The sequence below is a fragment of the Phyllobates terribilis genome, unplaced genomic scaffold, assembly GCF_046119375.1.
Source record: "Phyllobates terribilis strain yellow unplaced genomic scaffold, ASM4611937v1 Scaffold_3__8_contigs__length_932513732, whole genome shotgun sequence".
Lineage (NCBI taxonomy): Eukaryota > Metazoa > Chordata > Amphibia > Anura > Dendrobatidae > Phyllobates > Phyllobates terribilis.
This window is the reverse complement of record NW_027362763.1, coordinates 467,759,304-467,903,482: the sequence shown is the minus strand read 5'-3', so window position 1 is coordinate 467,903,482 and position 144,179 is coordinate 467,759,304. Positions and strand designations below refer to the sequence as shown.

The window sequence follows — 144,179 nt, the reverse complement described above, 5'->3', positions numbered from 1 at the left end:
GCCCCTGGGCCTGCTGTGTCGCGCAGCGTCTCGCGCACGGGGGCTTACCCGGAACCGGATCAGATGAGGGTTGTAGTCTCCGAGTGGCGGGGACCCGGTCCGTGCCCAGGGGGTCAGACTCAGTGTGTGGCAGTCTTGATAGATGTTATTTGAGTGTCGACTACGCCACCCGTTGATTTGCAGCTATGGAGCTGCCGCTGCAGGGCAGACCGCTGAGGCCGGTGTAGAATTGTGCAGCGTGATAGTATAACCCCCAACGGGAGGGGTATGGCCTCAGGGCAGCCGACGTGGAAGATGGGGGTAGCAGGAACCACTCAGAGACGGTGCGGTGTAATTCAGGGTCTTTACTGGTAACAACGATAGACCCCCCCGGAGTACTTGCTAGCGAACGGGGCCGGGTCAGTCCTTGAGCAGATGGGATCTCCCCTGGCCAGGCGGAGTTGTAGGCCTCCCAAACTGACTGTACTCTTCTGGCTACCTTGCTAGAAGCGGATATAAGTAGCCCACGTCCCTGAGTGTACCGTGTGGTGCTCACCCGTATGGCCGGTGACTCGGGGCCTTCTATTGGCTTCCGCTCCACGATGGCGGTGCTGGTCCCACACGTGTGACCGTGCCTTCGGGTTTCTGGGCCTGAGGACCTGAAATCCCCTGCCGGTCGGCTTCTGCTGCTGGGTAAGAGTTAGTCCCCACAGCCTCGGACGCCGGGTCCGGTAAGAAAGCTTCTCAGTCAGGGCGAGCTCTGCAGCTGCCAGCCCCTGACTCGTAGTAGTATTGCTCCCACTGAGCTCCAGCTGTTTCTTCCTATGACTGTCTCTTGTCTCTACTCTCCTTGACTCCTAACCCTGCTTCAGCCCCGGGTTTATATAGGGGAAGTTCTTCCCCTCCCAAGACTGGGCAGGAGGTGTGGCATGCACAGGATCCCTGACCAAAGGACCTCCCACCTGCTCTCAGACATAACATCTCTATCACTGTGGCAACCAGACCCCTGGGGTGTCACATTCCCCCCTAGTGAAATTTAGTACTCCGGGACTAAACATATTTTAGAAAAACATAACAAGATAAAAACAATAATAATACAATAAGAAAAACATATAAAGATGGTTACGGCATGTCCGTAACCGGGTGCAGTCTTTGAAGAAAAGCAAGGTGTCCATTTCACCAAAACAGGGAGACGTAACCAGGTAGGGGTTTGTCCTACCCCGAGTCCTTAACAGTCTTTAGTCCGTCCTGGGTTACGCTCCAACTATGTACAAGGATTCCCGGTAAATCCACCAAGGACTCCTACAAATAACTAGAAACACAAAATTATACACAAGCAACAATACACAGGTAAACATAAATAAAACAATTTATACACTTCAAATCCTCCACCGTGCGGGTAACTGGCCTCTAGTGGCCCTAGTGGACCTACGGAGCTGACTGCCTAGCCCTGAACTACAGGGTGTAGGAGCTGTCAAGGGTAAACTGGGCAGCTGTCTACCGGCTCTTTGGCTCACTAGGGATATGGCAGGCTCACTGCAAGCAGAGGGTTGATCCTCCTGGTCTGCGGGTGTGGGGTCTTCTGCCTCCTGGACCGGCTGTTCTTCCAGCTCTACCTGTTGCTCCGTAGGTGCTTGGGATGCTGGTTGGAGGAAGGTGAGTACAGGTACCACAACTGCACCATTGACTTGAGTCCAAGACCGAGGGAAGTCCCCGAGCACAGTACTAACCATATCTTCCCTTTCCTCTACGGGTCGATGGTCTTCTTGTTCCTCTTCAGGGATCCTCAGTTGTTCGGGACACTTCTTCAGGTGGTCCTGGGATACAATAGCTGTGGTTTCCCCTCCGTCTTTACTGATGGTACAAACCTTCGGGTTCTCGTGGCTTGAGGGCAGTACGGTGTACGGGTCCTTTTCCCACTGGTCGTCCAACTTGTGGAGCCGTCTCTTCCTCTTCAAGACCTGCTCTCTGGGTACCAGGGGAACAGCGGGAGCATACTGGTTGTAAGTTTTCTCTTGTCTTTCCCTAGCCTGACAGAGACTTCGCTCCACGCTCTCCTGTACTCTCCGGTACTGCTGCTGCCTCTCCGTGTCCCAGTCTGTTTCTGGTGAAGTGTCCTCGGGTGTCAGGACTCCCATTTCCAGGTCAACAGGTAACTTACCAGGTCTTGCCCTCATTAGGTAAGCCGGGGTACAGTTGGTGGAACCTACCGGGATGTGGTTGTATAGGTCCACCAGATCGGGCAACTTCTCAGGCCACAGACTGCGTTCTTCCAGGGGCAACGTTTTTAAAAGATCCATTACCACCTGGTTCATTTTCTCACAAAGTCCATTAGTTTGCGGATGGTAAGGTGTCGTCCTTATCTTCCGGCAGCCATACAGATTGCAGAATTCCTGGAAGACCTCCGCTTCAAAGGCAGGTCCCTGGTCCGTCAGCACTTGGTCCGGGTACCCGTGTGGACGGCAAAAGTGCTGCTGGAAGGCTCTAGCTGCTGTTTGAGCCGTTAAGTCCTTGACGGGGACGACAACCAAGAACCGGGAGTAATGATCCACGATGGTTAACGCGTAGACATAGCCACTTCTGCTTGGGGTCAGTTTTACATGATCCAAGGCTACCAGTTCCAACGGTTGCCGGGTGACGATGGACTGCAGGGGAGTCTTCTGGCTGGCACGGTCCTTCCTTCTCAGGTTGCACGGGCCACAGTCTCTGCACCACTTCTCAATGGTTCCCCTCATGCCTACCCAGTGGAATCGCTCGCGCAGCAGGAACTCCAGCTTCTTCCACCCGAAGTGTCCAGCTCCGTCGTGGTATGCCTCCATCACCATGGCTGCGTCTCTTCGTGGCACCACTACTTGCCAGAGTAGTTCATGCGTCCGGGAGTTAACCATTCTGCGGCACAACTTCCCCTTGTAAAGGAACAGTCGACTCTTCTCTGCCCATAGTTGTTTGGCTTCCTCCGGAGCGTCTGGTTCAAGGCAAGCCTCCGGGCGAGTCAGCATCTCCTTCACCAGTCGGACGGCAGGGTCGCTGTCTTGCGTTTCCGCCCAGTTGTAGTGAGGTAAGGGGTTCAACGTAGCAGCCTGCTTACTCCTTACCCGGTGGGAATACTAGATAGTCCCATGACGGTGGAACGCAGGGAGTTCAACTTCTTCCAGTCCCTCCGGATCTTCTCCTTCGTCCGGCAGGTTGGGCATCCTGGACAGGGCATCCGCGTTGGTATTGGAGCGTCCGGCCCGGTATTTGATTGTGAACTCGTAGTTGGACAGACGGGCCATCCACCTCTGCTCCAGGGCACCGAGTCTTGCCGTGTCCAGGTGTGTCAACTGGTTGTTATCCGTGTACACGGTGAACCGGGAAGAAGCGAGGTAATGCTTAAAGCGCTCGGTGACTGCCCATACTACGGCCAGGAACTCTAGCTTAAATGAGCTGTAATTCTCGGGGTTCCTTTCGGTGGGTCGCAGTTTTCGGCTGGCGTAGGCGATTACTCGTTCCTTCCCCTGCTGGATCTGGGACAGTACGGCTCCTAGCCCGATGTTACTGGCGTCGGTGTAGAGGATAAAGGGCTGGCTATAATCCGGGTACGCCAGGATTTCGTCCCCCGTGAGGGCCATCTTCAGCTGGCGGAAGGACTCTTCTTCCAACTCCTCCCATTTGAAGGGCGGCTTCTGGTTCTTGGCCTTCCGGGACTGGCCTATCAGGAGGTCCTGCATAGGTGCTGCCTTTTTGGTGAAACCGGGAATAAACCTTCGGTAGTAGCCTACCAACCCGAGGAACTGCCGCACTTCTTTTACGCTGGAGGGGCTTGGCCATTCCTTAATTGCGGTGATCTTATCAGGGTCGGGAGCCACTCCGTCAGCGCTCACCACGTGTCCCAGGTACTGCACCTTTGGTTTCAGGAGGTGACACTTGGAGGGTTTCACCTTTAGGCCGTAACTCGCCAGAGCTTCGAACACTTCCGCCAGGTGTTTCAGGTGGTCCTCATACGTCTTGGAATATACGATGACATCGTCCAGGTACAACAAGACCGTCTCGAAGTTTCTGTGGCCCAGACAACACTCCATTAGTCGTTGGAAGGTTCCTGGTGCGTTGCAGAGTCCGAACGGCATGCAGGTGAACTCGCTAAGTCCCATCGGGGTGGTGAATGCGGTCTTCTCCCGGTCCGCCTCTGCTACAGGAACCTGCCAGTACCCGCTAGTGAGATCCAAGGTAGAGAAGAAGTTAGCAGATCTTAAAGCAGCCAATGACTCCTCTATCCTTGGTAAGGGGTACGCATCCTTGTGTGTGATACGGTTGATTTTCCGGTAATCTACACACATCCTCATGGTGTTGTCTTTTTTTCTGACTAAGACTAGTGGAGCTGCCCAGGGGCTACAGCTATCCCTGATCACCCCAGCCTCCTTCATGTCTCTAAGCATCCCCTTGGCGTGTTGGTAGTGGGCAGGGGGTACGGGTCGATACCTCTCTTTTATAGGAGGATGGTCTCCCGTGGGGATGTGGTGTTCTACCCCCTTGACTCGCCCGAAGTCTAACGGGTGTTTACTGAACACTCTCTCGTACTCCTGAACCACACGATAGACTCCTTGTTTCTGGTGTGAGGGAGTGGAGTCAGTACCCAGATGTAGTTGCTGACACCAGTCCTCCATGTTTTTCTTAGAGCCGTTACCTTCCTCCGGGTGAGATGGAGGCAAGGGTTCCACAGATTGTATAGAATTTTGGTTAATGGTATATAATTTGGCTAGCGTGGCATACCGGGGCAGGTACACTTCCCTCTCCCCGATATTTATTATGCGAACGGGCACCCTCCCATGGCGTACATCAACCACCCCCCGTGCTGTCAAAATGGTGGGCCTACTGTCTGAGTAAACTGGTTCTACCATTGCCTGGTAATCCCTACCTCTCAGACCAATAGCTGCCCGGCACCAAATCATCATTTCACTTTTTGGGGGCATGGCAATAGGAAAAGGGTCACACATTCTTACGCTACCAATCTCACCGCCAGAGAGTTCCACCTGTTGCCGTCGCATCAGTGCCCGGATCTCTTTCTGGAGCACCCGCTGCTCGCCGGAGCTGGCGTTCTTGGCAACCTGCTGTAAAAGGAAAATCACCTCTGCAAGACAATTTTCAATTACATTAGTTCCTAGAGTTATTTTTGGGTGACTCTCATGTTTGTCAATATCTACAATGATCAGTCCCTGTGCTGCCAGTTCGACTCTACCGATTTTGATGGTCACCTCTTTAAATCCGATCTGGGGCACGGGCTGGCCATTGCTGGCGATGATACTCAAGTCGTCGTCAGGGTAGCGGGTAATATCCGAGTCATTCCAGTACTGCTTAAAGAGCACGTACGGGATGGTGGTGACCTGCGACCCGGTGTCCAGTAGGGCACTCATGGGAATGCCATCCAGTACCACCGGCAAGACTGGACGTCCTCCCACATATCTGTCGCGCCAGTTCGATGGGCCTGGTGATCTTTTTCCTGGGGGTTGGCCCTCTACCCCAGGTTGTGCCCGTTTAAAGAACAGTACCTTGCCATATGTCCGGGTTGATTGCAGCGGCGGCAGATGGGTCGTCCGTCCTCGCTGTATCGGTCACTGGGTCTTCCTCTGGCCGGTGGGGTCCTCCTTGGTCGACGCCATGGGATGTCCTCCGGTCCGGATGCCAGCTGGATGTTCCCTGGGGTGGAAACCTGTAAAGACTGCACAGTTCGGGTTAGCGCAGCAACGCTCTTAGCTAGCTCTTGGACCTGATGGTGTAGGTCTGGAGCCGGGTCATTGTCCAAAGCCTGCGCATCAGCTCCCACAGGCCCTGCCGACAAGGGCGCCGCCTCCTGGTGGTAAGTAATAGCTGGGCGCCTGTGGGTCATAACGCCACCCGGTGCCGGTTCTCGGAGCACCCGGATGGCTCTGTCCTTGAACTGTGCAAAGCCCAGATGGGGATCCTGTAAGGCCATCGCCCGCAACTGGGTTCGGTGGGCATTACAATACAGTCCCTCTATAAATTGTTCAGTCAACAGCCTGTCCTCGTTTCCCACTCCATCAGGGTCGGTCTGCTTAATGGCCCTCAGGGCCTCTTGTAGGTTTAGTGCATAGTCCCTTATACTCTCATGCGCTCGCTGCTTGCACCCGTAGAATCTAAGCTTAATCTCGGCTGAGGTGCGGGTATCAAAGGTATCCTTCAGCCGGGTTAGTATCCCTGCGACAGTCTTCCTCCCAGGTGGCCAGGATTTTACTTCCCTTTTAGCTGCCCCGGTTAGTTGGGCCACCAGGATGCTCACTTTTTGCTCTTCTGTGAGGGGGTACACCTGGAAGAGGCTATCCAGCTTTTCTCTAAAGTCAGGCAGGGTATGTGACTCCCCTGAGTACTGGGGTAGCCAAGCTGCTCCCGGGATATAGGGCATGGTGAATGGCATAACTGCAGCAGCGGTGGCGCTGGCGGGGGTTGAGGCAGTGAAGCTCTCCTCCGTATCCGACATCTTCCTCCCCCCTAGTGGACCGTGGCCTACCTTGCGATGATCCTGTTCCGTAGGCCGCGGCTCCGCAGTAGATCGTCAGGGTTGAGGACCTTCCGTCGCGCTCCGGTGACGTCGGCGTCTGCTGGGCTCCTTCCAGGACCTTACGCAACGTCCGGACGTGAGGCGGGGCTTCAGTTCTCGCGCGCTTTCGAAGTCCACGCCCCTCTTCTTCCCGCGCGGCGTCCTCAAGATGGCGTCCAACGGCGGGAAAACTCCACGGATGGCGGGAAGAAGGCCGAAGATGGCGCCGGATGGCGGGAAAACTTCGCGGATGGCGGGAAGAAGGCAGAAGATGGCGCCGGATGGCGGGAAACCTCACCACTGGTAAGTTTGAACAGTCTTTGCTTTTCAGGCACGCAGTACCCGGTGGTTGCGGGCACGAAATCCTGCCGACTACGCCAAAGTTGACGCGCCCCTGGGCCTGCTGTGTCGCGCAGCGTCTCGCGCACGGGGGCTTACCCGGAACCGGATCAGATGAGGGTTGTAGTCTCCGAGTGGCGGGGACCCGGTCCGTGCCCAGGGGGTCAGACTCAGTGTGTGGCAGTCTTGATAGATGTTATTTGAGTGTCGACTACGCCACCCGTTGATTTGCAGCTATGGAGCTGCCGCTGCAGGGCAGACCGCTGAGGCCGGTGTAGAATTGTGCAGCGTGATAGTATAACCCCCAACGGGAGGGGTATGGCCTCAGGGCAGCCGACGTGGAAGATGGGGGTAGCAGGAACCACTCAGAGACGGTGCGGTGTAATTCAGGGTCTTTACTGGTAACAACGATAGACCCCCCCGGAGTACTTGCTAGCGAACGGGGCCGGGTCAGTCCTTGAGCAGATGGGATCTCCCCTGGCCAGGCGGAGTTGTAGGCCTCCCAAACTGACTGTACTCTTCTGGCTACCTTGCTAGAAGCGGATATAAGTAGCCCACGTCCCTGAGTGTACCGTGTGGTGCTCACCCGTATGGCCGGTGACTCGGGGCCTTCTATTGGCTTCCGCTCCACGATGGCGGTGCTGGTCCCACACGTGTGACCGTGCCTTCGGGTTTCTGGGCCTGAGGACCTGAAATCCCCTGCCGGTCGGCTTCTGCTGCTGGGTAAGAGTTAGTCCCCACAGCCTCGGACGCCGGGTCCGGTAAGAAAGCTTCTCAGTCAGGGCGAGCTCTGCAGCTGCCAGCCCCTGACTCGTAGTAGTATTGCTCCCACTGAGCTCCAGCTGTTTCTTCCTATGACTGTCTCTTGTCTCTACTCTCCTTGACTCCTAACCCTGCTTCAGCCCCGGGTTTATATAGGGGAAGTTCTTCCCCTCCCAAGACTGGGCAGGAGGTGTGGCATGCACAGGATCCCTGACCAAAGGACCTCCCACCTGCTCTCAGACATAACATCTCTATCACTGTGGCAACCAGACCCCTGGGGTGTCACAGTTACCATCCACAGTTTGGTACTTTTAGTGGGGGAGTGGCTTCGGGAGTTCTGAAGGTGGAATGTTTTGCTTCGTCGCTCTCCTCGGTGTGGCGGGGAGTTCTGAGTCATTTGAAGATCATGGGAGACAGGTACAAACGTATGGCTGACAGAAAACGCTTGCCAGGTCCGGACCTGAATGTGAATGACTTTGTGTGGTTGTCTACCAGGAATAACGAGTTGAAGGTTCCTTCCTGGAAGCTGGGACCTAGAGTTATCGGTCCCCATAAAATAACCGCCATTATAAACCCAGCAGTGTTTCGTCTTGAGCTACCTCAGGCCCTTAAGATCCACAATGTCTTTCACAGGTCTCTGCTCAAGAAATATGTGGCACCTCTTGAGTCCTCGACCCTACCGCCAACCCTAATAATCGTTGATGGTAATCTGGAGTTTCAGATTTCAAGGATTGTAGATTCTCGTCTCCAACGTCGTTCCCTACAATACTTGATGCACTGGAAGGGTTATGGTCTAGAGGAAAAGATGCAGGTTTCAGCATCAGAGGTGAATGCACCAGGCTAGTTCATTCATTCCACACCTCTTATCCTGAGAAACCTGGAATTGAGTGTCAGGAGGCCACTCGTACAAGGGGAGGGGGGGGGTACTGTCACAAGTGTGTCAGTTGTAACAGAGTTGCTCTGCAGCTGGCTGCAGAAGGTCACTTCGTTTGGCACTGCAGATGCCTTCTTAATCCTTCTGACTTTTGGACCCAGCGGCAACCTCCCTCCTGCTCTGATTGACACACCCTGTTCTGGGGGTTTATTAACTCTCAGTCTGCTTCTGGGAGTCGCCAGTGATATTCTCATTTTCCCTTGTGAAGGCTTGGAGCTATAGCAGTCGGCTGGCTTCCTCTCTGGTGCCCTTGGAGGACGTTTGGTGTTATCTCTCTGGTGTCTGCTCAAGCTAAGTTTTCCCCCCTTTGTTTGTCTCCCTTGTTGTCTTTAGTTTATAGTGGGGACTGACCAGTGCTCACCCCCTCCCTATCCAGGGCCTTGCTCTAGGTATATTTATGATTTAGGTTTCCTGTTCAGCAATTGGTGTGGAACCAATATAGGGACGGAAGGTTAGGCAGGGTGTTATTAGATCTGCCTAGGGGTCTCCACTCCCCCTTTCCCTAGTGTCTGGGCTTCTTTCCCTTCATGTTGCACTTAGTGTTCCCCACACTGAGCATGACACCTGGGCCTTGGGACCAGTGACGACCCTCCTTGGCTGGTGGTCGACTGAGCCCTGGCCAGCAGACAGCTGTGATGCTGCGCCTGCTGCAATCCTTTTTTCTCTTCACCGTCCCAGGGTCCTCAGTCCACGCACTGGAGATGGGGAATACAGGATTCTTATTTTTAGGCCACGCTCCACTGCGCATGCCCGCACCCTCTGATGACATTTTCGCAACCTCCGGCTCTGATCAAGTGACATTGACTTGCAGGTCATCCTTCATCCTCACCCCTGCATCCACACTGCTGACAGTCTCTGCAGGGGAGCTAAGGAGTCACTGAAGACATCTGATGGCTCTGTCTTCCCAAATCGAATCTTCATTTCTTCAAGGAGACCCTCCATCTTCTTCTGGACACTGTGGCAGCTTCAGATAAGAAGCGCTGATGGTCTGACATGGACCCTCAGTGCTGCCACCTTTTTACCCCTGCACCTTTCATTGTTTACCAATACTTAAACCAATCACAATTCGTCACTAGTGGAGAGAAAAAACTTCTCCCCAGCAATGATTCCTGACTGGTTCACCATCCTACCAATCACCATGTCTTGGGCAAGTTAGACCAGCACATGGAGACAGAAAAAAATGGTGAGAAAACTCCTTTCCTGCCAATTAACTCATTCAGGAGGTAGAACATATGGTGTATAGCAATGCTATGTGCTCCCCTAAAGGGTCCGGGGATCATCATTACTGCAAAAGTTGACAGAAGTTGCCCCTTAAGGTGAAGAATAAAGATTAAAAATTGTGGGTGGCTTAAAAATGGGTCAATCACTCCCCTAAACTAATTAAAGAGGTTATCCAGGTGTTTGATAATTGGTGGAATATCTTTAGAATAGGTCATTAATATCAGATCAGTGAGGGTCCGCCACGGTGCACCTCCGCTGATCAGCTGTTTCCACGTTTGTGATGATAATGGAGAGATACCCCTAATGAATGCCTTGGAAAAAGTTGTGAGGTTTGAGTGAGGTGCCACTCATTAGGAAGGATAGTTGGGCTGTGCCCTTTAAAGAATTAATGCTTAATGCACTATGTTGCTAGTCACATAACTGGATCAGAGAACAGCATAGGGTCAGCATTAGAAATCGCGATCATGCCTGTGGACACGTGACCAAGAGCATTGAAGTCATTATCTCATCCTCTATCGGTAGCACATGTCATAAATGTTTGATAGATACAGGTCACATTGCTGAGATCAGGGACCCACATGTAACTCAAGAACGGCCCCCGTTGTACACTGTCAGAAATGGAAAGGTGGCTGCGCATGTGCTGCTATCACCATTCATTTCTATGGGAACTCTGAAACTTGATGAGTTTGCTTGGTTTGGTGTGTGTGAGTCGTTGTGGGTGAATATGCAGTATATTACCAGTGTAAACCTGTCCTGCTTGTCCATGTGAGTGTTAGCACCCGCATGCCTGTCCCTGGTCATCGGTATCACCTCAAGACATCCCGCTATAGGACATAACTTTTTTTGTAAATGGTCTGTGTATGAAACGAGTGACACAAGGCAACATTACAATAATAAGTTTGGTTAAAACATTTGTATTTAACGATGAATTTGTTTCCCCTCGATATTGTAGCGCTGTCCAGGGACAACTGTCATTCATGTTAGGGACAATTTAGAAGAAGCCAATTAACCTATCAGTATATTTTTAGAGTGTGGGAGGAAACCGGAGAACCCGGAGGAAACCCACGCAGACACGGGGAGAACATACAAACTCCATGCAGATGTCCGTGGTTGGATTTGTTTCCACCACCTGAGTACTGCAGACACCAGTGCTAACCACTGAGCCACCGTGCCGCCCGAGAGATGGTGGAAGACTGAGATGTGACTTTCCACCAGTCTTCTGGATGACTTCATCTGTGTGCTGCTATCTTGGCCGGGCCAATGGTCGGACTAATGATGGAGCTGGATGGTCACTGATGGATCTTATCAGGTTGGGGTTACCAGAACCAACTTGTTCTTACAGTAGCCGCACCCAAACTTCTCAGTGTCGAGAGATTCCGTCCAACGTCCGACTCTGGAGTGGGAGATAAAGCTTATTAAAGACTGATCCTACAGGTACAAACACATCCAACATCAATGACACATGCCCCTTCATATCTGACTGCAGAAGTCGTGCAGCAAGCAGTGGTAGTAGCACATACACCCACAACCAGTATAAGACTCCCGTCTGTCCATAGTTTATTTGCGCCGTATCTTACCTGTACTGGCACTCTGAGCATTGGTACATTACCGGGTAGTGGTACTCCCAACTGTGGAGTACAGTAATGGGTGGAAGGTCAGGGTGGATCTGTGCGACCATCTCACAAGGGGAAGATTTCACCAGAGCTAATCTATAAATTGTGCCCGATGTGACGCCTACCTGCAGAATCGCAGACTTTATCCGATAACTGGATGATGGCGTAGCGGTCCCCGTTTTTCTCCCGGAATCCAGTGCGGCCAGCTGTTTTACACAACCTTTTATTCCAGCTGATGTCCATATATGCAGGAAGCTACAGAGGAAGTAGAAATACAGAATATAGAAGTATATACTATATATACTGGATGCACTAACCCTAGCTCTAACCATCCATTCATTATCCCTCATATCACCTTATACCTATAGAATATAGAGGTATATACTATATACACTGGATACACTATCCCTAGCTCTAACCCTTCATCCTCGTATCACCATATATGTACAGAATATAGAGGTATATACTATATACACTGGATACACTATCCCAAGCTCTAACCCTTCATCCTCGTATCACCATATACATACAGAATATAGAGGTATATACTATATACACTGGATACACTATCCCTAGCTGTAACCCTTCATCCTCGTATTACCATATACATACAGAATCTAGAGGTATATACTATATACACTGGATACACTATCCCTAGCTGTAACCCTTCATCCTTGTATCACCATATACATAGAGGATATAGAGGTATATACTATATACACAGGATACACTAATCCTAGCTCTAACCCTTCATCCTCGTATCACCCTATACGTACAGAATCTAGAGGTATATACTATATACACTGGTTACACTATCCCTAGCTCTAACCCTTTGCCTCGTATCACCCTATACATACAGAATATAGAGGTATATACTATATACACTGGATACACTATCCCTAGCTCTAACCCTTCATCCTCCTATCACCATATACGTACATAATATAGAGCTATATACTATATACACTGGATACACTAACCCTAGCTGCAACCCTTCATCCTCGTATCACCATATACATACAGAATATAGAGGTATATATTATATCCACTGGATACACTAACCCTAGCTCTAACCCTTCATCCTCGTATCACCATATACATACAGAATATAGAGGTATATACTATATACACTGGATACACTAACCCTAGCTGCAACCCTTCATCCTCGTATCACCATATACATACAGAATATAGAGGTATATATTATATACACTGGATACACTAACCCTAGCTGCAACCCTTCATCCTCGTATCACCATATACATACAGAATATAGAGGTATATACTATATACACTGGATACACTATCCCTAGCTCTAACCCTTCATCCTCGTATCACCATATACATACAGAATATAGAGGTATATATTATATACACTGGATACACTATCCCTAGCTCTAACTCTTCATCCTCGTATCACCCTATACATACAGAATATAGAGGTATATACTATATACACTGGATACACTATCCCTAGCTCTAACCCTTCATCCTCGTATCACCATATACATACAGAATATAGAGGTATATATTATATACACTGGATACACTATCCCTAGCTCTAACCCTTCATCCTTGTATCACCATATACATACAGAATATAGAGGTATATATTATATCCACTGGATACACTAACCCTAGCTCTAACCCTTCATCCTCGTATCACCATATACATACAGAATATAGAGGTATATATTATATCCACTGGATACACTAACCCTAGCTCTAACTCTTCATCCTCGTATCACCCTATACATACAGAATATAGAGGTATATATTATATACACTGGATACACTAACCCTAGCTGCAACCCTTCATCCTCGTATCACCATATACATACAGAATATAGAGGTATATACTATATACACTGGATACACTATCCCTAGCTCTAACCCTTCATCCTCGTATCACCATATACATACAGAATATAGAGGTATATACTATATACACTGGATACACAATCCCTAGCTGCAACCCTTCATCCTCGTATCACCATATACATACAGAATATAGAGGTATATATTATATCCACTGGATACACTAACCCTAGCTCTAACCCTTCATCCTCGTATCACCATATACATACAGAATATAGAGGTATATATTATATCCACTGGATACACTATCCCTAGCTGTAACCCTTCATCCTCGTATTACCATATACATACAGAATATAGAGGTATATACTATATACACTGGATACACTATCCCTAGCTCTAACCCTTCATCCCCGTCTCACCATATACATACAGAATATAGAGGTATATATTATATACACTGGATACACTATCCCTAGCTCTAACTCTTCATCCTCGTATCACCCTATACATACAGAATATAGAGGTATATATTATATACACTGGATACACTAACCCTAGCTGCAACCCTTCATCCTCGTATCACCATATACATACAGAATATAGAGGTATATACTATACACACTGGATACACTATCCCTAGCTCTAACCCTTCATCCTCGTATCACCCTATACGTACAGAATATAGAGGTATATACTATATACACTGGATACACTATCCCTATCTCTAACCCTTCATCCTCGTATCACCATATACATACAGAATATAGAGGTATATATTATATACACTGGATACACTAACCCTAGCTGCAACCCTTCATCCTCGTATCACCATATACATACAGAATATAGAGGTATATACTATATACACTGGATACACTATCCCTAGCTCTAACCCTTCATCCTCGTATCACCATATACATACAGAATATAGAGGTATATACTATATCCACTGGATACACTAACCCTAGCTCTAACCCTTCATCCTCGTATCACCATATACATACAGAATATAGAGGTATATATTATATACACTGGATACACTAACCCTAGCTCTAACCCTTCATCCCCGTCTCACCATATACATACAGAATATAGAGGTATATATTATATCCACTGGATACACTAACCCTAGCTCTAACCCTTCATCCTCGTATCACCATATACATACAGAATATAGAGGTATATATTATATCCACTGGATTCACTAACCCTAGCTCTAACCCTTCATCCCCGTCTCACCATATACATACAGAATATAGAGGTATATATTATATACACTGGATACACTATCCCTAGCTGTAACCCTTCGCCTCCTATCACCATATACATACAGAATATAGAGGTATATACTATATACACTGGATACACTATCCCAAGCTCTAACCCTTCATCCTCGTATCACCATATACATACAGAATATAGAGGTATATACTATATACACTGCATACACTATCCCAAGCTCTAAACCTTCATCCTCGTATCACCATATACATACAGAATATAGAGGTATATATTATATACACTGGATACACTAACCCTAGCTCTCACCCTTCATCCCCTATCATCCTATACATACAGAATATAGAGGTATATACTATATACACTGGATACACTAACCCTAGCTCTAACCCTTCATCCTTGTATCACTATATACATACAGAATATAGAGGTATATACTATATACACTGGATACACTATCCCTAGCTCTAACCCTTCATCCTCGTATCACCATATACATACAGAATATAGAGGTATATACTATATACACTGGATACACTATCCCTAGCTCTAAACCTTCATCCTTGTATCACTATATACATACAGAATATAGAGGTATATACTATATCCACTGGATACACTAACCCTAGCTCTAACCCTTCATCCTCGTATCACCATATACATAGAGGATATAGAGGTATATATTATATACACTGGATACACTAACCCTAGCTCTAACCCTTCATCCTCGTATTACCATATACATACAGAATATAGAGGTATATACTATATACACTGGATACACTATCCCTAGCTCTAAACCTTCATCCTCTATCACCCTATTCCAAGCTGTGTGTTATAACTGAATACCTGGTTCTCAAAGACGGTCCTGTTATAAAACTTGTACAGACGTCGTATCAACTCCTGTTTGTTCTTATGGGAGTTGGTGACATATTTGGACGTGGGTGAAGACAGATTTCTCAGGAAACAGTAATTGATGGGACGCTCCTGTCTCCTGGTAACAAAACATCAAAGAGGATCACACATCACTACTGGATATATACTAAGACCGCACACGACCTGCAGACACACAGCTGACACCTTATCTGAAAATATGCTAATAACAGCGCCACCTAGCGACAAGATAACATGAACATGACCCAGATAAAACGGATATATAGGAATGCATTACCTCACTGACTCCTCCTGACAAAGCTGAATCGGGGAGAATTGGGCTCTGGAGAAAAGAAGAAACATCGTCATTTACTTCTGTGTCATTCAGTTTTCCTAATCAATAAAAAATCAAATTTTCTTATTTTACAGGAAGGAATTCATGATCCCTTCAGATGCTTTATTACATGCCTGACTCTATGTATAGCAGGTGGGGACCAGAGCCACCATCTTCATCTTCAAGGCTCCTTGGAGACCTTGGAATAAGTGGATGAGACTGAAATAAAGAAATATAAAGACCTTGAGAATGAAGGAGTAGCAGCGATACAGTGGCATAATCACAGAATGGGGCGTCCCCTGATCTCCAGTAGACCCCCAGAGCCGCAGACAGTGCTGGAGAGAAGTGAGCGCTTACCTGATGGAGATTCTCATCACCGCTGCTGTCCTCTGTGTCGGACGCAAAAACTCTGCGGCATTTTTTATTGACCAGTAACTGGGAAAAGAAAATAGTACAAAGTTTAAAAAAAAGTCTTCAGATTTCCATAATTTCAAATAGACAACATACTACAGAATCCACCACTCACCTGGTCATCAACACCGCTGCTTTCTGTAATAGACTCAATAATAAAGCGACATTTGCGCTTATACTCAGACATTTTGCTCAATCAGAATTGAAAAAATATCCTCACTCCACAAATTCTATAACCCTCAGAGGAGGAGGCCGTGAGCAGAAGTTTTATCAGTTCTTCATATTGTGACTTCATGACTTGTGGGACATCAACATTCTAGAACTCTGATATTGTGACATTGCTAAGAGCAGTTGTTCTGATGGATGTACATGTAAATAGAAATATTTATACACTGCTCAAAAAAATAAAGGGAACACTCAAATAACACATCCTAGATCTGAATGAATGAAATATTCTCATTGAATACTTTGTTCTGTACAAAGTTGAATGTGCTGACAACAAAATCACACAAAAATCATCAATGGAAATCAAATTTTATTAACCAATGGAGGCCTGGATTTGAAGTCACCCCCAAAATTAAAGTGGAAAAACACACTACAGGCTGATCCAACTTTGATGTAGTGTCCTTAAAACAAGTCAAAATGAGGCTCAGTATTGTGTGTGGCCTCCACGTGCCTGTATGACCTCCCTACAACGCCTGGGCATGCTCCTGATGAGGTTGCGGATGGTTTCCTGTGGGATCTCCTCTCAGACCTGGACTAAATCCTCCGCCAACTCCTGGACAGTCTGTGGTGCAACGTGACGTTGGTAGATGGAGCGAGACATGATGTCCCAGATGTGCTCAATCGGATTCAGGTCTGGGGAATGGGCGGGCCCCTCCATAGCTTCAATGCCTTCATCTTGCAGGAACTGCTGACACACTCCAGCCACATGAGGTCTGGCATTGTCCTGCATTAGGAGGAACCCAGGGCCAACCGCACCAGCATATGGTCTCACAAGGGGTCTGAGGATCTCATCTCGGTACCTAATGGCAGTCAGGCTTCCTCTGGCGAGCACATGGAGGGCTGTGCAGCCCTCCAAAGAAATGCCACCCCACACCATTACTGACTCACTGCCAAACCGGTCATGCTGAAGGATATTGCAGGCAGCAGATCGCTCTCCACGGCGTCTCCAGACTCTGTCACGTCTGTCACATGTGCTCAGTGTAAACCTGCTTTCATCTGTGAAGAGCACAGGGCGCCAGTGGCAACTTTTCCAATCTTGTTCTGTGGCAAATGCCAAGCGTCCTGCACGGGGTTGGGCTGTGAGCACAACCCCCATCTGTGGACGTCGGGCCCTCATACCTCCCTCATGGAGTCGGTTTCTAACCATTTGTGCAGACACATGTGCAAATTGCGTCTTCAGAGAAAAAGAGGACTTGTACTCTATAGCGCCACCTATTGGAGTGTAGACACAAGCGCATTTGTGGTCAGTTGGAGGTCATTTTGCAGGGCTCTGGCAGTGCTCCTCCTGTTCCTCCTTGCACAAAGGCGGAGGCAGCGGTCCTGCTGCTGGGTTGTTGCCCTCCTATGGCCCCCTCCACGTCTCCTGGTGTACTGGCCTGTCTCCTGGTAGCGTCTCTAGCCTCTGGACACTACGTAGACAGACACAGCAAACCTTCTTGCCACAGCTCGCATTGATATGCCATCCTGGATGAGCTGTACTACCTGAGCAACTTCTGTGGTTTGTAAAGTCCGTCTCATTCTACCACGAGTGTGAAAGCACAACCAACATTCAAAGGTGACCAAAACATCAGCCAAAAAGCTTTGGTACTGAGATGTGATCTGTGGTCCCCACCTGCAGCACCACTCCTTTATTGAGGGTGTCTTGATAATTGCCAATAATTTCCATCTATTTTCTATTCTACTTGCACAACAGCAGGTGAAATTGATTATCAATCAGTGTTGCTTCCTAAGTGGACAGTTTGATTTCACAGAAGTTTGATTTACTTGGAGTTATATTCTGTTGTTTAAGTGTTCCCTTTATTTTTTTGAGCAGTGTATATCGGATTTAAGTTATCTATCTTTTTATACAGCTTGAAATTTTGCTTGCATTTTCAGCTGCTGCCTGACATTAAAGGGGTGGTCCATTACCTAAAATGTATTTTCGAACTATCCTTATACCTTAAGCACTTTTGTAATGAGCTTTCTTTTCTTTTACTGAAGATCCTGTGACTTTTCTTTTGAGAGGAGTCTGAAACATGACGTCACAGAAGGCTGGGGCTGCACTCACTTCCCTGCAGTTTCCATTGCCCCTCCAGGAACAGGACGTCATCAGGGGGCAGCTCTCCAGTTACTTACTAGTTTCTTGCATCGCTGCCCCCTTTGCAGACGTCTTGGATCCTGGTTGATGGATGATGTGGGAGATGTGAATGCAGAGCCAGCTCCCTGCTTCTATCTCTGCCAGTGAAGCTCCTGTGAAAGAAGATGTTATCAGGGGGCAGAGACAGAGGCAGTGAGTGACACCAGCGCCGCCCCACAGCTTATAGCAACGCCCTCAAATGAGTTGTGTTATGGTAAATATTTATACTTTGATTATTATTTAGACAATTAAATATACATATATGTCTTTGATCACTTTGTATTTTAATATTAGCTTTATAAGTGTTATTCGTAAAAGCAAATAACACAGGGCGTTGTATCTTATATAGAGCTGTCTTTGTATTAAAGCTTTCCTTTGTTTCTGAAAGTATAGTAAACTAGACCTAGCCAGTTTCTAAGGAATTCAGCAGAATACATAATTTACGACTTTGCAGGTGAAAAGATAAATCTTCAATCTGCTAAATGTCTCAACCCTAGGCAAGCTAGATGGTCCCTGTTTTTTTAGGTTCAAATTTGTTATCACTTTCCGTCCAGGGGTCAAAAATATCAAGGCTGATGCTTTGTTCTGGAGCTTCCCTAGTGGTGGTGACCATGAGAATCCTGCCCCCATTTTACAGAAGTGGGTAGTCATTTTGGCATTGTACCATGAACTGGAGGGTGAGGTGTTGGAGGAACAGGGGGACGCCCCTGCCTCCTAGGAAGGTTATTTGTACCATTTAATCTGCGCCGCAAAGTAATTAAGGAACATCACAACTCTGTGCTTGCTGGTCATCCAGGTGGTAAGGCAACCGCGGACCTCCTTTATCGTCGTTTTTGGCAGTCAGGGTTGCATAGTGATGTGGTTGAACACATATCTGCTTATAGTATTTGCAGCCGTTCTAAAGTATTGCATACCTATCCGTCTGGTTCTCTTCTTCAGCTACCTATTCCTAGCAGGCCATGGACACACTTGTCCATGGATTTTATTACTGATCTACCGTTGTCTTCAGGCAAAACTGTGGTTTTGGTAGTTGTAGATAGGTCCAGTAAAATGGTTCACTTCGTCGCATTACCGGCACTTCCGAATGCCAAGACTCTTGCTCAGGTGTTTATAAATGAGATTCTGAAGCTTTACGGGGTTCCCTCCGATTTGGTGTCAGATTGGGGGACCCGCTTTGTTTCCAAGTTCTGTAAAGAGTTCTTTTCTCGACTGGGGGTGCAGCTATCCTTTGCCTCTGCCTTCCATCCTCAGTCGAATGTACAGAATGAGCGCGTTAATCAGAATTTGGAGACTTACCTCAGGTGTTTTGACTCCGAAAATCAGGAGGATTGGGCATCCTACTTACCGCTGGCAGAGCTTGCTATTAATAATAATCGTCAAGAATCTACCGGCAATTCATTGTTCTTTGGTGCATACGGTTACCATCCACAGTTTGGTACTTTTAGTGGGGGAGTGGCTTCGGGAGTTCTGAAGGTGGAATGTTTTGCTTCGTCGCTCTCCTCGGTGTGGCGGGGAGTTCTAAGTAATTTGAAGATCATGGGAGACACGTACATCAGGTGAAGACGGCCTGCGTGCTGTCGAAACGCGTTGTGGATTATACAAGGTTTTTTAATAAAATGTCTCAATTGACCATCTACCACTGTCTTATTCAGCATTTTTTTATCCCCATCCATCACCCTAGCGCTTAATATCACTGGCATACTTGCATTACTTTCTACTGTTTGTCCCTTTGGGACCGCTGGTGAAGCCGCTTTGGGTTTTGTTTAATATCACTTGCTACTTTGGAGGAGCTAAGTGATATTTCCATTCACCGCTGTTGCAAAGACCTGCCTGCACATCGTCCAGGACCTGCATCACATGACAACTCACGTGACAAACCAGGAAGTGTTTGGGAAGCGGCACAACAATCGGTTGGGCTCCTTTGCATCTCCAGCCAGACAACACGGCATTGAGGCTTTTACCGCAGTTGTGCAAGGGTGCGCAACCTTCGGGGTGAGTGGCCTTTTGGCCCCCAATTACTTTTCATTTAATCTCAGGTGTCCTCACATTGCGCTCCTGTCTTTTTTTGTCTTTCTAGGTACAAACGTATGGCTGACAGAAAACGCTTGCCCGGTCCGGACCTGAATGTGAATGACTTTGTGTGGTTGTCTACCAGGAATAACGAGTTGAAGGTTCCTTCCTGGAAGCTGGGACCTAGAGTTATCGGTCCCCATAAAATAACCGCCGTTATAAACCCAGCAGTGTTTCGTCTTGAGCTACCTCAGGCCCTTAAGATCCACAATGTCTTTCACAGGTCTCTGCTCAAGAAATATGTGGCACCTCTTGAGTCCTCGCCCCTACTGCCAACCCTAATAATCGTTGATGGTAATCTGGAGTTTCAGATTTCAAGGACTGTAGATTCTCGTCTCCAACGTCGTTCCCTACAATACTTGATGCACTGGAAGGGTTATGGTCCAGAGGAAAAGATGTAGGTTTCAGCATCAGAGGTGAATGCCCCAGGCTAGTTCATTCATTCCACACCTCTTATCCTGAGAAACCAGGAATTGAGTGTCAGGAGGCCACTCGTACAAGGGGGGGGGGGGGTACTGTCACGAGTGTGTCAGTTGTAATAGAGTTGCTCTGCAGCTGGCTGCAGAAGGTCACTTCGTTTGGCACTGCAGATGCCTTCTTAATCCTTCTGACTTTTGGACCCAGCGGCAACCTCCCTCCTGCTCTGATTGACACACCCTGTTCTGGGGTTTATTAACTCTCAGACTGCTTCAGGGAGTCGCCAGTGATATTCTCATTTTCCCTTGTGAAGGCTTGGAGCTATAGCAGTCGGCTGGCTTCCTCTCTTGTGCCCTTGGAGGACATTTGGTGTTATCTCTCTGGTGTCTGCTCAAGCTAAGTTTTCCCCCCTTTGTTTGTCTCCCTTGTTGTCTTTAGTTTATAGTGGGGACTGACCAGTGCTCACCCCCTCCCTATCCAGGGCCTTGCTTTAGGTATATTTAAGATTTAGCTTTCCTGTTCGGCAATTGGTGTGGAACCAATATAGGGATTGTAGGTTAGGCAGGGTGTTATTAGATCTGCCTAGGGGTCTCCACTCCCCCTTTCCCTAGTGTCTGGGCTTCCTTCCCTTCATGTTGCACTCAGTCTTTCCCACACTGTGCATCACAGCTGGGCCTTGGGACCAGTGACGACCCTCCTTGGCTGGTGGTCGACTGAGCCCTGGCCAGCTGACAGCTGTGATGCTGCACCTGCTGCAATCCTTTTTTCTCTTCACCGTCCCAGGGTCCTCAGTCCACGCACTGGAGATGGGGAATACAGGATTCTTATTTTTTAGGCCACGCTCCACTGCGCATGCCCGCACCCTCCAATGACATTTTCCCAACCTCCAGCTCTGATCCAGTGACATTGACTTCCAGGTCATCCTTCATCCTCACCGCTGCATCCACACCGCTGATGGTCTCTGCAGGGGAGCTAAGGAGTCACTGAAGACATCTGATGGCTCTGTCTTCCCAAATCAAATCTTCATTTCTTCAAGGAGACCCTCCATCTTCTTCTGGACACTGTGGCAGCTTCAGATAAGAAGCGCTGATGGTCTGACATGGACCCTCAGTGCTGCCACCTTTTAACCCCTGCACCATTCTTTGCTTACCAATACTTAAACCAATCACAATTCGTCACTAGTGGAGAGAAAAAACTTCTCCCCAGCAATGATTCCTGACTGGTTCACCTTCCTACCAATCACCATGTCTTGGGCAAGTTAGACCAGCACATGGAGACAGAAAAAAATGGTGAGAAAACTCCTTTCCTGCCAATTAACTCCTTCAGGAGGTAGAACATATGGTGTATAGCAATGCTATGTGCTCCCCTAAAGGGTCCGGGGATCATTATTACTGCAAAAGTTGACAGAAGTTGCCCCATAATCAGCTGTTTTTTAGCACATTGTACGTACCTTAAGGTGAAGAATAAAGGTTAAAGATTGTGGGTGGCTTAAAAATGGGTCAATCACTCCCCTAAACTAATTAAAGAGGTTATCCAGGTGTTTAATAATTGGTGGAATATCTTTAGAATAGGTCATTAATATCAGATCAGTGAGGGTCCGTCACGGTGCACCTCCGCTGATCAGCTGTTTCCACGTTTGTGATGATAATGGAGAGATACCCCTAATGAATGCCTTGGAAAAAGTTGTGAGGTTTGAGTGAGGTGCCACTCATTAGGAAGGATAGTTGGGCTGTGCCCTTTAAAGAATTAATGCTTAATGCACTATGTTGCTAGTCACATAACTGGATCAGAGAACAGCATAGGGTCAGCATTAGAAATCGCGATCATGCCTGTGGACACGTGACCAAGAGCATTGAAGTCATTATCTCATCCTCTATCGGTAGCACATGTCATAAATGTTTGATAGACGCAAGTCACATTGCTGAGATCAGGGACCCACATGTAACTCAAGAACGGCCCCCGTTGTACACTGTCAGAAATGGAAAGGTGGCTGCACATGTGCGGCTATCACCATTCATTTCTATGGGAGCTCTGAAACTTGATGAGTTTGCTTGGTTTGGTGTGTGTGAGTCGTTGTGGGTGAATATGCTGTATATTACCAGTGTAAAGCTGTCCTGCTTGTCCATGTGAGTGTTAGCGCCCGCATGTCTGTCCCTGGTCATCGGTATCACCTCAAGATATCCCGCTATAGGACATAACTTTTTTTGTAAATGATCTGTGTATGAAATGAGTGACACAAGGCAACATTACAATAATAAGTTTGGTTAAAACATTTGTATTTAACGATGAATTTGTTTCCCCTCGATATTATAGCGCTGACATAGTCTGTAGCGCTGTCCATGGACATCTGTCATTCATGTTAGGGACAATTTAGAAGAAGCCAATTAACCTATCAGTATATTTTTAGAGTGTGGGAGGAAACCGGAGAACCCGGAGGAAACCCACGCAGACACGGGGAGAACATACAAACTCCATGCAGATGTCCGTGGTTGGATTTGTTTCCACCACCTGAGTACTGCAGACACCAGTGCTAACCACTGAGCCACCGTGCCGCCCGAGAGATGGTGGAAGACTGAGATGTGACTTTCCACCAGTCTTCTGGATGACTTCATCTGTGTGCTGCTATCTTGGCTGCGCCAATGATCGGACTAATGATGGAGCTCGATGGTCACTGATGGATCTTATCAGGTTGGGGTTACCAGAACCAACTTGTTCTTACAGTAGCCGCACCCAAACTTCTCAGTGTCGAGAGATTCCGTCCAACGTCCGACTCTGGAGTGGGAGATAAAGCTTATTAAAGACTGATCCTACAGGTACAAACACATCCAACATCAATGACACATGCCCCTTCATATCTGACTGCAGAAGTCGTGCAGCAAGCAGTGGTAGTAGCACATACACCCACAACCAGTATAAGACTCCCGTCTGTCCGTAGTTTATTTGCGCCGTATCTTACCTGTACTGGCACTCTGAGCATTGGTACATTACCGGGTAGTGGTACTCCCAACTGTGGAGTACAGTAATGGGTGGAAGGTCAGGGTGGATCTGTGCGACCTTCTCACAATACTGCTCCCATAGTTGGTGATGGGCAAGTTCTCCATTGCCATCGATGACCCAGCAGGCAGCATGACACATCTCATGGATCAATGTGTCTCGAAGTCGATCTAAGGACAAAGCAGCATATAATAACAATCAGGAGTAAAGACACGGGGAAGATTTCACCACAGCTAATCTATAAATTGTGCCCGATGTGACGCCTACCTGCAGAATCGCAGACTTTATCCGATAACTGGATGATGGCGTAGCGGTTCTCGTTGTTCTCTCAGAATCCAGTGCGACCAGCTGTTTTACACAACCTTTTATTCCAGCTGATGTCCATATAAGCAGGAAGCTACAGAGGAAGTAGAAAATACAGAATATAGAAGTATATACTATATATACTGGATACACTAACCCTAGCTCTAACCATCCATTCATTATCCCTCATATCACCCTATACATACAGAATATAGAGGTATATATTATATACACTGGATACACTATCCCTAGCTCTAATCCTTCATCCTTGTATCACCATATATGTACAGAATATAGAGGTATATACTATATACACTGGATACACTATCCCTAGCTGTAACCCTTCATCCTCGTATTACCATATACATACAGAATATAGAGGTATATACTATATACACTGGATACACTATCCCTATCTCTAACCCTTCATCCTCGTATTACCATATACATACAGAATATAGAGGTATATACTATATACACTGGATACACTATCCCTAGCTGTAACCCTTCATCCTCGTATTACCATATACATACAGAATATAGAGGTATATGCTATATACACTGGATACACTATCCCAAGCTGTAACCCTTCATCCTCGTATTACCATATACATACAGAATATAGAGGTATATGCTATATACACTGGATACACTATCCCTAGCTGTAACCCTTTATCCTCATATCACCCTATACATACAGAATATAGAGGTATATGCTATATACACTGGAAACACTATCCCAAGCTCTAACCCTTTATCCTCATATCACTATATACATACAGAATATAGAGGTATATACTGTACAATGTACACTGGATACACTATCCCTAGCTGTAACCCTTCATCCTCGTATTACCATATACATACAGAATATAGAGGTATATACTATATACACTGGATACACTATCCCTAGCTCTAACCCTTCATCCCCGTCTCACCATATACATACAGAATATAGAGGTATATACTATATACACTGGATACACTATCCCTAGCTCTAACCCTTCATCCCCGTCTCACCATATACATACAGAATATAGAGGTATATACTATGTGCACTGGATACACTAACCCTAGCTGTAACCCTTCATCCTCCTATCACCATATACATACAGAATATAGAGGTATATGCTATATACACTGGATTCACTATCCCAAGCTCTAACCCTTTATCCTCGTATCACTATATACATACAGAATATAGAGGTATATACTGTACAATGTACACTGGATACACTATCCCTAGCTGTAACCCTTCATCCTTGTATTACTATATACATACAGAATAGAGAGGTATATACAATGTACACTGGATACACTATCCCTATCTCTAACCCTTCATCCTCGTATCACCATATACATACAGAATATAGAGGTATATGCTATATACACTGGATTCACTATCCCAAGCTCTAACCCTTTATCCTCGTATCACTATATACATACAGAATATAGAGGTATATACTGTACAATGTACACTGGATACACTATCCCTAGCTGTAACCCTTCATCCTCGTATTACCATATACATACAGAATAGAGAGGTATATACAATGTACACTGGATACACTATCCCTATCTCTAACCCTTCATCCTCGTATCACCATATACATACAGAATATAGAGGTATATGCTATATACACTGGATTCACTATCCCAAGCTCTAACCCTTTATCCTCGTATCACTATATACATACAGAATATAGAGGTATATACTGTACAATGTACACTGGATACACTATCCCTAGCTGTAACCCTTCATCCTCGTATCACCATATACATACAGAATATAGAGGTATATACAATGTACACTGGATACACTATCCCTAGCTCTAACCCTTCATCCCTGTGTCACCATATACATACAGAGTATAGATGTATATACTATATACACTGGATACACTATCCCTAGCTCTAACCCTTCATCCTTGTATCACCATATACATCCATAATCTAGAGGTATATACTATATACACTGGATACACTATCCCTAGCTCTAACCCTTCATCTTCCTATCACCATATACATACAGAATATAGAGGTATATACTATATACACTGGATACACTATCCCTAGCTCTAACCCTTCATCTTCCTATCACCATATACATACAGAATATAGAGGTATATACTATATACACTGGATACAATATCCCTAGCTCTAACCCTTCATCCTCGTATCACTATATACATACAGAATATAGAGGTATATACTGTACAATGTACACTGGATACACTATCCCTAGCTGTAACCCTTCATCCTCGTATCACCATATACATACAGAATATAGAGGTATATACAATGTACACTGGATACACTATCCCTAGCTCTAACCCTTCATCCCTGTGTCACCATATACATACAGAGTATAGATGTATATACTATATACACTGGATACACTATCCCTAGCTCTAACCCTTCATCCTTGTATCACCATATACATCCATAATCTAGAGGTATATACTATATACACTGGATACACTATCCCTAGCTCTAACCCTTCATCTTCCTATCACCATATACATACAGAATATAGAGGTATATACTATATACACTGGATACACTATCCCTAGCTCTAACCCTTCATCTTCCTATCACCATATACATACAGAATATAGAGGTATATACTATATACACTGGATACAATATCCCTAGCTCTAACCCTTCATCCTCGTATCATACTATACTTACAGAATATAGAGGTATATATTATATCCACTGGATACACTATCCCTAGCTCTAACCCTTCATCCTCGTATCACCATATACATACAGAATATAGAGGTATATATTATATACACTGGATACACTGTCCCTAGCAGTAATCCTTCATCCTTGTATCACCATATACATAGAGGATATAGAGGTATATATTATATACACTGGATACAATATCCCTAGCTCTAATCCTTCGTCCTCGTATCACCATATACATACAGGATATAGAGGTATATATTATATACACTGGATACACTATCCCTAGCTGTAACCCTTCATCCTCGTATCACCATATACATACAGAATATAGAGGTATATATTATATACACTGGATACACTAACCCTAGCTCTCACCCTTCATCCCCTATCACCCGATACGTACAGAATATAGAGGTATATATTATATACACTGGATACACTATCCCTAGCTCTAACTCTTCATCCTCGTATCACCCTATACATACAGAATATAGAGGTATATACTATATACACTGGATACACTATCCCTAGCTCTAACCCTTCATCCTCGTATCACCCTATACATACAGAATATAGAGGTATATACTATATACACTGGATGCACTATCCCTAGCTCTAAACCTTCATCCCCTATAACCCTATTCCAGGCTGTGTGTTATAACTGAATACCTGGTTCTCAAAGACGGTCCTGTTATAAAACTTGTACAGACGTCGTATCAGCTCCTGTTTGTTCTTATGGAAATCGGTGACATACTTGGACGTGGGTGAAGACAGATTTCTCAGGAAACAGTAATTGATGGGACGCTCCTGTCTCCTGGTAACAAAACATCAAAGAGGATCACACATCACTACTGGATATATACTAAGACCGCACACGACCTGCAGACACACAGCTGACACCTTATCTGAAAATATGCTAATAACAGCGCCACCTAGCGACAAGATAACATGAACATGACCCAGATAAAACGGATATATAGGAATGCATTACCTCACTGACTCCTCCTGACAAAGCTGAATCGGGGAGAATTGGGCTCTGGAGAAAAGAAGAAACATCGTCATTTACTTCTGTGTCATTCAGTTTTCCTAATCAATAAAAAATCAAATTTTCTTATTTTACAGGAAGGAATTCATGATCCCTTCAGATGCTTTATTACATGCCTGACTCTATGTATAGCAGGTGGGGACCAGAGCCACCATCTTCATCTTCAAGGCTCCTTGGAGACCTTGGAATAAGTGGATGAGACTGAAATAAAGAAATATAAAGACCTTGAGAATGAAGGAGTAGCAGCGATACAGTGGCATAATCACAGAATGGGGCGTCCCCTGATCTCCAGTAGACCCCCAGAGCCGCAGACAGTGCTGGAGAGAAGTGAGCGCTCACCTGATGGAGATTCTCATCACCGCTGCTGTCCTCTGTGTCGGACGCAAAAACTCTGCGGCATTTTTTATTGACCAGTAACTGGGAAAAGAAAATAATAATAAAAAAAAAAATGTCTTCAAATTTCCAGAATTTCAAACAGACAACATACTCCAGAATCCGCCACTCACCTGGTCATCAACACCGCTGCTCTCTGTAATAGACTCAATAATAAAGCGACATTTGCGCTTATACTCAGACATTTTGCTCAATCAGAATTGAAAAAATATCCTCACTCCACAAATTCTATAACCCTCAGAGGAGGAGGCCGTGAGCAGAAGTTTTATCAGTTCTTCATATTGTGACTTCATGACTTGTGGGACATCAACATTCTAGAACTCTGATATTGTGACATTGCTAAGAGCAGTTGTTCTGATGGATGTACATGTAAATAGAAATATTTATACACTGCTCAAAAAAATAAAGGGAACGCTCAAATAACACATCCTAGATCTGAATGAATGAAATATTCTCATTGAATACTTTGTTCTGTACAAAGTTGAATGTGCTGACAACAAAATCACACAAAAATCATCAATGGAAATCAAATTTATTAAGCAATAGAGGCCTGGATTTGGAGTCACCCCCAAAATTAAAGTGGAAAAACACACTACAGGCTGATCCAACTTTGATGTAATGTCCTTAAAACAAGTCAAAATGAGGCTCAGTATTGTGTGTGGCCTCCACGTGCCTGTATGACCTCCCTACAATGCCTGGGCATGCTCCTGATGAGGTTGCGGATGGTCTCCTGTGGGATCTCCTCCCAGACCTGGCCTAAAACATCCGCCAACTACTGGACAGTCTGTGGTGCAACGTAACGTTGATGGATAGAGCGAGACATGATGTCCCAGATGTGCTCAATCGGATTCAGGTCTGGGGAACGGGCGGGCATGTCCATAGCTTCAATGCATTCATCTTGCAGGAACTGCTGACACACTCCAGCCACATGAGGTCTGGCATTGTCCTGCATTAGGAGGAACCCAGGGCCAACCGCACCAGCATATGGTCTCACAAGGGGTCTGAGGATCTCATCTCGGTACCTAATGGCAGTCAGGCTACCTCTGGCGAGCACATGGAGGGCTGTGCAGCCCTCCAAAGTAATGCCACCCTACACCATTACTGACCCACTGCCAAACCGGTCATGCTGAAGGATGTTGCAGGCAGCAGATCGCTTTCCACGGCGTCTCCAGACTCTGTCACTTCTGTCACATGTGCTCAGTGTAAACCTGCTTTCATCTGTGAAGAGCACAGGGCGCCAGTGGCAACTTTTCCAATCTTGTTCTGTGGCAAATGCCAAGCGTCCTGCACGGGGTTGGGCTGTGAGCACAACCCCCATCTTTGGACGTCGGGCCCTCATGCCACACTCATGGAGTCGGTTTCTAACCGTTTGTGCAGACACATGTGCAAATTGCGTCTTCAGAGAAAAAGAGGACTTGTACTCTATAGCACCACCTATTGGAGTGCAGACACATGCACATTTGTGGCCAGTTGGAGGTCATTTTGCAGGGCTCTAGCAGTGCTCCTCCTGTTCCTCCTTGCACAAAGGCGGAGGTAGCTGTCCTGCTGCTGGGTTGTTGCCCTCCTACGGCCCCCTCCACGTCTCCTGGTGTACTGGCCTGTCTCCTGGTAGCCCCTCTAGTCTTTGGACACTACGTAGTCAGACACAGCAAACCTTCTTGCCACAGCTCGCATTGATATGCCATCCTGGATGAGCTGTACTACCTGAGCAACTTCTGTGGTTTGTAAAGTCCGTCTCATTCTACCACGAGTGTGAAAGCACAACCAACATTCAAAAGTGACCAAAACATCAGCCAGAAAGCATTGGTACTGAGATGTGGTCTGTGGTCCCCACCTGCAGCACCACTCCTTTATTGAGGGTGTCTTGATAATTGCCAATAATTTCCATCTATTGTCTATTCCATTTGCACAACAGCATGTGAAATTGATTGTCAATCAGTGTTGCTTCCTAAATAGTGTTGAGCGATACCTTCCGATATCAGGAAATATCGTATCGGATTGGATCGGACCGATACCCAAAAAGTATCGGATATCTCCGATTCCGATACCGGAAACCAATGCAAGTCAATGGGACACAAATATCGGAATGAAAATAAACCCTTTCTTTCCTTGTAGGTTAATTCTGCATGAAGTAAAACACCTAAGAATAATGTAGAATGTATTACGCGAAAAGCCGGCAATTCATCAGCGGCATACACCGATACTCGTCAATTTAAAACAGAAAGAATAGAGCTTCACACATAGATTAGATAGATAGAAACATGTCAGTCACATATATATGAAGTACAGTGACAGTGTTGATTACTGTACTTGTCATTTAGTGTAAAGGATTTATTTAAAAAAATAATTGTGTTTTCATGCACTGTCTCTTTAAAAAAGCCGGCCGGCAATTCAGCAGCGGTACCCGACAATTTATAACAGACAGAATAGAGCTTCACACATAGATTAGATAGATAGAAACATGTCAGTCACATATATATGAAGTACAGTGATAGTGTTGATTACTGTACTTGTCATGTAGTGTTAAAATAAAGGATTTATTTAAAAAAAAATTGGCGTGGGGTTCCCCTTAATTTTAGTCTCTAGCGGAGGTTAAGCAGACGGCTGAGGCAGATGTTTGAAGCCTGGGAAGGGGGTAATACCCACGGAGCTTCCCAGGCTACTAATATCAGCCCCCAGCTGAATACCTAGCCTTTACTAGCTATTAAAATGGGGGACCCCCTCAAAAAAATGACGTGGGGTCCCCCCTAATTTAATAGCTAGTAAAGGCTAGGCAGACAGCTGGGGGCTGATATTAATAGCCCAGGAAGGGTGCCATGAATATTGGCCCCCTCCCAGGCTAGAAACACCAGCCGTCAGCCGCCCCAGAAATGGCGCATCCATAGGATGCGCCAATTCTGGCACTTAGCCTCGCTCTTCCCACTGCCCTGTAGCGGTGGCAGTGGGGTAATAGGGCTGGGGTTGATGTCAGCTTATAATGCCAGCTGACATCAAGCCCAGGTTAGTAATGGAGAGGCGTCTATAAGACACCCCCATTACTAACCCCATAGTCAAAGTTAAAAAATAAAACACAAACACCCAGAATAAAGTCCTTTAATTGAAATAAACACACAATTCTTTATTGTTCTAAATTAAACTCTACTTACCATCACGCCCATTCCAGCTGAAGCCAACGATCTCCTGCAATAAAAGAAAAATAATAAAGCAACCTCATCCTTACCTTTCCATGGTTCCCAGGACAGCTTCAGCTCTGCTACATCGAGATGACAGGCTGGACCGCAGCAGAATGCTGCCATCCAGCCTGTCATCCCGCAGACACTGAGAAGCGCAGGCATGCTTGCGCTCCTCAGTGTCTCTCTGTGACGGCATCCAGATGAGCCGAGTTCATGTCCAATGAACTCAGCTCACCTCATGCACGTCACTGACAGCGTGGGAGAATTCTCCTGCACTCAGCGCTTCAGCGTGAGCATTTTCCCACGCTGTCAGTGACGTGCATGAGGTGAGCTGAGTTCATTGGACATGACCTCACCTCATTCACGTCACTGACAGCGTGGGAAAATTCTCACGCTGAAGCGCTGAGTGCAGGAGAATTTTCCCACGCTGTCAGTGACGTGCATGAGGTGAGCCGAGTTCATTGGACATGACCTCGGCTCATCTTTATGCCGTCACAGAGAGACACTGAGAAGCGCAAGCAAGCCTGCGCTTCTCAGTGTCTGCGGGATGACAGGCTGGATGGCAGCGTTCTGCTGCGGTCCAGCCTGTCATCTCGATCTAGCAGAGCTGAAGCTGTCGTGGGAACCATGGGAAGGTAAGGATGATGTTGCGTTATTATTTTTCTTTTATTGCAGGAGATCGTTGGCTTCAGCTGGAATGGGCGTGATGGTAAGTATAGTTTAATTTAGAACAATAAAGAATTGTGTGTTTATTTCAATTAAAGGACTTTTTTCTGGGTGTTGTGTTTTTTTAAAATACTTTACTAGAAATTCATGGTGGTCATGGCTAATATTGGCGTGACCCCATGAATTTCGGGCTTAGGGCCAGCTGATAATGCCAAGCTGGCCTTAACCCCTTTATTACCCAGTGAGCCACCGCACCAGGGCCCTGGATGAGTTGGGTACAGCGCCAGAAGATGGCGCTTCTATGAACGCGCCATTTTCCGGGGTGGCTGCGGACTGCAATTTGCAGCGGGTGGGGCCCAGAAAGCTTGGGCCTCCCTGCGCTGCGGATTCCAGCCCCCAGCTGCCTAGTTGTACCTGGCTGGACACAAAAATAGGGCGAAGCCTCACGTATTTTTTTTTTAAATTATTTCATGAAATTCATGAAATAATTTTTTAAAAAAAGGCCTTCCCTATATTGTTGTGTCCGGCCAGGTACAAATAGGCAGCTGGTGGTTGGGCGCAGCCCGTTCCTGCCTGCTGTACCTGGCTGGACACAAATATAGGGCGAAGCCCCACATCAATTTTTTTTTAATTATTTCATGAATTTCCTGAAATAATTAAAAAAAAATTGACGTGGGGCTTCGCACTATATTTGTGTCCAGCCAGGTACAGTAGGCAGGAACGGGCTGCGCCCAACCACCAGCTGCCTATTTGTACCTGGCCGGACACAACAATATAGGGAAGCCCTTTTTTTCTTTATTATTTCATGAATTTCATGAAATAATTAAAAAAAAAATACGTGGGGCTTCTCCCTATTTGTGTGTCCAGCCAGGTACAACTAGGCAGCTGGGGGATGGAATCTGCAGTGCAGGGAGGCCCAAGCTTTCTGCCCCCCCCCCCCGGTGCAAATTGCAGTCCGCAGCCACCCCGGACAATGGCGTGTTCATAGAAGCTGGATGCTGTACCTGGCTGGCATACAAAAATATGGCAAAGCCCACGTCAAAATTTTTGGGAAAAATTTATTAAAAAATAAATAATAATTTAGGGACTGCATCTTTATTAACTCCTCAAATGTCATTTAGTGTTAAAATAAAGGATTTATTTAAAAAAAATTGGCGTGGGATCCCCCATAATTTTAGGCTCTAGCGGAGGTTAAGCAGACGGCTGGGGCAGATGTTTGAAGCCTGGGAAGTGGGTAATACCCACGGAGCTTCCCAGACTACTAATATCAGCCCCCAGCTGAATACCTAGCCTTTACTAGCTATTAAAATGGGGGACCCCCCCCCGAAAAATGACGTGGGGTACCCCCTATTTAATAGCTAGCAAAGGCTAGGCAGACAGCTGGGGCTGATATTAATAGCCCAGGAAGGGTGCCATGAATATTGGCCCCCTCCCAGGCTAGAAACACCAGCCGTCAGCCGCCCCAGAAATGGCGCATCCATAGGATGCGCCAACTCTGGCACTTAGCCTCGCTCTTCCACGCTGCCCTGGTGCGGTGGCAGGGGGTAATAGGGTTGGGGTTCATGTCAGCACCAGCTGCCATGAAGCCCAGGTTAGTAATGATGGGCGTCTATAAAACACCCCCATTACTAACCTACAAAGTGTTAAAAAGAAAAAACACACTACACCCAGAAAAAAATAATTTATTTGAAATAAAACACACAATTTTATTTAATTCTTAGTTTACTAAAAAAAAATAGTTACCTGTCCACTGTCCTGCGCTGATCTCCCATGCACAGCTGTCACATCTGGAGATGGTGATAGCTGTCATGGCTGCTGTAAGCTCACACTGCCGGGAACACGTCCGCTCCCGGCAGCGGGAGCCACTGACTGAGGTCACCGGAGTGCATTCAGGTAGCGCAGCTCCGGAGACCTCCTTTACGGCACTGCTGTACCGTGGGAATATATCACGATACAGCAGGGCCGTAAAGGAGCTAACCGGAGCAGCGCTGCCTGAACTCCGGCGAACCCGCTTATGCAATGACGGGGCTGCTTTACGGCCCCATCATTCTAGCGGTGGCAGCGGTTCAGAGCGGTCACATTCTATGTGGCTGCTCTAAACTGGAGATCTTCGTGGGACACTCGTGGACTACTACGGAGGGGTAAGGATAAGGTTGTGGTTTATTATTTTATATTTTATTACAGGAGATCGATGGCTTCGGGGAATTAGGTGTCTAGGTGAGTATAGGTGTAGTTTTTTATTTTTTACTTTATTTTAGGTGGCGATCGGCGGGGACAGGTAATGTATGCACTAATTTATTGTAGGCAACCACTGGCCACCAATGACATGTATTTAAAATTTATTTGGGACACAGTAGGGCAATTTAAATAGCAGGATCAGGCTGATGGGAACTACTGCTCCCATCGAGCTGATCCTGCTGGCACGAGTGGACGGGGGACAGACATAGGCCGATGGGAGTAGTAGTGTCACATCGGCCTATGTCTGCCTGCACGCACACACCCGCAGACATCGCACAGACACCGCACACACTCGCAGACATCGCACAGACACCGCACACACCCGCAGACATCGCACAGACACCGCACACACTCGCAGACATCGCACAGACACTGCACACACTCGCAGACATCGCACAGACACCGCAGACATCGCACAGACACCGCGCACACCCGCACACATCGCACAGACACCGCAGACATCGCACAGACACCGCGCACACCCGCACACATCGCACAGACACCGCAGACATCGCACAGACACCGCGCACACCCGCACACACCCGCACACATCGCACCACCTCGGAGGGTACCCCGTGAAGCCTCACAATCTCCCCAATGAACACCTGCGCAAGAGTTTTAGCATTAGGGAGAGCCGGAAGAGCGATAAAATGTGCCATCTTGCTGAACCTGTCCACTACAACGAGTATGACTGTTTTACCCGAAGACGGAGGGAGGTCCGTAATAAAGTCCATAGACAGATGAGTCCAAGGACGCTCCGGGATCTTCAAAGGTAAGAGGGCCCCAGACGGACGGGTATGTGAGGTCTTAGAGCGCGCACAAACCCCACAGGACGCGACAAAAGTTACCACCTCCTTATGTAAGTTAGGCCACCAAAACCGACGCGAGAGGAGATCCACAGTTGCTTTACTCCCCGGGTGTCCTGCAAAAACTGAGTTATGGTGTGCCTCGATCACCTTTTGTCGCAACTGATCTGGAACAAACAGTCTCCCCGGAGGTCCAACAGGGGCGTCCCCCTGAGCCTCCAATACCTCCTCCTCCAGCTCAGAGCATACTGCCGAAACCACCACCCCCTCCTGAAGGATAGGAATCGGGTCGTCCGTATTCCCGGCCCCAGGGAAACTACGAGATAAGGCATCCGCCTTTACATTTTTTGACCCAGGACGATATGTAACGACAAAATTAAACCTGGTAAAAAACAATGACCACCTAGCTTGTCTGGGATTCAGACGTTTCGCGGACTCCAGATATAGCAGGTTCTTGTGATCGGTGATGACGGTGACCGGATGGACTGCCCCCTCCAAAAAATGGCGCCACTCCTCAAAAGCTAACTTAATGGCCAAGAGTTCCCTATTGCCGACATTGTAATTCCTCTCAGCGGACGACAATTTTTTAGAGAAAAAGGCGCACGGATGCCACTTACCAGGGGACGAACCCTGTGACAATACTGCTCCCACCCCTACCTCGGAAGCGTCTACCTCTACAATGAATGGCTGTGACGCATCAGGTTGAATGAGTATGGGTGCCAAGGCAAAACATTTTTTCAAGGAGGAGAATGCTTGACAAGCCTTGTCAGACCACCTAGAAAAATCCGTCCCCTTTTTAGTCATGTCTGTGAGAGGCTTAACCATGGACGAGAAATTACGAATGAACTTCCGGTAATAATTAGCAAACCCCAGGAAACGTTGTAGTGCCTTAAGATTCTCTGGCCGATCCCACTCAAGAACTGCCCGCACTTTCCCAGGGTCCATACGAAAACCGGACGCTGAAACCAGGAAGCCTAAAAACTGGAGTTCCTGTACGGCGAACACACACTTTTCCCATTTGGCATACAGTTTATTATCCCGCAAGATCTGTAACACCTGCCTAACGTGCTCCTGATGAGACACCAGATCCGGCGAGTAAATTAAGATATCATCCAGATATATGACAACAAACTGTCCCACCAGGCGGCGAAAAATGTCATTAACAAAGTGTTGGAACACCGCCGGGGCATTAGTCAGACCGAATGGCATGACAAGGTTCTCATAATGCCCCTCCGGAGTGTTAAACGCCGTCTTCCACTCATCCCCCTCCTTCATCCTAATCAGATTGTACGCCCCCCTGAGATCCAACTTAGAGAACCATTTGGCGCCCACGATCTGATTAAAGAGATCGGGAATAAGTGGGAGCGGATACGGATCTCGGACCGTAATCCGATTAAGTTCACGGAAATCCAGGCAAGGGCGTAGGCCTCCATCTTTCTTCTTAACAAAGAAGAACCCCGCAGCCACCGGTGAAGATGAAGGTCTAATATGCCCCTTAGCCAGACTTTCTGAAATATAATCCTTCATGGCCTGCCTCTCAGGACCAGAAAGGTTATACAACCTAGCTTTAGGTAACTTGGCCTCAGGGAGCAGTTTTACAGAACAGTCATACTCGCGATGAGGAGGTAGTTCCTGACACCCTTTCTCCGAGAATACATCCTCAAAGTCCGCCAGAAATGGAGGTAAGACCCAAGGAGTAACCGCACCGATGACCGTGTTCATGCAGTTTTTATTACAGAATTTACTCCATTGGCTTATCTCTCTGGTTTGCCAATTAATAACCGGGTTATGCTTAGCTAACCAAGGAAGGCCCAACACTATAGGAGTGGGAAGACCCTCCAACACGTAGCAAGACAACAGTTCTTTATGTATCGCCCCCACTTGAAGTTTTACGTCATGCACAGCTTGCAAAAAACTTCCCTGACCGAGAGGCCTGGCATCGATCGAGAATATGGGGATGGGTTTAGCCAACTCACTCAATCGCATACCTTGAACCCGGGCAAACCGAGCATCAACCAGATTAGCCCCGGCCCCACTATCCAGAAGAACAGATATCCTCTCAGTTCTCGTACCCACCACCACCTCCGCCAGTACGAGAAACTGAGACGAACCTAGGGACGAAATACCTACTCCCAGATTGCCGTCCACCACACAACCTGGGATCAACAGTTTTCCGACGACTCTTCACTCTGCAAGGGACGGGATGGACACCCCCCAATAAAATGTCCCTTTCTCCCGCAGAAGAAACACCTTCCTGTCTTATGGCGCACCACCGGTCCCCTCCCCCGAAATGATGTCCCTCCTAATTGCATAGGCTCCTCTGGACTGACCAGGGGAACCACCATATGAGGGGACCTTGTAGGAGGTGGAGTCATCACAGGGGGTAGAGTTATCCCGCACCTCTCCCGAAGCCGTCTGTCAACGCGAATAGCAAGGGCCATAGCGGCTTCCAGTGACGCGGGAGAGTCATACTGTGCCAACACATCCTGTAATTTGTCGGATAAACCATGACAAAACTGGCTCCTAAGAGCCGGGTCATTCCACTGGGTGTCCGTGGCCCACCTACGGAACTCCGAACAGAATTCCTCCGCCGGACGATCTCCCTGCTGGATCCTACGTAACTTAGACTCAGCAAGGGAGATCCGATCTGGGTCATCATATACGAGTCCCAGAGCAGCGAAAAACCTATCCACTGACTGGAGAGCCGGGGAGCCCGGGGGAAGAGAGAAGCCCAAGATTGTGGGTCCCCTTGTAGGAGCGAGATGACAATTCCCACCCTTTGTTCTTCACTCCCCGATGACCGAGGCCGCAGCCGAAAGTACAACTTGCATGCCTCCCGGAAAACAAAAAACTTGTCCCGCCCCCCAGTGAACCTGTCAGGGAGAGCTACTTTAGGTTCTGGTCCGGCTTGCTCCTGAAGATGCAAAACCTTGGACCTAACGTCCGCCAGCTCCATGGACAAACTCTGCAACTGCCGAGCTAGACCGGCTACTGGATCCATGGTAGCTGGAGAAAAACTAAGTGGGTCGGTGAAAATGTCACGCTGTCTCTGTATACTGGAGGTAGGGGGCCTAAGCTGACCCTAAGCTGGGGCCCTGACTAGTCCCTCAACCTGGAGGTACTGTTAAAGGTACAGAGGTCCAGGCCGCCAGCGTAACCCCTACCTCCTGAGGATCCCTGCACCTTAGTAATCTAGTCCTGAGAAGGACCCCGATCACAACAAAAGGGGACAAGTAATAATATGCCCACACACAGTACTTAGACGAACGAGACAGTACAAGGGAAAAACCAAAACCACCTTGCATACAACAACTACACAACTACAACAGAGGGAACACCAACGGGAAAGGAGATAAATGATAAAGCGAGGAAGGGAAAAAACACTCCAAATACACTTATCTCAGAAACTCCAAACACCACGATCCGCTCTGTTAGTCTGAATGAAATGCTTTCACCGACACTTCCCAAACAGACCAGCAGGCATTTGAAGGAGTCTCACTACAGCAGTATTGATTGCAGCTGGGCGAGGCTGGACCTCGTCTAGCACAGAGAGAGAGAGAATTAACTCCCTCACTGCCGAAAAACACAAAGCACCAACAAGTCAGCTGCGAGAAGTCAGGCTGTGTACTCGTGACGATCTTCGTGGCGACACACCCGTGACAGCACCGCGGCTACTTCAAATGAACAGCTGATCAGCATCACCTGATACCTCAGCTGTTCATTTGAAATAACTGGCGGGAAAGCGCAGTACAGAACGGGAAAGTCGGCGGTGAAGTCTTTTCACTGCCAGCTTCCCCGCCCGGGTCCTTCGCTCCCCGCTCCTTGGTGCTGCGCTCCCCGCCCGGTCCTAACTTACGATCGGGATGGGAGGTGGCGAGGGGAGCGGAGGATCGGGCTGGGAGGCTGCGGGGAAGCAGTATGGGGCTGTGTGATTGTTTAAAAGCCGGCGGCTTTTTACCGCCCGCCGGCTTTTAAACGATCAGGAGAATTCTCCCACGCTGGGATGGCATTCTGATGACAGGCTGGATCTCAGCTGAGCGCTGCCATCCAGCTTGTCATACTTCAGAGACACGGCAGAGCGCAGGCATTATGGGAACTTCCGATTCCGGTATTCGATATTCTAAAAGTATCGGAATTAAGTATCGGAATTCCGATACCGCGAATATCGGCCGATACCCGATATTTCAGTATCGGAATGCTCAACACTATTCCTAAGTGAACAGTTTGATTTCACAGAAGTTTGATTTACTTGGAGTTATATTCTGTTGTTTAAGTGTTCCCTTTATTTTTTTTGAGCAGTGTATATATATTTACAACCCCAATACCAAAAAACTTGTGACGCTGTGTAAATGTAAAGAGAACAGGAATGTAATGATTGGAAATCTCTTTTAGCCATATTATATTCACTGCAGAACATAGGAATCAGATCAGAAAATATTAACTGTTCTGAGGTTGGATGAATAAAATCTGCAAAAAGAGGAATCACCTAAAAATAGTCAATGTATATTAACATATAAGCCAAACAAGACGTATTAAAAATATCTAAAAAGTACAAATGATAAATTTTCCAGACCGCAACACTAGGATCTACCCTGTCTCTCAACAAGGTCATTTAGGAAACCAAAAGTTAATACCACATTAATAAAGGTATATTACAATATACCCCAAATCACAGCTATGCCAATAATATTAAAATTGTTATATCAATGACCCAGGTGGCACAAACATCACGCTTACCTTCACTCTGTGTGGCTATTTGCTATTGTGTCGGCAGTAGGATTTTTCTGTAACCTTTTTGACTCTATCATACAAGTGTTGTATACATTCCTATTCATCATCTTTTACTTTGTGCTTTTTGTACATTCTATATTGGGCGTATATATCTTTAACCCACTATGCACTTTATGTGACTACTTGCCCTTACTTTAGGGCCTGGGTTATTGGTGTAACAATTTCCATATTATTGGTATATTATACAGTAATATATCTGTATTAAGGTGGTATTAACTTTTGGTTTCCTAAATTACCTTATTGACAGACAGCTTAGATACTAGCACTATATTGCTGTGGTCTGGAAAATTTATGTTACAGCCATTTGTGCTTTTTAAGCATTTTTAATATGTCTTGTATGTTAATAAGCATTGACTATTTTTCGATTTTTAGGTGATCCCTCTTTTTGCATACATTTTTTCTGTGTATTAGCATCCATCACAGCAGCATGGCTTCGATGAGGAAGAGTTCAGGTGATGAACCGGCCGCCTGCAGTCCAGACCTTTCACCAAGAGAAAACATTTGATGCATTATAAAATGAAAAATCCAGCAAAATTCCCAGACTGTGGAGTAGCGAGAATCTGATATAAGACAAGAATGGGACATTTCTCTTTTCATCCAGAAAAATGGATGATTTTCATCAGTTTGGTGGTCAGTTGCGGTCTGGACACCATCCTTCTTTTCCATCAACAGTTATTAACATTCACAAGACCAAATACAGTTTTCTAGGTTAATAATGGAAATGTATCCATAAACAAATGGACGTTATATGGCTGATCTGTATGGGATCTGTTTTGTTTTGTGCACCCATTGACTTGAATGTTTTACTCTCATCCATTTTAAGGAAGAAACTAGTGCGTTATGATTTTCTTCACTTGCTTTATTTTCAAACACTTATCTAAACAGCCCAATGGACCTAGATCTGTCCGTGTCTAGTTCTGTCAGTTTTTTCACGGACAACACTCGGACCGACAATACAGTCATATGAACGTACCCTACAGATGATATCGGAGAAGAGAAGGAGCCTGCATGTTGGATTTCCAATGGCAGCTCATTCTGTTTTCCAGCAGATAAGCCGCTGCCAGTAGAAGCTATCAGTCGCTCTCTCATAGAGAACACAGGAGCCGAGCTGAGCGTTCTTGTACATAAGGGGCTCAGAAGAGAAGGCTGTCGGTTGAACAATTTTTTGGCTGACAGCTACCTAATGTGTTTTGGGTGGGGGGCTTTATCAGTGAAGATCTCATCTGGTTATTATACAGTGGCATGTAAACGTTGAAGCAAGTTGAAGATGAAATGAACTCTAAAAGGCCTAAAGTTAAAGATGACACATTTCCTTTGTATTTTATGCAAAAAAAAATCATTTTTTACATTTTAAAAATTACAAAAAGGAAAATGGGCCGATGCAAAAGTTCGGGCATCCTGCATGGTTAGTACCAAGTAGCACCCCCTATTGAAAGCACCACAGCATGTAAAGACTTTTTGTAGCCAGACAAGAGTCTTTCAATTCTTGTTTGAGGGATTTTCATCCATTCTTCCTTGGACAATGTTTCCAATTCTGCGAGATTCCTGGGTCGTTTTGCATGTACAGCTATTTTGAGGTATAACCACAGATTTTCAATGATGTTAAGATCAGGGGAATCTGAGGGCCATTGTAAAACCGTTAGCTTGCGCATTTTGAGGTAGCCTGTTGTGGATTTTGACTTGTTTAGGATCATTATCCATTTATAGAAGCTATCCTCTTTTCAACTTCAGCTGTTTTACAGATGGCGTTATTTTTACATCAAGAATTTGTTGAAATTTCATTGAATCCATTCTTCTCTCAACCTGTGAAATGTTCCCAGTGCCATTGGCTGCAACAAAACCCCAAAGCATTGATTAATCCACTCTCATGCTTAATGGTTGACGAGATATTATTTTCCTAAAATTCTGTGCCCTTTTTCTGGACACATACCTTTGATCATTGTGGCCAAAGAGTTCTATTTTAACCTCATCGGTCCACGGTACTTGTTTCTAAAATGTATCCGACTTGTTTAGATGTTCTTTTGCATAATTCTGACTCTGATTTTTACGGTGAGGATGCAGGTGAGTTTTTCTTCTGATGACTGTTCCATAAAGGCCATATTTGTGCAGGTATCTCTGAATAGTAGAACAATGTACCACAAATCCAGAGTCTGATAAATCTTTCTGAAGGTCTTTTGCAGTCAAGCGAGGGTTCTGATTTGCCTCTCTAACAATCCTCAGGAAGTCCGTGTTTCTCGTGATGTCATCTGTGTGACAGCGTGAGAAACACCGGCGGCTCTGATCGACCACCGGTTAGAGCACTTAAGGATCATGCTGTCAGAAGAAAGTGAATCGGCCACCAAATTGCTCTTACCTGGAATGTGCTTAGTTTTAAGCCATATATTTGTTTTTAAACACAATAACACCAAATGCCTTAAACATAATAAACACCCTTATTATCTGACCTCAATAGAATATGTTTATTTTCGAAAAAACTACCCCATAGCACCAAATACATCACCACTGGAAACAATTCTAGAAAGACAAGATTTTTATAACACTGTTTTTAATTCACGTGTTGTACCATCTACTTACACAAAATTTACCGTTCCAAAAAGCAACCAAACCATACGACCCTGATGCATCTGTAAACAACTTAAAATCTTCAGCTACTACAAATGGGTCCTGCCACAATACCTGATCATTAAAACATTTCATGAACTCTAACCATACCCCTAAATCCTTCTTAATGTTTTTGGAAATATGTACGTGAAATGCCGTTTTTTTTTTGCTGGCAATGTGTAACGTTAATATCCTACAAAATTCTCTTCCCACAGGCGTAGCCCTAGAGGCAAAGACTAATACCTAACAAAGATTGAACTTCTTTAACCGACGCCTTTTATTTTGCATAACTTAACTAAAGCATCCTTGCATTTGGTGATTTCAGCAGCCGGCAGGCGATATTCCCCTCTATAACAATACTGAGGTATTCAATACAGCTATGCGGCAACACTGTCTTATCCCCTGCTAGGGGAATACCAAATTCTTTACAAACTTCCATATATATATATTTAACAACTGTCCACATACCGCCAAATCCCTGGGACCAATAAATAGAAAATCGCCTAGGTAGAGCACCAGACCGCCTTTCATTGACCGCACTGCCACAACCCATTCAATAAAGGACGAAAATGCCTCAAAATAGAAACAAGACAGGGAACACTTGAGTAAACACTTGACAGTATAAAACACCCTTCAAATTGAAAACCCTATTAATTAAAGCTCTCTGGGTAAATAGGTATTAACCTAAACGCAGACTTGATGTCTGCCTTAGACATTAAAACCCCAGGCCCAAAGCTTTTAACAATTTCTGCTCCATGATTAAAAGAGATATAACTGACCGAAGCCGAACTATGGTCAATAGAATCATTTAGTGAGGAACCACACAGGTAAGACAGGTGATGAATTAGCAGAAACGATTTAGGCTCTTTCTTTGGAACCACACGTCAGAACTGGACCTCTTTTGGACCTGACAGCAAGGATCTCTCTTGGAACCACTGAATGAGCCGCGGTGAGTAACCCATTGTGTTACTAATAATTCAGTGTTAACAGGTGTATAATGGGAGGGCACCATCCAGTTTTAGGGATCTACATGCAGTATGCCAAACATAAACATTGTAAATCCAAACAGAAACAGAGGTATACTATAGAAGCCGTGATCACCAATAAATAATTAGATGTAGAAAAATATATATAAATTTTATTTAACATGAATACATACGTCAAAAGACACAAAAATATATTAAAACACAAGTAAAAACTCAATGCTGACAATTACTGAGTGAAGGCCCATCCACAAAATGTACTAACCCCTTGAATGCACATACATGCAGAGGGTAACTACTACTCAATGTTTATCTCTGATGGCTAATACCACATAATGGCCAAGTTATGGTCACATGAAAAATATGTTTCAGAATAAGTGAGCCAAGATTACACAGTCATAAACATTACTAATATACTAGTCCCTTAAGTTTACACATGCAGAGGGTAACCACTATCCAATATTAACTCTGTGGGTTGATACCCCATAATGGTTCAGATGTGGGCTATTATGGGGTATCAACCCACAGAGTTAATATTGGATAGTGGTTACACTCTGCATGTGTATACCTTATAAGGGACTACTATATTAGTAGAATTGTCCAGGGATTACACACATGGTGCCTCTTTTACCCATGAGGACCACAAGTCATGTACAGTTTATACCCTCGGGGGTGGATGGAAATAACCAGCCACTACATCATCACCCTCAGATATGACTAATAGACACATAAAAACCCTGGTCCCCAAGTGAGCTCATTGCCCTCACCACCCAACTCCCGGATCCCCGAAAAAAAAACGTAACATTCAGAACGCGCCTCCAGGAGGTATATCTGGCCACATGGGATGACCTAGACTCGGTCATTTTACAGAAAGGTAATGATCACTTACTCATGGAAGTTACTCAAATGATACCAGGGTAGGAACCAGCCATTAAGAACACGACAGCTTCAGGGCAAGAATTTTTACACTGGGCTCGGGCAGAACAGGATAGGAAACAAGATCGGTTGCAGACTGTAGTACAGGACAAAACTCAGTCAGTCTCAGAATATGCCTCTATGTTAGAACAAACATGGTTAGATTTTGGATATAAGCATAATGATGATACAGATGGCAGATTATTTCTGCAATGTTTCATGAATGGCCTTAAGTCTGCAGTACAGACTGCAGGACGCACTAGTTGCCCGGAGTGGCGCACTCTGCAATGGGTTGATCTGAAGGAAATAGCCCGGGGAGCTGAACTACAAACCATGTCAAAGAAAAAAGTTAATTTGGCCCCCATGCAGCCCAGAAGAGGGAGGGGGAGAGGGGGAAACAGCCATAAAGGAGGAGGTAGAGACTACAGCAATGTAGAATGTTGGTCTTGTGGGCAGAAAGGGCATTTCTCAGCCAAATGTCCCACAAAGTCAACGGCTACTTCCCTGACCCATCCATAGGAATCTGGCAATCCAGATGTCTCCCTCTGCCTCATTGTCACCCCTCAGGGACCCACACTCATTATTCCCATTTCCCTGGGGAAGGGAGAAACTGTTAACATTCATGGTAGACACTGGAGCAGTAATAAAGCAAGAACATGCTCTGGAGGACATACTGTCACCCGAATATGTAACTTGCGAAGGGGTAGAGGGATGACTTACTAAATTACACATGACTCAGCCCCTCTGATTAAATTTGCATGATGGAATTTCAATTGTGACCCAGGTTTTAGTCTCTCCCGATGTACCCTTCAAGTTATTAGGGATAGACGTGTTGCAGAAAATTGGAGCCTGCATAAAATTCACTCCAAATGGCCCCAAGATGACCACCTCCCTTGACGAAGGCACCATGTATAGTCTCTTTTCTCTGACAATTTCTACAATTCTGGACACCAAGCACTCTGAGCCCCATTCCTTGCCTACCTGGTTCGAGAACATACTCACCCACCCATATGTGGGCACATAGCAAATTTGACGTGAGAAAATTGCCCATTTCACCGGTGACAGTAAAACTTAAAACAGGTGCCCAACCCCCTTGTATAAAGCAGTACCCATTAAGCGTTGCCCAGCAATATATGAAAACTTCAAAGAACTCCTGACAAAAGGCCTTATTGTCCCTATAACCTCCCCATTCAAAACCCCCCTGTACCCAGTCAAAAATAAAACCCCACCTGGACAGCCAATTGCCTATCATATGGTCCAGGATCTTCGGGCGGTCAATGCAGTAACTATAGTGGATACTCCCCTTGTGCCCAACCCTCATACTCTCCTGAATCAGGTCCCCACCACAGGTACCTGTTTCACAGTGATTGATCTGGCCAATGCATTTTTCTCTTTCCCTCTGTCCACAGAGTGTACCTCTTATTTTGCCTTCACCCACAGAGGTGCCCAGTATGCATGGGCAGTCCTTCCTCAGGGAGCTGCTAACTCACCTACTTAGTTTTCCACTTCCTTAAAGACCATAATAGACAACTGGCAGCCCCCTTGATTCATCCACCATACTCTTACAATACGTGGATGACCTTCTCCTTTGTTGTACCACAGATCAGTTGTGCCACACTGAGTCTCAATCTAGGCTGATATTTTTAGCAGAGCACGGCGGCAAATCTTCAAAAGACAAACTCCAATTCTGTAAGTCCACAGTCATCTTCCTTGGGCATTGCCTGTCTCAGGTATCCAGCATCCCAGCCCAGTGAGGATCGAGGCTATACTAAAAGTATCTCTCCCCAGATCTACTACATTCCTTCCGGCATGCTTGGGCCTGGTCCAGTATTGCAGTCTCTGAATTCAGGAATGCCTCTAGTGTCATGGCCCCATTGTTCCAATGCCTCAAAACCAAGCCTTTCCCCATCAGTCCCGAGGCAGTTGATGCGTTCCATACCCTCAAGCTCACTCTATCCGCCTCACCAGCTCTCGGTATCCCAAACTATAACAAGTCCTTTACCCTGTACTGTCACAAACAAGCTGGACATGCATCTGGCATCCTCATCCAAGAACATGGTGGTAGGCAGCGTCCTCTAGGGTATTACTCTGTAAACCTAGATCCATTCATCATGGGGTCCCCTGCTTGTGTTAGAGCTGTGGCAGCTGCTTTAGAACTTGTTAAAAAGACAGAGGACATAGTGTTAGGAAACCCCCTCACACTCCAAGTTCCTCATTCAGTATCTGAAATACTCTAACAAGCCCAGACCCGCCATTTCTCAGCATCCAGGCTCACCAAATATGAAGTTTCCCTCCTCACGCCCCCCTCCATATAGCTATCAAACGCTGTAATGTTCTAAACCCCACTACGTTATTATCAGTGGATTTAGAAAAAAGAGGAGAATATCAGGGTGGGGAAGAGGGAGGGATAAAGAGTCTAGATCCGCCCCTGTTTTTCAAACTAGCAGATGAGGAAGCTCAGTTTGGCATGACACATGAACATGACTGTCAGGCATTGATGGAAGCAGAAACATAGGGCTTGGCAAATATCACTCATGTGCCACTCACTAACCCCTCTGCTGAGTATTTTGTAGATGGTTCCAGAGCTTGGGACAGTGAACAAGGACAGTTCATCACCGGGTATGCAGTAGTCCACAATAGGTAAGGCAGTCAGACAAGAACCACTCCCATCCAGCTGCTCTGCGCAAGAGGCTGAGCTGAAGGCACTTGCTGCAGTGTGCAATCTGGGAAAAGGTAAAGAGATGAATGTATTTTCTGACTCAAGATACGCTTTTGGGGTGGCACATGACTTTGGCTCTCTTTGGCGTAGCTGTAATTTCCTGACCTCTGCTGGCAAACCTATAAAGAATGTGCAGGCAGTTGAGAAGCTCCTCACAGCACTTACCGTTCCCCAAAGGGCAGCTATAGTCAAAGTATCAGTGCACACAGGAACAATCTCCCCTTGCAGTAGGGAATGCCTTGGCCAACCAGGTGGCTAAGGAAGCAGCACGACTACTTCTGACTGGAATACTGGTCATAGCAGACATGGCCCCGCTAGGAGACTCAGTAACCGAAAGTGTGGGAAGCTCCCTTTTGACAAAGGAGACTTTCACCGCACCGGCCCCAGTGGCTGTTGATTGTGAACTACTGCAGATCTTTCAGACCCAGGCTCCCCCCACACGAACAGAATGGTGCTGTACAGTCAGAGTCAGAGGTATGGCAGGTAAACACCAGGATTTGCCTCCCACGCTGCCTGTTCTCCATAATGGCTGCCCTGGCACATTCCCCGGTGCATAATTCAAAGGTTGCGATGTGTGCAGTAGTGCTACAATATTGGTGCGCCCCAGGGTTCTCGAATGTGGATGCAAAACATGTATGTTCAGGGATGTCTTGTTTGTGCAAAACATAACCCCGGTAAGCCTATTCGAGTTCCACAGAAATGCACACCAAAAACAGATTACCCGTTTCAGCGAGTGGACTACATACAGCTACCTAAGGTGGGTACTTATGAATACGTCCTGGTATGCATTGACCTTTTCTTTGGGTGGCCTGAAGCTTGGGCCGTGACCAAAGCAAACACAAAAACCACCGCCAAGAAATTAAGTGAGGTGGTCTGCAGATATGGGGTACCAGAAACCATAGAGAGTGACAGAGGCAGTGTCTTCACTGGAGAACTGATGAAACAGATCATGGCCAAACAATCCTACTTCACCACTCTCATCACTTCACTGTCCAACAATCCAAAACGACTTTTTGAAACCTTAAACTCCCTCCTGAGCCATAAAGCACAGACCCCCACCACCAACCTCAGCGGGGAGCATCTGGCCACTTATTTCCTAGAAAAAATCAACCACATCCATCAGGACATCTCAGCCCAATCTCCTCAGTGCCTGGATCCCCGTCCCTGCCGCATTTCAAGCTCACTAGCCACCTTTGAGCCTGTTACAGAAGAAGAAGTTACCCAGCTTCTCATTTCTTCTCGACATACAACCTACAACAGTGACCCCATTCCGTCACATCTCCTGCAGTCTCTCTCACCGGTGGTCACCACTCACCTGACTAAAATATTTAACCTCTCTCTTTCTTCAGGTATCTTTCCCTCCTCATTTAAACATGCCATTATAACCCCTTTACTTAAAAAGCCATCCCTGGACCAGAACTGCTCTGCTAACTACAGACCTGTCTCTAACCTTCCTTTCATCTCTAAACTCCTGGAACGCTTGGTCCACTCCCGTCTAATCCACTATCTCTCAGATAACTCTCTCCTCGACCCTCTACAATCTGGTTTCCGCTCCTTACATTCCACTGAAACTGCCCTCACTAAAGTCTCTAATGATCTACTAATAGCCAAATCCAAAGGTCACTACTCCCTGCTGATTCTCCTGGATCTCTCCACCGCATTTGACACTGTGGATCACCAGCTCCTCCTCACTATGCTCCACTCTATAGGCCTCAAGGAAACCGTTCTCTCCTGGCTCTCCTCCTACTTCTCTGACCGCTCCTTCACTGTATCTTTTACCGGCTCCTCTTCCTCTCCTCTCCTCGTCCCCTTACTGTCGGAGTTCCGCAGGGCTCAGTCCTAGGCCCCCTCCTCTTCTCTCTATACACTGCCCCTATTGGACAAACAATCAGCAGATTTGGGTTCCAGTATCATCTCTATGCTGACAACACCCAACTATACACCTCTTCACCAGACATCACCCCTACCCTAATACAAAATACCAAGGATTGTCTGTCTGCTGTCTCTAACATCATGTCCTCCCTATATCTTAAACTGAATCTCTCTAAAACTGAACTTCTTGTGTTTTTCCCCTCCGCTAACCCAACTCTACCTAACATCGAAATTACCTTGGAGGGTTCAACCATAACTCCCAAGCAGCACGCCCGCTGCCTGGGGGTCATATTCGACACTAACCTTTCCTTTACCCCCCATATCCGATCACTCACTCGCTCCTGTCACCTGCATCTTAAAAACATCTACAGAATCCGACCTTTTCTCACCTTTGAAACTGCTAAAACTCTTACTGTTACTCTTATTCACTCTCGTCTAGACTACTGCAACTCTCTTCTGATCGGTCTCCCTCTTACCAAACTTTCTCCTCTCCAATCCGTCCTGAATGCGGCACCCAGGGTCGTATTTCTGTCCAACTGCTTCACCGATGCCTCCATCTTGTGCCAGTCTTTACACTGGTTGCCGGTCCGCCTCAGGGTCCAATATAAACTCATGACTCTCACCCTCAAAGCTCTCCACAGTTCTGCACCGCCTTATATCTCCTCTCCCATCTCTGTCTTTCGCCCTACACGTGCCCTCCATTCTACAAATGACCTAAGACTAACATCCCCCATAATCCGAACCTCGCACCTCCGTCTCCAAGACTTCTCTAGTGCTGCGCCAGTTCTCTGGAATGCACTACCCCAGGCAATCCGACTGATGCCTAGCCCCCATATCTTCAAGCGCGCTTTAAAAACCCATCTCTTTAAACAAGCCTACCACTTTAACTACTCAGTAAATTAACTTTCCCCTGTTCCCTCCTTCTAAATATCATTCTGAATCTGCTCCCTACTATTCATCTTTCTCTGCACCCTCCATGCACAAGATAACTGCACTCGGTACTCTAGTATTGCACCTAAACATACAGGCTGAAGACCGGATCATACAGCTTTATATGAAAATCCCTATTTATTATAATTGCCAGACCTGAAATAACAAGCACTTTTCACCTATTGTGTCCCCCCATTTCCTTGTAGAATGTAAGTGACTCGCCCCCTGGGCCATGGGGTACCCGGAACCAGGCCTTCTGGTGTACGGTGCTGATGGGGGGTAGTAGTGGCAACCCGATCCCGTGGCTCAGGGGGGTCAGACCAAATGCCGTGGCAGTCTATTTGTAGGGTTTTGAATGTCCGACTACGCCACCCGTCTATTGCGGTCAGGGATGACCGCCGCTGCAAGGCAGACCGCTGAGGCTGATGTAGATATGCAGCACAGAGATAGAATAACTCCCCACGGGAAGAGTGTAGCCTCAGGGCAGTGTAATAGGTTGCTTGGGGTGATGGTGCAGGCGCAGCATAAATAACACAGAGTCCAATGATGCAGTCCAGGGTTTTTACTCACAGTTGTTAGCCATGTCACTTCTGTCAGCAATGACTGCCCAAGCCGTGCTGCGTCCACCAGGTGAGGGGCTCGGTCAACCCCCAGGCAATTCAAGAGTATGGCACAGGACCCCCTTCTGTCCTTTCTCTGGCCTCTCGTGCCCCACCAGTGACCAAACTTCTGTCCAGCTGCCGCGGATCTATGCGGGCAAACGTTGGCCCCCGTTTCCCGCTATCCTATATGGTGCCTTCCTAGCAGGTTTGGTGGGGGGTCACACCAATAGATGATCACGACCTCCGGTTTTTGGCTGAGGGATAATTTACCTCCACCAACTTGGGAATCCTGTACCCTTCCACGACCTGACCCTTCACCCGATATCACGCGGGTTTGCAACGGTTACTGTCCGTTCTGCTCTCTCTTAGGGTCCCTTCTGCCTTCTTGTCTCTGGAGCCTTTCTACTCCTCTGTCTTTCCTCTTTCCTTCCTTCTCTTTCTTCTCTCTGGCTCCGGCCTTCACCCCAGGCCTGCCTCGTGGAGCTGAGCTCAGGCCGAGCCTGTCAGCTCTCTCTCCCTCTTCTTCACTGAACTCTGCTGGACTGAACACTCTCCTAAGATGGCCCCCACCTTTTATCTGCTTCTCTGTGCTGAGCTCAGGTGACCAGCACCCAATGAGCTCCTTCCTATGCTCCAGAAACCGTCCCCTTCTGCTCCTACATCACTGGGTACTCTCCCCCCTCCCCACTCCAGCCAGGGACATGGTCAGTTGTGCCTGCAATAAATGGGAGCACTGTCGAGCTGTCCCCCGGAAATGGGGTGTGTGTGTAAGTGTATGTATGCAGCTAACTGAGCCCTGGTCCATACTCCATCCTTACCTGGGAGTGGAATATCACACCTCTGGTTGAGGTGCAATACCCCTGTAGCAACCGAACCCTCGGGGCGCTACATAAGCTTGCGAGCAGGGACCTCACTCCTAATGTAACTATTTAAACTGTCCTTAAATTGTATTGAATTTATTGTCTGTACATGTCCCCGCTTAATTGTAAAGTGCTGCGGAATTTGTTGACGCTATATGAATAAAAAATTATTATTATTATTATTATTATATGGCCACTCTGGGGATTGAACAGGCTTTTCATTTTCCTTATCACCCACAGAGTAGTGGGAAGGTGGAACGCCTTAATGGTACTCTGAAATTAAAAATCCAGAAGTGCATGGAGGAAACACACTTGCTCTGGGTAGATTGCTTGCCCATTGCATTGTATTCAGTGAGAACCGCCCCAAGAGGTATAGAGAAACTGTCCCAGTATGAAATACTGTTTGGTGCTGTTCCTAAGACAGGGTTGTATTTCCCGCAAGAGCTGCAGACCTCCTACAGTTCCCTCACTCAATATGTCTTGGAGTTGCACAAATATTTGACTGTTACTCATAACCATGTTCTTTCCTCCATCCCAGACCCCAACTGTATAAGTGGCACATACACATTGGTACCAGGAGACTGTGTCGTGGTCAAGAGACATATGAGGAGACCACTGGAACTCAGATACAGTGAGCCATTTCAAGTTCTACTGACCACTGCCACTTCTGTCAAGTTCCAAGGCAAAGACACTTGGATCCACACAAGCCACTGCAAAAATGTCCTGAACCCCGACAGCAGCAAAGATGGTAATCCTGCCCCTCTGGACTATGTTGGTGGCAATTGTATCCCTTGCCCTAGCTCTCAATGACGTACTAAAGGAGGTCTGGGACAACAAACTGATAAAGCATCACCAAGTCCTGCTGTGAGACATGGACTCTAAAGACAGTCCTAAGAATTGCTGGATACGCACCCATAGCCCAAAATCCTCTAATACTATGCCATATTTTAACTATAGCTGTTTCCATGAAGAGACTTTTGATACTGCCCGTTACAATGGAGGAAACATCACCAGCAGCCATGTGGTTCCGGTCCAGATTGTAGGATGGGTGGAGAGTCCATGGTTGCAAATAAATCTCACGGATAGCTTGAAACGTTGGTATGAGTTAGACCTAGTACAAGGTAAATTCGTAGCACACATGGCTAAGATGTTTCCAGTAGGTGAAATTCCAGTAGAAGAACTTAAGTTAAGCTTACGATGCCCTCTCTCAGAGGACTGGAAAAGGTGTGAGAGCAATTTTATGATTCGTGATGATAGATGTTTTCAGAAAAAAAACATGGATTTTTGGACAATAGTGAATTGTGGTTTACAGATTCAGCCCAGACCTGTGAACAACTTGACCCATTTGATTACCCTTTTGAATCTAAGGCATGCCGAAGGAATGAGGTCGGTTTCTAAAATAACCGAACTTGGTGTGTCAAACCTCCGATGCAAGAACTTTTTTATGAAACTGCAACTCCACAGTAGGGCAGAAGAGGGAAAAGCTGTCCCTGCACTTGGTTTAGACTAAAGCCCTACGGTGGAGTGGGCAACCTATTCCTAGCGAATAGACCCACCAACGTTTCCTAGACTAAACTCAAAAGAAGACCTAAAGGAAGAGGGGAAGGAGACACTGAAAGAACTAAGGACTGGGAAAAAAACAAACAGGTGACCTCCTAGCAGGAAACTAGAGGATGCTGCAGAAACGAAAAAGGGAATAAAGGAGTCTTCAGCAGGCAGAACTAGAGGATCCAAGAACTGCACAAAACTAAACACAGAAAGTACTACTACCAAACCTCCTAGCCAGAACTCTAGCGGATTAACACTGTTGTCCGGCAAGAACTAGGAGGCAGGTGCTGGGTAATAAAGGGTGATACAATCACCTGACCTTAGTCAAAACCAACATCAGGGAAAAAAGACCAACAGCCAGAAAACCACAACAAAATGGCGGATGGTCCCAAAGAAACAGATTCTAACAAACTTTTGACTTATATGTGTTGTCTTGGGAGACCCACTGACATCATGCCCTGCATATTGCCTAAGGATTTATATCTAGTATGTGGTTGCCAGACCTATAAATGGCTTCCCCCGGGTGCAGAAGGAACCTGCACCTTAGCCCGCCTGACGCCTGCTACCTTCATACTTCCTCATGGTGACCTAGATTTAAATGCTGTCCCCAAACATTACCCGTATAAACGAGCTGCAGACAATCGCCCCAGACCAAATGGTAGACCTCATATAGTGGAAATGAGGATAGTGAACAAGATAATTAGTAGTATATTCATTTACCCTTTTATTACACAAATGTGGGATAAACTGGTGAATCAACTGACTATCTAGATGACCAGATATGGGAAATATTGGGAATAGTAAATGAGACCAATACAATGCAGACCCAGATCATTGTAGTGGTTAACCAGCATACAATAGTGCTTGACTACTTGACTGCTAAGAAAGGTGGCATGTGTCAGATAATAGGCCCTACCTGTTGTCATTACATAGACCCCACAGGGAATTTCCAAGTAAAAGCTAAGTTAGAGGTAATTAAATAAATGAGGGACAAATGGTTACAGGAACACCATGAAAACAAGGATTCTTAGTGGAGCAACACCTTCTCATTCCTTAATCCCGCCAATTGGTTTAAGGGTATAGATGGGTGGTTGATGGGCATTCTGCATTGTACAGATAGGAATGTTGGTATTACCAGTGTAAGTAGCCGTTAGAAGTGGTATATTTTAATGACGACACTATGTAAAGAGACGCATAAGATCAGACATCATAGACCATCAGTTAACACATCTGCAAAGTATCACAGTGCTCCTCCAGTAAACATATATGATGAGATTTACAAATAAGGTATCCTTTGGTGAACGGGATTCGTCCCCTCCAGGCTCCCATAGCATGGAGAAGTAGCTGATGGATAAATTGTCTGTAAATAATAAAAAAGGGAGGAATTGTTATGGTAAAAATCTATACTTTGATTTGATTATTATTTAGACAATTAAATATACATATATATTTGATTATTTTGTATTTTAATATTAGCTTTATAAGTGTTATTCGTAAAAGCAAAATAACACAGGGTGTTGTATCTTATATAGAGCTGTCTTTGTATTAAAACTTCCTTTGTTTCTGAAAGTATAGTAAACTAGATTTAGCCAGTTTCTAATGAATTCAGCAGAATACATAATTTACGACTTTGTTATTCCCAACTTAAATATCTTTCTTTTTAGGTAATGTAAGCCATTCCCACTTTCCTTATCTTTGTAGTTGTAATAAAAACTTCTGACTGGGCATATGAGAGCAGACAAGCTCGTACACAGACAGAATTGGTTGTGTTCTCTTGTCTCCGATCGATCGACTCCCTGATTTGATCAAAACTGTCAAACGTGTGAAACCTCTTGAGTTTCTCATAAAAACTTTCCGTTCAGGTTTCCACATCAGTTGTCATCAGGGGGAGGTCATAGAAGCAGTGAGTAACACCAGCATCACCCTCTGACGACAGTTCATTTGAGGGTAGTACTAGAAGCTCTGGGGCGGCGCTGGTGTCACTGACTGCTTCCATCTCCACCTCCTGAAGACGTCTTCTTTTACAGAAGCTCCAGTGGCAGCAGAGACAGAAGCAGGGAGTCGGTGCTGCACTGACATCAGGCACATTGTCCATCACCCAGGATCCAGGATGTCTCCAGGGGGGGCCGGCGATGCAAGAAACTAGTGAGCAACTGCAGAACTGCCCCATGTGACGTCCTGTTCCAAGAGGCGCAATGGATGCTACGGAGAGTGATTATAGCCCCATCCTCCTGTGACGTCACATTTGAGACTCCTCTCAAATGAAACAGGAAGTACAGTACAGTACAAACCATCAGCAGATTTGGCTTTCAGTACCATCTCTATGCTGATGACACCCAATTATACACATCTTCTCCTGACATCACCCCAGCTTTACTACAAAATACCAGTGATTGTCTGATGTATCTAACATCACGTCCTCTCTGTATCTAAAACTGAACTCCTTGGCACCAATTCATCATTGCCTTGGTGCCTATATTTTGGTTTTGTGTGTCTTGCGCCTTTTTTGTTTGCACCCTATCCATTATTATTTTATTGAAGCCTATTTTATATATGCTTGTCTGTGTTTTTTACTTTGTGGGTGGAATTTTGGGGATTCCAGATGTTTCTGCCTGATTGAGCAATTGAATAACCAAGAACCCATTAATAACATAATTATGGATCTGCATTATCACACATGGATACCATGACCCATAAAGGAGTACCACTCCAAAAAATATTGGAACAAAAAGGAGGAGAAGCAGGAGTATGGTATAAATAATCAACTTTTTTTTATTAAATACAACACTGAGATCACATATAGTAAAACCATTTAAGAGCAGGACAGATAGAAATAAATAGCAGCCACAGAAGGCTTGCAACTTCCTCAGTCACTTAAATAACAATGCTAAGTAATTTGTAACAGAGTTTCAGATACCATAAATCAGCCTGTTATTGGCAAAGTCATTAATAAAGTATGTTGGTAAGTATACAAACAGACAATCCACGTGGGAATTAATGCTCATTTCAAATTATGTAAGTTACTATTTTGTAATATGCCCAGTGGCAATATAGAGAGATATGAAAACATTCTTACCCAAGTGGAGGCTGGACAAAGGAAAAAAACGGGTGGGGATGAACCCCCACTCCCCCCGATGCGCGTTTCACGTAGGTACATAGTCGCTTTCTCAAGGGGAGGTATTTTGTGTTTGGTCATAGAAGGACCTTTTTGTATCCCTATCACTTTACCTTTCTGTGTTTTCTTAGTTGCTGTTTTTAGGGTCAAATCCATCAAAATATTGCATGTAATTCATGAGTTTGGTGTAAAATCAAAGTTAAGAAATTTACATTTTTCCTGTCTTGTGCTGTTTTTGTTGCAAACCAAAACTACACCAAAACTGTACTGGCGTACTCAAAAAGTACACCAGGGGGACTGGAGTGAAGTTGCGCAAACTTTAGCAACTTTTAAAAAGTGGCAATTGCTCAATCAGGTAGAAACATCTAGAATCCCTAAATTCCACCCACAAAGTAAAAACAAACAATACTGACAAACATATATAAAATAGACTTCAATAAAGGCGCATATAAAATAATGGATGGGGTGCAAACAAAAAAGCAAGACACACAAAGCCAGAAAAGAGGCACAAAGGCAATGATAAATCATATTGAACACTGGATCTCGTGTGGCAGCACTAATGTCATCTACTACGCCACATGTAGCTGTAAGCTCATATGTGTGGGCCTCACATCTATGGAACTTAGATGTGAGGGTCCGTGAGCATGTCCGGGACATTGGGCAGCCAAAACAGTGGTCGACCTCTCCCAATTAAAAACTAGTCCCCGACTTTTCAGAACTCACCATTATTGTGATCCCAAGACACTCATGGTGAGAGGTATCGACATGATACATATGGGCATTAGGGAGGCATTGCTAGGAAACTCCTGGCTAAACGAGGGGCTAAATGGATTGTCATGCTGAACACAATGGCTCCCAGTGGACTAAATGAGTCTCTCAGTTTTTCTTCTCCTCCTTTCTGTAATCAGTGAGTTCCTTCTCCTAATAATATTATTCTCTGATGCTGAGATTTTGTTCCCTGATCTTTCCATACTGTCTTCCTTGTTTTTAATTGGGTTTTTATGTTTGTTTTTGTGTTTCACTCATTTTATCTATCCTTTCCCTTAGCATGTATCCAGTTCTTTCTTCATTGATACCATCTCTTGAATGACGACTTATTTGGTGCAGTGTGACCTAAGAAGAATCAGCTCCTCTGATATCCAGAGAAAATGTCTACAGCTAACTCCACCATACTAATGCATGTCATGCAATTATTCTCTGTATTGCATATTCTTGGTGATTTTGCCTTACAAATGTTGTTGGTTTTTGTTTCTATGTAATTTATACTCTTTGACTGTATGGCCCTTGTAGTTTGATATTGTATAAAATATACATCTGGGCCAATTTTCCCGTTACTCAACCTATGCTGTGGTGCGCACGCGTGCCTCGTTTCACATGAATGCCCGACGCTGACCGGCATCCATGTGTCCGATGCACATGTTCAGGAGCCCCGGAAAACCTTTCCGCACTCGCGCACATGCTCCTTGGACCTGATGGCCGAGGCGGATGAGTGACGCGGCCAACGAGATGTGCGTGCACCGAGGACACAGTTTCATTGGTCAGTTGCCAGTCACGTCACCTCACTAAACTTAATGTTGTCTCTCCTCTCTTCCTAAGTTTTCCTCAGAATCTGGTCCTTTCTATCATCTGTCTCCACACCTGCCATGCTCTTAGTAGCATTTTGTAGCTGGATATATACAGAAATGGCTGATGACTGGTTCAAGCTGCTTTACTTTAACCCCTTTACCACCTTGGGCTTTTCCGGTTTTGTTTTTTGCTCCCTTTCTTCCCAGAGCTATAACTTTTTTATTTTTCCGTCAATATGGCTATGTGAAGGCTTGTTTTTTGTGGGACAAGTTGTACTTTTGAACGCCATCATTGGTTCTATTTAAATGGTGAAAAAAAATCTAAAGTTTGTCCAAAAAAATTCCGTAGCGTCTCCATTTTTCTGGATCTGGGGCTGGGTGAGGGCTTATTTTTTGAGAACCGAGTTGACATTTTTATTGATACTAATTTGGGATAGATACAATGTTTTAATGGACCGTTATTGCATTTTATTGCAATGTTGCGGCGACAAAAAAACGTAATTCTGGGATTTTGATTTTTTTTCCTTGTTACACCGGTTACCGATTGGATTAATTATTTTTATATATTGATAGATCGGGCGATTTTGAACGCGGCAATACCAAATATGTGTATTTTTTAATTTTTTAAAATTGTTTTATTTTGAATGGGGCAAAAAGGGGTGATTTGAACTTTTTCATATTTTTAAATATTTTTAACCCCTTTACCCCCGAGGGTGGTTTGCACGTTAATGACCGGGCCAATTTTTACAATTCTGACCACTGTCATTTTATGAGGTAATTACTCTGGAACACTTCAACGGATCCCCCTGATTCTGAGATTGTTTTTTCGTGACATATTGTACTTCATCATAGTGGTAAAATATCTTCGATATGACTTGCGTTTATTTGTGAAAAAAACGGAAATTTGGCGAAAATTTAGAAAATTTTGCAATTTTCAAACTTTGAATTTTCATGCCCTTAAATCATAGAGATATGTCACACAAAATATTTAATAAATAACATTTCCCACATCTCTACTTTACATCAGCACAATTTTAGAACCAACATTTTTTTTGTTAGGAAGTTATAAGGGTTAAAAGTTGGCCAGCGATTTCTCATTTTTCCAACAAAATTTACAAAACCATTTTTTAGGGACCACATCACATTTGAAGTGACACCATTCTAAAAACTGCACCCTCAAGGTGCTTTACAAAAATGTTAGTTCAGACCCCATTTTTTTTATTTTTGCAAAGGTAACAGGAAAAAATGGACCCCAAAATTTTTTGTGCAATTTCTCCTGACCACATCGATACCCCATATGTGGGGGAAAACCACTGTTTAGGAGCACAGCAGGGTTTGGAAGGGAAAGAGCACCAATTGACTTTTTGAATGTAAAATTTGCTGAGTAATTAACGAACGCCATGTAGCATTTGGAAAGCCCCTGATGTGCCTAAACAGTGGAAATCCCCCACAGGTGACACAATTTTGGAAACTACGCACCTCAGGAAACTTATCTTGATGTGTGGTGAGCACCCTGAACCCCCAGGTGCTTCACAGAAGTTTATAACATGGAGCTGTAAAAATAAAAAAATCAATTTTTCCATAAAAATTATGTTTTAGCCCCAATTTTTTTATTTTCACAATGTAAGAGGAGAAAATGGACTCCAACACCTTTTGTGCAATTTCTTCTGAGAACGCCGATAACCCCTATGTAGGGAAAATACACTGTTTGGGCGCACGGCAGGGTTCAGAAGAGAAGGAGCACTGTGTGACTTTTTGAATGCAAAATTGGCTGGAATTGACAGAGGACGCCATGTCGCATTTGGAAAGCCCCCTGATGTGCCTAAATAGTGGAAACCCCCCACAAATGACCCCATTTTGGAAACTAGACCCATCAAGGATTTTATCAAGGGGTATAGTGAACATTTTGAACCCAGAGGTACGACACAGAAATTAATAACATTAGGTCATCATACTGAATAAATTGTCATTAGTCTTGAGTGCAAGTGCTCGCTACTTGAGTTTGCATCCGGTACACGGGTATGCATCATGTATCGCGGGTGCTCGAGTGACATACTCGAGTCCCCGCCCCGCATGTTTCATGGTTGTTAGACACCCAAAACAAAACATGCGTGGATCGCTCGTGCATGGCAGGCAAGCCCCGCGAGGTTTTTCTGGCCGCGAAGCATATGGAGCGGAGACTCGAGCATGTTACTCGAGCACCCGCGATACTCGGTGCAAACCCAAACACCCAATGCAAACTCAAGTAGCGAGCACTTGCGCTCAACACTATTCGCCATATCATCACCATTTTTTTTTACTTTTGAAAAAATCACAACCCCAACACAACCCTAGCACAACCCTAACCCTAGCATAACCCTAACCCTAGCACAACCCTAACCCTAGCACAAGCCTAAATCTAACCCTAGCACAACCCTAACCCTAGCACAACCCTAACCTTAGCACATCCCTAACCCTAGCACAACTCTAACCCTAGAGTTTATTTTTTACGCCTTTCCTCGTGCAGTATAAGTGATTAGACGACTTTATTCTTCAGGTCGGTGTGATTACAACGATGCCAGATTTATATTGGGTTTTTATGATTGACAGACGTCACACACTAAAAGACGCTTTTTTTTGCAAAGACTAGTTTTTGCATTGCCATATTTTGAGAGCTATAATTTTTCCATATTTAGGCTGACAGTCATGTGACAGCCTGTTTTTTGAAGGACGAGTTGATGTTTTTATTGGTACCATTTTCAGGCACGTGACATTTTTTGATCGCTTTTTATTCTGATTTTTGGGAGGCAGAATAAACAAAAAAACAACAATTCAGGAATTGTTTTTTTGTTTGTTTTTTTCTGCCGTTCCGCGTGTGGTAAAATTGATAAGGTAGCTTTATTCTTCGGGTCAGTATGTTTACTGTACCACATTTATATATTTCTTTTATGTTTTAGAGCTTTTACACAATAAAAACTATTTTATAGAAAAAAATGTTTTTGCATCGCTTTATTCTGAGAGCTATAACTTTTTTATTTTTCGGCTGATGGAGCTGTATGGTGGCTTGTTTTTTGCGGGACAAGATGACGTTTTCAGCAGTACCATTTATATTTACATTCGTCTTTTTGATCGCGTTTTATTCTATTTTTTGTTTGGTGGTATGATGATAAAGCATTGTTTTTTGCTTCGTTGTTTATTTTTTTTACCGTGTTCACTAAAGAGGTTAACTAGTGGGACAGTTTTATAGGTCAGGTCGTTCAATATTTATTGATGGGTACATTATATTTTTATTTTTGGGGATTATTTTTTTCACTTTTTTTTATATTTTTACTATTTTTTTTCACTTTCTGACACTTTTCTTACTTTTACACTTTGTCCCACTATGGGACTTTCACTTTTTACATTCTGATCTCCTGTATAGCACAGGAATTCAGCACCATCTCTGTGCTATACAGCCTGTCAGCGCTGCACAGACAGAAGATACTTTGATCGCGCACTGCGCATGATCAAAGTATCTTCCTGCTGTCTAGTGACCCGGATGTCGTCATGACGACATCCGGGTCACATGAGAACCAAGGAAACTGGCCACAGACAGCTCGGGACACCAGAGAGGAGGTGAGTACCAGCGTTCAACCCCTCTTGCCACCGGAATGCTGCGATTGTCTTCGGTCGCAGCATTTCGGGGGTTAATGTGCTGGGAGTGGTGCAGGACCGGGTGTAAGCTGTGACAATCAGCTGACACCCATTTGCGATCGCACCCGCACAGCCTGTATATATGTCCAAGCTCATAAAGGGGTTAATACCCATATTTACTGTTATGGCTGGACAATACATAACAAGCACTTTTTACATGTTATGTAACCCCTATTCTTTTCATGGGCCATAAGATTGCAAGCAGAGCCCTGACTCTATTGTTTAAATTATTGAATATGTTACTCTGTAATGCCTGATATTGTTTGTACTTGTAACCTCAGAATTTTAAATTGCTGCGGAATATGTTGGCGCTATATAAATAAAATTATAATTAGTAGTAGGAGTGACTGTGGCTCATGATTTTTCCAACATTCATTAATATTTACACACTCCACATTTCATTGGTGGATCATGGCAGGGCCAATTCTTTCCAGAGGCGAAAAATGAAATAGTGCTCGTCCCCGCAGTGCAATATAAACCTTCAGGGAATAAACTTTTCTTTCTGGCGTAGGGGGTGGTTTTTACAGTATTCTTTGTATTGTGAAAATGACCTTCAGGCTAGGGTCATACGAGCGTATTAAAAATCAGTCCGATTTTCATCCAGAGAAGTGTGATGATTTCTTTTTCACTTGTCATCCATGTGCTGTCTGTATGAAACCTGTTTTTTACTCAGCAGCTGTGGAGGGTAACCCAGGGTGAGGGTAAAACAGTATGGCAATACTTTATTGAACCACCCAACAGACAATAACATATAGAACAGTCCCAGAAAATACACAAGATGGTGTAAGATTACAAAGTCTCACCCTTCCGATGGCCCACCGGGATTAGAGCAGCTGTGACTTCGGGGCTTCCAGGGCCGACTACCCCCACCAGTGGCACCCTGCTTTTGGCGGGCCCCCACAGAGAGAAGGTAACGACAAGCTTAGGAAGCTGACAGTCCATTGAGGTACTTAACCAGGTGACCGGAGGTTCTCATCCTGGCTTCTCCAAGCAAATCCATAGGTTCCAGTGATGGTCAATGGAGCCGATCTGTGTTCTTCCAGCTGGGGCTGTGTTTCCCTATACTAACATCCTGTGGAGTCAAATCTGTGTTGCTCTTGCCCCAACCTCGCTATCCCAAACATCTACATGGGACCAGGTGACTGGAGGGTACCAACTTGGCTACCCCAAACATCTACATGGGACCAGGTGACCGAAGAGTCTCAACCTGGCTTCTCCAAGCATATCCATAGGTTCCAGTGATGGTCAATGGAGCAGATCTATGTTCTTCCAGCTGGGGCTGTGATCCCCTAAACTGACATCCTGTGGAGTCAAATCTGTGTCCCTCTTGATGGAGCCATGTGTCCTGGTTGCTGTACTGAAGAGTCTCTCTTGGCTGTCATTTTGTAAAATCTCTCTCATCATCCACAGATCAGTGGGTAAGGTGGTTGGCTTATCTCTCATTATTTGAGCATTTAATTAATTTGTATAGTTTGTCCTCCACTGCTCTGCAGGTCAATAAGCCACAAGGACTTATACAATGGTAATCATGATAATCAACATATTAGCAAACATCATTGTTCAATGACCATGCGTCCCTGTCTTGCAAAGTTAGCAGGCAATAAGTTGCAGTAAATACTAACTCAAGTGTCAACATCCAGGCTTATACAAATAAGTCTGTTTCTTGACCAACCAAAGAAAAACACATACATTCAAAAGTCAACATAAAGATAATAGCGTATGTCTCCTGGCCTACTGAATTTATGTCTGGATAATGAAGATTAAATGCTGTGTCATCACATTGCTCCCCCTTCTTAATTAGCCAGACATGATAGGCTTCCAATCATCCTTCGCCACTTATTGGGGACAGTCCATCAGCATGTCTTGAAGCACAAACACGAATGTAAAATGTTTAATCTTCATGAGAACAAAATGTTGTGTCATCCAGGTTCCTCAGAGTATATTCCATGTCTTCCTTGCGAATAAACACACGTAATTGACGAGAACAGACTCGTATCCATTGCATCCACACATGCCGTCCTCCGCATCCTGTGGTTCCTGGATTAAATCTCATTGACTGTTGATGGCCTGGTATTAAATCTGTCGAAGCTGGCACAGCTCCTGTAGTTACCATTTCTTGCTGTTATACATCCACTCTGGTCCTCTTCCCAAGGCAGAGCTGGTAGAGGTGTACATAGTGGCATCTGAAACCTGCTGTGTATGCCTCCCCTATGGTCTGCTGGGTCTGTCTATATGCCTCCCTGGATGTGGAGCCCCTGGACAGTGTCTACGAACAGCAGTCCCCTGCAGCTCCCACTGCTGCCACCAAATGTGGAAGCATGGGGTCTCCCGTGGGCAGAATACTACTCAGACAACACAGGGTGAGGGTAAAACAGTGTGGCAACACTTTATTGAACCACCCAACAGAAAATAAAATATAGAACAGTCCCAGTAAATACACAAGAAGGTGAAAAATTACAGAGTTTCACCCTTCCGCTGACTTGCCGGGATTAGAGCAGCTGCGACTCTGGGGCTTCCAAGATCGACTACCCCCACCAGTGTCACCCCACTTTTGGCAAGCCCCCACAGAGAGGAGGTAACAACAAGCTTAGGAAGCTGACAATTCATTAAGGTATGTAACCAGGTGACCGGAGGGTCCTATCCTGGGTTCTCCGAGCGTATCCATGGGGCCAGGTGACTGGAGGGTCCCAACCTGGCTTCCCAAACATACCTATGAATTCCAGGTGACCGGAGGGTCCCAACCTGGCTTCTCCGAGCATACCCATGGGTTCCAGTGATGGTCAATGGAGCACATATGTGTTGTTCCAGCTGGGGCCATGACTGACATCCTGTGGAGTCAAATCTGTGTCCCTCTTGATAAAGCCATGTGTCCTGGTTGCTGTTCTGAAGAGTCTCTCTTGGCTGTCATTTTAAAAGTCTCTCTCATCATCCAAAGGTCAGGGGGGTAGGTGGTAGGGGCTCATCTATCGTTTGAGCATTTAATTAATTTGCATACTTTGTCCTCCACTGCTCTGCAGGTCAACAAGCCACAAGGAGTTATACAATGGTAATCATCATATTAGCAAACATCATTGTTCAATGACCCTGCGTCACTGTCTTGCAAAGTTAGCAGACAATAAGTTGCAGTAAATATCAACTCAAGGGTCAACTCTAGGCTTATACAAATAAGTCTGTTTCTTGACCAACCAAAGAAAAACACATGAATTCAAAAGTCAACATAAAGATAATAGCATGTGAATTTACGTCTGGATAATTAAAATTAAATGCTGTGTTTTTTCTTTCACATCTAGCATGATGAAGCCAGCGCTGCACTCACATTAGCCTCAGCATCCATCATTCAGGATGTCTTCAGAGGGGGCAGCGATGCAAGAAACTAGTCAGCAGGATGCACCCTCCTAAGCCATCTCTATGGGCATGTAGGTCATAGGAAGCTGATTAAAATTATACCTTGATATCAGCGTCTTATTCCAGATGAATGCACGTTTTTCTTACATGTAAATGAGCTGCTCAGGACTATGGGCCGAAGATCTGCATGAGTGTAATGCTGGTGGGTGTGGACCCACGGCACACTGGCCAGACTTACCCTGGAGGGGAATGACTAAGTGGCCACTCGGTCTTCACTAGTGCCTCTGATGGTGAGGATAGACTTCGGCCGCAGGATACCCACTATGTGCCACTCCAGGGTCAGAGTAGGTATATGAGGTACAGGAGGGGCGAGACAGCATAGTCAGATGGTCTGGGGTCAGGGCAGGCAGTATGTGTTCAGTGTACTAAGCCAAGGTCAGGAGCGGAGAGGTCAGACAGAACAGGTAAATGAGCTTGGTCGGTAAAAGGTGAGATACGACAAAATAACACAGGACTGATTGCTGAGACTGACAGGAATCAAGAACCTAAGCTCAGGCAAAGGCATTGAGGGTGGGGCTGTCTAATATTGCACCTGCTGGATGGTGATTGGCTGCGGAGTCCAAACCCGGGAGGACACAGCAGGGTTAAATTTCTGCAGGATCTGACCTTATAGCCATGTGGAGACATTAGGGATAAGCAGCAGAGTTGGAAGTGCTGCATGGACTCAGCATGGCAGCCAGGCAGAGCGGCGAACACAGTAAGTAGCACGGCGGCAGGAACACATGCGAGTTACCGCCGGGACAGTACCCCCCCTTACGCTCAAATTTTTCAGCCAGAGACTCTTCTCCAGAATGGCAGAGATGAAGGAAACACCCGGCCACGGGGTGGAGAGGAAAGACCCAAGGGTACATGTGAAGACCCGGGGTCTCCCGTGATCATAGTACTACTCAGACAACACAGGGTGAGGGTAAAACAGCGTGGCAATACTTTATTGAAGCACCAAACAGACAATAACATGTAGAACAGTCACAGCAAATACACAAGATGGTGAAAGTTACAGAGTCTCACCCTTCTGAGGGCCCACTCGGAATAGAGCAGTGAGGTATGTGGACAGGTGATATGATTGTCCCAACTTGGATTTCTTCATAACGGCTCTGAGAGTTCAGTGATAGTCGATGGAGCAGATCTGTATTCCTCTTGATGGAGCCATGTGTTCTGATTGCTGTGCTGAAGAGTCTCTCTTGGCTTTCTTTTTGTAAAGTCTCCTTGATACAGAGACATATGCCCCTTAAATAGTTCACAATTGTCCTTTCAAGCACACATCCACAGGCCAAGGATAAGGGATGACTACACTATTCCTCAGGGCTTGAGTATCCACAGCTTATCCCCCAATGTTGGCAAACACCCTGCAATGGTATTTAACATACAGTACAGACCAAAAGTTTGGACACACCTTCTCATTTAAAGATTTTTCTTTATTTTCATGACTTTGAAAATTGTACATTCACACTGAAGGCATCAAAACTATGAATTTACACATGTAGAATTATATAATTAACAAAAAAGTGTGAAACAGCAGAAAATATGTCTTATATTCTAGGTTCTTCAAAGTAGCCACCTTTTGCTTTGATGACTGCTTTGCACACTCTTGGCATTCTCTTGATGAGCTTCAAGAGGTAGTCACCGGAAATGGTTTTCACTTCACAGGTGTGCCCTGTCAGGTTTAATAAGTGGGATTTTTTGGCTTATAAATGGGGTTGGGACCCTCAGTTGTGTTGTGCAGAAGTCAGGTGGATACACAGCTGATAGTCCTACTGAATAGACTGTTAGAATTTGTATTATGGCTAGAAAAAATCAGCTAAGTAAAGAAAAACGAGTGGCCATCATTACTTTAAGAAATGAAGGTCAGTCAGTGCGAAAAATTGGGAAAACTTTGAAAGTGTCCCCAAGTGCAGTTGCAAAAACCATCAAGCGCTACAAAGAAACTGGCTCACATGAGGATCGCCTCAGGAAAGGAAGACCAAGAGTCACCTCTGCTTCTGAGGATAAGTTTATCTGAGTCACCAGCCTCAGAAATCGCAGGTTAACAGCAGCTCAGATTAGAGACCAGGTCAATTCCACACAGAGTTCTAGCAGCAGACACATCTCTTCAACAACTGTTAAGAGGAGACTTTGTGCGGCAGGCCTTCATGGTTAAATAGCTGCTAGGAAACCACTGCTAAGGACAGGCAACAAGCAGAAGAGACTTGTTTGGGCTAAAGAACACATGAAATGGACATTAGACTAGTGGAAATCTGTGCTTTGGTCTGATGAGTCCAAATTTGAGATCTTTGGTTCCAACCACCGTGTGCGACACAGAAAAGGTGGACGGATGGACTCTACTTGCCTGGTTCCCACCGTGAAGCATGGAGGAGGTGTGATGGTATGGGGGTGCTTTGCTGGTGACACTGTTGGGGATTTATTCAAAATTGAAGGCATACTGAACCAGCATGGCTACCACAGCATCTTGCAGCGGCATGCTATTCCATCCGGTTTGCATTTAGTTGGACCATCATTTATTTTTCAACAGGACAACAGGACAATGACCCCAAACACACCTCCAGGCTGTTTGACCAAGAAGGAGAGTGATGGGGTGCTACGCCAGATGACCTGGCCTCCACAGTAACCAGACCTGAACCCAATCGAGATGGTTTGGGGTGAGCTGGACCACAGAGTGAAGGCAAAAGGGCCAACAAGTGCTAAGCATCTCTTCAAGATTTTTGGAAGACCATTTCCGGTGACTACCTCTTGAAGCTCATCTAGAGAATGCCAAGAGTGTGCAAAGCAGTCATCAAAGCAAAAGGTAGCTACTTTGAAGAACCTAGAATTTAAGACATATTTTCAGTTGTTTCACACTTTTTTGTTAAGTATATAATTCCACATGTGTTAATTCATAGTTTTGATGCCTTCAGTGTGAATGTACAATTTTCATAGTGGTGAAAATACAGAAAAATCTTTAAATGAGAAGGTGTGTCCAAACTTTTGGTCTGTACTGTATCTAGCAAACATCAATTGTTCAAAGATCCTGAGTCGCTGTATTGAAAAACTAGCAGACGATATGTTGTAGGATGTAAACAACAGCCATTCATCAGTTACCAAATATCAACTCAAGTGATCAACATTCAGGTTTATACAAACAATAGTCTGTGTTGATCAACCAAAGAAAAACACAAATTCAAAAGTCAACATAAAAATAAAGGTGTATGGCTCCTGGCCTACTGATTTATACATCTGAATAATTAAGAAGAAATGCTGTGTTGTCACAATACGGAAGGCCGGTAGACCAGTCAACAATCGGCAAATGTCAACCCAACCATGGGAAAGCTAGAAGAACTGAGTTTACAGACTTTGGTAGCATGTAGAAAGAAATTCTTTGGGAATGCTTTGCTTCGATCTGCAGTGTGACTGGCAGTGAGATATAACAAATAGCTTCTGCCAGGAGTTGCCCTTCAATAGAGGCAATAGACAGAGGATGATCCAGCTGCTGTGTAGGGAGCTGAAGTCAACGGACCAGATCCAGATGGATGAAGTTGCCCGCAGAGATGGAATCCAAATGGGCAGCCGCAGAGACTTCTCCTGCCAGGACTGGGTAACTTCGGTCACCAGTTTTGGAAAGCAATCTCTCTTACCTAGGGTCAACTCACCACCCAACCCTAGAAGTAGAGATTCTCCGGGCTTCACTGGGAACAGACAAACATAATGGCCTTTGCCACCACAGTACATGCATATGTTGTCACAACACCTTCACTGACGTTCTTGTACAGAGAGTTTGGCTCAATCTACCTACATCGTCTCTATAGCACGAGGTGGAACAAACAAGGGGTACTGAAAGGTTGGAATCAACCTGGGAGGTTCCCCGACACTGTTCCAGAGCTTGCTCATTTAAAGGGAGTTCAATCCTAGTAGCGAGAAGGGCATCTAGAGAGGATGGTAGATCTCTGCCTGCCAACTCATCCATAATTCGACTAGATAGACCCTGCCAGAAGGTCGCCACAAGGGCCTCTTCATTCCAGGCAGGTGCAAGCAAGGCAATCTACAAACCTGGATCAGTTACACCAGTTTTGTCAGGAAGAATGGGCCCAAATGCTGACCAACTATTGTGAGAAACTTGTGGAAGGATATCCCAAACGTTTGACCCAAGTCATTCAGTTTAAGGGCAATGGTACCAAATACTAATGATGTGTATGTAAACTTTTGACTTTGCAGTAAGTAATAAAAATGCCTTAAATATATAAATGCCTCTCATTATTCAGGCATTTGGCAAATTTTAAAAATGATGGTAATACTAATTGACCTAAAATGGGAAAGGTTTATTCTGATATATCAGATATTGAGAAAAACATGCATATGTGTCTTTTTATATAGTGTATGTAAACTTCTGGTTTCAACTGTAGCTGCAGTGTGCGACCTATGTGCCATACTGTATATAGAGCTGTAATGTGTGCCCAATGTGCAATATACACAGCTGCAGTGTGTGCCCAATGTGCCATATGTACAGCTGCAGTGTCTGCCCTATATACAGCCACATTGTGTGCCCAATGTGCAATATATATAGCTGGTGTGTGCCCTATGTGCCATATATACAGCCATCGTGTATGCCCTATGTGCAATATACAGTCATGGCCAAAACTGTAGGCACCCTTGAAATTCTTCCAGAAAATAAAGTATTTCTACCAGAAAATTATTGCAATTACATGTTTTGTTATACACATTGTGGTAGATCGGCTCACTCAGCTGCACACGGAGGTAGACACAGGAACAATGTCTCTTTAAGTCCTTCACTGGTTTATTCACTGGCCTGTTGGGCAAAAACAGGAAAACAAAAGAAAATGGTATAGCAGAGATCATAGGCCTGCAGGGATCCGCCTGCTCAGGATTAGCAAAACACAAGGTTCAGTTTAGCACAAACACGAGCAGCTCTCTGAAGCTAGCCTTTCCAGGCACACTGAACACCTAATGATTCACAAAAACCCAGTCTTTAAAATGGCCGATTAACCCCTCTCAGCACATAGTGGAGCAAACTTCTAGGTTTCAAATCACTGAAGCTAATAGCCTCAGTGAAACATATCTCCCCTCCAGTACTTTGCCAGTGACTTTGTCACATATCCCTTCCCCTCTGCCCAATGCTGGGGCGTTTGGCACCTTCAGTCATCAAACAGGGAAGTCTAGACAGGGCATCGCATTACCGTGCAGCTTCCCGGGCCTTTACTCTGCATGAAAACTAAAGTCCTGGAGCGCTAGAAACCATCTAGTCACCTGGGCATTCTTCCTCTTCCTTCCCCTCATCCATCTCAGGAGCGCATGATCTGACACTAGCCTGAATTTCCGGCCTAATAGGTAGTACCTCGGGTGTCAATTACCCATTTGATGGCCAAGCACTCTTTTTCCACGATGGCGTAGATTTTCTCACAGGTAGAGTTTTCTGCTTAAGTACAGGATAGGATGTTCCTCCCCGTTTACTTCTTGGAACATCACAGCTCCCTACCCGACATCTGATGCGTTCGACTGGACTACAAATTCCTTACTGAAGTTGGATGCAATCAAGACCGGCTGCTTACACAGGGCGAGCTTCAATTCTTGGAACGCCATCTCTGCTTCAGAAGACCATTTGGCTATCGACGTCTTCGTGCCCTTAATAAGGTCGGTCAGGGGTGCGGCTATCATTGGTGGAGAATGCGGATAAATTTTGGATTGCCACCACCTTATTCATATGCGACTTTATTTCGCCCCTTCCGACGATGTAGTCCAAGTATTTTGCCTCTTCTTTCCCCATGGCGCACTTCTTTGGGTTTATGGTAAATACTGCCTTCCTTAGCACATCCAATACCACCTTGAACTTCTGCAGGTGACTTCCCCAATCCAGGCTGAAGATCAAAATGTCGTCCAGGTAAGCTGTGGCATACTTTTTGTGAAAGGCTTGGATCTGATCCATGGCCCTCTGGAAGGTAGCTGGGGCTCCCTGCAGACCAAACGGCATCCTGGTGTACTGAAAGCACCCATCAGGTGTAAAGAAGGCCGTCTTCTCCTTGACACTTGGGGAGAGGAGAATTTGCTAGTACTATTTTGTTAGGTCCAGGAATTTGGACACCTCATTTACAGTGCTGTTCACCATTATTGGCACTCCTTCTTTTTTTCATAGACTGTACAATATCTTGAGAAATAAATGGAAATGTACCAAAGTTATATCCTCAGGATTTTTTAATTAGTGGCCCAAACTAATACAACAATAAAACATTGTTTTTCAACTTCCATATTGCAATTTCAAAGAAGAAACAGAATAAACAGCATGTGCAGCAATAAAGGCACCCCTAATACTTGGTTGCACACACTTTGGCATTGCTGACAGCCTCCAAACATTTCTTGTAGCCATCTATAAGCTTCTTGCATCTGCAATTTTCTCCTACTCTTCCTTTGAAGATAGTTCAAGCTATAGAATGTTTGCAGGGTTCTTTTTCCAAATGGTAGATTTCAGCTCACCCCAAAAATTTTCAATGGGATTGAAGTCAGGACTCATTGCTGGCCATTTTAAAACAGTGCATTTTTTTCTTTTTCAACCATTCCTGTGTACTTTTGGATGCGTGCTCTGGGTCATTGTCTTGCTGGAGAAACCATGATCTTCGGCTCAAACCAAGTTTTCTTACACTGGGTAGGACATTTTGATCTAAAATCTCTTGATAATTCTCTGATTTCATGATTACTGTGATACGGTCAAAGGCCTCCAGTACCAGAAGCAGCAAATCAACCCCACAGCATTATGGATCCTCCACCATGCTGCACTGTTGGTAAGGTGTTCTTTTCCTTAAAGCTTCATTGTGCCATCTGTAAACAAACCGTTACTTTGCATTGTCAAAAAGCTCTATTTTTGGTTCATCTGTCCACAGAATATTTTCCCAGAAGGATAGTGGTTTGTCAGGGTACTAATTGGCAAAGATCAGTCGTTCCTTTTCTTCATCAATAGTTTCTTCCTTGGCCTTCACCCATAAAGCTCTGCTTAGTTTAGTGTGCGGCGTATGATACTTGTTGAAATAATGACCCCAGACTGTTCCAGGTTGACCTACAGGTCTTTGGATGTTTGACGTGGTGTTTTTTCCACCGTTCGCACCAACGTTCGAAGACATCTCTTATCAATTTTCCTCTTTCCCCCATGTCTAGGGAGGTTCTTGACGGTTCCATGCTTGGCAAGCTTCTTAATAACATTGTGCACTGTTGAAACTGGGATACCAAGGTGTTTGGAGATGGCCTTATACCTCTTATACTCTTTGGAATTCTTGTGTTTGCTAATAATAACAGTACTGATATCCTCAGACAGCTACTTTGGAATCACCATTGTGACAAAGGAACAGAGCCTACCAAGTGGCTTTTTAAAACACTGAAGTCATTCATTGGCTAATTCATGTCACATGGGCACTGAAATTAATCACAGGTGAATCTCTTTTGTGATTTACCACAGGCAAGTCAAAATGTGTTTCTGTACTAAATTAATGTAAAGGGTGCCAATACCAGTGTCACAGCAAGATTTAAGTTTTTCTATTTTTCCCTCCCATTGTTTTTTGTTTTAAATTATTGTTTATCATTTGCTCTTTTGTATTTAACATAAGTGCTCTATACAAAAAAAACTGTTTCACTTGGTTCATTTTTTTCAGAAGATATTCCGCATTATGTACTTAACCTTATGGGTGCTAATAATGATAAACAGGACTGTAGTTTCCTGTAGTCGTTACAGGAACGCCACTCTCCATCCAGCTTCGGCACAAGGACAATGGGGCTGGACAAGCCGCTCTTTGACTCCTTGATGACACCCAGGCTCAAGATTCTCCTTACCTCCTTCAAAATCACCTCGCGACGGGCTTCGGGAATTCGATATGGCTTTTGATTTACCAACACATGTGGTTCCGTCAAGATCGCATGCTCAACAACCTGTGTACGTTCTGGCAACTCCGAAAACATGTCTCAGTTCTGCTGAAGCAGTTCTTGGCACTGTTGTTTATGGGCTGGTGACAGTGTCTCTGCCACTGTGACATCCTCGACCTTGGCTTCAGGATTGGCCCCCAGGCACGTATCTTCCACCGGTTCCCTATCTCGCCACGGTTTAAGCAGGTCGATATGGTATGCCTGGTATGGCTTTCTTCTCCCTGGCTGATGCAACTTGTAGTTGACGTCACTCAACTTTTCGACCACTTCATATGGCCCTTGCCACTTGGCCAGGAACTTACTTTCCACCATGGGGATCAAAATCAACACCCGGTCTCCAGGGCTAAACTGTCTCAGTCTAGCTGACCGATTGTAGACCCTTGCCTGGGTCTCTTGTGCTTGAGGGAGGCTTTCCCTCACAATCGACATCAGCCTCATGATCCTGTCTTGCATCTGGGCCACATGTTTGATGATGCTCCGACGGGGTGTTACCTCAGCTTCCCAGGTCTCCTTCGCAATGTCCAGAAGTCCCCGAGGGTGCCGACCGTATAGCAGCTCGAATGGAGATGACCCCGTAGAGGCCTGTGGAACTTTCCTAATAAGGAATAACAGGTATGGAAGTACGCAATCCCAGTCTCAGCCATGATTTTCCACGACCTTCTTAAGAATGGACTTTAGGGTCTTGTTGAACCTCTCCACCAGGCCATCCATCTGCAGATGGTACACTGAAGTCCTGAGTTGTGTAATCTGGAGAGCCTCACATAACTCCCTCATCACTTTGGACATAAAAGGAGTTCCTTGGTCTGTCAGGATCTCCTTTGGCAGGCTCGTCCGGCGTTCGGGAGAAAATACGGACTAGCTCTCGGGCTATACTCCTGGCAAAGGAGTTTCTCAGTGGTACCGCCTCCGGGTACCATGTTGCATAGTCCATCACCACTAACATGTATTGGTGCCCCTGGCAGACTTAACTAGGGGCCCGACAAGGTCCATGGCAATCCAGTCAAATGGGACCTCTATAATAGGCAATGGCACTAAGGGACTGTGGAAGTGGGATATGGGAGCAGTTAGCTGACAGGTAGGGCAGGATCAGCAGAAATTAACAATGTCTCTGTGACATCCAGGCCAGTAGAACCTCCGAAGGACCCGCTCTTGAGTTATGTCTACTCCCAGATACCCACCTAAGACATGAGAATGGGCCAGATCTAATACCCTACACCTATAGGGACCCGGCACCAACAACTGCTCTATCACTTCCCCTCTCTGTTTAGTGACCCAATAAAGCAGCTCCTCATTTAAAGTGAAAGCAACCCCATTTATCACAGTCACTTTATCAAATGCACCTTTTAACATAAGATCCTGTATTTGGGCAGTCCCAAAATTCCTCCCAGAAATCCCCAACTCAGGAATCTCGGCCTCATTGGTCACCGTCTCGTCCTCGTCACAAGCAAGGACACACAGGGGGAACTCATCCACCTCCAAAGGTGATTCATCATGGTTGAACCGGCTCCTTTCTGAGGGGCTGCTGGCCTCCCACAAACGACCTCCGCGAGGAGTTCCATCTGCCGCGTAAGCACCTCCTGTTGCTGTCGCTGCTGCATCAACAGTGTATATTTTTCCTGTTGTGTCAGCTGCTGCTATTGATTTACTTGCAGTTGATGATGCTGTTGTTGGACCTGGATCAGGTGCTTGATTAGCTCCTACATGCTGTCTGTCAACATTTCCTGGCTTATGGCCGCCTTTACCCAGGATATGCGGTCTGTCCACAGCCATTACACGTGTTCTGGAAACGTTGCCCGGATTCTAAACACAACCTGTGGTAGATTGGCTCACTCAGCTGCACACAAAGGTAGACACAGGAACACTGTCTCTTTAAGTCCTTCACTGGTTTATTATATACATGCGGCATAAACTATTGTGAAGTAAAAATAAACACGGCCCTTTGGGCAAAAACAGTAAAACAAAACAAAATGGTAGGCCTGCGGTGATCCACCCACTCAGGGTTAGCCAAACACATGGTTCAGTTTAGCACAATCCCGAGCACCTCTCTGGAGCTAGCCTCTCCACACATACTGAACACCTAATGATTCAAAAGTTTGGTTATATATACACCAGTCCACACCCTGGGGTGGAGATATGGTGAACAACCTCCCACCTGCTCTATGGTTGTTCACAAAAACCCAGCCCTTAAAATGGCAGATTACCCCTTCTCAGCACATAGTGTGCTGGAGCAAACTTCAAGGTTTCAAATCACTGAAGTTAATAGCCTCAGTGAAACATATCTCCCCTCCAGTACTTTGCAAGTGACTTTGTCACAACATGTGTCACGGTGTTAACGTGACAGTTTGGAGCCAGAAGACCTCAGCGTTGTATGGCTCCTACTCCAGCTCCGAGAAGAAGAACTTCTCCGTCATTTTAAATGTGTGTTTATTTCTTCCGGTAGAACAGGGGTTAAGCGGCCATGTTGGAATTCCCTGTGCTCACAGCTGAGCTCGGTTAGCCACACCTTTTCCCTTTATAATCTGGGCTCTGATACTAATCCTTGTCAGAGCTAGCTTTTGCTGCATGGCTAACGGAGGGAGAGGAGTTCTTATGAGAAGGAGAGTTGGAGGAATTATTTGTGACTGTTGTCTGGTTTGTACGCGTGGAAATTCCTTATCCTTCTCCATTTTTGGTTTATTCCCCTACCTTCACACCCCGGAGCTTTCCTCTGTTATATGTGAGCGAATATTTTGTGTGCCTGGAGTTTTCTGTTTACCCCTGTCTGTGTAACCCTGTTTGTCGGGTTGGTGTACTATGGTGCACAGTTGCACCCCCTTCTCTGGGTTGGGGGAGATAGCAGACGGAGGTCTTACTCAGGAGTTAAGGCGAGGGTGGAGGCCCCGGCATCCTCACCTTCAGAGGAATTCGGGGAACAGGGCAAGCTAGGGCGCTCCCTAGTGTTAGGGACAGGGTAGGAGCCCCTGGTCACCCGACAGCTGTGTCGTGACAACATGTTTATTTCCTTTGTGTGTATCGGAACACAAAAAATTGGTCCTAATTTCACACGAAACCCCAAAAATGGGCCGGCCAAAATTATTGGCACCGTCAACTTAATATTTGGTTGCACACCCTTTGGAATAAATAACAGCAATCAATCGCTTCCTATAACCATCGACAAGCTTCTTACACCTCTCAACTGGAATTTTGGACTACTCTTCTTTTGCAAACTGCTCCAGGTCTTTCATATTTGAAGGGTGCCTTGTCCCAACAGCAGTTTTAAGATCTCTCCACAGGTGTTCAATGGGATTTAGATCCGGACTTATTGCTGGTCACTTCAGAACTCTCCAGAGCTTACTTTCCATCCATTTCTGGGTTCTTCTTTAAGTATGTTTGGGGTCATTGTCTTGCTGGAAGACCCATGACCTAGGACGCAATTCCAGTTTTCTGACACTGGGTACTACATTGCAACCCAAAATCCTTTGGTAATCTTCAGATGTCATGATGCCTTGCACACAGTCAAGGCACCCAGTGCCAGATCCAGCAAAACAATCCCAAAACATCTTTGAATCTCCACCATATTTGACTGTAGGTACTATGTTCTTTTCTTTGTAAGTCTCATTTTGTTTTTGGTAAACAGTAGAATGATGTGCTTTACCAAAAAACTCTATCTTGGTCTCATCTGTCCACAAGACGCTTTCCCAGAAAAATTCTGGCTTACTCATGTACATTTTGGCCAACTGCAGTCCAGCATTTTTATGTCTCTGTGTCAGCAGTGAGGTCTTTGTGGGTCTTCTGCCATAGTGTTTCATTTCATTCAAATGTCGACGGATAGTTCGCTCTGACACTGATGCACCCTGAGCCTGCAGGACAGCTTGAATTTTTTTGGAACTTGATAAAGGCTGCTTATCCACCAGCCGGACTATCCTGCGTTGCAACCTTTCATCTATTTTTCTCTGCCATCCACGTCCAGGGAAATTAGCTACAGTGCCATGGGTTGTAAACTTCTTGATTATGTTGTGCATCGTGGACAAAGGAACATCAAGATCTCTGGAGATGGACTTGTAACCTTGAGATTGTTGATGTTTTTCAACAATTTTGGTTATCAAGTCCTCAGACAGGTCTCTTCTTCTCATTCTGTTCTCCATGCTTAGTGTGGCACACACAAACACAGAATGCAAAGATTGAGTCAACTTCTCCCCTTTTTATCTGGTTCCAGGAGTGATTTTCATATTACCCACACCTGTTACTTGCCACAGGTAAGTCTGAATGATTATCACATGCTTAAAACAAAGTTGTGTACCCACAATTTTGGAAAGGTGCCAACAATTTTGTCTGGCCCATTTTGGGGGTTTTGTGTGAGATGATGTCTAATTTGCCTTTTTTTTCTGTTTTTTTTTGTGCTGTTCCAATACACACAACGGAAATAAACATGTGTATAACAAAACGTGTAAGTTCAATAATTTTCTGGGAGAAATACTTAATTTTCTGGAACAATTTCAAGGGTGCCAACACTTTTGGCCATGACTGTGTTTATAGAATTATAGAATGTTAGAGTTGGAAGAGACCTCCGGGGTCATCGTGTCCAACTCCCTGCTCAATGCAGAATTCACTAAACCATCTCAGAAAGATGTCTGTCCAACCACTGTTTGAAGATTTCCATTGAAGGAGAACTCGCCACCTCTCATGGCAGCCTGTTCCACTCATTGATCACCCTCCTCAAAAAAAAATTTCTAATTTCTAATCTGCATCTTCTCGCTCTCAGTTTCATTCCATTGCTTCTTGTGTTTACATGTGCAAATGAGAATAAGGATGGTCCCTCTACACTGTGACATCCCTTCAGATATTTGTAGACAGCTATTAAGTCTCCTCTTAGCCTTCTTTTTTGCAAGAATCATGAACTTCACACTATGCATTTTAATCACTGGCACACCTCCACACTACATACTTTCTCCTCAAAATTGAAATTGCAACACCAAGATGGAAAAGTCATGGAGCTATGGAAATCCCAGGATGGACAGACATGTTAATAACATCTAAATAATGTAAATAAAGTAACAAAGTTTTCTAAAACCTCTCTATTTATTCAGTCTGGATTATGAGCCACGTGCAGAAATCTCTTCGTCTGAGAAAGGTTCTGCCGCTGAATGCACCTGAGAAAATGATGAAGATCCGCCGCTGGCAGCTCCTGTCCTCCCAGATGTTATCGATGTGAGACAAGTTTGTAGACTCTGCAGGCCATGGTAGCAGGTAAAGCCATTAAAGGGGTTGTCCAGGCTTGGGGTGCAAGTTTACTGTCACTCTATGTGAGTGCAGACTGGTGAATCCCCACAGTGTGTGTGCTGTCAGGATTCTCTGGTATGTGCCGGGAGTGGGTGACAGAAAGTATGCGATTTGCAAACATGTGGACACGTGCCGACCTAGATGTGCGCCGCCTCACTGAGCAAGGTCAGCTAAATCTAGTTGGAATGTGTCGGAAGTATGCAAATCGCATACTTGCAGCCACTGGACCACCTGCTCCCATCATCGGAGAATCCTTACAGCGCGTACTGTGGGAATTCACAAGTCTGCAGCCACATAGAGTGACAGCACACTTACACCGCAAGCCTGGACAACCCCTTTGTGGCTGCTCAGAGTAGAACAAGCAACATGTGGCCTTGCATTGTCGTGTTGAGAAATGGATCCTGGAACACTTTGGAGAAATGATCGCACCACTGGTACAACCATTGATCCATTCCATACTACAAGTAAAATTGTTTGTCGCCTTAGGCGTGGTATGCAACATCCAGTCTCTACACTGGGCCAGTCAAGAATGGTCACAGAGTTGTTATGAAGCGACTCCTTTATTTTAGCTGTGTGCTTAGGGTCATAGTCTAGTTGGAAGGTGAACCTTCGGCCAAGTCTGAGGTCCAGAGCACTCTGGAAGAGGTTTTCATCCAGGATATCTCTGTACTTGGCCGCATTCATGTTTCCTTCAATTGCAACCAGTCATCCTTTCCCTGCAGCTGGGATTGTATTGGTCAGGTGATGCTGTGGCGCCCCTGAGGGTTCAGTCGCCACAGGGGTACTGCACCTCAGACCGAGGTGTGGTATCTCCTCTCCGAGGTAAGGAGGGAGTACCTTTCAGGACTCAGCCATCCATCCAACACTACACCTCTCCCACCTGAGGGGGGCTTAAAGGCACCATAGTGCTGCCCCAGCCGGGATAGAGGAGATGGGAGGAACCAAAGATAGAGGGAACCATGTAGTGGGTGAGGGTGGAGGACGCACTTTAGGTTACACCACAAAATTCATATTTAACTAACGGCCATCTTAGGTTCAAGGTCTTTGATTGTGATCTTCATCACTGAACGTGGCTTTCTGTGTGAACCTGCAGCTGATGGGGACACGGTCCTCGTACTCTGGCCTTGAGTCGAGGAGCGGGCAAGAGTTAATGGTTGTCTCTACCCGGTCAAGGTCCCTATCTAAGAAGGCCTGGAGGGGAGCAGAGGAGGCAAGCTCCACAGGCAAAAGGATCCCAGGGGGATGCAGACGGAGCGGCATACGCCACCTGTCCTCACTATTCTGGCCTAGTCAGAGGGATTTCTGCTGCAAAAGGGGTACCAGCCCCCGATATCTGACTCTGTCACTTTAAGTCTTAGTCAGAGAAGCCCGGAGGCTCAGAGGATCTCACCGGGTAACAGATGGAGCGGAGTCGCCACCCGTACCCTTGTACTGTGCATAGTCCAGAGGGAGACCCAGCCTTTTAACACGCACCACATACGGACAGGAGAGGACCTAGTGGGAAAGTCTAGGAACACTCTGGTGCAGGGGGTCCTGATTGTTGCACCCGAACTACCCGGAGTGTGCTGAACCCCTTCCTGGTGGCCGCAGCGCGCCATGAGGAGCAAGGAGAAGCCTTGCAGCTGACACCTAACAACGTGAGTAAAGCTTGGAAGACTGCATCCACTGCCTCGGGTCCCTTATTTCAGCGCGATACCACACCGCACCACCCACTACTACTCCCTCCATCCGTGTCTCTGCCCTGAGGCCCTGCTCCGCCTGTGGGGAGTAGCACCATCCAAAGCTGCCACTACATCCCGCCTCAGAGGACTGCCGCAGCGCTGGTGGCCATCACCAGACACCACAGGTGGCGTAGTCATTTAATCCACTCAATTACCGCCGTCCCTCCTAGCCCTTATTTTGATGTGACGACCCTGGGCACAGAACGGGTCCAGGCCACGACTGCTACCCCCAACATCTGACCCGGCTCCGAGTACCCCATCTCTCAGGGTGGGCTAGCGAGTAGCGAAGTAGGCGTCACATACTTGGCGCAGTCGGCAGGATTGCGTGCCCGCAGCAACGGAAGAAGATTGCCCATTGCTACCGGGTACTGCGCACCCTTTTACCACAGACTGTCGTTTTCCACTTAAAATGGCGCCCGCCCAAGAAGAACGGACGCCATAATGTGCAGAAAAGACAGCGACTCTGCACCTCCTATCGTGGGCCTGGCTCCCCCATGGTGCCAAAAGAGCAGACCGCCCCCTTCAGTGGAGACAGTCCGCAAGGTAATGTCCGTCAAAGCGGATGGGATGTCCCTGGGAGTGCCAGTCAGCCAGCCGCCCTAGAGCCGCCCCGAAAAGAGGAGGAGACGAAGAAAACAACAAGGTGCGGCCATAACAGTCCGAGACTCACCATTCCCAGGAGCAGTCATGGACGCTGCTGAGGAAAGTCCACCGGAGCCCTCCGAGGTCGGCCCAAGTCCTGCTACCGTTGGAGAAGAGGGAGGCATGTTCCTGACCCCGGGGGATACTGAATTCCTCCACAGGGAAACACAGGATCTTGCCCGAAAGGTTGCTAAGGCCCAGCATGCAGCGTCCGCCGCGTGGCAGGAAGAGATGCTGCAGAAGATCCGGGCCCGCCGCCAAGGAGCAGCAACCCAGGAGGAGGAAACATCGGAGGTCGCGTGCAGCCCAGGATCGGGTAAGAGTGATACCCCCATCCCGGTCGCTGAGCCCACCGTGCCCCTCCTGTATCTGATGTCAGAATACCTGATACCTGGCGCTGTAACTTGGGAGCAAGTTTTTGCCCCGGAGCTGGAAGCCTCCGCCATCGCCGGAGGCCTGCATTGCCTCCCGCCTCCCGTCTCAGAGGAACTTGTGCCTGTGGGGGAGTTCACCGACCCCAACCCGGATTGGTCCGCACTGACCGAGGACCTGCAGCAACCCCTACTGTCGCCACTGCCAGCGCCTCCGGTCGCTTGCCCAGCAGCGGAGGAGATGGCCTGGGACAACCAGGGGGGGGACCTGATAGGCTTCCCCCAGGAGACCCAGGCTGAAGCGCGGAGGAGGGAGATGTGCAAAAAGCAGCTCCTCCAATTCGACAAAGAGCGACAGGAGAAGCGGATTCGCTGCAAGCGCCTGGAGGTGCGCGCCAAGGCCGCAAAATCCAAAGCCCGCCAGGAGGAGGTAGCCCGTCCAAGCCCCCGGGAGGAAGGGCAAGTTGTCCGCTTTCACCAGAAGGCGGGATGGGGCTTCATCTGGAGTCCCCAGTTCGAGCACGACGTCTTTGTCAGCCGGCGGGACGTCGAGCCGCAACTAAAGAAGGGACACCCTGGCAGGAACCTCTTCCCGGGTGACCTTGTTTCGTACACCCACCACCACGGGGTTCGGGGGTGGTACGCCCTGGATGTGCATAAAGTGTCCAGGAGTGACGCCCCCTTGCGCTTGACAGTGGAGGATCAGCCAGCCTCCGTTGGGAGGAATGAACCTTTTCCCCAGTGGGGATACTTGGAGTGAGCGGCCCCGGCGGCTGTAACTTTTGCAGTTAAATTGTTATGGTTTAATATGTTCTTTTCCTTTTTCCTCCCGTTAGAGAGACATTAGTCTCTGCGGACATTTGCAGAAGACAGACTTTCTTTGTATATAGTTCTGCACCTCTTTAGGTGCTCCCTATTGGTTTTATACAAAACCGCATCTACTACTACCTCAGAAGAAAAACCTGTCGGGAGTGGCTCTAATGGAGGTCCAACTCAGGATCTTCATGCCCTGCAGCCACCCCAGGGCCTACGTTGAGGGTTTGGGACAGGTCCCTCTTGCTTCTGAACTAACTCTTTCCTACTGCACTTTAACTAGTCTGCCATCATGCTGAATGTCTCTGTGATGTTTTTATACCTTTGTACTATTTGAAGTTTGCAACGTTTAAGAAAAAGTGCCTCCCATAATGGGAAGATTGTTATATTGTTATGCAAAAATATGAAAAGTCTGTACCATGTTTTGCTCTATTCCAACCCGCGGACGTGCTGTGTTTCACCAGGGGGGAATGTAGCGCCAATGAGGGTTCACTCGCCATGGGTGTACTGCACCTCAGACCGAGGTGTGGTATCTCCTCTCCGAGGTAAGGAGGGAGTACCTTTCAGGACTCAGCCATCCATCCAACACTACACCTCTCCCATCTGAGGGGGGCTTAAAGGCACCATAGTGCTGCCCCAGCCGGGATAGAGGAGATGGGGGGAACCAAAGATAGGGGGAACCATGTAGTGGGTGAGGGTGGAGGACGCACTTTAGGTTACACCACAAAATTCATATTTAACTAACGGCCATCTTAGGTTCAAGGTCTTTGATTGTGATCTTCATCACTGAACGTGGCTTTCTGTGTGAACCTGCAGCTGATGGGGACACGGTCCTCGTATTCTGGCTTTGAGTCGAGGAGTGAGCAAGAGTTAAAGGTTGTCTCTACCCGGTCAAGGTCCCTATCTAAGAAGGCCTGAAGGGGAGCAGAGGAGGCAAGCTCCACAGGCAAAAGGATCCCAGGGGGTTTGCAGACGGAGCGGCATACGCTACCTGTCCTCACTATTCTGGCCTAGTCAGAGGGATTCCTGCTGCAAAAGGGGTACCGGCCCCCGATATCTGACTCTGTCACTTTAAGTCTTAGTCAGAGAAGCCCGGAGGCTCAGAGGATCCCACCGGGTAACGGACGGAGCGGAGTCGCCACCCGTACCCTTGTTCTGTGCATAGTCCAGAGGGAGACCCAGCCTTTTAACACGCACCACATACGGACAGGAGAGGACCTAGTGGGAAAGTCTAGGAACACTCTGGTGCAGGGGGTCCTGATTGTTGCACTCGAACTACCTGGAGTGTGCTGAACCCCTTCCTGGTGGCCGCAGCGCGCCGTGAGGAGCAAGGAAAAGCCTTGCAGCTGACACCTAACAACGTGAAGACTTGGAAGACTGCATCCACTGCCTCCGATCTCTTATTTCAGCGCGACACCACACTGCACCACCCACTACTACTCCCTCCATCCGCGTCTCTGCCCTGAGGCTCTGCTCCGCCTGTGGGGAGTAGCATCATCCAAAGCTGCCACTACATCCCGCCTCAGAGGACTGCCGCAGCGCTGGTGGCCATCACCAGACACCACAGGTGGCGTAGTCATTTAATCCACTCGATTACCACTGTCCCTCCTAGCCCTTATTTTGATGTGACGACCCTGGGCACGGAACGGGTCTAGGCCACGACTGCTACCCCCAACATCTGACCCAGCTCCGAGTACCCCCATCTCTCAGGGTGGGCTAGCGAGTAGTGAAGTAGGTGTCACAATGCACCCTGAGCCTGCAAGATTGGTCAGTATTGGTCAGGTGATGAGCAGTGCCTGGTTTTCTCCACACATACCACTTAGAATTATCAGCAAAAAGTTCTATCTTTGTCTCATCAGATCAGAGAATCTTATTTCTCATAGTCTGGGAGTCCATGTGTTTTTGAGCAAACTCTATGCGGGCTTTCATATGTCTTGCACTGAGCAGATGCTTCTGTCAGGCCACTCTGCCATAAAGGCCCGACTGGTGGAGGGCTGCAGTGATAGTTGACTTTGTGGAACTTTCTCCCATCTCCCTACTGCATCTCTGGAGCTCAGCCACAGTGATCTTGGGGTTCTTCTTTACCTCTCTCACCAAGGCTCTTCTCCCACGATTGCTCAGTTTGGCTGGACACCCAGGTCTTGGTAGTTTGGAAGTCCCAAACTTCTTTCATTTAAGGATTATGTAGGCCACTGTGCTCTTAGGAACCTTGAGTAATGCAGAAATTCTTTTGTAACCTTGGCCAGATCTGTGCCTTGCCACAATTCTGTCTCTGAGCTCCTTCGGCAGTTCTTTTGAGCTCATGATTCTCATTTGGTCTGACATGCACTGTGAGCTGTGAGGTCTTATATAGACAGGTGTGTGTCTTTCCAAATCAAGTCCTATCAGTTTAATTAAACACAGCTGGACTCCAATGAAGGAGTAGAACCATCTCAAGTAGGATCACAAGGAAATGGACAGCATGTGACTTAAATATGAGTGTCTGAACAAAGGGTCTGAATACGCATGACCATGTGATATTTCAGTTTTTCTTTTTTAATAAATTTGCAAAAATTTCTACATTTCTGTCTTTTTTCAGTCAAGATGGGGTGCAGAGTATACTTTAATGAGAAAAAAATGAACTTTTTAGAATTTACCTAATGGCTGCAATGATACAAAGAGTGAAAAATTTAAAGGGGTCTGAATACTTTCCATACTCACTGTATATACACTGCACATTGTCACTTCTCCTATACTTTATGCCAGGCATAATTCTTAGTATGTGCTTTTACTCTGTATTCTTTTGGACATCTCGGGGGGTGTGGTTTTATTAAGGGGTGTTGTTTTAAATGGTGTGGTTTTATTAAGGGGCATGATACATGTCTGTAAAAAATGTGGACCGTCCGTGAATTTTGGTCCAGTTGTCCGTTGAATAGTAGGTTGGCAACCCTGATCTGCAGTGCTTCAGCTTCCATCTCACAGACAGCCAGTGTTGTAATATTGTTGAAATACAGCAGAGCTATAAGAGCTGAAGCTGCTATTGTTTTAGTTGTGAGACAAAATTCTGTTTTACTGTTCTGTGTTAGCTACATGTCTCACATTGGTAATTGCTTCCTTTATTTATAAGCAGCTCTGGAGGCAGATTCTCATGCAGATCAGTGACCTGTCCATAGCCTAGAACAGTTCAGTTACATATAAGAAAAACATGGATTTCTCTGGAATAGGATATCAGATCGCAGATATCAAGGTGTCATTTTATTCAGATGCCCATATAGATGGCTTAGGAGGGTTGACCCTACTGACAAATTCTCTTTAAAATGCCCCTTTCTGCACTCGGTACAGGGATCTTTGTGATGTTCAAAGTTGTGACATGCCTTGGTCTCAGGGCAGCGAGGAGATTATCTGTTGTCAGAAAGAGACACTGAGGACACAGCCTGATGGCAGAGAGGCAGGGGCGTAACAATCGTGATCGCAGAGGGTGCAACTGCGACCAGGCTCATGCGGAAGGGGCCAAGTCCTTGGATGAAATAGCCCAGACTATTTCATCCAAGGACACACATTCAGCTAACATGCATTGGGTGCAGTGACTCGCTGGGTTCCTCCACTGCAATACACGTCGCTGGCCAATCAGAGGCTGGCACATGACGTCGATAGGCTGTGCATGGCAGTAACATCATACGTCGCCTATAGCAGGCACGCTGATGTGAGCTGCCAGCCTCTGTGCTGGCTACAGAAGAAGCCGCGCAATGTGAGAGCAGAGGAAGGTGAGTAGAATTTTTTTTTTATTATATGTTAGGGGACATATACACCTGGATGGGGGAACATTAATACACGATAGGGGACATTACTACATAATAGGGTGGGGCAACACGTATGTTCTTATAGGATTTAGAGTGCTACAAGGGCAACTGACCAACATGCAGGCGAAGGGGGGGTCCAAATTTCGCTCCGGGGCCCATCATATTCTAGTCTAGTAATGTCACTGCAGAGAGGAACACTGAGGAGACAGCCTGAGATTAGAATGAGATGCTGAGATGACCTGCGCATAGGTGAATTATGAGGGCCCAAGTGTCTAGGGAGACCCATGGCCAGATTGCCCTCATTATAATATTTTGTGTGCCACCCGGGCAGGGAACTTTCCTGAAGGCAAACTCTGCATTGACTGAGTCACAGCGTTAGGACGTCGACGTGAAGGTTTGACAAGATGAAGAAAGATGAAGAAAAAGGCATTGCATCCGCTTTTATATATAGCGCTGTCCCTTATTACATAGCAATCCTTTTTGTTATGTATAGCGCCATCCCATATTATATTGCATCCTCTTGTTATACATTATCGACCAAAAGTTTTGCATTTTTTTTTAAAGTGTGATCACTTCTGTTTGGTTGTTGTGATGCCATTTTCCTGGTGATTTTGTAAACCGGAAGCAAATGGTTGTCAGCTATAAGGAAGAAAATTGTTATGACATAGTTTTATCCCTTTATGTGTTAGTTTTCAACATTTGCTGGGCCAAATATTTTGACTATTTTGTCATAGGTAGTCGAATTTTGCCTAAAAAAAAAATTTTGTGTGTGTTTTTAGGTTAAAACATGGCATAGACAAAGTCATATATATCACGAGATATCAGGAAGCTTATTATTCTGAGAGGAAGTCAGGCAAAAGCCAAAAAGAGGTAGACAAGGAATTCAACTGTTCTCAGAGTCAAGTGTCACGTATATTAAAGAAAGAAAAAGAAGATTATGGAACAGCTGAAAAACCTAAAAGTGGACGACCACGGAAAACTTCCTCCAAAGTTGATCACATTATTAAGAAAAAGTCAGCATCTGATATCCATAAAAGTGCTGTACAGATTGCACATGAAATGAATGAAGAATATGGGGTCAAAGTGAGTCCCAAACTGTGTAGCGACAGCTAAGAGCAGTAGGGCTGAATGCACAAGTTCCAGTCAAGAAGCCTTTCATCTTTGCAAAGAACCGGAAGGTCCAACTTGAGTTTGGCAAAGAACACAGCCAATGGAAAGAGACAGATTGGTCTAAGGTGTTGTGGTCGGATGAACCCAAGTTCAATCTGTTTGGTAGTGATGGCAAGCACTATATATACCGCCCTGTTGGAAAACGTAAAGATGTAAGGTACCAAACACCTACAGTGAAACATGGTGGTGGCAATGTCATGGTTTGGGGCTATTTTTCTGCATCTGCCATTGGCCCTCTGCATAGAATTGATGGAAATATGAATGCTACCATGTATAAGGATATACTGGAGAATGTAATGCTGCCACATGGTAAAACCAAAGTAGGCAGGGGATGGCGATTCCAGCAAGTCACTGATCCTAAGCACACATCCAATTTAGTCAAAAATTGGTTAGCAAAGAAAATGTTCGCCTGCAATGGCCAATCCAATCACCTGATTTACACCCTAAAGAGCACCTTTGGGATGAGTTAGGGCAACGAGTTGGGCTCGTACTCATAGCAATAAAGATGAATTGTTCGCAGATTTGCAAATGGAAAAAAGCAAGATCCCTCAAGATGTCTTGGATACCCTAGTGGATTCAATGCCCCGTCGGTGTGGTGCAGTAATTAAAGTAAAAGTACTAAGTTATGGCATTGTAAGCAATGAATTACTCTGTGTTGTGATCAATAAATAGTGTTTTGGAAGTCAGTTTTCTTTAATTAAATGACCATACCTATATTCAAAAGCATTTTGGTTAAAATTAAGGTCTTGCAAAATGACAACTTCATGCACTTTCAATTCATCACCAGGAAAATGGCATCATAACAACCAGACAGACTCACATTTTTTTTTTAAAAAAAGCAAAACTTTTGTTCGCTACTGTATATACAGTAGCTCTGTTTCTTATTACATAGTATCCTCTATTATGTATAGTGGTATGTTATGTATAGTGCTGTACATAAGAGTGTGAGAGCAGGATTTATATTTTATCTATCTTGACTTTATTGCAGATATTTCCAAGATGGAGTTTGAGCCAGTATGTGTGTGTGAGATAAGGAGTCTTAAAAATGTCTTTGACTAACAGACTTGGAGAAAACATAGGAAAGTGGAAGAAACTAAACCTAATGAGCAGAGTTACACCTAGACTTCAGCTGGGTGTAGACAGAATTAACTTTAGCCAATTAGATGTATGTATGCTAATACCAGCAAATATTTAGAGATAAGCTGAGCCATATTGTTACCATGTATGACTATTAAATACTTATATAAGATATCAGGCTGAAATAAAGAGCGATCTGCCCTGATGCTCAATGTATCAGCGTGGCTCTTCCGTGCACGTATTTGGATTTTACTGTTTAATTTGGAACAGGCACAACGTCCCACATTATGTGGCGACGACAAAACCTGGAGCAACGAACAGTGACCTGCTAGTTTAAAGGACAGCTTGATCCAAACGTTTTGCTGGTGCCTAGACAGACTGACAAATCAGGACAGCTGCAGCAAGGTAAGAAGTTTTATTCTTACAATACCTGAATTTGCTTTCTCTCTTGGCATGGTGTGTTCGGGTGTGTCCGGAGATCATTCAATCTGTTCATGGTAAATGGGTCCATTATTGTTAGACAAAGAACCCTGATGAGACCTTGTGTACTGTGTTGAATTCTTGTGTTGTATGTTGTGGTGGATTTGTGGAAATGATGACTTTTATCCGGTACTGCCAGCAAGATGGGAGGGTACACGTGCTATTGTTAAATTCCTGATACCACTCCAGATTGTGACTCCAAATATAGACAAGTGTGACACCAGCATTCTTACTTCTTTCGACCCTCGCGTGTACATTGACGCTATTGGGGTCCCAAGAGGAGTACCAGATGAGTTCAAAGCCAGAAATCAAGGAGCAGCGGGACTTGAGTCGTTATTCCCCATCGTTACAGTGAATAAAAATGTGGACTGGATATATTAGATCTACTATGACCAGCTGTTGGATGCCAACTCTGACCAGCACATGAATATGGCACCCGTATAGTTTCCATGCTTGTTGTGGCTTGTGTGTGTTCATGATGTGACAGGCAGATTGATCCGGAGAATCTGGTGAAGCGATGTAGGAAGACCGGCTTCTTCTATTAGGGGAGGCGAACATATCTGGGGGAGACTGTAGACGAGCCACCCACTGCCACAAGAGGAGGGAATTGTGAGAGCAGGATTTATATTTTATCTATGTTGACTTTATTTTGGGACATTCTCTCCTGCTTTCCAATATGGAGTTTGAGCTAGAATGTTGTATACGAGTTCTCAATGCGCTATCCATAAAACAAAACAAAACTTTTATTATATGTTAAACAGAGGGGAATAGGGAAATCAGGACCATGATTATGGCTTCTAGCTGAAACGCGTTGGTTTTGTGTTTCTTGAATTCCCATGATGACCAGTGCATCTAACTTTTAATTTTTTCTACAATAAAGACAAATTTTTATTAACCATTTGCCATCGCTGGAGGATTTCTCTATTTTCTATAAACTTTTATTATACTTACCTATGGTGCGGTCCAGTGGGCGTCTCTGGTCTTGGTCCAGGCCTCCTCTCTTCTTGTGATCGCCCCCCCTTTGCGCTGCCCTCAGCAGGGGAGAGAGCGATAAGCCTGCAGAGGAGCGCGATGGAGGATGGCGATCACAAGAGAGGAAGCAGCGGACCAAGACCAGAGACGTCCAGCAGACCTGACCGCCCCATGCGTCAGTATAATAAACGCTATTTTTTTTTTGATTATTGAGAGCGCATTGGGGACATATATAGCATTCTAAAATACTGTATATAAGGGCTTACAGGCGCTGGGCCGAGTTTATATGAGGAAAAGCTGGTGACAGGTTCCCTTTACAGGAAGTTGTATGACACAACCCATACATAGGACTGGGTAATCCTCTCCCATCCCTGCGCGGTGCTGGTAGTCGTTCTTGCCTACACACAGTGACAATAAGCGCCCTATACCCGCGGTACTTCTCCGGACATCACCGCCTGCTGTCACTGACCACACGCCTCCCGCTCAGGCTCCGCAGCACGCTACCCACGTGACCGCGAGCTCGCATTTCAGTGATCACGTGTTCGCGACAGTTTTCCGCCTCCTGCGCCGCCGCCCCCATCTCTGTCACCTGATTGATTTCGGCCGCCACTTCCGGCAGTCACTGGACAGCTCCTGATTCGTTCCGCCTGGGTCACCGTTCGTTTGGTTGTCAATGGCAGAAACCGTGGCAGATACCCGCCGCCTACACAGCAAACCCCAGAATCTGAACGACGCGTACGGGCCGCCAAGCAATTTCCTCGAGATAGATGTGAGCAACCCGCAGACGGTCGGGGTGGGCCGGAACCGCTACACGACATACGAAGTCCGGCTGAAGGTGAGCAGAGCTATGTGGTGCTACCGGGGCGAGTACCTGTGTGTGGAGCCATGTGACCCGGCCCCATTACTGCAACCGAGCTGTGCAGACCTGTGTGCTGTGCCACCTACCACCCCGGGGTCACCAAGGTACCAGCCTGTACCCCAAGAGCTGGGCACAGTACATTCCTGTGCAGACCTGTGTGCTGTGCCACCTACCACCCCGGGGTCACCAAGGTACCAGCCTGTACCCCAAGAGCTGGACACAGTACATTCCTGTGCAGACCTGTGTGCTGTGCCACCTACCACCCCGGGGTCACCAAGGTACCAGCCTGTACCCCAAGAGCTGGACACAGTACATTCCTGTGCAGACCTGTGTGCTGTGCCACCTACCACCCCGGGGTCACTAAGGTACCAGCCTGTACCCCAAGAGCTGGACACAGTACATTCCTGTGCAGACCTGTGTGCTGTGCCACCTACCACCCCTGGGTCACCAAGGTACCAGCCTGTACCCCAAGAGCTGGACACAGTACATTCCTGTGCAGACCTGTGTGCTGTGCCACCTACCACCCCGGGGTCACTAAGGTACCAGCCTGTACCCCAAGAGCTGGACACAGTACATTCCTGTGCAGACCTGTGTGCTGTGCCACCTACCACCCCGGGGTCAGTAAGGTACCAGCCTGTACCCCAAGAGCTGGACACAGTACATTCCTGTGCAGACCTGTGTGCTGTGCCACCTACCACCCCGGGGTCACCAAGGTACCAGCCTGTACCCCAAGAGCTGGACACAGTACATTCCTGTGCAGACCTGTGTGCTGTGCCACCTACCACCCCGGGGTCACTAAGGTACCAGCCTGTACCCCAAGAGCTGGACACAGTACATTCCTGTGCAGACCTGTGTGCTGTGCCACCTACCACCCCGGGGTCACCAAGGTACCAGCCTGTACCCCAAGAGCTGGACACAGTACATTCCTGTGCAGACCTGTGTGCTGTGCCACCTACCACCCCGGGGTCACTAAGGTACCAGCCTGTACCCCAAGAGCTGGACACAGTACATTCCTGTGCAGACCTGTGTGCTGTGCCACCTACCACCCTGGGGTCACTAAGGTACCAGCCTGTACCCCAAGAGCTGGACACAGTACATTCCTGTGCAGACCTGTGTGCTGTGCCACCTACCACCCCGGGGTCACGAAGGTACCAGCCTGTACCCCAAGAGCTGGATACAGTACATTCCTGTGCAGACCTGTGTGCTGTGCCACCTACCACCCCGGGGTCACCAAGGTACCAGCCTGTACCCCAAGAGCTGGACACAGTACATTCCTGTGCAGACCTGTGTGCTGTGCCACCTACCACCCCGGGGTCACTAAGGTACCAGCCTGTACCCCAAGAGCTGGACACAGTACATTCCTGTGCAGACCTGTGTGTTGTGCCACCTACCACCCCAGGTCACTAAGGTACCAGCCTGTACCCCAAGAGCTGGGCACAGTACATTCCTGTGCAGACCTGTGTGCTGTGCCACCTACCACCCCAGGTCACTAAGGTACCAGCCTGTACCCCAAGAGCTGGACACAGTACACTCCTGTACAGACCTGTTTGCTGTGCCACCTACCACCCCGGGGTCACTAAGGTACCAGCCTGTACCCCAAGAGCTGGACACAGTACATTCCTGTGCAGACCTTTGTGCTGTGCCACCTACCATCCTGAAGTCAGTAAGGTACCAGCCTGTACACCATGAGATAGGCACAGTACATTTCTGTACAGACCTGTGTGCTGTGTTGTGCCACTTGGAACCCCTCCTTAGCGCACTTAATACAGTTCCAGACCTGACTTTTCTCCTAAGGAGTTCCCTTTGCTTTTCAATACATCTTGCATTACAGCAGTATTCTATGGCAATGTATGCAGCTGTATAGACCACAGTTGCATTTGTCGTACCATATATGAAATCTGAATTAGTCTCCATTTGTGGTGACGTAATTGTTTGGGACAGTGTATAATAACTGCAGGGAGACCCCTCTGTCTGGTCGAATTACTAAGGGGGAGAGCTTTTGTGTGTGTGTGTGTGTGTGTACTTGGTCTGATGTGTATGGCTGCCTTAAAGGGGTCATCCACTACCTGGACAACCCCTTTTTAAATGAAGTAGACCCCATTGTACAATAAAAATAGCATATACTTCCAGCACCTGTGCTATTCCAGTGATGTCAATGCCTTGTGTCCCGGGGCTTGCTTGACATTGACTGCAGGGCTAGCATGGCTCAGTCAGTGGCCGATATTGGGCTAGTGTACTCTCACTTCCTTCTTTTGGATATTGGACAAGCTGAGGAAGTGAGATCGAGGCCCCATGTCGGCCACAATGTCATTCGAGCCCCAGGAAATCTGGTGCAGATATCACTGGAACAGCGCTGGTTTGGGAGGTGACTATATGCTGTTTGTATTTTACAAGGGTGTCTGCTTCATTTGAAAAGGTGTTTCAGTGTAGTGGAGAATGCTTACCTTGTGGATGTGTGTTCAGAAATCCCACACTGTAATAGCTGTGTAAATATAAGATTTTACACATCTCATGTCCACCTTGTGGACATTTTCTGCCTGTAAATGACCTGTGGTGCATATTTTGAGGTTCCTCCTTGTCATTTGTTTCATTGTGAATTTTACCCTTTTGCAATACATTATTTTTTTGGTGTAGATATACCGTACTAAATATTTTATGTGTGCATATACCCATAGACTATGCAGATGATTAAATATATTGATTTGTGAAGGGGAAAAAAAAATTCTTGGAAGCTGTAATTTAGTTTTCCTCAACATGATTTTGGCACAAAACTCAATCCTGATGATTTCTCAAGCCCCCCTCCCTCCCTCCCTCTAGATCAGTGGGGTTTTAAAAACCCAACAGTCATGTTACATAGTTACATATGTTGAATAAAGACCTAGGTCCATCAAGTTCAACCTTTTCCCCCCTATTGTACATTTTGTCTAATTTAATTGTAACCCACAATGTTCTGTATACTGAGGAAATCATCCAGCCCTTTTTTGAAAGCTGTTAGTGTCGGCCATTACTACCTCTTGTGGTCGGCATTCCATAGTCCGACTGTAAAGGACCTTTCCTGTTAAGGTGCCGGAATCGCCTTTCTTCCACCTGTAATGAGTGTCCCCTGGTCCTTAGTATGGTCTTAGTATGGTCTTTGGAAGGAATAAGTCATGTGCTACTCCTTTTGTACTGACCACACATATATTTATACATGTAAATGAGATCTCCTCTGAGACGTCTTTTTTTCTAAGCTAAACAAGCCCAACTTTTATCTCATCATATGAGAAGCCTTCCATCCCTTGTAATAATCTAGTAGCCCGCCTTTGAACTGACTCTAACTTTTGAATATCCTTTTTAAAGCCCAAAACTGGATCCCATATTCCCGATGTGGCCTCACCAGTAGTGTTGAGCATTCCGATACTGAAATATCGGGTATCGACCGATATTCACGGTATCGGAGTTCCGATACTTTTAGAATATCGAATACCGGAATCGGAAGTTCCCATAATGCCTGCGTTCTGCAGTGTCTCTGAAGGATGACAAGGTGGATGGCAGCGCTCAGCTTACTGTACTTGTCATTTAGTGTAAAGGATTTATTAAAAAAAAATAATAGTGTTTTCATGTACCGTCTCTTTAAAAAAGCCGGCCGGCAATTCAGCATCGGTACCCGACAATTTAGAATAGAAAGAATAGAGCATCACACATAGATTAGATACATAGAAACATGTCAGTCACATATATAAGAAGTACAGTGATAGTGTTGATTACTGTACTTGTCATTTAGTGTTAAAATAAAGGATTTATTAAAAAAAAAATTGGCGTGGGGTTCCCCGTAATTTTAGTCTCTAGCGGAGGTTAAGCAGATGGCTGGGGCAGATGTTTGAAGCCTGGGAAGGGGGTAATACCCATGGAGCTTCCCAGGCTACTAATATCAGCCCCAAGCTGAATACCTAGCCTATACTAGCTATTAAAATGGGGGACCCCCAAAAAAATAACGTGGGGTCCCCCCTATTTTAATAGCTAGCAAAGGCTAGGCAGACAGCTGGGGGCTGATATTAATAGCCCAGGAAGGGTGCCATGAATATTGGCCCCCTCCCAGGCTAGAAACACCAGCCGTCAGCCGCCCCAGAAATGGCGCATCCATAGGATGCGCCAATTCTGACACTTAGCCTCGCTCTTCCCACTGCCCTGTAGCGGTGGCAGTGGGGTAATAGGGCTGGGGTTGATGTCAGCTTATAATGCCAGCTGACATCAAGCCCAGGTTAGTAATGGAGAGGCGTCTATAAGACACTCCCATTACTAACTCCATAGTCAAAGTTAAAAAAAAAACCACAAACACCCAGAATAAAGTCCTTTAATTGAAATAAACACACAATTCTTTATTGTTCTAAATTAAACTATACTTACCATCACGCTCATTCCAGCTGAAGCCAATGTCTTCTGCAATAAAAGTAAAATAATAAACCAACATCATCCTTACCTTTCCATGGTTCCCACGACGGCTCCAGCTCTGCTACATTGACATGACAGGCTGGATCGCAGCCGAAAACTGCCATTCAGCTTGTCATTCCGCAGACACTGAGAAGCGCAGGCATGCTTGCACTCCTCAGTGTCTGGCTGTGACGGCATCCAGATGAGCCGAGGTCATGTCCAATGAACTCAGCTCACCTCATGCACATCACTGACAGCATGGGATAATTCTCCTGCACTCAGCGCTTGAGCAGGAGAATTCTCCAACGCTGGGATGGCATTGAGATGACAGGTTGGATCGCAGCTGAACGTTGCCATCCAGCTTGTCATCCTTCAGAGACACTGCAGAGCGCTGTCAGTCACGTGCATGAGGTGAGCTGAGTTCATTGACATTGAGTACTGCTTACTTGTAACCAGAATACCCAAGTCCTTCTGTTCTGTAGTCCCGAGTATACTCCCATTTAATGTATATGCAGCAAGAGGATTACTTTGTCCCAGGTGCATTACTCTACATTTATCTACATTAAACCTCATTTGCCAAGTGTTTGCCCATTCAGATATCTTATCCAGATCGTTCTGCAATATCGTAATGTCAAGATCAGATTTTAATATCCTACATAGTTTGGTGTCGTCAGCAAAGACTGAAACTTTACTCTCAATCCCATCCACAAGGTCATTAATAAAGAGGTTAGAAAGAATCGGTCCTAGCACAGATCCCTGCGGTCCCCACTGCTGAATATATCCCATTTAGAGAATGTACCACTTATGACAACTCTTTATTTTCTGTCAATTAGCCAATTCCTTATGTGTTGAACTGTAAATTGTTAACATTTTTTGCTGCCCAATCTCTTAAATTCTAAGCAAATACCTTTATACCACAGCAAGTACCGTATTTTTCGGACTATAAGATGCACCGGACCATAAGACGCACCTAGGTTTTAGAGGAGGAAATTTTTTTTTAAAAAAAATGTAAGCAAAAAATGTGTTCATGATGCACTTTTAAGGGGGAGGGGGTCTTCTGCTGACACTGGTATAGGGGTAATGTCCCCCAATTCTGACAATATCCCCCATCCTGGTATATATGCCCCCTCTTCCTTTTATACGTGGTCCCCATCCTGGTATGCAGGGAACCCCTCCATCCTGGTATGCGTGGCACCCCTCATCCCTATCCTGGTATGCGTGGCGCCCCTCGTCCCTGTCCTGGTATGCGTGGCGCCCCTCGTCCCTGTCCTGGTGTGCGTGGCGCCCCTCGTCCCTGTCCTGGTGTGCGTGGCGCCCCTCGTCCCTGTCCTGGTGTGCGTGGCGCCCCTCGTCCCTGTCCTGGTGTGCGTGGCGCCCCTCGTCCCTGTCCTGGTGTGCGTGGCGCCCCTCGTCCCTGTCCTGGTGTGCGTGGCGCCCCTCGTCCCTGTCCTGGTGTGCGTGGCGCCCCTCGTCCCTGTCCTGGTGTGCGTGGCGCCCCTCGTCCCTGTCCTGGTGTGCGTGGCGCCCCTCGTCCCTGTCCTGGTGTGCGTGGCGCCCCTCGTCCCTGTCCTGGTGTGCGTGGCGCCCCTCGTCCCTGTCCTGGTGTGCGTGGCGCCCCTCGTCCCTGTCCTGGTGTGCGTGGCGCCCCTCGTCCCTGTCCTGGTGTGCGTGGCGCCCCTCGTCCCTGTCCTGGTGTGCGTGGCGCCCCTCGTCCCTGTCCTGGTGTGCGTGGCGCCCCTCGTCCCTGTCCTGGTGTGCGTGGCGCCCCTCGTCCCTGTCCTGGTGTGCGTGGCGCCCCTCGTCCCTGTCCTGGTGTGCGTGGCGCCCCTCGTCCCTGTCCTGGTGTGCGTGGCGCCCCTCGTCCCTGTCCTGGTGTGCGTGGCGCCCCTCGTCCCTGTCCTGGTGTGCGTGGCGCCCCTCGTCCCTGTCCTGGTGTGCGTGGCGCCCCTCGTCCCTGTCCTGGTGTGCGTGGCGCCCCTCGTCCCTGTCCTGGTGTGCGTGGCGCCCCTCGTCCCTGTCCTGGTGTGCGTGGCGCCCCTCGTCCCTGTCCTGGTGTGCGTGGCGCCCCTCGTCCCTGTCCTGGTGTGCGTGGCGCCCCTCGTCCCTGTCCTGGTGTGCGTGGCGCCCCTCGTCCCTGTCCTGGTGTGCGTGGCGCCCCTCGTCCCTGTCCTGGTGTGCGTGGCGCCCCTCGTCCCTGTCCTGGTGTGCGTGGCGCCCCTCGTCCCTGTCCTGGTGTGCGTGGCGCCCCTCGTCCCTGTCCTGGTGTGCGTGGCGCCCCTCGTCCCTGTCCTGGTGTGCGTGGCGCCCCTCGTCCCTGTCCTGGTGTGCGTGGCGCCCCTCGTCCCTGTCCTGGTGTGCGTGGCGCCCCTCGTCCCTGTCCTGGTGTGCGTGGCGCCCCTCGTCCCTGTCCTGGTGTGCGTGGCGCCCCTCGTCCCTGTCCTGGTGTGCGTGGCGCCCCTCGTCCCTGTCCTGGTGTGCGTGGCGCCCCTCGTCCCTGTCCTGGTGTGCGTGGCGCCCCTCGTCCCTGTCCTGGTGTGCGTGGCGCCCCTCGTCCCTGTCCTGGTGTGCGTGGCGCCCCTCGTCCCTGTCCTGGTGTGCGTGGCGCCCCTCGTCCCTGTCCTGGTGTGCGTGGCGCCCCTCGTCCCTGTCCTGGTGTGCGTGGCGCCCCTCGTCCCTGTCCTGGTGTGCGTGGCGCCCCTCGTCCCTGTCCTGGTGTGCGTGGCGCCCCTCGTCCCTGTCCTGGTGTGCGTGGCGCCCCTCGTCCCTGTCCTGGTGTGCGTGGCGCCCCTCGTCCCTGTCCTGGTGTGCGTGGCGCCCCTCGTCCCTGTCCTGGTGTGCGTGGCGCCCCTCGTCCCTGTCCTGGTGTGCGTGGCGCCCCTCGTCCCTGTCCTGGTGTGCGTGGCGCCCCTCGTCCCTGTCCTGGTGTGCGTGGCGCCCCTCGTCCCTGTCCTGGTGTGCGTGGCGCCCCTCGTCCCTGTCCTGGTGTGCGTGGCGCCCCTCGTCCCTGTCCTGGTGTGCGTGGCGCCCCTCGTCCCTGTCCTGGTGTGCGTGGCGCCCCTCGTCCCTGTCCTGGTGTGCGTGGCGCCCCTCGTCCCTGTCCTGGTGTGCGTGGCGCCCCTCGTCCCTGTCCTGGTGTGCGTGGCGCCCCTCGTCCCTGTCCTGGTGTGCGTGGCGCCCCTCGTCCCTGTCCCGGTGTGCGTGGCGCCCCTCGTCCCTGTCCCGGTGTGCGTGGCGCCCCTCGTCCCTGTCCCGGTGTGCGTGGCGCCCCTCGTCCCTGTCCCGGTGTGCGTGGCGCCCCTCGTCCCTGTCCCGGTGTGCGTGGCGCCCCTCGTCCCCGTCCCGGTGTGCGTGGCGCCCCTCGTCCCCGTCCCGGTGTGCGTGGCGCCCCTCGTCCCCGTCCCGGTGTGCGTGGCGCCCCTCGTCCCCGTCCCGGTGTGCGTGGCGCCCCTCGTCCCCGTCCCGGTGTGCGTGGCGCCCCTCGTCCCCGTCCCGGTGTGCGTGGCGCCCCTCGTCCCCGTCCCGGTGTGCGTGGCGCCCCTCGTCCCCGTCCCGGTGTGCGTGGCGCCCCTCGTCCCCGTCAGGCTGCTTTCTTCTCTCCTTCAGCGCTGTGTCCTGTCTGCCCGCACTGATCTCTCCATATGAGCCGCTCATGGCAGTGACGCCATGCGTTGCTCACATGGAGAGATCAGCTGCCGGAAGTCACTGCTCCCCACGCCGGGACTGTGTGCGCGGGGAGCAGTGACTTCACTCTCCTTCATAACCGGCACACAGCGTAGCCGCGCTGCGGCTCCTGCTGCTTGGGCTATCGCGTGTGCCTGCTTATTAAAGGGCATGAATATTCACCCCCTCCCCACGCCCATTGGCATGGAGAGAGGTTGAATATTCATGCCCTTTAACAGTGGGCACAGTCCATTCCGGCATCAGCAGGAGCCGTGCTGCGGCTACACTGTGTGCTGCTATTAAGGAGCATGAATATTCAGTTCTCCCCACGCCCCATGGGGAGCAGTGAATATTCATTTTCTTTAGCAGCGGGGACAGTGTAGGCTGCAGCGGGCGGCTGCTGCCTCCTGTGCCCCGCTCCTCCACCGCTACCGCTCCCCCCACATATATATACACCCTCCCCCCCCAACATTCAAATTATAAGACGCACCCCCCATTTTCCTCCAAAATTTTGGAGGAAAAAAGTGCATCTTGTAGTCCGAAAAATACAGTATCTTTCTCTAGCAGCTCTTCTCTAAATCAGCCAAGTCTTTCGCCATCATTTATTGATCGTATGTGTGGCCATTGTTAGATTTAGGCTTTAATAAAAAAAGCAATAAGTGGCAGTGATACTGTGCGACGTTCATTTATACAGTGTAGAATGTGTCAGACACATGTTGTATATTCCTAACAGCTGCCAGTAATACGCTTCATATATCACTGTCAATTGTTCTGATATGGGTGGCATATTTTAAGTTATATGTTTGCCAGCGATCACAACAGCTTGGTAGTCACCAGGGCTTTGGAGTCGGAGTCGGAGCCCATTTTTGTGGAGTCGGTGTAAAGTGGACTAACTCAGACTCCTAAAATATATAATAAATTGGGTACAGTAATTCAATGCAGTTTGTGGGGAATATTTTTTCATAAGAATTTGGGAAAGTTATGAAATGTCCTATAAATGTCTGTCCTATTCCTGATCTAAGGGTCTAGACTTTTAGCTGAGATGAATCTGTGCTACAGTACATTTATCACTTAAACATGAGCCATGTATGTCGGAGTCGTGGAGTCGGAGTTGGAGTCGGAGGTTTGGCTTACCAACTCCACAGCCCTGGTTGTTGCATGCATAATGCTAAGAGTTTGTGCACACTTTAAATATTTGCTGCTTTTCTGTCATTTTTCTGCACTTTTTTGTCACAAAAACTGAAGGATTTTCTAAACTCAGCAAAGTGAATGAGATTCCTGAAGTCTCATGCGCACATTGCTTATTTTTTTCTTTGCTCATTTGAGGCAATTTCAATTCATGAACATGCCACATCTCCTGGTCAGGAGAGGACGCAAAAACAAGTATACAGACAGGACAGCGTGGGATCAAAGCTCATTCTTTCTGTGAGGTAAAGCTTGTACTGCTTCTGGTTTTCAACAAGTTCTACCTCACAGAAAGTTGTAGCTGTGATCCCATACTGTAATGTCCGTCCTCCCTCTGCCCAGGAGCTGTGTTATGATCAGACCATGTCCATGCACGGTCAGACACAGCCATTACACAGTACACAGCAGGGGCACATTTATAAGATTATCTCAGCACAGGAACATTTTATTTAAACACATCCAATTGTAGAAATTATTATTATTCCAAGATTTATTGATTAAAATCAACTTTGTTCAAGAGATAACCCCTTTTAACGTGCGCTCATACCCTAAGAGCCACAAGTGACTTGCAAGCCTCTGGTTGACAACACGGTTCTGTAAAACAGTAAAGTTGCACATGAATGAGCAGATAAACCTGCCTATATTGAATTTTCTGTATAATTTTGGAGAAAACATCTTTGTAGGGCTGGCGGATACCTTAGAGGGGCCATCTGCATACGTATGCCCCAATTTATCAAACGTGTTTCTCCAGAATTCTGAAGTAAAATTGTTTGAAACTTGGCAAAATTGTTGCGCAAATATTTATTGACTTCAGGCGTTCTTACACCAAATTCTGCCACCTCCTGCAACATTTAGAAAAGTGTGGAGCTTGGTGAGAATTGGTGTGACTAAGTGCAGCGCACAAATTCATCATAATTTTTGCCACTTTTGTAGCATAAGTTATAACAGCAATGCACTCCAGTTTTTGATTCGAGTCCACTACTTGTAGTGGTGCAGGTGAAAAAATGTGCCAAATTTAGTAGATCCTGTCCAGTTTTGATGAATTGGGACCTTTAAAGAGGTTGTCCACTACTATACATAATGCCTCCATTGATTTAAAGAGTGAAAAGAGGTGTTTTTGTAATTACCTTGTGTTGTCATTCTTGCCTGTGAGCGGCGCTATCGCTGACTGCTCACCAGGCATTATGTGACCTCCGGCTGCAGCCTCGGCTGACATCTGCTGATGGCTAAGCAAACAACTGTTGGCTGATATTAATAGCCAGGGAACATTGTTGACTAATGGCCCCTTCCCCGGCTACTAATATCAGCCCCCAGCGGTCGACTTTCCCTCTGCTGGTTATAAACATGACGCAGGAGCCCATGCCCTGTTTTATTTTAGGCTCTGTGCCAACGATCTGGACGTAGCAGCGCTTTGGATGCATATTTTTTGCTGCGTCCAAAACGTTGCATTCTATTGAACGTAGGTAAATCTGCATGTTTTCACTGAACCATGCGGATTTACCGCATTCAATACATTCTAGTGGTCAGATTTCCGTTGTGGATTCTAGCGACTCCGCAAGAGAATTTGACATGCTGCGGTCCTGAAAGACGCACCGCATGTCAGTGTCCACGGGTGATTCGTAGCCTCTGATTCACGAATTATGGACATAGGATGTCTAGAGATCCCATCCGCTATGCTATAGCATCTGGATGCTGCGGGTTTGACACTGTATAAATACGCAGCGTCAAACCTGCAGTGGCTCCTGACCGTGGCCATGTACCCAAACTCACCCGCAGCATGGCAATTTCTGTAGCGGACACTCTAGTCTCCGCTGCAGATTTTGACCGATTTAAAGTGTCATTGTATGCGGTGGATTCACATGTACCGACAACAAAAGTGCGGCATTAGAACACCGCGTTTTGGAGGCAGCAAAAATACGCTGTGTCCAAAGCGCTGCTGAGTGCTGATCGACGGACGTAGAGGCTAACGAAACAGCTGCCCCAGAAATTACATGAGTGGAAATGCTAATGAAGATTGGGTATATGGGTTTAGCTGACACCTAGCTCTTTTGTTTGGTGATGACAAGGTGTCAATCAGACCCTTTCATCACCAAATTAAAGTAAAGAGTTAAACACACAGACACAGAGTAAACACTTTATTTGCAATACAACACACATTCTTTAATCATTTAAATTAACCAATATACTCACCCCAGTTCTGACGGTAATCCAAAAAGCTATGTCCCACCAAATTTTATTTAGCTCCAAAAAGCATTCATTGATGTACAAAAATGCTTCAAAAACGTGGCAAAACCGCACGTTTTTTCCTGCCAAGGAGATGCATAAACGCTGCAGAAATTTCTGCTTCAAATCCTGAACGTGTGCACGTAGCCTAAGAAGGTTGTGAGTGGAAATAGGTGATATTCTGGAAAACATATAAGTATTTTTGTGATTGTAAAGTGGGAGATAAATGCAGGTTTTCCTAATCTGTAGAGGGGAGTAAGCCGCTGCCAGATCTGATGCCAGTTTATCTCCTGTGAGAACACCAAATGAAAGTTTTGAAATCCATAATCCTTCCCTCATACACATTAAATGGTTGGTTGGTCAGTTCCACAGAAATCGGCCCATTTAGCTGACGTTTATCTCATCTGATTTCACCTTCTTAACTCTCTGTGAATCATTGCATTAACCGTAAAGCTATTAAGATACTAGTAGTTTGGCATTGTTTCAATCCACACTATTCTTCCAGGGAATGGATAACTGCAACCCCTGATGGTAGTCACTAAGCCTGGCTGTGTGACAAGCACAATTCACACAACTCAAGCGATCTCATGCTTATAGTGAGTGAGCAGTGGGAGTTTTGTAATAGGCTAAGGCTATACAATGACATTTGTTGCGCGAAAGGAAACATCTTTGTAACTTGTCTGTGACTATTTTAAAGATGCGATTTTTCTGGTAAAGACAATTTGCAGTCACGTGCGACTTGTGTTTAAAGTCAGATCGCACTGCAACACCAAAGGAATGCGTCACAACAATCTTAATGTTGCTGTTTAGCCCTAGCTTTATGCTTCTTCCACCATAAGCCTCCAAATCCAGCAGCAGCCACAAGTTGCCATAGGGTAAGGTTGGGGCTACACAGCGACTTGTCATGTGACAAAAAACATTAGTGCAACTCGTCTGCGACTTACTGTTGCACCACTGATTAATTGCTGTATATAAAACAGCCATGTTGCAGACAAGTCACACATTGAATTCTATGGCAAGTGTGAGTTGACAGACAACAAAATGTCCAAGTCATTTTGAAACATTTTGGATTGTCACAATGTGACATCATAGGAAATCGCAATGTGACACTGCGATTTTAGTGTAGCATGACACGTGCTGCTGTGTAGCCCTCGCTTAAGGCCACGGCCCCACTATCAGTATTTGGTCAGTATTCGGTCAGTATTTTTTCTCAGGAGTGGGAGCCAAAACCAGGAGAGGAACAATCATAGAAAAGGTATAATAGAAACAAGTCACCAATTCTGCATTTATCACCCACTCCTGGCTTTGTCTTCTACTCCTGAGAAAAAATACTGATAGTGGGGCCGTGGCCCAAGAGAAATAGACTGCTGACAGGAGAGTTGAGCGTTCATATATTCTATGTAAACGCCTCTTCATAAAGGGAGCAAGTGTGATGTCAGCATGGCTGTCAGGGCCGAAGTTACTCTTCTGAGGGATCTTCCCTTTAATCACCAGCTAATCAAAGTTGTTTCAGGCCACACATGCAGCGGAGATTGTCTTCCCATCTCACCATCACCAGTTTGTACTGAGATTTCACAAGTCATAGCCAAGGTTCAACTGCAATTACTCACCAGGAGAATGAATGCCTCACTCTCTCATAAGTGAAGTTAGCTTAATATAATGGGTGGTAGAAAATTCTCTGGAAATGTTTAATCATTTATTTCTCTTCTGCTTTTCAGAGGAGACTGCAATACATGTAGCTGAGGTAGCTCTTCAAGCCTCGACTGGTATCCGTGGCTGGGGGCTTTCACTGACGGAAAACTCCATTTTACCCAGTAGAAACAGCCAGACTGCTAATGCCAAGCAGGAGAAAGGGGAACACAATGGCTGTCCACAGGGTCGGACTGGACCACTGGAGGACCGGAGAATCCTCTGGTGGGCCCAGGCACTTACATCTGGTGGCACAGTGAACGTGCGTCACATATGCCAGCGATGTGCATACTGACCACTCTCCCATGTTGTCTAACTGGTAGGAGAGGTGACATAAAAAGCTATTGTGGTGCCCCTGAGGGTTCAGTCGCCACAGGGGTACTGGACCTCAGAATGAGGTGTGGTATCTCCTCTCCAAGGTAAGGATGGAGTGCCACACAGGACCCCAACCACACACTCAACACTACACCACTCCAGTTCTGAAGGGGGCCTAATGCACCATAGTGCTGCCCCGGCCCTTAATGGAGGAGTTGGGGGGGGGAACCAAAGTTAGGGGGAACCAAGTAGTGAGTGAGGGTGGAGGAAGCACTTTACTTTAGCACTTAATAGAATCATATATAACAGGAGGCCATTTTAATAACCGGGTCTTTAGTCGTGGGTCTTTGGGACGGCAGGTCAGCACAAGGCTGCAGCCGCCTCAGGGTCCACGGTTCCCGGTCTCAGGCCTCGAGACGGGGGATTGGGGCAGAGTTATAACCAGCTCTGTCCCCGGTCAGAGTCCAACCCAGGAGGGGAGCAGAGGAGATAGGCTCCACAGGCAAAAGGATCTCAGGGGATGCGGACGGAGCGGAGTCGCCACCTGCATACCTTATTCTGGCTCAGCCAGAGAGACCCTGCTGCAAGAGGGGGTACCGGTCCCCGATTATCTGACTTTGTACTTCACGTCTCTGTCGGAAAAGTCCGGAGGCTTATGTGGATCCCAGGGGGATACGGACGGAGCGGAATCGCCACCTGTATTCCCTAATCTGAGTTTATCCAGAGGGACCCGGCCTTGCGCCAAGTTCTCACCACTAGTAACCAAGAATGGCACCCAGTTGGTCCGGGAGCTATAAGCTACCCATCAAGGACATTGCAGTACCCGTACGGGACACAGTGGGGGACACTAGGCGGGAGAAGTACAGTAGGAGAGGAACACTTTAGAGCGGGGGTCCTGTCAAGCGCGCCTGAACTACCTGGAGTGTGCTGAACCCCACCCTGGCGGCCGCAGCTCGCCGTGTGACAGCAGAGAGAGAAGCTCTGAGCTGAGAAAACACTACCGTGAGTAAAAGACTTGGATGACTTCAACTACTGCCTCTGTCTGTTCTTTCCTCCACGGCTCTGCACCCGCCAACGCTCTATTCTTCACTCTCCCACTACACTGCCCTGAGGCCCCGCTCCACCTGTGGGGGAGCAGCACCAACTAAGCTGTCAGAACACTGGCCTCAGGGGACTGCAGCAGTGCTGGTGATTCTCACCAGATACCACGGGTGGCGTCACGAACATTTCCCTATCCCATGTAACCTTCCCCCATTCCTTGCTTTTAAGGGGGAGCCGGCCACCGCGACATCCCCCCAACACCATCAACAAGGCCCGGGCGCCGAGTCGCCTTCCCCCATCATTCCCCTGGGCGCGTCACTATCAGGACGCACCAGCGCGCTCTTACTTACAAGTAGTGCGCCGCAGTCTGCAGCAGGGGAGCGTGTCCTCAGTGTTCAGTGATGCTCGCTGTGCTCTCTTGGGTTACCCTGGGAGGAGCCGTGAGCAGTTTGTCCCTACTCCTCGCAGCTCCTTCCAGAGTTACACAACCCGGGCGGGAGAGCACAGCGCGCATCATAGAACACTGAAGACATGCTAGCCTGCTGCAGACTGTGGCGCACTACTTGTAAGTAACAGAGAGCTGTTGCACCCTGATAGCTTCTTATGTCACCACTCTTCCCTGCTTTGAACAAGCAGGGAGAGTGGTGCAGCTCTTGATAAGGCTAACACTGATTGGCTGCGCTGCAGATAATCATTGTTAGTTTTGTTTGTGTCCTCCCTGGCTGGACACAGCATAGCTCTGTACAGTGATTCACAAAGCGCCTGCTCCCCTCCCCCACAGTATCAGTAGCAGAGGGAGATAGACGACTTCCTGATACCGCTGTAGTGATTGAAGGAGGACCCACTGCCTGCCTAATAGTAAGTGCTGTGGGAGGCCGTTAGTCAGGAGTGATAGAGGGGGAGGAGGCTAAGTTACTTAGGGATGAATGAGGGCCCTATTCCCTCATCACTCCTTTCACCCCTGACTGACTGCACAGTACCACCCATCCCTCTTATCACTCCTGACGGCACCCCCTCCCTGCATCACCCCTAACTGCACCCCCTCCCTGCATCACCCTTAACTGCACACCCTCACCCTATATCACCCCTGACTGATTCTTATCCCCCTGTATCACCTCTGACTGCACCCTCTTCCCCCTGTATCATCCCCCTACTGACTATCTTCCCCCTGTTTCACCCCTCACTGTGCCCCCTCCCCCTGTATCATCCCCTACTGACTGAGCATCTTCCCTGTCACCCCTCACTGCGCCCCCTGTCCCTGTCACCCCTCACTCACACTCTAGCTAAATTAGAATATCATCAAAAAGTTAATTTATTTCAGTTCTTCAATGCTAAAAGTGAAACTCATATTATATACAGTCATTACAAACAGTCATCTATTTCAGATGTTTATTTCTGTTAATGTTGATGATTATGGCTTACAGCCAATGAAAACACAAAAGTAATTAGCTCAGTAAATTTGAATAATTAACAGAAAACACCTGCAAAGGCTTCCTAAGCATTTAAAAAGGTCCCTTAGTCTGTTTCAGTAGGCTCCACAATCATGGGGAAGACTGCTGACTTGACAGATGTCCAGAAGGCAGTCATTGGCACACTCCACAAGGTACCAGAGTTCCAATTTTTCTTTTGGAAACCAAGGTCCCAGAGTCTGGAGGAAGAGTGGAGAGGCCACAATCCAAGCTGCTTGAGGTCCAGTGTGAAATTTCCACCATCGGTGATGGTTTGGGGAGCCATGTCATCTGCTGGTGTAGGTCCACTGTGTTTTATCAAGACCAAAGTCAGCACAGTCGTCTACCAGGAATATTAGGGCACTTCATGCTTCCCTCTGCCGGCAAGCTTTTTGGAGATGGAAATTTCATTCTCCAGCAGGACTTGGCACCTGTCCACACTGCCAAAAGTACCAATAGCTGTTTTAAAAACAACAGTATCACTGTGCTTGATTGGCCAGAAAACTCGCCTGACCTTAACCCCATAGAGGATCTATGGGGTATTGTCAAGAGGAAGATGAGAGACACCAGACCCAACAATGCAGACGAGCTGATGGCTGCTATCAAAGCAACCTGGGCTTCCATAACACCTCAGCAGTGCCACAGGCTAATCGCCTCCATGCCACGCCGCATTGATGCAGTAATTGATGCAAAAGGAGCCCCGACCAAGTATTGAGTGCATTTACTGAACATACATTTCAGTAGGCCAACATTTTGGATTTTAAAATCATTTTTCAAGCTGTTGTTATAAAGTATTCTAATTTACTGAGATAATGACTTGTGTTTTCATTGGCTGTAAGCCATAATCATTAACAGAAATAAACACTTGAAATAGATCACTCTGTAATGACTCTATTATATGAGTTTCACTTTTTGTATTGAAGAACTGAAATAAATTAACTTTTTGATGATATTCTAATTTAGTGAGATGCACCTGTAGCTGTGTAGTAGGTGAATATGTGTTACAAATTTTGCTGTGATTGCTTGAAAAAAGAAGTTTTGTTCTGGTCTCTATAGGCTAAGTATTAGTGGCAAATTACTTTTGACTACTAGAGCTGTATGTGCTTAGAAGCTGCTAAGATGGCTCTGGAAGTGATCTTGTGACTGTACCTACTGGAGTAGTTTGTGGATGGAGCTGTCAAAATATAATGTGTGATATATATTTAGTAAAAAACATTTTGAGAAGACTACCTTTTCTACACCAGATTTTCAGTTTTATGGAAGTGTGTGTATGTGTATGTGTGTGTGTACAGGTCATCTTCTTTTGAGAGCATCTCCAATATCATGGGTGGGTCAGCTCACCAATCTGGGCAAACAGCCTCAATCAATCCAGAGAACCGCACACGGATCAGCCAGAGCAACTCCAATAGCAGCACACAGCCTATAGAATAGGCCACCGTGGAAAGGTACGTCCTGAGCCTATAAAACTTCATCTTTATTAGAAATGAAGTAAAAACTCCATCTTGTGAGCAGTAAAGTAGCGAAGCTTCGCGTCACTGCGGGGAGCCTTAATGGTGAAGATTGTGCCTAATAAAGGTGATGTTTTATAGAATCTGGATATATTTTTCCACACTGGACTTTTCTAGGTTTCCAGTTTTAATGCAATTTTAGGTTACGTCTGAAAGAGGTTTCACTGTATATAGCTATACAGTCTTATTTTATACATGGTGTATTGTGACCTCAATAATCACAATTTCCTGACTGCCTGATGTAAAACATGACACAACAACTTTCCTATTTCCGGAAACTGAATCGCTGTCCTCAGCCATAAATCTGCAGAGTTGATTACATTCTTTAGCCCACTGGACAGTAAGACAGTGGAAGACCCACTTATGTTTAGAGTTATTTAAATGCAGCGCAGTAAATCCGGTTAAAAATGCTGAAATACTTAAAAATAATTACTGTGACCCCCATCGAACCCAAGAACAAGGTCTGCATAGTCCCATCTAAATAGAACATTAGTTGAGCATGCAAACCTGTGCTCTGTGGATAACTAAACCTTATATTCATTCTTTGGCAGTCCAATAGACAATGAATGGAGTAATGGCATGTATACTTGACCGCCACTTCATTTAGATCAGGGGTCTCAAACTCGGCTGGGTATATGGGCCGCACATGGAAAAAATTTGAATTTGGGGGGCCGCATTCTTTGTTCAATGTGACATTTTTAGTGATACCATTTTTTTTGTATACACCCTTTGAACATTTTTGCCGTGTTTATTTTTTTATGGCTTGGGTCGTTATGGATGTGGCGATAATAAACGTGCACTTTTTTGTGTTTACTTTAGTTTACATATAAAACAGCATTTTTAGTGCCCAATATTTTTTCATGCTTTATTTTATTTTTTATTTTTTTTACAATTTTATTTCCCCCAATTGGCCACATACAGTAATATTGTCTTACAATTAGCATCATATAGTAATAATGGAAAACATCTTGTAGTAATGTTCCCCATCCAAGTCCCCATCTTGTACTAATGTGCCCCATCCAGGTCCCCATCCTGTGGCTATGTGCCCCATCCAGGTCCCCATCCTGTGGCAACGTTCCCCATCCTGGCGCCCATCTTGTACTAATGTGCCTCATCCAGGTCCCCATCTTGGGGCTATGTGCCCCATCCAGGTCCCCATCCTGTGGCAATGTGCCCCATCCAGGTCCCCATCTTGTGGCTATGTGCCCCATCCAGGTCCCCATCTTGTGGCTATGTGCCCCATCCAGGTCCCCATCTTGTGGCTATGTGCCCCATCCAGGTCCCCATGTTGTGGCTCTGGTCCCCATCTTGTGGCTCTTTGCCCCATCCAGGTCCCCATCTTGTGGCTCTGTGCCCCATCCAGGTCCCCATCTTGTGGCTATGTGCCCCATCCAGGTCCCCATCTTGTGGCTATGTGCCCCATCCAGGTCCCCATCTTGTGGCTATGTGCCCCATCCAGGTCCCCATCTTGTGGCTATGTGCCCCATCCAGGTCCCCATCTTGTGGCTATGTGCCCCATCCAGGTCCCCATCTTGTGGCTCTGTGCCCCATCCAGGTCCCCATCTTGTGGCTCTGTGCCCCATCCAGGTCCACATCTTGAGGCTCTGTGCCCCATCCAGGTCCCCATCCTGTGGCTCTGTGCCCCATCCAGGTCCCCTCTTGTGGCTCTGTGCCCCATCCAGGTCCCCTCTTGTGGCTATGTGCCCCATCCAGGTCCCCTCTTGTGGCTATGTGCCCCCTGTGCTGTTCTTCACACACATAAAATAGAAAAAAAAAAAAGATGATTCTCACCTGTCCTCCGTTCCCTCGGCGGCCTTCCTGCAGATGTGGCCCGCAGGCACCACAGAGTCCGACCCCTTGACGATCCCGACCTGGTCCAGGAGGAGCCGCCGACAGCAGCGCTGCATTGCCGCACAGAGACTGTCTCCCAGCACTGCATTTTCAATGTCAGCCGCCGGCCAATCAGAGGCCAGCAGCTGACATCTGCATATGGCAATGACGTCATACTCGCTGCGCCGACACGCAGATATTAGCTGCTGGCCTCTGATTGGCCAGCGGCTGGCATTGGAAATGCTGTGCTGGGAGACGGTCTCTGTGTGGCAATTCAGCGCTGCTGTCGGCGGCTCCTCCTGGACCAGGTCGGGATCGTCAAGGGGTCTGTGCCTGCGGGCCGCATAAAGCAGCCTCAGGGGCCGCATGCGGCCCGCGGGCCGCGTGTTTGAGACCCCTGATTTAGATGGAGCTTCATTTGACGTGTGAAATCCTGCAACTGCAGCCTCCCGATAGTTAAAGAGGGAGCCCTTTTCCTCATGTTGGTAATCTACTTGTATCTGTTGTAGATGACAGTGGGGTTAAACGTCCGTGATCAATGCAAAAAAACAATGTGGCAGGATATCGGCTGTCATATACAGCGAACACCCATTGTTTTCTCCTGTCAGAGGGAACGAATTACTTAAAGGGAATCTGAATAGAAAAAACCTGCAGTCAATCTGAGAGCAGCTTGATATAGGGGAAGACACCCTTATTTCAGTGATGTTACTTTCTAGGTTGCATGTTGTAGGTTCAATAAAATCAGTGTTTTATTTTCAGCCTATTTTCCCTAGGGGACTAGTTGTCATGTGCCATGTAGATTTCCTTCTCTGCAACCCCCACCCCACTACTGATTAGCAGCTTACTGCCTATGCACAGTGGACACAAAAAGCTTCCAATCACTGGAGTGGGTGGGGTTATCCAGAGCTGGGCATTCAGAGATTCTTTTTAATCCTTAGCGCCACAAACAAGTTCTGAGGATTAAGGCCCCTTAATAAACAAGCTTTGCAATGACTTGGGGGGGGGGGGGGGATTGTGTGAAGGAAAACTTCAAAAGAACCTGTCAGGTGATTAATGTTGCCAACCCATGGGCAAGATGAAATGGGCACAGCTTCCCTCATCACAAGGATATGTTTTACTCAAGTGCTGCTATACTTCAGAGAAAAGTCATCAATTTTACTGTGAATTACTGGTAAAATTATTATTATTGACCTTATGACTTTGAGGTGTTTGGTTCAGACAAGTTAGATAGGAGATGTAACTCGGATGGATGCTGGACAGCTCCAAGATGGCTTCTATCAAGGATATTGGAGGAAATATAATGGTGCGACCACCGGGACTGGAGAATCCTGACAGCATGCAATGTGCGCCAGGTGAGGATTCACAAGTCTGCAGTCACATGGAGTTACTGCAGACTGGTAGCTTTAGACTGGACAATCTGCTCACACAACATTCAAAGTGGGCAAAAATGAGTTTTTCATTTGGAAATTACTTCAGGATTCTTTTTTTTTAACCCGAACGTGTTTTATCAACTCTTGGCGTTTTGTAGATTTTCTTTGTTGTTTTCTGTAAGGTTTTTTTTTTTTTTTTTTTTGTGGTGGGGGGTGGGGTTTTGGGAGCGTGGGCGTTCTTAGAATATTTTTTGAAATACATTAGGCAGTGAATAAAACACTAGTGTTTTTTGAGGCAAAAATGCTTTCCAAGCACTTAAGATGTCTGTCTTCTCGCATTCTACTTACTTTCCCATTGAGTTTTATTGTAAAGTATGGAGCAGCAGAAAGAGACTGAAGATAGGTCGGCTCTAGTGATGAGCGAGCATGCTTGATACTCGAGATTTATGAGCATGCTCGGGTGTTTTCCGAGTATCTTCAGCGTGCTCGAATGTTATGTTTAAGTTATTCTGTGTGCATGATTTGCGACTGTTTGACAGCGTGAATACATGTGAGGAATGCTTGTTTGTTAGGCATTCCTCACATGTATTAACGCTCTCAAACAGTCGCAAATCATGTACATGGAATGACTTGTACATAACATTCGAGCACGGAGCAAATACTTGGCGAGCACCTGAGCATGCTCGCCAAAAGGGTTCACAGAACACGCTCCCTCATCACTAGTCGGCTCACTTTTTTTTTAACCGTTTGACATTTTGGAAACCTGAAGATGCTCAAAAACCTAAATGTATGAACAGCAATGTGATTTTTCCAGTAGAAACAATTAGGAAGAGTCAGGCACGCATTTTCTGAGTGGTATTATTTCCAGGCATCTTTTGGAGCTTCAAAAAAAATCTTGAAAAAAGGACTGTGTAAAGATAGCCTATTGGTTGAAATGGCGTGGCTAGAATTGTGGGTATTAGAATTGTGACCGTTCTTGGTCTCCAGCCATGTGGATCTTGGATCTGTCTATTTGGCCTCGTACATTAAATGCACAGTCAGTTTTGTGCGCTGGTACTATTTGTTTTGCTTGGCCCCCGGTTTTCAGTGCCGAGCCTTCTCCATGAATGGCGCTCGGAGGTTGTGCAGCTGTAACCGTGTGCTTCTTGCTTCACATATTCCACCTCTTTTGTTTGTTTTCCCAAGCTCACTTCTGATGCTCACATCATTGAGATGCCCTTTTGAAAGTTAATTGGATATTAACATAAGCAATAAACAGTAAGCCGAAGTGAATAGCTTCTTTTTAAACTTTCAAACAACTATTTTAATGGAAATGTAAACCCAGCTGTATCAAGGCTACCTTGGCCTACTTGAAATGGCAGTATAAAAGTAGGCTCCATGGCAACCAGGCAGCTTTATGTTTATGTCTATGACTAGTAAAGCAGGATGAAAGAAGCCCCGCAGTATTATTCATTATGTTCATTGGCTTCTAAAAAGCATCCAGCAACAACATAAAGTGGCACTTGACTCTCTTCTAATTTCCAGTGTCTTTACTCTGTTTTCCTTTATGTGGAGAGGCTGGGAGGGAAGGATTTTAGCGACATGCAATTTACGGTGACTTCCTGCAAATTATAAATATTATTTAAAAGCTATATTGAGCCATTTATTCCTGTGCTATAGCCTGCAGTAGTTTACCATATTACAACAGGTAAGTTTTACAAGAAGTAAATTAATGGTGAGTTGGTTGTGTACCACAACAAAGCAAAGAATGTCCTAAACAAGACGTTTGGTGAAGAGGGCTTCAGAAAAGAGCTCCGATACCAAGTAGCTGTGTAATCCTCCCTGCATTGTTTCTGGGCAGCTTTTTCCCACACAGGCTCCTATACTCTGTAACAAGCATTCGAGTGGGTTATTGTGTTTCGAAGACCATATATATTGAAATGTATGTAATATTATGTACATAATACTCTATTTCCACCATTTCCTGCTTAAATGCAAATTTGTCTGTACATTTTTTTTTTTTTTTAATTCTACGGCTATGGTTATTAGCACCTACCTGTTTTTGAAGGGAACCTGACAGCAGGGTCTACCCCTATTAACTAATTACAGCGCTGCCTTCATCATTCAACTCTGATTTTTAACAACCCCAATGTTATGGAAAAGTTGCCAGCATAATTGTAAAATCCAGATTTTAACCTCCTAGTGCCACATATTCTAATTAGACTAGTCGGAAAGGCGAGCACTTAACACTGAGCAGTCTATACCAGCCCAGCCAGCTAAATATCACTGCCACAGAGCCATGGTTGTAGTCTGTTGTGCCTCTCCGTCTTTTGCCTGTTTCCTAAATCGCCCAGTGGCAGCAGCCGCTGTTTCTTTGGGCATGCACAGTGATGTACTGCCCTTGCATCACACCCCAAGTCTGACCAACTGAGCGCTTCCCTATAGGATCTTGCAGCAGACAATAGTGCTGCTGTGTTATAGTGTTGAACTGGCATGTAGTGCCACGGACTTCAGGGATGTAGAGAGAACTTATGCCTATGTTCCACTATGTGCTGTTTCTGCATTATACAAAGCAGCAATGCATCTGCTGTGAGATCGCAGAAGGAAGCACTCAACCAGTCAGACTTCGGATCTTCACAATGTGACGCACAGGTAGTGGCACATAGGCGGAAGATCAGTGTGCATGCCCGGAGTCCCAGCGGCCGCCACACATTTGTGTGAATTAGGAAGCAGAGAGGCACTACAGAGAGTACAACCATGGCTCTGTGGGTGCGATATTGGCAGGCTGGGCTGTACCTTTCAGCAATAAGTGATTGACTTTCCATCTAAGTAAGTAGATGGAGTATGCAGCACTGCAAGGTTAAAACACTGATTTTATAATTATACTGGCAACTTTTCCTTAACATTGGGGTTGCTAGAAATCCACGGTAAATGAACAATGTAGAGCTTTAATTAGTTAATAGGGGTAAAACCTGTTGTCAGGTTCCCTTTGAGGATTAAAGGGGTTTTCCCATGAACAAAAGTTGATTTTAATCAGTAGATCGTAGATCTTGGAATAATAATAAGTTCCACAATTGGATGTGTTTATATAAAATGTCCCTGTTCTGAGATAATCTTATAAATGTTCCCCTGCTGTGTACTGTGTAATGGCTGTGTCTGACTATATAGGGACATGGTCTGATCATACCACAGCTCCTGGGCAGGGGGGAAATATCCAGACATTACAGCAGGGGATTGCAAATAATTCTCTTTGAAGTAAAACATTGTTTTTTTTTTTTAAAAAAAAAAAACAGGCAGGGAAATATTTTACCTCCCAAAAATAATCAGCTGTGATCCCCTGCTGTAATGTCTGTACACTTTTACTCTCTCCCTCCCCCTTGCCCAGGAGATGTAGTATAATCAGACCATGTTCCTGCACGGTCAGACACATCCATTACACAGTACACAGCAGGGGCACATTTATAAGATTATCTCAGCACAGGAACATTTTATTTAAACACATCCAATTGTGGAACTTATTATTCCAAGATCTATCGATTCAAATTAACTTTTATACGAATCCTAAAGGGGTCTGCGGCACCATCCGTCCATTGGTGTGGAGAGATTGCCCTTTTAGCAAAGCCACTGCTGGCAATCCAGGTTTTCGGTGGTGCTTGGCTTCATTGACTTTCAGGACCTGTGGAAGAGTTCTGCTGAGCGCAAAACAGCTGTCATTCCTCTTCTCTTCCCCGCGCCCCTGCCAGCCACCATTTTGTCCCACATCATGGAATAAAGGACTGATTTTTAAAGGGGTGGTGAGTGCTGCTTTTTTCTTTTTCTATACTTTTGCATCAAATGAACTTTTGTTCGTGGGACAACCCCTTTAGCATCCTTATCCTATCAGTGAATGCATTAATAATTATTCTAGGGGTGATTTAAATCAAAAAGAAAAACCATACCATAGATATACAGTTGGAATCAGTGTTTTGCAATTTAGGCCAAAATTACAATTTACCAAATTACAAATTGTCTGGTATTTGCAATAAACAAGAACAATGTAAATAGTTCAAGTGTTTTTCTCCAAATTCAGCATAAAATGGCACTTTTAATGTTTACTGCAGTCTTAGGCTTATTTAAAGTTCTCAATAGAATACCTCATGAGCGCACACTTGTCTCAAGCACACTTGATGCTATAATCAAAATAAAAGCCAATACAATTTTAGATAAAACGTATAAAATACCTGGACTAACTAGGGATTTATTGACATTTATGTGCATGTTAACTTTTTGGACCAAGATTTAGCCATAATTCAAAGAGAAAAGAATATTGCTTTGCAGAAAGAAGGAAAAGGATGCAAGAAGATAGCAAATGCGTTGAATGTCCCTAGAGATGCAAATGAAAGCATAGTTCACAAGATTAAAATTAATGCCAACCTGTCACCAGGTTTGGCCAATATGAGATACAGCGACCACCTTTGAGCCCTCATATACAGCATTATATAATGCTGTATACAGTGCATTGTGAAAGTATTTGGCCCCCTTGAACTTTTCTACCTTTTGCCACATTTCTGGCTTCAAACATAAAGATATAAAATTCATTTTTTTGGGGGAAGAATCAACAAGTGGGACACTATCGTGAAGTGGAACGAAATTTATTGGATATTTTAAACTTTTTTAACAAATTAAAAACTGAAAAGTGGGGCGTGTAATATTATTCGGCCCCCTTGAGTTAGTACTTTATAGCGCCACCTTTTTGCTGCGATTACAGGTGCAAGCCGCTTGGGCTATGTCTCTATCAGTTTTGCACATCGAGAGGCTGAAATTCTTGCCCATTCTTCCTTGCAAAACAACTCGAGCTCATTGAGGTTGGATGGAGAGCGTTTGTGAACAGCAGTTTTCAGCTCTTTCCACAGATTCTCGATTAGATTCAGGTCTGGACTTTGACTTGGCCATTCCAACACCTGGATATGTTTATTTTTGAACTATTTCATTGTAGATTTTGCTTTATGTTTGGGATCATTGTCTTGTTGGAAGATAAATCTCCGTCCCAGTCTCAGGTCTTTTACATTCTCCAACAGGTTTTCTTCCAGAATGGTCCAGTATTTGGCTCCGTCCATTTTCCCATCAATTTTAACCCTTTTCCCTGATCCTGCTGAAGAAAAGCAAGCCCAAACCATGATGATGCCACCACCATGTTTGACAGTGGGGAGGGTGATGAGCTGTGTTGCTTTTACGCCAAACATATTGTTTTGCATTGTGGCCAAAAAGTTAGATTTTGGTTTCATCTGACCAGAGCACCTTATTCCACATGTTTGGTGTGCCTCCCAGGTGGCTTGTGGCAAACTTCAAACGAGACTTTTTATGGATATCTTTGAGAAATGTCTTTCTTCTTGCCAGTCTTCCATAAAGGCCAGATTTGTGCAGTGTACGACTGATTGTTGTCCTGTGGACAGACTCTCCCACCTCAGCTGTAGATCTCTGCAGTTAATCCAAAGTGATCATGTGCCTTTTGGCTGCATCTCTGATCAGTCTTCTTGTTCGAGATGAAAGTTGAGAGGGACGGCCAGGTCTTGGTAGATTTGCAGTGGTCTGATACTCCTTCCATTTCAATATGATCACTTGCACAGTGCTCCTTTTAGATGTTTAAAACTTGGGAAATCTTTTTGTATCCAAATCTGGCTTTAAACTTCGCCACAAGAGTATCTCGGACCTGCCTGGTGTGTTCCTTGGTCTTCATGATGCTATCTGCACTTGAAACAGAACCCTGAGACTATCACAGAGCAGGTGCATTTATACGGAGACTTGATTACTCACACGTGGATTCTATTTATCATTACCAGTCATTTAGGACAACACTGGATCAATCGGAGATCCTCACTGAACTTCTGGAGTGAGTTTGCTGCACTGAAAGTAAAGGGGCCGAATAATATTGCACGCCCCACTTTTCAGTTTTTAATTTGTTAAAAAAGTTTAAAATATCCAATAAATTTCGTTCCACTTCACGATTGTTTCCCACTTGTTGTTGATTCTTCCCCAAAAAAAAATAGAATTTTATATCTTTATTTGAAGCCAGAAATGTGGCAAAAGGTAGAAAAGTTCAAGGGGGCCAAATCATAGAATCATAGAATGGTAGAGTTGGAGGGGACCTCCTGGGTCATCTGGTCCAACCCCCTGCTCAAAGCAGGAGTCACTAAATCATCTCAGACAGATGTCTGTCCAGCCTCTGTTTGAAGACGTCCATTGAAGGGGAACTCACCACCTCTCGTGGCAGCCTGTTCCACTCATTGATCACCCTAACTGTCAAAAAGTTTTTTCTAATATCTAATCTGTGTCTCCTCCCATTCAGTTTCATCCCATTGCTTTTAGTCTTTCCTTGTGCAAATGAGAATAAAGATGATCCTTCTACAATGTGACAGCCATTGAGATATTTGTAGACAGCTATTAAGTCTCCTCTCAGTCTTCTTTTTTGCAAGCTAAACATTCCCAAATCCTGTAACCGTTCCTCATAGGACATGGTTTGCAGACTGGTCACCATTCTGGTCGCTCTTCTCTGAACCTGCTCCAGTTTGTCAATGTCTTTTTTAAAATGTGGTGCCCAAAACTGGACGCAGTATTCCAGGTGAGGTCTGACCAAAGAGGAGTAAAGTCCGATAATGACTTCACGTGATCTAGACTGTATGTAATACATCCCAGAATTGTATTTGCCTTTTTTGCTGCTGCATCACACTGTTGACTCATGTTCAGTCTAAGATCTATTAGTATACCTAAGTCTTTTTCACATGTACTGTTGCTTTGCTCTATTCCTCCCATTTTGTATATGCTTTTTTCATTTTTATTGCCCAGATGTAGTACTTTGGTTTTTAATAGCGAAAAATGCATTCTGTTAGTTACTGCCCACTGCTCCAGTTTATTTAGATCTTTTTGAATCCTCTCTCTCTCTCTTCTCTAGTATTAGCTATCCTTCCTAGCTTTGTGTCATCAGCAAATTTAATCCTTTTACCCTCAATTCCTTTATCTAAATCATTGATAAAGACGGTGAACAATACAGCTTCCAGGACAGAGCCCTGTGGTACCCCACTTGAGACATTCATCCAACTAGATGTGAAGCCATTTACGACCACTCTTTGAGTCTGATCACTAAGCCAGTTATGAATCCACCTAACAGTTGCCTTGTCCATTCCATACTTTGTAATTTTTTCAAGAAGGATGGTGTGAGATGCTTTGTTGAAGTCAAGATATACTATATCTACAGCATTTCCCTGATCCACCCAGTCAGTGATTCTGTCATAGAAGGAAATTAAGTTAGTCTGACATGACTTGTTAGTTACAAATCCATGCTGACTCTGGTTAATCACTTCATTCTTATCCAGGTGCTTACATACATGTTGTTTAATAATTTGTTCAAAGATCTTTCCTGGTATAGAAGTCAGACTCCCCAGCCTATAGTTCCCTGGGTCCACCTTCTTCCCCCTTTTGAAAATAGGAACAACATTTGCTCTTCTCCAGTCTTCTGGGACTTCTCCTGTTCTCCAAGAATTTTCAAAGATTATGGAGAGTGGTTCTAAAATTTCTTCTACGATCTCCTTCGGTACTCTGGGGTGTAATTCATCTGGACCTGCAGACTTGAACTCATTTATGTTAGCTAAATATTCCCTCACAATCTCTCTGTTTACAGATAACTTGGATTCTTCTATTCCTTTAATAGGACAGTGAAGATCAGTTGATGTTACATTTTCTTTCTGAGAGAAAACTGATGCAAAATAGGAATTAAAAAGTTCAGCCTTCTCAACATCCTTTCTTTCACCATTTTCATCCTGTAAAAAATCCTATAGCATCTTTGACTTTTCTTTTACTTTTGACATACTCCCAAAATCCTTTTTTATTGCTTTTGACATCTCTCGCAAGCCTTAATTCATTGTCAGCTTTAGCTAACCTGCTACGTGCCCTGCAGGATCTGCAGACTGCATTATAATCTTCTTTAGATATGCCTCCCTCTTTCCATTTAATAAACATTTCTTTCTTTCTTTTTAGCATGTGTTTAAGTTCTGTGTTCATCCATCCTGGTTTCCTTAAATGCTTCCCATTCTTCCTACTTTTCGGGATTGTTAACGATTGTGCTTTGAGAATCTTATTTTTAAAAATTTCCCATCCTTCCTGGACATTTTTGTCCTTAAGGACATCCAGCTATTGGATCCCTCCTATTCTCTTTCTGAGCCGCTTAAAATCTGCCTTTCAGAAATCTAACCTTGAAGTTTGAGTCTTCACATGTCTTCCTCCTCTAGTTATCCAAAATTCTATAATAGCATTATTGCTGCCTCCTAGGGTTCCAGCCACTTTTACCTCCTCAACCATTTCCTCCCTGTTTATAAGGATTAGATCCAAAGTAGCAGATCCCCTTGTTTTCTCCCCTACCTTTTCGAAGATAAAGTTGTCAGCAAGAGAGGATAAGAATTTGCTTGACCTGTTAGCTTTACTTGAGAGAGATTCCCAACAAATGTCTGGATAGTTGAAATCTCCCATGACCACTACGTCATATTTTTTGGAGAACTTGGTCATTTGATACATAAAGAGCTCATCCATATCTTCATACTTTCACAATGCACTGTATAAGCCCCCGATCCGACCTGCAAGAGAAGAAAAAGAGCTTTTACTATACTCACCTTGAGGGCGGTCTGGTCCAATGCTGTCACTTGTCCTAGTCCCGCGCCTCCCTTTTTTCGATGCCATCCTCCTTCTTGCTTCATGTGGATGATGTGTCCCCTACGTCATCCACACAGGGTCCCTGGCATTGCGCTCCTGCGCAGGCGTACTTCTCTGCCCTGATGAGGGCAGAGCAAAGTGATGCAGTGCGCATGCGCCGGGGCTTTTAGTGCGATGCCGGGGAACCTGTGTGGATGACATAGGAACGCATCATCCACATGAAGCAAGAAGAAGGGAGGCACCGGACTAAGACGCGCGACACCACTCTGACCAGACCGCCCCCCAGATGAGTGTAATAAAAGCTCTTTTTCATGTTTTGCAGGTCAGGTCGGATCGGGGGCTTATAATACAGCATTACAGAATGCTGTATATGAGTGCTGAAAGGTGGTCTCTGTATCTCATATCAGCCAAACCTGGTGACAGGTTCCCTTTTTAAAAGAAGTCTGACCATAATGCCTTGCATGATAGTTAAAGGAAGCTATTACCAGCTGCCACCAGATTCCAGGTGGTCAAAAAAACACAAAAGACCTGCAGCAAAATTTGGTGGCAGCAGACGCTATGGTTTCAGTTTGCACCGTAAGATACATGCCAAATGCTGCAGATCTCCTTGTCAGACATGCACCTCTGCTAACCCAAAAAACACGAAAGGTGGGCTTCAGTATGCTCTAAACCGGACAAGTAAGCCACTGAACTTTGGGGATTCTGTTCTGTGGCGAAAATGAAACTGCAACTTCTTGGGCCTATGGATCAGCAGTATGTCTTGTGGAAGGAGAATAAAGCAAATGCAGGAAATTATACCCTGTTTACATTGAAGTACGGTAGTGGCTCGGTGATGCTCTAGGACTGCTTTGCTTCCACTGGCACTTGAAACCTGCAACATATGGCGACCCAGATGGATTTCATCAAGTATCAGGAAATCCTAGGAGTATGTCATGCCTAATGTGAGGAAGCTGAAGCTTGTTCGTCATTCGACCTAATGGAACAATGATCCCAAGCTTGAAAGATTCTGGAGTGGTAGTCACAGTTGACTTGAACACCATAGAAAAACTTTGAGATTTGAAGAAGGTGGTTATAGCATGCAAATCCAAGAATATTAGTGAATTGTAGGCCATGGCCTATGAGGAATGGGCTAAGATTCCTCAGGAAAGATGCCATTAAGCTTCATGTCTGTCATGAAGTGGTTGAATAATTCTAATACAATAGCGGTCAAAAAAAGTGGACTATTAGTGCTTAAAGCGCACCTGTCAGCAGGATTGTGCTTAGTAAACCACATACACTGTCAGGTGGGCGCCGTTGCAGAGTAAAATGATACCTTTGTTGATGAAATCCGTCCTGTGGTTCTTTTATAATCTTTATTTTCATTTCTGCCGTAATGAGATGCTCGTGCTTCAGGGCGGCCTTTGGGGAGGGGCTGTAACTGGTGCTCTCATTATGTATTCCTATCTCTGCCTTCTGACAGGTCACTGTGCCTTCAGTGAAAGATTAGAAAAGAACAACATTTTAGTGGTAAAAATTTAATTATTCTTTCTTCACCGCCCAATGGTATAAAATTCTGTGAGGCACATGTGTCAGTATGCTTACTGTACCCCTAGATGAATTCATTGGGGGTGTAGTTTGTAAAATGGGGGCACTTATGGAGAGGTTCTGGTCTTCTGGCACCTCAGGGGCTCTGCCAGTATGACATGTCACCCTCAATTCTTACCTTCTGAGCTTTGCACTTTTCCTCAAAAGTAGTTTTTGACCACATATAGGTTATTGGCACACTTAGGAGAAATTGTGTAACAAACTGTATCATTTTTCTCCTATTATCCCTTTTGAAAATTAAAAACTTGAGGCGAAAGCAACATTTTATTGGAAAAAATTGTAATTTTCCATTGACTCAGCCCAATGTCATACAATTCTGTGATTCGCCTGAAGTTTAAAAATGCTCACTAAACCCCTAGATGAATTCCTCGAGAGGTTTAGTTTCCAAAATGGCATCACTTGTGGGGGTTTCTGCTGTTTTGACATATCATCAGGGGCTCTTCAAATATGACATGGTATCCTAAGTCTATTCTAGTCAAAATTGAGCTCCAGAATTCAGTTGGCGCTCCTTCCCTTCCGAGCCCTGTACGGTAGTTTTCCACAACATATGGGATATCGGAGTACACGAGAAATTGCACAGCAAATTTTACTGTCCGTTTTCTCCTGTTAACCTTATGAAAATAAAAAATTTGGGGCTATACCAACATTTTTGCTGGAAAAATATATTTTTTCATTTTCACGGCTCAATGTTATAAAATTCTGTTAAGCACCTGTGGGTTTAAGGTGCTCATCAAACCTCCTAGATAAGTTCCTTGAGGGGTGTAATTTCCGAAATGAGGGCACTTGTGTGTGGTTTCCCCTGTTTAGGCACATCAGGGGCTCTGCAAACGCAGCCTAGTGTAAGCCATCTATTCTATCCAATTTTGTGCTAAAAGAGTCAAGTGGTACTCCTTGCAAGCCCTGCCATGCTTCCAAACAGTAGTTTTCCTCCACGTAGGGGGTATCAGCCTACTCAGGATAAATTGCATAACAATTATCCCCTGTTACCCTTTATGAAAATGCTACATTTCGGGCTAAAGCAACATTTTAGTGAGAGAGTAAAATTTTCATTTTTTCCTTCCACATTTGCTTAATTCCTGTGACGCACCTGAAGGGTTAATAAACTTCTTGAATATGGTTTTGAGCAGTTTGAGGGGTGCAGTTTTTAAAATGGTGTCACTTTTGCGTATTTTCTGACATATAGGACCCTCAAAGTCACTTCAAATGGGATGTCTAAAAAAATGGTTTTGTTGGGAAATTGCTGAAACTTTTAACCCTTTTAACTTCATAACCAAAAAATTGTTTCAAAAATGATGCTGATGTAAAGTAGACATGTGGTAAATGTTAGTTACATCGCGCAAAATAGTTAATAAATATCTACCTGGTTTAAATGCATACAAATTTAAAATTTTAAGAACTGCAAAATTTCCTCAAATTCCGATATTTTCACAAACGCAAAAAATATCTGCTGAAATTTACCACTAACATGAAGTACAATGTGTAAAAACAGTCTCTGAATCACTTGAATACATTGAAGCGTTCCGGTGTTATTGTCACAAAAAGTGACATTTGTCAGAATTGTAAAATTTGGTGTGGTCAGGAAGGTGAAAACAGGCTCGAGGGTAAAGGAGCTTGTAGCGTTCTAAAGCTATGCAGCTGCTTGCACTGGAAGTTTGGCTACCTGGAGGAAATGAACTTTATAGCCTCTAGCTTTCATTATTAGGGCTCGCTCCCACTTGCGGTGTAATCGGACGAGTGCAATCCGATAAAAAATCGTATTGCACTCGGCCCAATATTAAAGTATAGGGCAGCTCACATCGGCAATTTTCTTCACGCCGCAGCATGTTGTGATTGCATCCGAGAATCAGACCGGAGATGCATCCCTCTGTCTGAAGCCTTTATAGACTGCGCAAGCGCGACACGCCTGCACAGTCTGGCTCCAGACAGAAGAACGCATGGAGCCGTTATACAGGTAAGAGGAGTGTATGGCGCCGGAGATCGCGGTAGCGTAGACAGTGAACGCATACCGCGATCTCTGGCGCCATACTTACCTGACCGAGAGGAGCATTGCCGCAGCGCCTCTCTTCTGGCCGGAGACCGGGGGTGGAGTGAAGGTGTTGGAATCGGTGCATGCGCATAGCGCTATCCTGCGCCATTTTAATGAAGACATATTTGCAGTGTGTCTTCAGAAAAATGGCGCCGGACAGCGTGGTATGGGCACGCGTGTACTCCGGCGCCACTCTCCTCCCCCGGCAGAACAGGACGCAGCGCTAGAGCGCATGGAAGAAAGGTGAGTACAAGTGTTTATTTTTTTGTATGTGTGCAGCATCATAGGGGTGAGGGGTACCATACGTACCAGGATTGGGAGGGTGAGGGGGGCCATGCGTACCAGGATAGGATGGGGGCAGCACAAAACAGGATGGGGGACCAGGATTGGGGAGCACAAATACCAGCATGGGAGACCATATACCAATAAAAATGCTCTCCACCCGGGTGTAGAACGGGTTCAATAGGTAGTAAGTCTATGGGTGCGTGTGAAACATCACAGTGCACTTGTATATCACCCTGCAGCCACACAGCTTTAGACCACTATTGGCCTACAGAATAACCCCATATCTGTGGGCTAATAGCGTTTTGTTTTTTTTTACATGACAGGTTCACTTTCATTTGAAAGAATTACTGTACTTGGTATATTAGTTGTTTTGAGCTATCTAAATTGCTCCTGTTTGATTTAATAGTAGCAGCAGAAAGTTAGTAAATTTTGCTAATAAACGTAAATTGCAATGATGGTTGAATAATTTTGATTGCAACTGTAGCTATTTATTATCCTGAAATTCAAGACCTTGCTTCACTTGAATAGTCGATAAGGTGCAATACCTGTCAGGAGTCATTAAAGCTAATAGTGGAATGTTATGTTTCGCCACGTATGTTGCTTATATCCAGTACCCGCTGGGGCAGATTGGTTGGGATGCCAGGTATCAGCCACCCCCCTCACTGATCTTATATTGATGACCAAAGTCCTGGACTTCCGTTTCAAAGAGGACCTTTGAGGAGGTCAAGAGAGTCTAGTTTTGGTCTTATTTTTTTCCTACTGTTCCCCTGATCAACTTTTTACTTCTGTCAAATCAGTCATATGGCTGCAAGGATGTGGGTCTTTATAGCGAGTTCAAATTTTTTGAGGCCTTTATCAGGGTGTGTGTGGCTCGCAGGATTCTCTCTTTAGATTTCTCTACGTTATCCCCTGATAAAGACCATAAAAACGAGCACTAAATATAAAGACCCATTTATCAGGAACTGTATGGCGGATTTGAAAATAAGTAAAACGTTGTACAGTGGGAGTGAAATAAGAGCAAAAACTGGACTCTTTTTAACGATGTAGAGGGTAAACTGGTTAGAATTTGATGGAACTGTAGTACATATGTGGTCTTCATATATTCCTAGGTTTCGTAACTCCTAATTATTCTGCATTAGTAACAGGACAATTTATGGAGAAGACAGGAATTTCCAAGACTTTCAAAGTTTGATAGAAAAAGCATTGAGAATTTAATTTTCCAATCCAAAAAATGAAGAAAAAAAAACATCCTATAATTATTAATATGTCAAAAGTTCAGAATAAGAGAGATGCATGGTAAAATGAGATCAATTGGCACTTCTACTTTCTTGTATTGTACCCTTAAACTTGATCTGTTATTTCAGAGATTAACTTTATAGACTTCCGTACTCCGTGTATGAAAATTCTTCTAAACGGTTTTCACTAGCTTGATCTTTCCCGGGTCACTAGAAGAGAGCAGCTAATCCCCTTTTGTAAAGTAATTTGAGAGGAGCAAATTTGAAATGCAAAGTATCACCTGCAGAAAAGCCTGAGCTGCGAAGCTCTCCATCCTCTGCACCCTTCCCCAGCACTGGATGTATAGAGTTGAAGTCGGGTAAAAAGCCAATAGAGATGTAATAAGAGAGACCCGATACCATTCTTAATACCGGATTTGCTATCCTGCGGTCTGGGTGACCTCTCTTCTAGAGAGAAATCGGTTATACCAACACTGCGTATGTCCAGATTTGACTTCACCTTAATGAGATGTTTGCTGCTTGAAATTAATCCTGACTCATGTTTTCACAGTTAGAGGCTTTAATCCATAAAGAATGTGTACTTGGATTTAGTTTGGTTTTATTTCCTAATTCTTCCTTGGGATAATATTGCAGGTTTTATGTAATTTTAGTGTACAAACTAGAACAGAGTTTCATGGAGAACATTTTTCAATTAATATTTGTACTGTATCCAACTCCACTGCTGTAACTGCAGACACACTGTCCCTTTCTGGCCCCATAGTAAATTGCAAGGTTTCTAAACGGATAAAGCACAATATAATATAATATATTGTTGAAATTCCATAAATAAAAAAGGGGTTTGTCTAAAGATTGCTGTTATGTTTTTTTTTCAGAGCATCCACATAATGTGGTCAGTGTTTGTGGTCACACATGCTCAGTAGCACATTCCTACCACCTGGATCCATTTGTTGCAGATAGTCGCTACAGTGCTGGTTATATAGTAAGAATCCTTGCACTAACACAAACTGGACTTTAATTGGTTGTCCCTTACTGTACAACTATCCAAGCTTCTCTATCTGACTGCAGACTTGTGAATCCTCACATTGTGTGCACTGCGCGTTGTGAGGATTCTCGAGTGACCGTGGTGGTCATGTAACCGCAAGTATGCTCTATGTACATTCCGACTGGACTGTTTCTAGTCGAATGTGGCCTGGAGTATGCATATCGCATATTTGTGGTCACATGACAGCTGCTCCCGATACCGGAGAATCCTCACAGCATGCAGTGTACGCAATGTGAGGATCACAAATTTGCAGTCACATAGAGTGACTGCAGACTTGTAGCTCTAGACCGGACAACCTTTTTAAAGGGAATCTGTCACAAGGTATTTGCCACCTAATCTGAGAGCAGCATAATGTAGTGACGGAGACCCTGATTCCAGTGATGTCGCTGAGCGGCTTGCAGTAGTTTTGATAACTTCTGTTTTATAGGCAGGATATTATCACTGTAGAACTAGTTAACATGTTGCCTTGTAGTCCTGCATAATCATGAGCTCTGTATAATCCAATTTCAAGCACTGATTGGCATCTTTCTGCCTATACACAGTATACAAAGAAAGCTGCCAATCTGTGGTGTGGTGGGTTATGCAGAGCTCAGCATTCAGAGAACTGCTAGATCTGCAGCAGATAAAACAGGGATTTTATCAAAGCTGCAGCAAGCAGCCCAGAAGTGGTACATTGCTTGAATCAGGGTCTCGGCCCTACATCATGCTGTTCTGACCATGGGGTGGGAAAATCCTGGTGACAGATTCCCTTTGAATAAATAAAGACCGAAATTAAAAACAGCGGTGCCGTTCCAGTGATGTCGGCGCTGCTTTTCCAGAAGTGTTATGACATTGGTGTGTCACGTCCGGCTTCAGCCAGTGAGTGGCCACTTGTTTGTTGCAGTCTTTACTGTTTCGTCTAAGTGGAATATTGATAAGTAGCAGCTGGCACATGATTCAACAGTATCTTGTCACCATCGGGAATGGCGAGCAGCACCAACATTTGTGGAACGGTGCCAATCCTGGAGTTGAGTATTCACTGTTATTTATTTTAATTCGGGTCCTGAATTGATGAACCCAGGGTAGTCCAGTAGTGGACAACTCCTTTAAGACATCCCAGATGCTAAAGGAAGAGTTTGATTTGCCAATCTCGATGCTATTCCGATGTTTACAATGTAAATGTTTAGTTATAACAATACTACAAATATTCGCCAACCATGTGATGTTTAGAGAATTAGTTGATACCTTTACGAATATTGCACATATTGAACACTGTGTGAGCTCATAATTGCTATTCATACTAAGCATGGCACCTTGGAGTGGACTTTGTCCTAAAATAAATTGTATATTTACTGTTAAAATCTGTTGGTTTGTTTACAAGAAATCATCCTTTATTCCAATATTCTAATTAGGTGCTTGGTGCACCCTAGGCATGACCATGTGCTTTGGTGCACATTCCAACCGACATGTTATCAAACTGTGTTTGCCCTCCTCTTCAGTGATAGCCAGCATTGGCTTCACTGAAATCGTGAGCTAGCCATTTGGATTAAGTACTCAGCCATGTGCCAGACTGACTCCTGAGGAAAGGTTGTTCTAAACATGTGCTGATGTTTGATTGTTAACATGCACACAACTTCAGTGGCAACAGTACTGTCTCCGCGAAGCCAGCACGGTCAATCAGTGAAGAGAGGGGCAGAGGTAGCTTGAAAACATGTAGATGAGAAGGTGCACCAAAGCACGTGGGAACGCCATGGGTGCACTGAGCACCTAATTGGGATATTGGAAGAAAGGATGATGTCATGACAATGAGCCAAAAGATATTAACAGTAAAGTCCCATGCAAGGTGCTGTTCTTAGTTTGAGCTGTGATTCTGAGCTGACACTCCCTTGAGTATTCATACTCGTAAAAGTGCTAATACAGTGACATAAGAAGAAATGGTAGAATAACCATTTACAACTTGCTTTGCCTTCTACTCAAGCACCAGATGCTGGTTCTCATACATGGCCAGCATCCGTGTCTAACAGCTGCAGCCAGAGCTGAGATCAGATCTCTACTGTTATCTGTCAATCTCTGACCGCAGCATCTAAATGGAGTGGTTGCTGGTGCTTGCTCCCATCAGGGTTAATTTGATTTTATTATTCACATATTTGTTTCCTGCTGTCACTGTGAATGGGTTCATCACCTTACTCTCATGGTTGTTTTTAAAGGCTTGCTTTATGCTGACTGTTGCTTTAAAGTAAGGGACGTTTAATATTTTGTGTTACAGACTAATCTGCCAATTTTTAAACTGAAGGAATCTAGTGTCCGCAGACGATACAGTGATTTTGAGTGGTTAAGGAGTGAACTTGAAAGAGAAAGCAAGGTAAGTGATCAGATTAGCTAATTCACATTTCATTACATGTATATTTTTAACAGATCTATAACTATATTTCATAATCCAAACTGAAGACGTTCCTAAATAGACCGTAGACTTTGAGGCTTTGGAGCACTTTGCAAAATATTGGCTGACCACATTCTTTGGATATTTTTATTGCATGGTTAGCTCCTGAGTAGTCTAATTTGGCTAGTGTAGTGTACAGTAAATGTTATATTCCAGTTAGCTAGACAGTTGAGTTTAATTTCTTCCCTAAATATCATCTAAAATTAATTTTGATCTGAATTTAAAATGTGGCAGCCAGCTTTGTCATGTGAGTGAAGGATAGGTATAAAAAGACCAAACATCAGGGGCTCGATAAAGGTGGGAACCGCTAAAATCATTAGCAGAGGTTAAGCAAGTGTAATATTACTACACCCACTTCTGAAAAATAAGCGTCTTTCACCTGCATAAAGGGGTTGTCCTGGTGAAATAAAACTTTGTCCAGGAGACTTGATATGTAAACAATACCTTACTCAGTCATACTCTCCTTCTGGCACCTGCCTGGATCCAGTGTAGGCCGCTCCGTGGACTGCACAGAGAGAAAGCGGTGACGAAACCATTCCACCATCCGTATGGCCGCTGCAGCAGACTAGTGTCTTTGAGCAGCACAGATGTATTATGATGACTCCGTTACTCAGTCACCAGACCGCTGCTGCCAATCACAGGCTACAGTGGTCCTGTGACTGATGGAACAGTGATAGATCAGCTTCTTGTCTCTGCACATTCAAGAGAGTAGCCTGCATTGGATCCATGTGAGTGTGACTGAGTTTGTAAATTTTTTTGCTTATCCAGTCTGCTGGACAAAGTTATATTTTGCCCTAGCAATCCATTTAAAGGAAGTCTCTCAGCACAAAATGCAAGATAAGTACATCAAGTGTGCTTGGTTTGATCAATCATTTTATTCTGACAGACTCCCTTTAATACTCCTCTATCTTTTATTGTGATGTTGTTTGCTTCAAAGTTTGCTGCCTAGTTCTGTAGGGGTTCGGGTAGGATGCTCTATAAGAGCTTTGCTCCATCTTTACCAAAGTTGACTGCAGACTATAAAACACACTTATTTCTGGTAAAAAGTATGGTGTGCACAGTAAGAAAAGGGTTCTGCTAATTTCATTTATATGGCTTGAATCACTTAAAGTCATAGTCCTAGCTATAGCTTCTCTGAAAGTGACGCCTTATTTTGCGCAGACATATTAGCCAAGACTGACATCATCCATATGCCTGATTTTTCTTTTTTTCCCTCCGCATTTTCTTAGGTTGTGGTACCCCCTCTACCTGGCAAGGCTCTTTTTCGACAGCTTCCATTCAGAGGAGATGAAGGAATCTTTGATGATTCTTTCATTGAGGATAGAAAGCTAGGGCTTGAGCAATTTATAAACAAGTAAGTGTGATCCACTGCGTCTCAAGTGCTAGGAAATACTTCTGCAGTGTATAAAAGACTGTATTACAGGGGGGCACAGTTTAATCCCTGCACTGAATGAGTTAAAACAAATCCTCCTTATTGCTGACCTTCTGTTTGTTGTGTATAGTTAATGTATGCAGATTGCCTGTGAAATTGATGGCGCTGAAACAAATAGTTCCATGCTATACCATAGCTCTCCCTGGTTTCAATATATGCCCTATTGCTGGAACAATGCCGCTTACAAAGCCGGGGTAATCATTTGCATTGATTGCAGATTGTGGTATTATCTCTAGTTGTGAAATGTGCCCAGTGTATTTAATCACCTTCTTTACAACACTGCTGATTTTATGCGATACGTTAATATTTTCATGTAATTCATAAGATTTAGGTGTAAATGGGTTTGCAGAGCAGAATTGCCCTTGAAATATGTCATAGAAATGATTATGGCGTTGAGAGACCCTGCCTCACATTTGCTGCTGTATGAGTTGACTTGTTTTATGACTTTTTTGTGTTTTCTTCTTGCAGAGTCGCCGGTCACCCGTTGGCACAGAACGAACGTTGCCTTCATATGTTTCTACAAGATGAAATTATCGACAGGAACTACACACCATCCAAAATAAGACATGCTTGACCACTGGAAACAAGTGAAATCCTCTGACTGTAAAACATTATTTTATTATATTGTTGGCATGTTACCATCTGCTGTAATAAATGTAACACACTAACCTCTATATTACTCTACAATGTTACTTTTTATTTCAGCTCCGGAAGCGGATTCAATTGCCACTAAAGTATATGATCACACACACTGAACCTCAAGGTGCTTGGACAGGATTCGCTGATTATTTCTTTTTTTTTTTTTTTCTTTTTTTCTTACTTATTCTAAGCCAAATTGAAACATGACAACATGTATTTCCAGCACTACAGTAAAGATTCAGACTGTGACAAGAGGCTTGTGTTCAAAAAGGGTTACCTAAATCAGCATGTGTGTTGTAAAAGAAATCATTCAAGATGGAAAGACAAAAGTGTTAACTGAGTTGTATTCAGTTGTGTTCAGGTCTTCCAGGAAAAGTCCATTTCTGCGCAGCTTGCCTGACATGAGCCTCTCTCACTAAGAAATATGAAAGTCCTTGTTCTAGTCAGTCGCCTTGCGTCAGGAATCTTGCCGCATCTTTGGCAGTCATTTCTCCTTTCCTTTGTGGGTAATGCCTTATTGTTTTGCCATTTGTTCTCTTTTAGTGTTTATTGTTCATGTTTAGCGTAATCTGTTTTTTTCATTTGGAAAGTCATCGTTCAATTTCTGCCTTTTCCAGCTGAGGACTTGGATGAAATAATGTTTGTTGAGGACCAAGATCACTTTTCAGTAATCACTGATTTGATTGTAATGGATGCTCACTATAGTTGCCTTTTTTCTTTTTATCATAAAAGCTGCTTTCACCTTGGCAGTGATGCTACTTGTGGGATTACTGGCATTTTGTTCTTAATTGGAAAACAATAGTCTAGCAACCACTCTCTCTTCACACATCATTTATATATATATATATATATATATATATATATCTAGGAATAATTAGATTGGCAGCTAACTAGCACTAACAAAGACTCTCACTAGAATGTTTCTGTTCTATATTATCTTGTGCCACTATCGTACTCTGTATATCTTCACATGTAATCTTTGCATATTGAAATTCCTCAAAGCTTGCAAAAGACTTTATAATAAATGTTACAAAGAAATTTATACAAGTATAAAACATCTTTATATGACTTGTTTGAATTTTTGAAATACAAATATGGAAATAAAAATCTTTTATTTACAATGTTTTTGGTAAATTTTTCCGTGTATCCTGACAAGAAGTTGGCTTACTTATTTATTTTTTTCATCGTTTGTGCGCTGAATTACTAATCATCTGAAGATCGCTAGTTAATGTCTGGCTTCACTGTTTCTCTTGAGTTTTGCATGGGTTGTTGCTTAGACAGATTGGCCGAAGAGTTTTATTCCATACTAAAAAATGTATTAGCAGGGTTATTTGCAGTTGAAACCAGAAGTTTCCATACACTATATAAAAAGACACATATGCATGTTTTTCTCAATTTCTGACATGAAATCAGAATAAACCTTTCCCGTTTTAGGTCAGTTAGGATTACCATAATTTTTAATATTTGCCAAATGCCAGAATAATGAGAGAGAATGTTTTAAGGCATTTTTATTACTTACTGCAAAGTCAAAAGTTTATATACATTTCATTAGTATTTGGTACCATTGCCCTTGAACTGAATGACTTGGGATATCCTTACACAAGCTTCTCACAATAGTTGGTCAGAATTTGGGCCCACTCCTCCTGACAAAACTGGTGTAACTGATCCAGGTTTGTAGGTCGCCTTGCTCGTACCTGCTTTTTCAGCTTTGCCTATAAATTTTCAATAGGATTGAGATCAGGGCTTTGTGATGGCCACTCCAAACATTGACTTTGTTATCCTTAAGCCACTTTGTTACCATTTTGGCAGTATGCTTCGGGTAATTGTCCATTTGGAAGACACATTTCCGCCCAAACTTTAACTTCCTGGCTGATGTCTTGAAATGTTGCTTCAGTATTGCCACATAATCTTCTTTTCTCATGAAGCCATCTATTTTGTGAAGTGAACCAGCCCCTCCTGCAGCAAAACAACTCCACAACATGATGCTGCTACCCCAATGTTTCACAGTTGGTATGGTTTTCTTAGGCTTCCAAGCTTCTCCCTTTTTCCTCCAAACTTAATGATGGTCATGCCCAAAAAGTTCAATTTTAGTTTCATCAGACCACAGGACATGTCTCCAAAAGTTAAGGTCTGTGTTCCTGTGTGCATTTGCAAACATTAATCTGGCTTTTTTATGTTTCTTTTGGAGTAATGGCTTCTTCCTGGCAGAGTGGCCTTTCAGCCCATGTTGATACTGTACTCATTTCACTGTGGGTATTGACACAATCTTACTAGCTTCCGCCATAGTCTTCACAAGGTCTTTTGCTTTTGTCCATGGGTTGATATGCACATGTCGGGACCAAAGCACGTTCATCTCTGGGACACAGAACCAGTCTCCTTCCTGAGCGGTATGATGGCTGGACATTCCCATCTTGTTTGTACTTGCGCATAATTGTTTGTACAGATGAACGAGGCACCTTCAGGTATCTTGAAATTGTACCCAAGGATGAGCCAGACTTGTGCCAGCCCACAATTCTCTTCCTGATATCTTGGCTGATTTCTTTAGACTTTACCATGTTGCTACACAAAGAAGCAGTGTTTCAGGTGTGCATTAACATACATCCACAGGTGTGTCTCTAATTAATTCAGATGTTGCCAAAAAAACTATCAGAAGCTTCCAAACACATGACCACCTCATATGGGCAGTCCAGAATTGTTTAAAGGCATAGTAATCTTAATGTATGTAAACTTTTGACTTTGTAGTAAGTAATAAAAATGCCTTAAAACGTTTTCTCTCTCTCTCTCATTATTCTGGCATTTGGCAAATTTTAAAAATGATGGTAATCCTAATTGACCTAAAACGGGAAAGGTTTATTCTGATTTCATGTCAGATATTGAGAAAAACATGCATACGTGACTTTTCATATAGGGTATGGAAACTTCTGGTTTCAACTGTATATACACTCCTTAACAATGAAATTGCAACCCAAGATGGAAAAGTTGTCAAATTATGGAAATCACAGGATCTATAGACATGTTAATGATATGCAAATGAAAAAATGGAAACAAAATTTAAAACATTTAGATTTATTCAGCTTTGAGTATGGATGCCACGTGCAGAAAAACACACACTTGCATGCCTTGGCATGCTACCAGTGAGTTAATTAATGGTTGTCTGAGGGATGTTCTGCCACACTGATGCTCTCATTGCCACATGTTGGTTGTGCTAATGTGAGGAGCCTGCCGGCCTAAACATGCTACCATGGCCTTCAGCATCTCCAGACTTGTCTCCCGTCAAGCACATCTAAGACTTCATTGGTCCATAATTGCACAGGGAGCTGTCTGCAGTAGATCTTTATTTGCATGTCCAAGTCCATTCAGTGTGGCAGAACATTCCTCAGACTACCATTTCAGAACCTCACTTATGGCATGCCAAGGTGTAAGTGCACTTATCTTTGGACTTAATTCAGTATCGAGTATGAGAGCTAAAAGAAGAGTTTTCAAAATAATTTTTTTCATCATTTGCATAAATTTAACATGTTTATCGATCCTGTGATTTCCATAAGTCCACAAGTTTTCCTTCTTAGTGTTGCAATTTCAATGTTTATTGTCAAGAACACCACACACGTGACTTGGAGTGCCTTCTCAGTCTCGTTTGCCCACTAACCTTATCACAATAGGCTGACAATGAGCTAAGGGACCCCACACCCAGCACACACATTCAGACCATACTTCTTGGTGTCACCACTCGCCATTCTGATAGGCCAACAAGACGCCTGCCTGGGGTGACACACTATCATGTGCGCACCCAACTTTCCCAAGCATATGATGCATACTCTTGCATTCTGGCATACACAAGGTAATACAAGCAAGATTTAATATATATAAAGAAAAAGCTAATGTGTGTTGAAATTGATGAGGTTGACAAATTTGTTTGACTTGTGCTTTGCTTGATCATGAAGCAAGTATCTTAGTCACTACTATTCACATTCACCAGTTGCCATGAGTCAATGTGTGATTTGAGATGCTACCCTTTCTTACCTAAGTGCAGCTTTCTGTTGGCGTTCAGCATTAAAGGACTATCCATAAATTCAGCACAACTCCATTGACACTTAGCACATACATTAACAGTTGAGTGGTGTGCCCATTTTCTAAAGGCCTCCTTTTCATATAATCCAAAGGGACCTGATGCATTTAATGGTGTACTTTGTGTCCTCTTTCTATCTGACCCATCCACAGGGACATTCAGTGTTGTTAACCTTATAAATCTTAACCTTTTAATATCAGAATTATGAATTTCATGTATATGGTTTATCAAGAGTACAACCTTTTTTTTCAGTAAACCTTGAGTCAAAAATTATGGAAACAGAAATGGTTGTCTAATTGTTTTTCCTGTGTAGAAATAGTGACATGGACATAGTATTTCATTAGTGGAAGGGCAACTGATAAAAGTTTTCACCTGTATATTGATACATTGACTACATTTCTGGTTTCCTTCCGGTATCGTATGGTTTCACAGAGTGGCATTCACCTTCTTGTCTTCCACAAAATGTTCCCTTGCTACATCATCCTGTGTGTTTTTGTACCTTTTGGAACAAAATTATTGGAACTACTTTAGTACGATCTGCTAATTTTAGATCTTCTGTTGAAAATGCCCAATTGCTCAAATAAGCTATATGTGACTGCCAGTAACAATGACCACTCGTAACAATGTCCTATACTTTTAACCCCCTCTATGAATACACTCCCCTGATGAGGCCTCGCTTTTGAGACTGAAGTGCATTGGGAAGAACAGAGGGGCTTTATTTGTTGTAGGTTCACACTTGGGTACGCTCCTTGTCAGGGTGGGAGTTACCACTTGGGGCACGACGGGACAATAGCTCATCGACAATATATCCCCTAGAATTTACTTTCCTTCAGCAAAACCAGTACAATGTAGAAAAAAAAATCTGAATTTAAAAGATTCACTACATTGTATGAATGCGTATTGTATAGAGGTGAGTGAATCTTTTGAAATTAAAATTCATCAGATTCACTGAATGTTTCCCAAGAATTTGATTTGTGTTCAATCGCAACTAATACAAAGCCTCCAATTGCCTTGAAAATGTGTGTAATGCTCTGAAATATTCTAGAAGTATATTCAATCCTTTCTCAATCTTTAACTTAATGCAACACAGCCTTAGTAATGTCAAAATGACCACTATATAAATGGATGGCAACCAATAGTAAACAGCCTGTTTATTAATATAGCATTGCCAGATTTTTAATGCTTTTTAACCCCTTTACCACCTTGGGTTTTTGCTTTTTTATTTTTTTTGCCCCCCTTCTTCCCCAAGCCATAATTTTTTTATTTTTCCGTCAATATGGTCATGTGAGGGCTTGTTTTTTGCATTGTACTTTGAACGACACCATTGGTTTTACCATATCATGTACTGGAAAACGAGAAAAAAAAATTTCAAGTGCAGTGAAATTTCAAAAAAGTGCAATTCCACAATAGTTTTATGTTTTGTTTTTTTTTAACCATATTCACTAAATTCTAAAACTGTTCTCCAGGTCATTACGAGTTCGTAGACACCAAACATGTATAGGTTGTTTTTATTTAAGTGGTGAAAAAAGAATCCAAATCTTTTTTTAATTGTTTTATTTTGAATGGGGCGAAAGGGGGGTGATTTGAACTTTAAGATTTTTTTAATAACTTTTAAACTTTTTTTCACATTTCACTTGCTTCAGTAGTCGCCATGGGAGACTAGAAGCTGCCATCATCTGATCGCCTGTCTTACACATAGCAGGGCTTTAGCAGATGGGCGGTGCTCATAGCAGATCGGCTATGACAATCACAGGGGTCTCCTGCAGACCACAGGTTGTCATGCCAACCCATCGCTGACCCGAGTTCATGTGACGAGCACACTGATGGCCGGGTCTTCTGACGCGCTTCTGGTGCGGCCATGTTAAATGCCGCTGTCAGTTTGACAGCAGCTTTTAACATGTTAACAGCCGCTGGTGGATCGCGATTCCACCCGCGGCTGTTGGGGGCACATGACATGGCATATGTCCCAGAAAAGATGCAGGCTCATCGTCGGAGCATGCATCAAACAAGGGGAGGCGACCTTGGACGTACTCGTGCATCCAAGGTCGTAAAGGAGTTAAAATGTAAAAAAAATCCAATAATTATCCCTCTTAAGGTGCATTACACTGATTGTCAACAAGCATTCCTTAGAACACTTGTTTTTTAGCGCCACAAAATTGGTAAATGTAGACATGGCATCAGGCCCTGATTCATCAAGGGCAGTTTTGATGAGGTGGCTTGCAATCACATGAAGAGGTGTGCTATGCCAAGAATCTTACTGCGGTCCCCGACTGACTGGACTAAGACTTCTGGCATAGGGAACACAACAGCTCATCATGAGTTAGATGAGCTGTGTCGTCACACATGAAAATGCCAAAAGTCTCAATTTTGCAAATTTTCAAAGCGGCTCAATTTTTCAAATTTTAGCAGAAAAAAAATTAGGATGATGGTAATCACTGAAACCTATGAATTTTTGTTTCACAAAAATTTTTGTCTCTTGTGCCAAGTCCTAGATTCTGTGGGAAAAATTTACAACCGTAAATAAAAACCTTTTTTTGCAAAAAAAAAACCATTTTGATAAAGAAAATTTGAGTCAAGCAAGTCAATAAAATTTGATCGGGAAAAATGTTTTGCCATTGTTCACAGCTCCGTTCAGTGGTCCAATACTAAATACTGAACAGTGTTCTACGAGGGGAATTAACAATACCAGACAAAAAATATATATATATATATATATATAATGGTAAAGAAAATTGTGGATGTGAAAGCCCATAAATTTTTGTTTGAAAAAAGTTCCCTTTTGTGCCCTTTACCAATGCTCAACATGTTTTTTTTATGGGGGAAATTAACCCTTATTGATGGATATAAAATATACATTTTTACATCTGTCATGGATGCCTATGAATTTTTGTTTCACCTTTTTATTTTTTCATGTTTTCAGCACAATCAAATAAAAGAACATGCACCATGCAGCGAGCATGTGTTACATTGTCCAAGTGCATGGCAGCCATGAGGTTTCTGGCATTTACTAAGTTGCACAGTTATGTTTGGTGAGGAGCCATCCAGTGTAACATTTGAAGCAACATTCTGCCATCTTGCAGTTGTGGACTTGGAGATGTCACCAGTACACACCGGGCATGAATGTGTATTTTTGCCGTTCAAAACATTGGCTCACGAAAAACGTGAAGGCACTGGCTGTAATTGCTGCTATCGATGGCGGAATGCACAATGTGAATTCCAAGGAGAGGCTGCTTTCTTCAAGAAACAATAGCAGCTAGGTATTTTCCATTGAGGCTGAGGGTATGCTATAATTTCGCAAAAGGCAGAAAAATTCAGGTGATACGGCATGGATTGTGGTGAACTTGGATTTGTGGTAGTTGAGTTTCCTCACAAACGGGTGAGCTTGTTTCCTGGGCACGTAGTGTACAGTGCAACAGTTAGAGCCAGGTGTCTTAACATGCTGCAAAGTAAGAATGCTTTTAAAAAAAATAAATGTTAATAGCTTATTTTTAGCAATCAACAAAAATGCAAAGTGAATGAACAAAAAGAAATTTAAATAATATCAATATTTGGTGACGACCTCTTACCTTCAAAACGGCATCAATTCTTCTATTACACTTGCACAAAGTTTAAGGAACTCTGCAGGTAGGTTGTTCTAAATATCTTGGAGAACTTACCACAGATCTTATGTGGATGAAGGCTTGCACAAGTCCTATCTCTTCAAGAACAAAGAAAGTTAAAGCCGGCACCAAAAACCTGTGTTTCCTTATACAATTGTATTTAGACAGCGCAATCATGCCTAGAGGTACCGGGTGCTCACGTGATAAAGTCCATGAAAATTTCAAAAAAAGAAAAACATAGTGACACTCACCAATCCTATTAAAATCCAACGTTTTTATTCAAGACGTCCTATTAAAACTGGCTGCAGGGGGAAAGTGAAGCACATGGGACGACCATTTTGCGCCTGTCTGCTCTCCAATGGGTCCTGTCTGTGTTTTCATGTAGCAGAGCTGTGTATGTCTTTATGGGCATTCAGCAGAGCGGTGTGTGTATGTACATTTGCAAATGTAGCGGAGCTGTGTTGTGTATAACACTGCAGAGAGACACTAACAATAGATTTATTACCTCCCTATTCTTCCTTATTACATTAAAGTTAGTGATAATGACCTCTCCACTTTATACCACCAGGGAAGTTTTCCTATTTTCTGCTGTATAAACCTGGGGTGCATGTTATGGTAAGGTGCATCTTATTGTCCGAAAAATACGGCTATCTATCACATTTGCGCTGCTGCTACCTGTCTTTTATCCCCTCCATTAAATGAATCTTTGTATTATTCACAGATTACTACACCGATCTTCAGTGCTACAATTGTACAACATACACTGTCGGAAGTGTTTGTGTAATTGGGGCTTTCTGTCCCTATATATTTGAAGCTTTATTTACACATCAATATTTTTGATCAGTATTTATATGCCAAAACCAGGAGTATCTCCAAAACAGAACAGGTGTCAATCTTTCAATTATAGTTTTTCTCTGTTAATTCCACTCCTGGTTTTGGTATACAAACACTGATGCAAAATACATATGAATGAAGTTTTACTGAGCTGTGAGCTTAGACATCCTTTCACTATACTAAATCATCCTAAAATGGGATTAAAATGCAGGAGAGAGTTTGTTGCTGTCTGTTTTCTGTAACCATTTGTATGCAGCATATTATTCACAATTACATTACATATTATTTACATCTAGGCAGTTAACCCGTGTACCATCAATTCTGCAGTAAATTGAATATTTTATGAATTCTGATTCAGATACACAAATTGATTAAACACTATCCCACTACTTAACCACAGCATTAATAAGTCATCTATGTACCTATGCCATTGTTTTATATACTGGACAAATGGGTTATGAGAAGTATAAATATAATCATGTTTCCATGTTGCCAGGAAAAGGTTTGTAAAAGTTGGGGTCAACGGGGTTCCCATAGCCAGTCCAGTCTTCGTAACAAACCAAGAAAGGCATTATGATTCAAAACATAATTTAAAGCCTAACAGGTTAAGTCAATACATATTCTGTCCTTAACAAGCCGCTCAAGAAATTTTCCATTAAGCAGAGATCTAAGATACCAGTCTAAAAATTGAGATGTTTCAGTCATGACCCACGCTTCGCTACTATTGGCCGGAGATGGAGAATCTATCACAGACATGTATTTCTTGCCAAAAATGCCAATTAGGTTTTATGAGAATTTCAGGTATCAACTTTTCAGCCGTACAACAGCATATTTACCATGTTTTACACTTCTTTCTGCAGCAGTAATCTCTGGTTAATTGTTGTAGCTATTGTCCTTTCTGGAACATAATATCACATATATATGTATGTGTGTATATATATATATATATATATATATACAGTACAGACCAAAAGTTTGGACACACCTCATTTAAAGATTTTTCTGTATTTTCTTGACTATGAAAATTGTACATTCACACTGAAGGCATCAAAACTATGAATTAACACATGTGGAATTATATACTTAACAAAAAAAGTGTGAAACAACTGAAAATATGTCTTATATTCTAGGTTCTTCAAAGTAGCCACCTTTTGCTTTGATGACTGCTTTGCACACTCTTGGCATTCTCTTGATGAGCTTCAAGAGGTAGTCACCAGAAATGGTCTTCCAACAATCGTGGAGTTCCCAGAGATGCTCAGCACTTGTTGGCCCTTTTGCCTTCACTCTGCGGTCCAGCTCTCCCCAAACCATCTCGATTGGGTTCAGGTCTGGTGACTGTGGAGGCCAGATCATCTGGCATAGCACCCCATCTCTCTCCTTCTTGGTCAAATACCCCTTACACAGCCTGGAGGTGTGTTTGGGGTCATTGTCCTGTTGAAAAATAAATGATGGTCCAACTAAACGCAAACCGCATGGAATAGCATGCCGCTGCAAGATGCTGTGGTAGCCATGCTGGTTCAGTATGCCTTCAATTTTGAATAAATCCCCAACAGTGTCATCAGCAAAGCGCCTCCACACCATCACACCTCCTCCTCCATGCTTCACGGTGGGAACCAGGCATGTAGAGTCCATCCGTTCACCTTTTCTGCATCGCACAAAGACACGGTGGTTGGAACCAAAGATCTCAAATTTGGACTCATCAGACCAAAGCACAGATTTCCACTGGTCTAATGTCCCTTCCTTGTGTTCTTTAGCCCAAACAAGTCTCTTATGCTTGTTGCCTTTCCTTAGCAGTGGTTTCCTAGCATCTATTTTACCATGAAGGCCTGCTGCACAAAGTCTCCTCTTAACAGTTGTTGAAGGGATGTGTCTGCTGCTAGAACTCTGTGTGGCATTGACCTGGTCTCTAATCTGAGCTGCTGTTAACCTGCGATTTCTGAGGCTGGTGACTCGGATAAACTTATCCTCAGAAGCAGAGGTGACTCTTGGTCTTCCTTTCCTGGGGCGGTCCTCATGTGAGCCAGTTTCTTTGTAGCTCTTGATGGTTTTTGCAACTGCACTTGGGGACACTTTCAAAGTTTTCCCAATTTTTCGGACTGACTGACCTTCATTTCTTAAAGTAATGATGGCCACTCGTTTTTCTTTACTTAGAATTTGTATTATGGCAAGAAAAAAGCAGCTAACAGTCTATTCAGTAGGACTATCAGCTGTGTATCCACCAGACTTCTGCACAACACAACTGATGGTCCCAACCCCATTTATAAGGCAAGAAATCCCACTTATTAAACCTGACAGGGTACACCTGTGAAGTGAAAACCATTTCCAGTGACTACCTCTTGAAGCTCATCAAGAGAATGCCAAGAGTGTGCAAAGCAGTCATCAAAGCAAAAGGTGGCTACTTTGAAGAACCTAGAATATAAGACATATTTTCAGTTGTTTCACACTTTTTTGTTAAGTATATAATTTCACATGTGTTAATTCATAGTTTTGATGCCTTCAGTGTGAATGTACAATTTTCAAAGTCATGAAAATACAGAAAAATCTTTAAATGAGAAGGTGTGTCCAAACTTTTGGTCTGTACTGTATATATATATATATATATATATATATATATATATATATATATATATATATATATATATACACATACATACACATACAGTTGTGCTCAAAAGTTTACATACCCCAGCAGTATTTTTCCTTTCTTGGCCTAGTTTCAGAGAATAATAACAAAAAACTTTTTCTCCCCTCTTGGTTATTGGTTTATTGGTTGGGTGAAGCCATTTATTGTCACAATACTGTGTTTTCTCTTTTTAAATCTTAATGACCCTGATAAAAAGTTCACATACCCTGGTGATTTCGGCCTGATAACATGCATAGAATTTGACACAAATGGGCTTGAATGGCTGCTAAAGGTAACATCCTCACCTGTGACCTGTTTGCTTGTAATCAGTGTGTGTACATAAAAGCTGAGTGAGTTTCTGGGATCCAGAAAGAATCTTGCATCTTTCATCCAGCCACTGACGTTTCTGGATTGTGAGTCATGGGGAAAGCAAAAGAATTGTCAACGAATCTATGGGAAAAGGTAGTTGAACTGTATAACACAGGAAAGGAATACAAAAAATATCCAAGGAATTGATAATGCCAGTCAGCAGCATTCAAACTGTGATTAACAAGTGGAAAATAAGGGGCTCTGTAAAAATCAAACCATGGTCAGGTAGACCAACAAAAATTTCAGCCACAACTGCCAGGAAAATTGTTCGGGATGCAAAGAAAAACCCACAAATAACATCAGCTGAAATTCAGGACTCTGAAAGCTAGTGGTGTGGCTGTTTCAAGATGCAAAATAAGGAGGCACTTGAAGAAAAATGGGTTGCATAGTCGAGTCGCCAGAAGAAAACCATTACTGCGCAAATGCCACAAAGTATCTCGCCTACAATACGCCAAACAGCACAGAGACAAACCTCAAAAGTGGAAAAAGGTAATTTAGAGTGATGAGATCAAAATTGAACGTTTTGGCCACAACCATAAACGTTACATTTGGAGAGAGGTCAACAAGGCCTATGATGAAAAGAACGCCTTTCCTACAGTAAAGCATGGAGGTGGATCACTGATGTTTTGGGGATGTGTGAGCTATAAAGGCACAGGAAACTTGGTAAAAGTTGATGGAAAGATGAATGCAGCACGTTATCTGCAAATACTGGAGGCAAATTTGCACTCATCAACCCGGAAGCTGCGCATGGGACGTACTTGGACGTTCCAACATGACACTCATTTTTCTTTACTTAGCTGCTTTTTCTTGCCATAATACAAATTCTAACAGTCTATTCAGTAGGACTATCAGCTGTGTATCCACCAGACTTCTGCACAACACAACTGATGGTCCCAACCCCACGTATAAGGCAAGAAATCCCACTTATTAAACCTGACAGGGCACACCTGTGAAGTGAAAACCATTTCCAGTGACTACCTCTTGAAGCTCATCAAGAGAATGCCAAGAGTGTGCAAAGCAGTCATCAAAGCAAAAGGTGTACTTTGAAGAACCTAGAATATAAGACATATTTTCAGTTGTTTCACACTTTTTTGTTAAGTATATAATTCCACATGTGTTAATTCATAGTTTTGATGCCTTCAGTGTGAATGTACAATTTTCATAGTCATGAAAATACAGAGAAATCTTTAAATGAGGTGTGTCCAAACTTTTGGTCTGTACTGTATATATATAATATAGCATCAATAAGCTGGTGCATAGCTTCTTTTTTATATGTTTGCACATTTTCCTTTATAATACACTTATCATAAATACAATGTAACAGCCTTTGTCAGCTGGCTTAGTTATTAAATGTGTGATTTATTTTTTATTTAGCTAATGTATCGCTTTTTTCCTCTCTCTTTTTCTGTTATATTAGACTCCAATGTTGGGATTTCAAATATTTTATATTACTGCAATTAAAAAATTAGGCAAAATAGTACCTGATGTAACAGGTGCAAACATTTTGGGTTTAACTATGTCCATAAATCTGGTCTCTGTATTAATTTTGACCTCTGATGCTTTTTCTTCCTCACTCATTATATCACATAAATTAATCAATGCCATCCTCTTATCCTGATTAAACTTCTCACTTATTGTAAAACCAAGTGGACCTGTTTTTGCTGGAACATCGCAAGTGCTTTTCTTTGTCAAACCCTGGGAAGTTTATCTTTATACATGTCTAATAAATTCATTTTCCTAATAGCTTTAAGTAGGTCAATTTTTGAATTTAGTCTCAAACTGATTTGTCAAGCAAAAATATATACCATGTGACCACGAGACGTCCGATAAATTTATAGTATTTGCCTTGATCACGTTTGTACACACGTGGTCAAAATTGTTGGCACCCCTTTTTTAATGAAAGAAAAACCCACAATGGTCACAGAAATAACTTGAATCTGACAAAAGTAATAATAAATTAAAAATCTATGAAAATGAACAAATGAAAGTCAGTCATTGCTTTTCAACCCTGCTTCCACAGAATTAAAAAAAAAAATTAAACTCATGAAATAGGCCTGGACAGAAATGATGGTACCCCTGAAAATAATGTGACAAAAGGGACATGTTAAATCAAGTTGTGTCCACTAATTAGCATCACAGGTGTCTACAATCTTGTAATAAGTAAGTGGGCCTGTATATAGGGCTACAGATACTCATTGTGCTGTTTGGTGATATGGTGTGTACCACACTCAACATGGACCAGAGGAAGCAAAGGAAAGAGTTGTCTCAGGAGATTAGAAAGAAAATTATAGACAAGCATGTTAAAGGTAAAGATTATTAGACCATCTCCAAACAGCTTGATGTTCCTGTGACTACAGTTGCACATATTATTCAGAAATTTAAGATCCATGGGACTGTAGCCAACCTCCATGGACGTGGTCGCAGTAGGAAATTTGATGACAAATCAAAGAGACAGATAATACGAATGGTAACAAAAGAGCCCAGAAAAACTTCTAAAGAGATTAAAGGTGAACTTCAAGCTCAAGGAACATCAGTGTCAGATCGCACCATCCGTCGTTGTTTGATCCAAAGTGGACTTCATGGGAGACAACCAAGGAGAACACCATTGTTGAAAAAAAATCATAAAAAAGCCAGACTGGAATTTGCCAAACTACATGTTGACAAGCTACAAAGCTTCTCGGAGAATGTCCTATGGACAGATGAGACAAAAATGGAAGTTTTTGGCAAGGCACATCAGCTCTGTGTTCACAGATGGAAAAATGAAGCATATCAAAAAAAGAACACTGTCCCTACTGTGAAACATGGAGGAGGCTCTGTTATGTTCTGGGGCTGCTTTGCTGCGTCTAGCACAGGGTGCCTTGAATCTGTGCAGGTTAC

General features: G+C 45.0%; 1 protein-coding gene across 3 annotated transcripts; it reads left to right on the top strand.

The window, feature by feature from the left end:
• The first annotated feature begins 89,483 nt into the window (after positions 1-89,483).
• On the top strand, positions 89,484-130,936 carry SNX3 (sorting nexin 3). 3 transcript variants are annotated; one of them, XM_073675810.1, is made up of 5 exons: positions 89,489-89,788; positions 127,567-127,662; positions 128,970-129,094; positions 129,641-129,775; positions 129,878-130,936. In XM_073675810.1, the coding sequence occupies exons 1-4, from the start codon at positions 89,627-89,629 to the stop codon at positions 129,744-129,746; spliced, it is 489 nt and encodes a 162-aa protein (XP_073531911.1). In that variant the 5' UTR covers positions 89,489-89,626; the 3' UTR covers positions 129,747-129,775; positions 129,878-130,936. The 3 variants fall into 3 exon arrangements, with proteins under 3 accessions (XP_073531912.1, XP_073531911.1, XP_073531910.1); XM_073675809.1 differs by having other exon boundaries at positions 129,641-130,936; XM_073675811.1 differs by lacking the exon at positions 128,970-129,094 and having other exon boundaries at positions 89,484-89,788; positions 129,641-130,936.
• The last annotated feature ends 13,243 nt before the right edge of the window (positions 130,937-144,179 follow it).

What these genes read in the sequence shown, in the direction of transcription:
- SNX3 (XM_073675810.1), top strand. Translation starts at nt 89,627, where the DNA reads ATGGCAGAAACCGTGGCAGATACCCGCCGCCTACACAGCAAACCCCAG. An exon ending in CATACGAAGTCCGGCTGAAG is followed by an intron (nt 89,789 to 127,566) that starts GTGAGCAGAGCT and finishes TTTGTGTTACAG; the next exon opens with ACTAATCTGCCAATTTTTAA. An exon ending in CTTGAGCAATTTATAAACAA is followed by an intron (nt 129,095 to 129,640) that starts GTAAGTGTGATC and finishes TTCTTCTTGCAG; the next exon opens with AGTCGCCGGTCACCCGTTGG.